The sequence below is a fragment of the Mobula birostris genome, chromosome 18 (genome assembly GCF_030028105.1).
Source record: "Mobula birostris isolate sMobBir1 chromosome 18, sMobBir1.hap1, whole genome shotgun sequence".
Taxonomy (NCBI): Eukaryota; Metazoa; Chordata; class Chondrichthyes; order Myliobatiformes; family Myliobatidae; genus Mobula; species Mobula birostris.
Window position 1 is genome coordinate 35104869 of NC_092387.1, and position 144179 is coordinate 35249047.

The 144179-nt window shown below is 42.5% G+C and overlaps 2 protein-coding genes across 8 annotated transcripts in view; one reads left to right on the top strand and one right to left on the bottom strand.

Moving 5' to 3' along the window:
- Positions 1-33867: 33867 nt before the first annotated feature.
- washc2c (WASH complex subunit 2C) lies at positions 33868-92739 on the bottom strand. Of its 7 annotated transcripts, none has more exons than XM_072282476.1 (31): positions 92622-92739; positions 87760-87897; positions 85727-85891; positions 80414-80479; positions 79729-79902; positions 76066-76159; positions 74553-74614; positions 74007-74066; positions 73135-73230; positions 72960-73047; positions 72725-72799; positions 70772-70884; positions 69618-69687; positions 67300-67359; positions 65416-65568; positions 55761-55873; positions 52824-52922; positions 51850-51963; positions 50224-50346; positions 49167-49345; positions 47504-47600; positions 46337-46513; positions 45468-45644; positions 45270-45389; positions 42717-42836; positions 40934-41035; positions 40523-40585; positions 38642-38845; positions 36663-37199; positions 36357-36531; positions 33868-34749 (listed from the first exon to the last, which is right to left on the bottom strand). In XM_072282476.1, the coding sequence occupies exons 2-31, from the start codon at positions 87895-87897 to the stop codon at positions 34598-34600; spliced, it is 3966 nt and encodes a 1321-aa protein (XP_072138577.1). In that variant the 5' UTR covers positions 92622-92739; the 3' UTR covers positions 33868-34597. The 7 variants fall into 7 exon arrangements, with proteins under 7 accessions (XP_072138577.1, XP_072138573.1, XP_072138574.1 ...); XM_072282472.1 differs by lacking the exon at positions 92622-92739 and adding an exon at positions 92542-92602; XM_072282473.1 differs by lacking the exon at positions 92622-92739 and adding an exon at positions 92461-92479.
- Positions 92740-105917: 13178 nt separating this feature from the next.
- opn4a (opsin 4a (melanopsin)) overlaps positions 105918-144179 on the top strand; it is a 58556-nt gene continuing 20294 nt past the window's right edge. Inside the window, exons 1-8 of the mRNA XM_072282971.1 lie at positions 105918-106040; positions 122427-122575; positions 131992-132125; positions 133416-133619; positions 136273-136444; positions 141392-141553; positions 141867-141974; positions 142840-143017. Coding sequence (XP_072139072.1) covers positions 105918-106040; positions 122427-122575; positions 131992-132125; positions 133416-133619; positions 136273-136444; positions 141392-141553; positions 141867-141974; positions 142840-143017 — 1230 coding nt within the window. The remainder of the gene's footprint in view (positions 106041-122426; positions 122576-131991; positions 132126-133415; positions 133620-136272; positions 136445-141391; positions 141554-141866; positions 141975-142839; positions 143018-144179) is intronic.

The window sequence follows — 144179 nt, forward strand, 5'->3', positions numbered from 1 at the left end:
GAGGCACAATGGCAAATGGGACTAGCTCAGGTAGTCAACCTGGTTGAATTGGAACAGCCTATTCCCATGCTTTATAGTCCAACAACTATTAATCAGCCTCACTTGGATCAAAGGCAAATAATGTTGAATCACTTTGCCTTTAAATTTTGAAATATTAGATGTTAAATTTTGAATATTTATCTTGTTTTCATTGTGTCTTTTCTAAATTGAAAAACTAATCTAGATTCTTTCTCTTTCCACCACACAGAAAACTTGCAGACCAAGGTAGTGAAGGTGAGGAGGAGAGCCAGAAACTCACTGGTAACATGACAAGTATATACTTACTACAGTATTGTTAAGACTGTCAGCGGCCCAAGCACTGTCCCCACTGGAACTTATAAAAGAGGAAGTCCGTGGATACTAGAAGCACCATTGAGCTCGACAGTTATGACTCTGTCCTTTCTACAAAGTTCCTGCAAACTCTCCAGTCCGATTTTACTATCAATTCGGATGGAAACGAATTCATATAAGAACGTCATTAACCTGGAGGTTAAGTTAGTTCCTCTCCATGCCTTGTGGCACATCGAGTGGCAACCTTGCTGCTTCTTTAGCATTTGTCTGTTACGGCCGAGTTGCTAGCCTGACGCTCAACCCACCACGGATGGAAAGCGATCAAGGAGCATTACGCTAGAGAAAGAGCAAAAAAGTAGTTTTGATTGAAGACCCTGAGTGAAAAAGTGAAATAGCACAGGTTGGGACTGTTTCCCCTGGAGCAAACAAGGCTGAGGGGTAACCTTACAAAGGCTCTTAAAGTTATGAGGAATATAGGCAGAGTAGATAGTCACAGGCTCTTTCCAGGGTAAGTGAGTCTAAGACTAGAGAGCAAATATGTGAAGGAATAGGGGAAAGATTTACAGGGGATCTGAGGGGAAGATTTTACAGAGAGAGTGGTGGGTATATGGAATAAGCTGCAAGAGGAGGTAATTGAGTCAGGTTTAAGTCATGGATAAGAAAGGTTTAGAGGTCTATGGGCCAAATGCAGGCAAATTGCATTTGGTGTAGATGAGCATTTTGGTCAGCTTGGACACAATCAGTGCTTTGTGAATTTGGAATTTAAAGCCAAAACATTAAAACTGAGAAAACTATTATCACGGGTTAAATGTTAGCAGATCCATCCAAAGTATTTTACCAAAAAAATTGAATGTTTACTGAATGTTCTTCTTATGAAAACTCTTTCATTCTTAAAGTAAATAAGGTTCCAAATGTTTAATTGAGTTGTCATCAGTCTCATTCTTTATAATAATAATTCTTGCAAACAACTGTCACTTTGTTTTCATAACTAGATGAACTGAATTGAATTTTGTGTGGCAAAATGTTGATTAAAATGAATCATAGCTTTTTTTTGGTGCTTATGGTACAGTATTATGGTATGGAATAATCCCTCTGCTATTTACGACTAGTTGCAAAGTTGTAATCATAAGGTATAATGGGGAGCTTAGAGTTAAGAGTTACAAGGTTGTGTAGTTAAAATGTAATGCATGGAACAGTGAGTAGAGTTGCTGCTTCACACCCCAACATTGAGTGCTGTCTATGTGGAGTTTTCATGTTTCCTCTGTGATCACAGAGGTCTCCTCTGGATGTTTTGATTTATTTCCACTTCCCAAACAGGTGCAGGAAATGGGATAATTAGCCATTTTAAACTGCCTCCTTGCACCCCCCATGTGTAGGAGAATGATCATACATAGCGGGGGTTGGATGGAAATTGGACACTTGACTTCACCATCTATCTCATTATGGCCTTGCACCTTATTGTCTATCTGCACTGCACTTTCTCTGTAGCTGTTACACCTTTATCTGCATTCTGTTATTGTTCTACCTCAATGCACTGTGTAATGAATAGATCTGCATGAATAGTATGCAAGACAAGATTTAAACTGTACCTGATCTTGGGTTCTGTCTGTGTGGAGTTTGCTCGTTCTCCCTGTGATCGTGTGGGTGTTCTGGTTTCCTCCCACATCAGAAAGATGTGTGAGTTCAATCACAAGAGAAAATCTGCAAATGCTAGAAATCCAAGCACACACACAAAATGCTGGGGGAACTCAGCAGGTCAGGTAGCATCTATGGAAAAGCATACCTGCCGAAGGGTCTCAGCCCAAAATGTCGACTGTTCCATAGATACTGTCTGGCCTGCTGAGTTCCTCCAGCATTTTGTGTGCGTTGGGTTGGTTGGTTAACTGGCCTCTGTAAATTGCCCTTCGTGTGAGAACATAAGAACATAAAAAGTAGGAGCCGGAGTAGGTCATCTGGCCCCTCGAGCCTGCTCCGCCATTCAGCTGATCTAACCATAGACTCATTTCCGCCTACCTGCTTTTTCCCCATAACCCTTAATTCCCTTAATATGCAAAAATCTATCCAACCTTGTCTTAAATATATTTACTGAGGTAGCCTCCACTGCTTCATTGGGCAGAGAATTCCACAGATTAACCACTCTCTGAGAAAAACAGTTCCTCCTCATCTCTGTCCTGAATTTACTCCCCAGAATCTTGAGGCTATGTCCCCTAGTTCTAGTCTCACCTACCAGTGGAAGCAACTTTCTTGTCTCTATCTTATACATCCCTTTCATAATTTTGTATCTTTCTATAAGATCTGCTCTCATTCTTCTGAATTCCAGCAAGTACAGTCCCAGGGGACTCAATCTCTGGAATCAACCTGATGAAGCTCCTCTGCAGCTCCTCCAAAGCCAGTATATCCTTCCTCAAGTAAGGAGACCAGAACTGCACGCAGTACTCCAGATGTGGCCTCACTAGTACCCTATACAGTTGCAGCATAACCTCCCTGCTCTTAAATTCAATCCCTCTAGCAATGAAGGCCAACATTCCATTTGCGATCTTGATAGCCTGCTGCACCTGCAGACCAACCTTTTGCGATTCATGCACAAGCACTCCAAGTCCTTCTGCACAGCAGCATGCTGCAAAGTTTTACCATTTAAATAATAATATGATCTTCCATTTTTCAATCCAAAGTGAATGACCTCACATTTACCAGCATTGTATTCCATCTGCCAGACCCTTGCCCATTCACTTAACCTATCTATATCTCTCTGCACACTCTATGTATCCTCTGCACGAGTTACTTTTCCACTCAATTTATTGTCATCAGCAAATGTCGATACACTACACTCAGTCCCCTCTTCCTGATCGTTAATGTATATTGTGAACAGTTGCTGGCCCAGCACCTACCCCTGCAGCACGCCGCTCACCACTGATTGCCAACCAAAGAAACACCCATGTATCCAAACTCTCTGCTTTCTATTGATTAACCAATTCTCTATCTATGCTAATACATCACCCCCAACTCTATGAATCCTTATCTTATGGACAAGTCTTTTATGTGGCACCTTATCAGATGCCTTCTGGAAATCCAAGAAAATGACATCTATCTGTTCCCCTGTATCCACTACGCTCATTATATCCTCAAAGAACTGTCAAGCAGGACCTGCCTTTGCTGAATCCATGCTGTGTCTGCCCGGGATGGATCCACATCTTTCCTGGTTCTTCTTTAACGATAGCTTCAAGCATTTTCCCAACTACAAATGTTAAACTAACTGGCCTATAGTTACCTGCCTTTTGCCTACATACTTTTTTGAACAGAACGTGACATTTGCCTTCTTCCAGTCCTCCAGGACCTTCCCAGAGTCCAGAGAATTTTGGTAAATTATCACCAAAACCTCAACTATAACCTCTGTCATTTTTTAAGTACCCTGGTATGCAGGGTACTTAATGACTTTTCTATCTTTAGGCCACAAGTTTGCTCAGCACTACCTCTTTAGTGAATTATCTGTCTCATTGCACAGGGCCAGATCCAAGATAGCATGTTCCCTTGTAGGTTCAGTAACATGCTGTTCAAGAAATTTATCACGTGTGCGCTATACGAAGTCCTCCTCAAGACTGCTTCGACCAACTTGATTCGCCCAGTCAATGTGCAAGTTAAAGTCCCCCACAATAACTGCTGTTCCATTCTGCCTCAGATATTTCTCTATTCATTGCCTGTGCCACTGTAATGTTATTATTCAGTGGCTGATAGACAACTTCCACCAGTGATTTTTTTCCCTTTAATATTCCTAATCTCTACCCAGATGGATTCAACATTCTGCTCTTTAGATCTTATATCGTCTCTCATCCTTAATTGAGAGCGCTACCCCACCTCCCTTCCTTTCTGCCTATCCTTCCGTATTACCTGATATCCTTGGATATGTAATTCCCAATCCTCTCCACCCTACAACCACGTTTCTGTAATGGCCACTAAGTCATACCCCTTTGTACTGATTAGTGCCACAAGTTCACTGACCTTGTTACGAATACCATGGGCATTCAGATAGGGTGTCCTTACACTTACTGTGACTTTAAAATCTAGTAATCTTTGTCTCTTATGCACTTTTCTGCACTCAACTCTTACTTCTTTTTTTAACTTTTGCTTTTACTTTATCTTTATCCACACATTTCATTTTACTTTATCCATGCTTCTCCAATCTGTTGAACCCACCCCCCCCCACTGCTGTTATTTCGTTTAAAGCCCTATCCACAACCCTAGTTATGTGATTCGCCAGGATCCAGGTCCCATTATGGTTCAGGTGGAGCCTGTCCTGGTGGAACAGCTCCCTCCTTCCCCAATACTGGTGCCAGTTTCCCATGAATTCAAATCTACTTCTCCCACACTAATCCTTGAGGATGAGTGGAAGAATCTGGGGGAAGTTGATGAGAATCTGAGAAAAATAAAAAAGTTGTGATTAATATGGGAATAGAACATAGAATAGTACAACACATTACAGGCTCTTCGGCCCACAGTGTTGTGCCGACCCTCAAACCCTGCCTCCCGTATAACTCCTCCCCGCCACCTTAAATTCCTCTCTATACCTGTTTAGTAGTTTCTTAAACTTCACTAATGTATCTGCCTCCACCACTGACTCATGCAGTGCATTCCATGCACCAACCACTCTCTGAGTAAAAAACCTTCCTCTAATATCCCCCTTGAACTTCCCACCCCTTAACTTAAAGCCATATCCTCTTGTATTGAGCAGTGGTGCCCTGCGGAAGAGGTGCTGGCTATCCACTCTATCTACTTCTCTTAATATCTTGTACACCTCTATCATGTATCCTCTCATCCTCCTTCTCTCCAAAGAATAAAGCCCTAGCTCCCTTAATCTCTGATCATAATCCATACTCTCTAAACCAGGCAGCATCCTGGTCAATCTCCTCTGTACCCTTTCCAACGCTTCCACATCCTTCCTAATGTGAGACAACCAGAACTGGACTCAGTACTCCAAGTGTGGCCTAACCACAGTTTTATAGAGCTGCATCATTACCTCGCGACTCTTAAACTCTATCCCTCGATTTATGAAAGCCAACGCCCCATATGCTTTCTTAACTACCCTATCTACCTGTGAGGCAACTTTCAGGGATCTGTGGACATGTACCCCCTGATCCCTCTGCTCCTCCACACTACCAAGTATCCTGCCATTTACTTTGTACTCTTGCCTTGGAGTTTGTCCTTCCAAAGTGTACCACCTCACACTTCTCCAGGTTGAACTCCATCTGCCACTTCTCAGCCCACTTCTGCATCCTATCAATGTCTCTCTGCAATCTTCGACAATCCTCTACACTATCTACAACATCACCAACCTTTGTGTCATCTGCAAACTTGCCAACCCATCCTTCTATCCCCACATCCAGGTCGTTAATAAAAATCACAAAAAGTAGAGGTCCCAGAACAAATCCTTGTGGGACACCACTAGTCACAACCCTCCAATCTGAATGTACTCCCTTCACCATGACCCTCTGCCTTCTGCAGGCAAGCCAATTCTGAATCCATCTGGCCAAACTTCCCTGGATCCCATGCCTTCTGACTTTCTGAATAAGCCTACCGTGTGGAACCTTGTCAAATGCCTTACTAAAATCCATGAAGATCACATCCACTGCACTACCCTCATCTATATGCCTGGTCACCTCCTCAAAGAACTCTGTCAGGCTTGTTAGACACGATCTGCCCTTCATAAAGCCATGCTGACTGTCCCTGATCAGACCATGATTCTCTAAATGCCCATAGATCCTACCTCTAAGTATCTTTTCCAACAGCTTTCCCATCACAGACGTAAGGCTCACTGGTCTATAATTACCCGGACTATCCCTACTACCTTTTTTGAACAAGGGGACAATATTCGCCTCCCTTCAGTCCTCCAGTACCATTCCTGTGGACAACGAGGACATAAAGATCCTAGCCAGAGGCTCAGCAATCTCTTCCCTCACCTCGTGGAGCAGCCTGGGGAATATTTCGTCAGGCCCTGGGGACTTATCCATCCTAATGTATTTTAACAACTCCAACACCTCCTCTGCCTTAATATCAACATGCTCCAGAACATCAACCTCACTCATATTGTCCTCACCGTCATCAAGTTCCCTCTCATCGGTGAATACCGAAGAGAAGTATTCATTGAGGATCTCAATCACTTCCACAGCCTCCAGGCACATCTTCCCACCTTTATCTCTAATTGGTCCTACCTTCACTGTGAAGTTGCCTCACCCGGAATAGTGCAAATAAATGATTGATGTTCAGCAGGGTAAGTCAAAGTGCTTGTTTCTGTTTTGTATTTTTCTATCACTCTAGTCTATACATGTGCCAGTGTTTCTGTTAACTGCATATGATAAAAATCCTGTGTTGTATAACTGTTTGAGGGGATCTGCAGACACAGGTGAGCTGTGAATTGCTGTTAGTTAAAATGGCCTTTCTGCCCATAAACTGTTAATTCAGTGAAGTTGCTGAAGTGCAATTTAGAAACACAGCATAAAAAACAAAAGAAAAACATGAGGAACTGAGCAATTATTTATGAGATCAGAGATCTACAGGAAATCTTGGACAGGAAGAGGTGGGTGGAATTTGTCTGAGAAGCCAGTAGTAAACAAGGGTGGAACTACTAATTGGTATTTTCTGGGTTGGAGCTACAAGGTCACCTCGGACCAAGTCAGTTTTGACCTTCAGCACTAATGAAATCATTTTCTTGTTGGCATTCACAGCAGGACAAAGAAATATAATATAATCAATGAAAAACCACACAAAGACTGACAAACTGTGCAAATACAATAGTAAATAAATAAATGTAATAAATAATACTAAGGTTATGAAACAATGAAACATGATTGTAGAGTCCTTGAAAGTAAGTCCATAGGTTGTGGAATCAGTTCAGATATTCACAGTGGTTCAGGGGCCTGATGTCAAAGGGTAATAACTGTTCCTGAACCTTGTAGTGTGGGACCCAAGGCTCCTGTACCACCTTCCCAGTGGCAGCAGTGAGAAGAGAGCATAGCCTGAGTGGTGGAGGTCCTTGATGATGGATTCTAGATGTGCTCAATGGTGGGGAGGGCTTTGCCTGTGGTGGGCTGGGCTTTGTACACCGCTTTTTATAGTTTTTTTCCATTCTTGGGCATTGGTGTTTTCATACCTGGCCATTATGCAATCAGTCAGTATACTCTCCACCCTACACCTAAAGAAGTTTTGTCAAAGTTTTAGATGGCATGCTGAATCTGGGAAAATTTCTAAGAAAACAGAAGTACATCCTTTTTAATAGCACTTATGTGCGGGTCCCAGGACAGATCCTTGGATATGATAATGCCAAGGATTTTAAAGTTACTGATCCTCTCCACCTCCAATCCCCTGATGAAGACAGGCTCCTAGATCTCCAGTTTCTTCCTCCTATTGGCTGAGGTATGAAAATTCTCATCATAAGACTTGTTGAAGAGAGTTAAGTACAGGAGAGGTTGTCGGATTGTATGGCTGGTATGTGAACCATACATGTATGTGTCTTTTTATCAGCTTCAGTAAGGATCAGACCAAGCCTGTATCATCACTGGGTTGATGGAGACAAAGGATATGAGTAATTGTTCACAAAATTGGAGGCTTTGCAGATGACTATGGTAGGAGAGGGTGTGACTAATTTGTCTAAGAGAAGTAATAATAAGCAATGACCGAACAACCTGTGAGTGGATTTAAAAGGTCCTCTGGGTGATGTGGCTGGCATTCCTACCAAAGAACCAGTGCCAAAGAAAGCAAATGGACTCTGATAAAATACATATATGGTCATTGATTGAGTGGACCTTGTCAAAGAATTAAAGGATGAAGATAAGTGTATGGGCTAGCTGGGCTCACACAGGTTTAAGGAGTACATGGGATGACAGGATGAAGACAACAACATCTGTGTCTGAGGAATCACAGAAACCATTTTGTTGTGGGCTACCCATTAACTGTTACGGTTAGGTGTAGAATTTTACAGTGGACCACTCAACCCACCATTCAATATGGTGAGAACCACGACACCACTTTGCCACTTCTCCTGTTGACCTTTCATCCAACTGCTCATCACAAATCTCCTCACCACTGCTCTGAAAATACTCAACTCTCCTACTGCCAACTGTTCTTTGGCAAAGTGTTCCAAACATCCACAACCCTCTGAGAGGAGAAACTTTGCTTCATTCTGCTCTATCTTGAATCGGTGACCCTTTATTTCTGAACAATCAATCCTAGTTGTAGATTCTCCCACAAGAGGAAACTTTTGTGCCACAGCCACTCTGTTAAGACCTCTTTGGATGTTGTATGTTTCAATCAAGTGTTGTATTATTTTTCTAAATTCTTGTGGAGACATGCTCATACTGTCCAACTGTTCTTCATAAGAAAAATTGCCCATTTTAAGTATCAGTCTTCTCCTCATTTGTGTTTACATACTGACTTAAGTAGACCACTACTATCTACACCACTCCAGAAGCGGTCACACCAGTACCATACTGAAGCCTTCCCTCCCTACTTTTGTATTCAGTTCCCCTCACAATAATTTATAATGCTCATCCTTATTACTCACTATCTCTGCATATCAATGTTTTGCAAACCGTGCACCAAGCAGCCAGATTGCCCTGCATCATAGAACTCTGCAATCTCCCATTTGGAGAAGGAGCTCTCTTTTATTTTTTCTCAGTTCAATTTGGACAGAGTCTGCATCCCCTGTAATGGAAATGGAATATTCTGCACCTCTATACAGCAGAATACAATAAATAATGAATTCTGAGATATGAACTAATAATGAATGAATGCAAGGCTGAAGCAGCAGAGATAGAGGATGAAGAGAAGCCCTTGGGAGAGGCATCGAGCAAAAGGAGAACAAAGAAATATGATGAAAAACCACACTGACAAACAACCCATGTACAAAAGATGACATAAAATCATAGAATGTGTGAATCATGTGCCAGTCTCAATTAACTTGACAAGATCAAACAGAAAGTACCTGGGCTTAGTGGCTCCTACAATTAGTAAGCACAGGTGCTGGAGCAACCCAGAAGCCCAAAACTCTACGGCAAGCCGCAGAGCTCACAGCAGCACCTCTCTCCCTAAGTTAATGCCTGATCACCTGGGGAGCTACAGACGGGGCCGGAAAAAACTAGGGCAGACCTGATACTCTCGAGACAGGGCTGGAAAAAACCAGGACAGACCTGATACTCTCGAGACAGGGCTGGAAATAAAACAGAGACAAACCTGATGCTCTCGAGACAAGATTGGAAAAACCTGGGACAGACCTGGAAAAAACAGGGGTAGACTTGATGTTCTTGAGAGGGCATAGTAATGGAGTAAACTTGGTGGGAAGTTAGAGGATTGGGAAGCATTTAAAGCAGAAGTCACAGTATGACTTGGATGGTGTAGGGGCAGGAATGGTTACTTCGAGTGCCAGGCTTTAGATGTTTCAGAAAGGACAGGGGGGGAGGCAAAAGAGGTCAGGGTGTGGCACTGTTGATCAGAGCTAGTGTCACGGCTGCAGAAAAGGAGGAAGTCATGGAGGAGTTGTCTACGGAGTCTCTGTGGATGGAAGTTAGGAATAGGAAGGGGTCAATAACTCTACTGGGTGTTTTTTATAGACCACCCAATAGTAACAGGGACATGGAGGAGCAGATAGGGAGACAGATTCTGGAAAGCAGTAATAATAACAGGGTTGTTGTGATGGGAGATTTTAATTTCCCAAATATTGATTAGCATTTCCCTAGAGTGAGGGATTTAGATGGGATGGAGTTTGTTAGGTGTGTTCAGGAAGGTTTCTTGACACAATATGTAGATAAGCCTACAAGAGGAGAGGCTGTACTTGATCTGGTATTGGGAAATGAACCTGGTCAGGTCTCTCAGTGGGAGAGCATTTTGGAGATAATGATCACAATCCTATCTGCTGTACCATAGCATTGGAGAGGGATAGGAACAGACAAGTTAGGGAAACGTTTAAACGGAGTAAGGGGAAATATGAGGCTATCAGGCAGGAACTTGGAAGCATAAATTGGAAACAGATGTTCTCAGGGAAATGTATGGAAGAAATGCAACAAATGTTCAGGGGATGTTTGCGTGGGGTTCTGTGTAGATACGTTCCAATGAGACAGGGAAAGGATGGTAGCGTACAGAAACTGTGGTGTACAAAGGTTGTTGAAAATCTAGTCAAGAAGAGCTTATGAAAGGTTAAAAAAAAACAGATAATGATAGAGATCTAGAAGATTATAAGGCTAGCAGACAGGAGCTTAAGAATGAAATTAGGAGAGCCAGAAGGGGCCATGAGAAGGCCTTGGCGGACAGGATTAAGGAAAACCTCAAGGCGTTGTACAAATATGCGAAGAGCAAGAGGATAAGATGTGAGAGAATAGGACCAATCAAGTGTGACAGTGGAAAAGTGTGTATGGAACCGGAGGAGATGGCAGAGGTACTTAATCAATACTTTACTTCCGTATTCACTTTGAAAAAGGATCTTGGCGATTGTAGGGATGACTTGCAGCGGACTGAAAAGCTTGAGCATATAGACATTAAGGAAGAGGATGTGCTGAGCTTTTGGAAATCATCAAGTTGAATAAATCACCAGGACTGGACAGGATGTACCCCAGGCTACTGTGAGAAGTGAGGGAGGAGATTGCTGAGCCTCTGGCGATGATCTTTGCATCATCAATGAGGACAGGAGAGGTTCCGGAGGATTGGAGAGTTGCAGATTTGTTCCATTATTCAAGAAAGGGAGTAGAGATAGCCCAGGAAATTATAGACCAGTGAGTCTTATTTCAGTGGTTGGTAAGTTGATGGAAAAGTTCCTGAGAGGCAGGATTTATGAACATTTGGAGAGGCATAATATGATTAGGGATAGTCAGCATGGCTTTGTCAAGGGCAGGTTGTGCCTTACGAGCCTGACTGAATTTTCTGAGGATGTGAATAAACACATTGATGAAGGTAGAGCCGTAGATGTAGTGTATATGGATTTTAGAAAGGCATTTGATAAGGTACCCCAAGCAAGGCTTATTGAGAAAGTAAGGAGGCATGGGATCTACAAGACATTGCTTTGTGGATCCAGAACTGGCTTGCCCACAGAAGGCAAAGAGTGGTTGTAGACAGGTCATATTCTGCATGGAGGCTGGTGACCAGTGGTGTGCCTCAGGGTTCTATTCTGGGACCCTTACTCTTCATGATTTTTATAAATGACCTGGATGAGGTAGTGGAGGGTTGGGTTGGTAAATTTGCTGATGACACAAATGTTGGGGGTGTTGTGGATAGTGTGGAGGGCTGTCAGAGGTAACAGTGGGACATTTAAAGGATGCAAAACTGGGCTGAGAAGTGGCAGATGGAGCTCGACCCAAATAAGTGTGAGGTCGTTCATTTTGGTAGGTCAAATATGATGGCAGAATATAGCATTAATGGTAAGACTCTTGGCAGTGTGGAGGATCAGAGGGATCTTGCGGTCTGAGTCCATAGGATACTCAAAGCTGCTACACAGGTTGACTCTGCAGTTAAGAAGGGATACAGTGCATTGGCCTTCATCAATCGTGGGACTGAGTTAAGAGCTGAGAGGTAATGTTGCAGCTATGTGGGACCCTGGTCAGACCCCACTTGGAGCACTGTGCTCAATTCTGGTCCCTTCACTACAAGAAGGACAAGGAAACCATAGATAGGGTGCAGTGGAGATTTACAAGGATGTTGCCTGGATTGGGGAGCATGCCTTATGAGAATAGGTTGTGAACTTGGCCTTTTCTCCTTGGAGCGACGGAGGATGAGGGGTGACCTGACAGAGGTGTACAAGATAATGAGAGGCATTGATCGTGTGGATAATCAGGGACTTTTTCCCAGGGCAGAAATGGCTAGCACGAGATGGCATAGTTTTAAGGTGCTTGGAAGTAGGTACAGAGGAGATGTCAGGGGTAAGTTTTTTACGCAAAGAGTGGTGAGTGCGTGGAATGGGCTACCGGCAGCGGTGGTGGAGGTGGAAACGATATGGTCTTTTAAGAGACTCCTGGATGGATAGATGGAACTTAGAAAAATAGAGGGCCATGGGTAAACCCGGGTAGTTCTAAGATAAGAACATGTTCAGCACAGCTTTGTGGGCTGAAGGGCTTTTATTGTGCTGTAGGTTTTCTACATTTCTATGTTTCTAAAAACCAACAGAAGGCAACAAAAAAAAGTCAAAAGAGGGAACAGATGAAATATGAAGGTAAGCTAGCCAGTAATATTAAAGAGGATACCAAAATATATGAAGTGTAAATGGAGGGCAAGAGTAGATATCAGTCTGCTGGAAAGTGATGCAGGAGAGGCAGTAATGGGGGACAGGGAAACGGCGGATGGACTGAATAAGTATTTTGCATCAGTCTTCACTGTGGAATATACTAGCAGTGGAAACTCGAAGGTGTCGGGGCAGAAGTAAGTGAAAGTTAACATTAGTAGGGAGAGGACTCTCAGGAAATTGAAAGGCCTGAAGGTAGAAAAGTCACCTGGACCAGATGGTGTACACCCCAGGGTTCTGATAAAGATTGTGGAAACATTAGTAATGATCTTTCAAGAATCAATTGATTCTGGCATGTGTCCGGACGACTGGAAAATTGCAAATGTCACTCCACTCTTCAAGAAGGCAGAGAGGCAGAAGAAAGAAAATTAATTATAGGCTAGTTAGCCTGACCTCGGTGTTTGGGAAGATGTTTGAATCAATGACTAAGGATGTGGTTTTGGGGTACCTGGAGGCACATGAAAAATACACCATATTCAGCATGGTTTCTTTCAGAGAAAATCTTGCCTGAGAAATCTGTTGGAATTCTTTGAAGAAATAACAAGCAGGAAAGACAAAGGAGAATTGGTTGATGCAGTGTACTTGGATTTTCAGAAGGCCTTTGACAAGGTGCCACACATAAGGCTGCTTAACAACTTAAGAGCCCATGCCTTTACAGGAAAGATTCCAGCATGGACAGAGCATTAGCTAATTGGCAGGAAGCAAAGAGTGGGAATAAAGGAAGTCTTTACTGGTTGGCTGCCGGTGACTAGTGGTGCTCCACCGGTGTTTGTGCTGGAACAGCTTCCTTTTATGTTACGTCAATGATTTTGATGACAGTACTGATGTCTTTATAGCCAAGTTTATGGACAATATGAAGGTAGGCGGAGAGGCAGGTCATTTTGAGGAAGCAGAGAGGCAATTGAAGGACTTAGACAGGAGTATGGTCATGCACTTTGGTCAAAGAAATAAAAGTATAGATTATTTTCTAAATGGAGAAAAAAAATCAAAAATCTGAGGTGCAAAGGGTCTTGAGAGTCCCTGAAGGTTGATTTGCAGGTTGAGTAGATGGTGAGGAAGGCCAATGTGATGTTAGCACTAATTTCAAGAGGACTGGAATAGAAAAGCAAGGGTGTAATGTTGAGGCTTTATAAAGCACTGGTGAGGCCTCATTTGGGACCCTGATCTTAGAAAAGATGTGTTGACATTGGAGAGGGTTCAACGGAGGATCACAAAAATTTTTCCAGGATTGAAAGGCTTATTATATGGGGAGTGTTTGTTGGCTCTGGGCGTCTACTCACTGAATTCAAAGAATGAGGGGTGACCTCTTTGAAACCTGTGGAACGTTGAAAGGCCTTGATAGAGTGGATGTGGAGAGGATGTTTCCTATGATAGGGAGACTAAGGCCAAAGGATACATCTTAGAATAGAAGGCCGTCCTTTTAGAACAGAGATGAGGAGGAATTTCATTAACCAGAGAGTGATGAACCTGTGGAATTCGTTGCCACAGGCAGCTGCGGAAGCCAAGTCCCTGGGTATATTTAAGGCAGAGGCTGATAAACTCTTGATTAGTCAGGGCATGAAGGGACACGGGGAGAGGGCAGGAGATTGGGGCTGAGAATGAAAATGGGAGTAATTCTGCTCTTATAACATCGTTTTATGGAGACATGGCTGGAAAATCCAGGATAGAGCGCGTACAGCTCAGAAGCTTTACATTGCATACGACTCAGAAACTTTGCATACAACTCGGAAACATGGCATTTAATTTGGAAACATAACATACGATGGGAGACCTTACAAACCTTATTGACCCAGAGAACTTTGGAAAAATTCTTGAATGTAAACTGGAGAAGCTTGGAACAAAGCCTTCCGGAACTCTTGGAACAAACCCTTCGGGACATGAACTGAGTAAGGAAGGCATCCTTTCCTCCAGCTGACCAATGTCCAAGCCACTGTAGTATTTCTGCTGGGTCAAAAGGCAGTGGAGTCCTTCAAAAGTTCTAAGTAAATTTTATTATCAAAGTATATATATGCCACCATATACAACTCTGAGATTCATTTTCTTCCGGGCACACTCAACAGATCTATAGAATAGTAACTATAACAGTGTCAGTGAAAAACTACCCAACTAGGGCGTTCAACCAGAGTACAGAAAACAACAAACTGCGTAGGTGCAAATATAAATAAATAGAAATAAATAACAAGAACATGAGATGAAGAGTCTTTGAAAGTGAGTCCATTGGCTGTGGGAACATTTCAATGATGGGGCAAGTGAAATTGAGTTTCCCCATTTTGTTCAAAAGCCTGATGGTTGAGGAGTAGTAACTATTCTTGACCTGGTGGTGCGAGTCATGTAGATGTGCTCAATGGTTGAGAGGGCTTCATTCCGGCAGCGGGAGCAGCGCATAGTGGGGAGGTTTCTCGCAGGTCAGTGGCACTCATTTGAAAAGACAGTTTCGTGGGCGTTCACCGTCATCTATCGCCCATCAGCTCTAGCTCGGGACCTTCCGTTAATCCTTTTATATTGACTCTCTCCTCTCTTTCCAATCATGATGAAGGGTCTCGACCTGAAATATCTTCTATCCATTTCCTTCCATAGATGCTGTCCAATCCTGCTGTTTCTCCAGCACTGGTAAGTTGATTCAGATTTCCAGCATCTGTGGTCTTTCTTGTGTCTCCGACCTAAAACTAGCAGCATTCCTTTGTCTTTAAGTTTAAAAGTCTTCCTGAAGGTCCATATGCTTTAAATTCTTCTGCCTGTTTAATCATTGAGGGTTTGCTTTGTAAATTAATTTAGAGTAAGTTTGATGTGACTAAGGGAGTGATTTTGTGCAATTTAATGTGAAGTAAAATTGTGAGATCTTCCATATTTTAAGGGATGAAGCCTCTTTACAAAGCTTTGTGAATGTGAGACCACTGTGAGGCTCCAGCCACTCTTTGTCCTTGGCAACATGAAGTTTTATTTCATTTTGGATATTATTTTAAGTTTTATAGTTGTTTGTAAAGATTCCTAAAGAAAGCGTATGCCCCAATTTTAAAATAAAGACAAGAAAATGCCCCCCCAAATACTCAGTAGATCAGACTGTATCTGTGGGTAAAGAAACAATATATGTTTGAGGTTGAAGACTCTGTTAGGTTCTAACTTGCTGAGCATTTCCAGTATTTTCTGAATTTCTTTTAGGTTTGCAGAATCAGTAATCTTGTTTTTTGATTTTCATGTCTGACTTATTATTCTTTTCGTCTACTTTACGCACCAGCCCTTTTGTTTCCCTTACTTTCCCAATGTAGTAAAAGGTATTCTGTTTTAATTAATGAGTTTTGGTTTTGAATTAATCCCTAAAGAAATAAGATCCTTCCTGACCATCATATTGGTCATATAAAATTTCAGTCAATGCTGCAAATTATGAGGGAATCTAATTGCCGATATTACATTCCTGCATATTAAAAAATGGAAACAGTTCAATAATTTGGTATTTCATGGCATTTGAGAGGATTACTTTGATCTTTTTTGACTAATGGGAAATTTGGGCAATGTTTTCACAGTTGCAGTAAATGAAAACATGTACATGTACTCAGGAGAGAGTACATGTGCATAGTGATAAATTAACTACTTGGGCCTTTAAACAGAAGCACGCTGGATTTAAAAACGCAAACACGAGGAAATCTGCAGCTGCTGGAAGTTCAAGCAACACACATAAAAGTTGCTGGTGAACGCAGCAGGCCAGGCAGCCTCTCTAGGAAGAGGTACAGTCGATGTTTCGGGCCGAGACCCTTCGTCAGGACTAACTGAAAGAAGAGCTAGTAAGAGATTTGAAAGTGGGAGGGGGAGGGGGAGATCCAAAATGATAGGAGAAGACAGGAGGGGGAGGGATGGAGCCAAGAGCTGGACAGTTGATTGGCAAAAGGGATATGAGAGGATCATGGGACAGGAGGCCCAGGGAGAAAGAAAAGGGGAAGGGGGGGAAACCCAGAGGATGGGCAAGGAGTATAGTGAGAGGGACAGAGGGAGAAAAAGGAGAGAGAGAAAAAGAATGTGTGTATATAAACAAATAAATAATGGATGGGGTACGAGGGGGAGAGGGGGCATTAGCAGAAATTTGAGAAGTCAATGTTCATGCCATTAGGTTGGAGGCTACCCAGAAAGAATGTAAGGTGTTGTTCCTCCAACCTGAGTGTGGCTTCATCTTTACAGTAGAGGAGGCCGTGGGTAGACATATCAGAATGGGCATGCTGGATTTAGTTTCTCCAAGTCATTGGTGTTAGTGTTTTGATCTTAATAAGCAAAGCAAGAGGTCAAAAATGTGGTAAGATATTTGCATAAATCAAACAACACAATGGCAGATGGAGTTTAATCCTGATTTAAGAAAAATTATACGTTGTGGGAAATTAATACCTCCCCCAAAAACATCTCCCCCAAAATCTCTCTACATTTATGAGACCAAGTGGAGACTAGGCAACCACTTTATCAAGCATAAGTGTTCTGTCCTCCACAGACATCTTGAACTCCTATTGCTAGCTATTTTAATTCCCCTCCCCATTCCCACACTGACGTGTCTTCCCTTGGCCTCTCCACTGCCATAGTGAAGACAAAGGCAAACTAGATGATCAGTCGTCAGATGAGTAGTCTCTGATCTGATGGCGTGAACACTGGGTTCTTCAAATTCATCTGATCTGCTTCCTCTCTGTCCCTTTCTCCCTCCTTCTGGTCTACCCAGGTCCTCTCACACACACCCTCAGTTTAACCCATCCTGCCACCTCTCAGACACATGCGAAAATCTGCAGATGCTGGAAATTCAAACAATACATACAAAATCCTGGAGGAACTCAGCAGGCCAGGTAGCATCTATGGAAAAAAATACAGTTGACATTTTGGGCCAGTCCTGCTGAAGGGTCTCAGTTACTGTCCCTTCCCCTGCCAACTCCATCTGCACATCACCCACAAACTTCTCCCACTGTGTCCCCGCTTCCCATTGTTCCTATCAGTCCACCTATCACCCTTCTTTGGTTCATATTTCCCTTCCCTTTCCTATCAGATTCCATCATCTCCCAGTCTCCCCTCCTCACCCTAACTCCAGCTGCCTAACAATCCCTCCTCCTCACCTCGATCCACCAATCGCATGCTTCCTCTTCTCCCAACCTCCCCACCTCACCTGGATCCACCAATCGCATGCCTGCTCCAGTCCCAACCTCCCCACCTCACCTGGATCCACCAATTGCATGCCTCCTCTTGCCACATCCCTTTCCTTCATCTCCTTATGCTGCTTTATTCCCCCCCCCCCAGCCCCAATGAAGGGCTGACTGTCCATTTCTCTCCACAGATGCTATCTGACGCATTGAGCTCCTCCAGCTGTTTGTTATTCTTTGCTCCAGATTCCTGCATCTGCAATCTTGTGTCTCCCAAAACAAACTACCAGGATAAAGTTACATTAACTCTGAGGGAATAATTAAATCATTTGGGAAAAAAAGTGCATTCTGAAGAGTTTGAAAATTTTTAAAAATCTGCAGATGTTGGAAATCTGAATAAGAAATAAAACACTGAAAACACTCAGCTGGTCAGGCAGCATCAGTGGAAAGAGAAATAATTAACCATTCAGGTCAAAGGCCTTTTCTCAGAACTGAGAGAGAAAGCCAAGGAACAGAGTTTAAATAAAATGAACTTTTATTTCATTTCCTTACTGGGCTAACAATGTTTACATTTGGGATTTTGAAATGAAAAATTGACAATGGTGCAACAGTTTGCAATATTTACTTCAGTATTTTAAGATACTTAAATAAATGAAGCTTGGCCTGATGAGCCACCTCAGCCCAAAATATTCCTTCCATAGATGTTGTCTGAGCTCTTCCAGCATTTTGTGTTGCTCAAGATTTCCAGCATCTGCAGAATCTCTTGTTCTTATGTATACCTTGGACCTTTGTGTGAATATTTGATTAGTGCTCTAAAAGTGTGACGGAAAGCATTGCCTTCCTCAGAGTTCATAAATAAGATGAAATAATAATTTCAATCATATTCCCAATCGCAAAGGGGGAAGTTACTTCCAAAGGAGCTTTCCTGGATTGTTTTTTAATAGAATTAAGTTGCCTAAATATAATTTTCCAATGAATATTTAATTCTAAGTCAAAATTAGTGATAAGAATTTCAAATTATTTCCCCTTATTTCCTTGTCCGTGAGTATCTGAAGAGTATTGATATTGGCTCGGACCATCCATCTTGTAAAGACACTGCCCAGAAGAAGGCAATGGCAAACCACTTTGGTACAAAAATTTGCCAAGAACAATCAAGGTCATGGAAAGACCATGATTGTCTCTGTCATATGACACGGTACAAAGCAAACAAACATGAACGTTATAAGGGAACTGCCTTTGATAACCTCACTACTGTGTGAGACAGAGTCAAGTTAAGATCAGAGGTGTACAGTATAGAAATAGACCCCTAAGCCCACTGAGACTGCATAGACCATCGAGCACCCATTTTTATATCGATCCCACCGTAACCCATTTTACTCTTCCCACGTTCGCATCAACTACCCCCAGATTTTACTGCACACCTACAAGTGGCAATTCACAGCAGCCAATTAATCTACCAATCCTTGTGTCTTCAGCCTCAGAGAGGAAATCAGAACAGCCGGGGAAAGCCCACATGGTCACAGGGAGAAATGCAAATTCCAAACTGCATCGGAGATCAGCATCACTGGAGCGGTGGGGTAGCAGCTCTGCTGGCTGTACCACCGTGTCTCCCAGTCAGATTTCCAGACACTTCAGGTTCTTCTGTAGATCATCCCAACACCTGTAGCATGACATTAGGGTCAATGTCAACAAGACAAAGGAGATGGTTATCGACTTCAGGAAAACCCACACCACTCACACCTTCTTCACGTTGGTGGCATAACAGTTTCAAGCTCCTGAGAGTGCACATCTCAATCTCCCATGGTCCCAGAACGCATCCACTGCAGTTAAGAAAGCTCAACGCCTTGACTTTCTGAAGAGGCGGTTGAAAGCTGGACTATGCACATCAATACTCATGGCCATCTACAGATGCGCAGTTGAAAGCATCCTAACACGCTGCATCACTGTGTGGTACAGAATATGCACTGTGGTAGACAGGAGGGCTGTCCAACACATCACCAGCATTGGCCAACCCACCATCAAGAACACATATAGAGAAAGATCCTGGAAGAAGGCCGTCATGGAGGATCCCAACTATCCTGCTAATGGATTGCTTGTCCCACTCCCATCAGGGAAGAGGCTACGCTGCATCCAAGCCAGGGCCTCTACGCTCAAAAATAGTTACTGCCTTCAAATCATTAAATACAGTGTGGTAAATAAAATCAAGTCCCATCCTCTCAATTCTCAACTATTTTGAGAGCTTTGTGTTGTGAATGATGAACAGTTTGAATACTTCCTGTTGCACACAGAAATCAGTTGGCTGTAAAAAGGAAACTGCCTGAGACGCTTTTATGCGCCCTTTTGAAACTGTGATAAAATTCACTGAAGACTCAGATGCTATATTCAGTAATCAATATTAGGCATGAAACTGTTTATTTGTCAGAATTATTCACAACATTTAATGAAATCAATCTTCAATTGCAAGGAAATGCTGTGAATCTTATCAAAATCAAATCAGTCGTCTCCATATTTCTGTCCAAGTTAACCTTATTTAAATGCAATATTAGCAGACGATGATCTTCAGGTATACTGTGTCCAGCTGGGTGAACTTCATAAAGACACATCAGAGAGATTTCAGGATCTTCTCCAGATCCAAATTCCAGACTGGGTAGCAAATCCATTCCTTAACACTTGTAATGATGAATTAACAGGAAGGATGGAGGAAGAACGGATCTCACTATAAAATGACTTTGAGGTGAAGCCAAGATTTAAAAAAAATCATACCAAGACTTTTGGTTGCAGAAAGAAATCTCAGAACATTATCCTGCACTATGGAAAAAGGTCAAGACATTGTTTATTTAGTGGAGCGTGGTTTCAATGCAGTTGGCCAACTTCTTTCAAGGGATTGAAACTGACTGCTAATTACTAAACATGGGGATCTGAGGCTCCTTCTGAGTGACATTCAGCCTGGTGTTGTTGAGAAGCTGATGTCACTGCACCAAACCCATCCATCCCATTGAAAGGTAAAAAAGCAATGAATAGTTGGGCTAATAATGTATGCTCTAAAATTGATTTTACTGTAATTAAATAATTTTATTTGTAGCTTTAAATAGATTTGAATAATTTTACAATTATTTGTCACTTTGAATTTGCAGTTCCTATTTTAGACCATAAGACATAGGAGCAGAATTAGGCTATTCAGCCCATCGAGCCCGCTCCGCCATTCCATCATGGATGATCCTGGATCCCATTCAGCCCCATATACATGTCTTCTCGCCATATCCTTTGATGCCAGGAAATGATCAAGTTCCACCTTAGATATAGCCACAGACTTGGTTTCCACTGCAACGGAACGGGTCCCTTTCGGAATGGCAGACGGTGACCAGTGGGGTACTGCAGGGTTCAGTGCTGGTACCGCAGCTGTTTACAATATATATTAATTATTTAGATGAGGGAATTAAAAGTAATATTAGCAAATTTGCCGATGACACAAAGCTGGGTGGCAGTGTGAAATGTGAGGAGGATGTTATGAGAATGCAGGGTGACTTGGACAGGCTGGGTGAGTGGGCAGATGCATGGCAGATGCAGTTTAATGTGCATAAATGTGAGGTTATCCACTTTGGTGGTAAGAACGGGAAGGCAGATTATTATCTAAATGGAGTCAAGTTAGGAAAAGGGGAAGCACAACGAGATCTAGGTGTTCTTGTACATCAGTCACTGAAAGCAAGCATGCAAGTACAGCAGGCAGTGAAGAAAGCTAATGGCATGCTGGCCTTCATAACAAGGGGAATTGAGTATAAGAGCATAGAGGTCCTTCTGCAGTTGTACAGGGCCCTGGTGAGACCACATCTGGAGTACTGTGTGCAGTTTTGGTCTCCAAATTTGAGGAAGGACATTCTTGCTATTGAGGGAGTGCAGCGCAGGTTCACAAGGTTAATTCCCGGGATAGTGGGACTGTCATATGTTTAAAGATTGGAGCGACTGGGCTTGTATAGTCTGGAATTTAGAAGGCTGAGAGGGGATCTTATTGTAACATATAAGATTATTAAGGGATTGGATATGCTGGAGGCAGAAAGCATGTTCCCGCTGATGGGTGAGTCCAGAACCAAAGGCCACAGTTTAAGAATTAGGGGTAGGCCATTTAGAATGGAGTTGAGGAAAAACTTTTTCACCCACAGAGTGGTGGATATATGGAATGTTCTGCCCCAGAAGGCTGTGGAGGCTAAGTCTCTGGATGCTTTCAAAAAAGAGATGGATAGAGCTCTTAAAGATAGCGGAATCAAAGGTTATGGGGATAAGGCAGGAACTGGATACTGATTGTGGATGATCAGCCATGATCACAGTGAATGGCGGTGCTGGCTCGAAGGACCGAATGGCCTACTCCTGCACCTATTATTGTCTATTGTCTATGGAACATTCTCTGACTAAAAAAAATTCCTCCTTACCTCTGTTCTAAAAGGTCACCCCTCAATTTTGAGGCTGTGACCTCTAGTTCTGGAGACCCCACCATAGAAAATATCCTCTCCACACCCCCCCCCCCACCCCTATCTAGGCCTTTCAACATTTGGTAGGTTTCAATGAGATCCTCCCATTCTTTTAAATTCCAGTGAGTACAGGCCCAAAGCTGCCAAACATTCCTCATATGTTAACCACTTCATTCTCAGAATCATTGTGAACCTCCTATCGTCGTGGACTACCTCCAATGACAACATACCCTTTCTGAGCTATGGGACCTAGAACTTTTGACAATACTCCAAGTGCAGCCTGTCTAGTGTCTTATAAATGCTCAGCATTATCTCCTTGCTTTTATATTCTATTCCCCTTGAAATAAATACCAACATTGCATTTGCCTTCTTTACTTAACCTGTAAATTAACCTCTGGGAATCTTGCACGAGGGCTCCTAAGTCCCTCTGCACCTCTGATGTTTGAACCTTCTCCCCATTTAGATAATAGTCTAACCAAAATGCATTATCATACATTTCCCAGCACTGTATTCCATCTGCCACTTTTTGCCCATTCTTCCAATTTGTACTGCAATCGCATTGCTTCCTCAGCACTACCTACCCCTCCACCTATCTTTGTATCATCTGCAAATTTTGCCACAAAGACATCAATTCTATTATCTAAATCATTGACAAACAATACCGACTCCTCAGGAACACCACTTGTCACCGGCAGCCAACCAGAAAAGGCCCCTTTTATTCCCACTCGCTGCCTCCTGCCTGTAAAATCCAACTGCATTACAGGAAAGACTCCGTAAGCCAGCTTGATCAGTTAATAAGATTACAATAAGAGCATTCCGAAAAACCAGGACCCTCAGGATAAAATCTGCCTCATCTTGGTCAAAAAAAAGGTGACCACTTATATTTTTAAGCAGTGAGTTCTAATTCATTCTCTCCACACCCACCCTGTCAGAACCCCTCTAGATCTTATGCATTTCATTCAAGTTCCTTCTTCATTGTAAACTGATTATTGCAGTTATCAGTTTAGTAAACTGAACTTTTCCCAAAGCATTAACGTCTTTCCTTGGATAAGGAGACTAATACTGTGCAGGGTTTTCCTGATATGGTTTCAAAGCCCATTGTAATCTTCCTGTTTTTGTATTTAATTCACTTAGCAATAATCAAGTACATTGCTAGATTGCTTAATTATTGTGGATGGGTGGCATTCTCCAGTGTGTTCCTCTTCCGATGAGATGGTAAACCGATGATCAAAAATGCAAAAAAATTTCCCATGGTTTAATTCATTAACTGCAGAGAATTCAACTCCATAAGCCCGTGAAAACAGTGAATGTCCATTTAACTTCAACCTTCGCTTCATTTTATTCACTGATCAAGGATGTAATGTTGAGACTTTATAAAACACTGGTGAGGCCTCACTTGGAGTATTGCGAGCAGTTTTGGGCCCCTTATTGTAGAAAGGATGTGCTGAAACTGGAGAAGCTTCAAAGGAGGTTCACAAAAATGATTCTGGGGTTGAATGGCTTGTCATATTAAGAGCATTTGATGGCCATGAGTCTGTGTTCACTGGAATTCAGAAGGATGAGGGGTAACCTCATTGAAACCTACTGAATGATAAAAAGTCCTTGATAGAGTGGATGTGGATAGATGTTTCCTATGGTGGGAGAGTCTAAGAGCAGAATAGGGGGGTGTCCTTTTACAATGGAGATGGAGGAATTTCTTTAGCCAGAGTGGTGAACCTGTGGAATTCTTTGCCACAGGCAGCTGCGGAGGCCAAGTCATTATGTATAGTTAAGGCAGAGGTTGATATATTCTTGATTGGTCAGGGCATGAACAGATAGGGGGATAAGGCAGGAGGTTGGGGCTGAGAGGGAAATTGGATCAGTCCTAATGAAATGGTGGAGAATTGATAGGCCAAATGGCCTAATTCTGCTCCTGTATCTTATAGCCTTATGATACTGTGGTTTTGGCAACTATATTTCACAAAGTAATGATTGACTCCAGGAATTCATAAAACATATTTATATCTCAATATATTTTAAAAGCATTCCCAGATTATTCACAGAGTTTGCAGAGAATGGTGTGAAAAACAAAAAATAACTAGTGAGTGGGAGTTCAGTGGGCGAAAACAACTTGCTAATGCTGAGGTCAGAGGAGAATGGCCACACTGATTCAAGCTAACAGGAAGGCGACAGTAACTCAAATAACCATGTGTTGCAACAGTGGTTTGCAGACGAGCATCTCTGAATGCACAACATGTTGAACTCTGAAGTTGATGGGCTACAGCAGCAGAAGACCATGAACATACACTTAGTGCCCACTTTGCTAGTATAAGTGATACCTATTTCAAATGAAAAGTCTTCACGAAAACTGCTTGTAATGTAAATTGTTAGCGATCAGTATTAAAAAGCAATTTTGTAAACTGTGCTGAACAGAGCTCTGGCTCACAGAAGGAGGCCACTCAGGAGATATAGTTTGCGAACTGATGTGACCATGAGAAGTACTTGTGTGCATTAGCCAAATCTAATATAATGGGGCTATGTTACAAAGTAATATCGCACAGAAACAGACCCTTTGGCCAAACTCATTCATACCAAGGTGCCCACCCTAAGTTAATTCCATTTGCCTGTGTTTGGCCCACATCTCGCCACACTTTTCTTACCTATGTATTTATCCAGATGTCTTTTAAATGTCGATATTGTGCCTACCTCAACCACCGCCGATGGTAAATCATTCCAGATGAGCACCCTCCTCTGCATGAGGTTGTCTCTCAGGTCCCTTTTTAAATCTTTCCCCAGTTATGTCAAATCCACGTTTTTGGTTCCCTCCCTGGGGGAAAGGATGCATTTTGCCCTAACTTACCCTCTCACGATTTTATGAAATGCCGAGATCACCCTTCAGCCTCCTGTGCACCAAGGAATAAAGACTTGCCCTGTCCAACCTCTCACCATAATTTAGTCCCCCAAGTCGTGGCAACATTATCATAAATCTTCACTGCACATTTTCCAGTTTAATGACATCCTTCCTATGACAGCATGACCAAAACTGCACATAATACTCCAAATGTGGCCTCAGCAATATCCTGTACAACTGCAACATTACTTCCTGATTCTTATACTCAATGCCCTGATGGTTTAAATTTCAAAGTAAATTTATCAAAGTACATATATGTCACCATATACAATCCTGAGATTCATTTTCTTGCTGGCATACTCAATATATCTGTAACCGGGTCAATGAAAGACCGCTCCGAGTTTAACCAATGTGCAAAAGACTGCGCAAATCCAAAAAGAAAGAAAAAAAATGGTAAATAAATAAGCAATAAATATCAAGAACATGAGGTGAAGAGTCCTTGAGAATCCAGTGGTGGGGCAAATAAAGTCGAGTGATGTTATTCCCTCTGGTTCAAGAGCTTGACGGTTGAGGGGTAATAACTATTCCTGAACCTGTTGGCGTGGATCCTAAGGCTCCCGTACCTTCTTTCTGACAGCAGCAGCGAGAAGACAGCAAGGCCTGAATGGTGGGGGTCTCTGATGATGTATGTTGCTTTCCTGTGACAGGGCTCCATGTAGATGTGCTAAATGCTGGGGGAAGACTTCACCTGTGATGGAATGGGCTGTATCCACCACTTTATGTGGACTTTTCCATTCAAGGGCATTGGTGTTTCCATACCACGCTATAACGCAATCAGTCAATATACTCTCCATTACACATAAAATTTGTCAAAGTTGAAGGGCAAAGTGCCAAACACCTCCCCACCCTGTATTGCCACTTTCAGTTCACTATCTACTTGTATTCTTGTGTTCCACAACAGTTCCCAGAGCCCTATCGTTCATCAACCATGGTATGACTACCCAAAATGCAATATCCTTCACTTATTTGAATTGAAAACCATTTGCCAGTCATTGACTGACTTGTACAGCTGGTCAAGATCCCCCTTCCATTTTTGATATCCTTTTCTCCCCCCCACTATCTACAATACTACCTGGTCTAGTTTCAACTGCAAACTCACCAACCTTGTCTTGTACATTTGTGTCAAAATCATTTATGTAAGTAACAACAAAGGTTCCAGCACCAATTCTTGTGGCACACCAGGAAGATGTTTCTCAGACTGGAAGCCTGTCAATGACAGTCCGGTGTTTAAAGACCAATTAGACAGGTATATTCCAGTAAGAAGGACAATGATAGAAGTATTAAGAAACCTCAGATGTTGTGAGGGGTGGTGAATTAGTCAAGCAGAAAAAGAAAACATATGCAAGGTTTAGGAAATTAAAATCAAACAGACCTATAGTATGATAGTTAGAAAAGAACTCAAGAGGAGAATTCGGAAAGCCAGGAGGGATGGAGTCCTTGGCAAGTAGGATTAAAGAGAATCTCAAGACATTCTATACATACATCAAGAGCAAAAGGATAACTAGGGAGCAGGTAGGAACTCTCAAGGATAAAGGAAGAAACACGTGCTTGGAGGCAGAGGTGGAAATGAGTACTTTAAAATCAGTATGTACCAAGGAGAGGAATGTGGCGGATGGGGAGATCAATGTGGAGTGTGCTAATTTGCTAGGGCATTTTGAAATAAAGGAAACAGTGGTGGATCTCCTAAAGAACAATATGGTAGTTGAGTCCCCAGGGTCTGAGGGGATATACCCCAGGTTAAGAGAGAGGTAAGTGATGAGATTGCTGAGGACCTTGACCAATATCTTCGTGTTCTCTCTAGCTGCAGACGAAGTCCCAGAGGACTACTGAGTAGCACATGTTCCATTATCCATGAAGGGAAATATGGATAATCCCGGAAACCAGTCTGCTGATCAGTGGTAGGGAAGTAACTGAAGAGGGTTCACTGACATTTAGAAAACCATGATCTAATTAGAGACAGTCAGCAGGGCTTTGTGTGGAGCAAGTCATGTCTTACTAGCTTGAGTTTTTTCAAAGAGTTGAAGGAACCCTGCTTGATGATCAGCATAGACTCAACTGTTTGAAGGAGATGTTTGATGACTTACAATTGGAGCTTATAGAGTCTTACACTGTATGGCCCCTTTTGTAAAACTGACTAGTTCAGGGCTAGGCAGAGCTATGTTCAAGTTAGGAGAAGAAGCCTGAAGGTGGGTTTCCAGACGCAGTAAAAATATTCTCTATGTTTGAGTAACCCAGCTTCAAGGGAGTCAATATTAACACGGGAACCAGCCTACCCAGCAATGGAGATTGAAAGAAATGTGGGAGATCTTAAATGGATATTTTTCATCTGTATTTACTCAGGAGATGAACATAGTCTATAGATATGAAAGAATGCAGCCGTGAGGTCATGGACCCTGTACTGATTACAGAGGAGGAAGAGGTGTTTGGTGTCTTGAGGCAAATTAAGGTGGATAAATCCCCAGGGCCTGACAAGTGTTCCCTCGGACCTTGTGGGAGGCAAGTGCAGAAATTGCAGGGGCCCTAGCAGAGATACTTAAAACATTCTTAGCCACAGGTGAGGTGTCAGAGAATTGGAGGATAGCTAATGTCATTCCTTGTTTAAGAAATGCTCCAAGAATAAGTCAGGAAATTATAGGCCGGTGAGCCTGACATCAGTAGTGGGAAAGTTATGGAAGGTATTCTAAGGGACAGGATATGTAAGTATGAGGAATTCTGCAGATGCTGGAAATTCAAGCAACACACATCAAAATTGCCAGTGAACGCAGCAGGCCAGGCAGCATCTCTAGGAAGAGGTACAGTCGACGTTTCAGGCCGAGACCCTTCGTCAGGACTAACTGAAGGAAGAGCTAGTAAGAGATTTGAAAGTGGGAGGGGGAGATCCAAAATGATAGGAGAAGACAGGAGGCAGAGGGATGGAGCCAAGAGCTGGACAGGTGATTGGAAAAAGGGATATGAGAGGATCATGGAACAGGAGGCCCAGGGAGAACGAAAAGGGGGAGGGGAGGGGAAAACCCAGAGGATGGGCAAGGGGTATATTCAGAGGGCCAGAGGGAGAAAAAGGAGAGTGAGAGAAAGAATGTGTGTATATAAATAAATAAATAATGGATGAGGTACGAGGGGGTGGTGGGGCATTAGCGGAAGTTAGAGAAGTCAATGTTCATGCCATCAGGTTGGAGGCTACCCAATGTAAGTATTTGGGTAGACAGGGACTAATTAGTCAGCTTTGTGCATGGTAAGATGTCTAACCAATCTTACAATGTTTTTTGAGGAAAGTTGATGGAGGTAGTGGATGTTGTCTTTCACAAGATCCCGCATGGGAGGTTGGTCAAAAAGATTCAGTCGCTTGGCAGTCAAGATGTGGTAGTAAATTGAATTGAACATTGGCTTCGCAGAAAAAGCCAGAGTAGTTGTAGAGGGTTGCTTCTCTGAGTGGAGGCCTGTGCCTAGTATTACACTTTGGAAGGACCAACCAGGGGAGGTGTTGCACAGTGAGCAGCAGGGCACTGAAGAGTGCAGCGGAACAGAGGGATATAGGAATATAGATCCATAATTCCTTGAAAGTGCCATCACAGGTAGATGGGGTCATAAAGAAAGCTTTGGCACACTGGGCTTCCTGGATCAGAGTATTGAGTACAGAAGTTGGGATGTCATGATGAGATTGTATAACATGTTGGTGAGGCCTAATTTGGAGTATTTTGTGCAGTCTTCGTCACCTACTTACAAGAAAAATGTAAATAAGATTGAAACAGTGCTGAGAAAAAGTACAAAGATGTTGCCAGGAATTGAGGATCTGAGTTGTAGGGAAAGGTTGAACAGGTAAAGACTTTATTCTCTGGAAGGTAGAAGATTGAGGGGAGGTTTGTAGAGGTATAAAAAATTGCAAGGGGGATAGATAGATTAAATGCAAGCAGGCTTTTCCCACTGAGGTCGGGTGAGACGATAATTAGAGGTCATGAGTTAAGGGTGAAAGGTGAAATGTTTAAGGGGAACTTCTTCACTCAGAGGGTATTGACAGTGTGGAATGAGCTGCGGAGCAAGTGAAGGGAGTAGGGTTGATTTCAACATGAAAGAGAAATTTGGATCTGTACATGGATGGGAGGGATATAGAGGTCTATGGACTGGGCATAAGTCAATGGCACTCGGCAGATTAATGGTTGGCACAGACTAGATGGGCTGATGGGTCTATTTCTGTGTTGTAGTGTTCCATAACTCTATCTCAAATTCTCTCACCAAAGATTGGATGACATTCTTAAAACTGAGGAGGGGTTTTTAATTAGACAAGAGCGTCAAGGAACATAGATCAAATAAGGCTAAACAGGGTGGGGGAGAGACGGTACAGATAGTCAATCGCAATTTAAACAGAGGAACTGGCATGGCAGGTCTACTCCTGTCCTTACTGAACTGAAACCTTTGCAATCCTATCATCTCTTAATAAAACTGGACACTGGAATTGGACTGGGGATACAGGGAGTAAATACAAAAAGCGTACTCAAAGCATATCCACCTTTGATTCCTTTTTCCACTTCATTTAATGTCCACGTGTATTCTCACTCTCAACACTCCTAACTTCAATACTCCAACTCTAAACTCTTTCTAATCTCTTGGAGGATTACTGCTCATCCTGCCTCAATGATAACTGGAGGTTGCTGGTTGCAAGAGTATTGGCAATTACAAAGATTCCTCACGCTCTGCTAACACTGGAAGTTCTATCCTTCGGATTATGATTTAAGCTTGCAAAGCTGCCACATATCCAAATTATCTGTGTGTCACTAAGCTTACTCATCGATTTTCTCTTCCTCCATAGGAGGCAGAGAACAATTACCTCCACTGAGTAGCAAAACAAACTTCCACAATGTCAAGCAACACACATCAAAGTTGCTGGTGAATGCAGCAGGCCAGGCAGCATCTGTAGGAAGAGGTGCAGTCAACGTTTCAGGCCGAGACCCTTCGTCAGGACTAACTGAAGGAAGAGTGAGTAAGGGATTTGAAAGTTGGAGGAGGAGGGGGAGATCCAAAATGATAGGAGAAGACAGGAGGGGGAGGGATGGAGCCAAGAGCTGGACAGGTGATTGGCAAAAGGGGATACGAGAGGACCATGGGACAGGAGGTCCGGGAAGAAAGACAAGGAGGTGGGGGGGGACCCAGAGGATGGGCAAGAGGTATATTCAGAGGGACAGAGGGAGAAAAAGGAGAGTGAGAGAAAGAATGTGTGCATAAAAATAAGTAACAGATGGGGTACGAGGGGGAGGTGGGGCCTAGTGGAAGTTAGAGAAGTCGATGTTCATGCCATCAGGTTGGAGGATACCCAGACGGAATATAAGGTGTTGTTCCTCCAACCTGAGTGTGGCTTCATCTTTACAGTAGAGGAGGCCGTGGATAGCCATGTCAGAACGGGAACGGGATGTGGAATTAAAATGTGTGGCCACTGGGAGATCCTGCTTTCTCTGGCGGACAGAGCGTAGATGTTCAGCAAAGCGGTCTCCCAGTCTGCGTCGGGTCTCGCCAATATATAAAATGCCACATCGGGAGCACCGGACACAGTATATCACCCCAGTCGACTCACAGGTGATGTGTTGCCTCACCTGGAAGGACTGTTTGGGGCCCTGAATGGTGGTAAGGGAGGAAGTGTAAGGGCATGTGTAGCACTTGTTCCGCTTACACGGATAAGTGCCAGGAGGGAGATCAGTGGGGAGGGATGGGGGGGAAGAATGGACAAGGGAGTTGTGTAGGGAGCGATCCCTGCGGAATGCAGAGAGACGGGGCGAGGGAAAGATGTGCTTACTGGTGGGATCCCGTTGGAGGTGGCGGAAGTTACGGAGAATAATATGTTGGACCCGGAGGCTGGTGGGGTGGTAGGTGAGGACCAGGGGAACCCTATTCCTAGTGGGGTGGCGGGAGGATGGAGTGAGCGCAGATGTACGTGAAATGGGGGAGATGCGTTTAAGAGCAGAGTTGATAGTGGAGGAAGGGAAGCCCCTTTCTTTAAAAAATGAAGACATCTCCCTCGTCCTAGAATGAAAAGCCTCATCCTGAGAGCAGATGCGGCGGAGACGGAGGAATTGCGAGAAGGGGATGGCGTTTTTGCAAGAGACAGGGTGAGAAGAGGAATAGTCCAGATAGCTGTGAGAGTCAGTAGGCTTATAGTAGACATCAGTGGATAAGCTGTCTCCAGAGACAGAGACAGAAAGATCTAGAAAGGGGAGGGAGGTGTCGGAAATGGACCAGGTAAACTTGAGGGCAGGGTGAAAGTTGGAGGCAAAGTTAATAAAGACAACGAGTTCTGCATGCGTGCAAGAAGCAGCGCCAATGCAGCGAAGGAAAAGTGGGGGACAGATACCAGAATAGGCACGGAACATAGATTGTTCCACAAACCCAACAAAAAGGCAGGCATAGCTAGGACCCATACGGGTGCCCATAGCTACACCTTTAGTTTGGAGGAAGTGGGAGGAGCCAAAGGAGAAATTATTAAGAGTAAGGACTAATTCCGCTAGACAGAGCAGAGTGGTGGTAGAGGGGAACTGATTAGGTCTGGAATCCAAAAAGAAGCGTAGAGCTTTGAGACCTTCCTGATGGGGGATGGAAGTATATAAGGACTGGACATCCATGGTGAAAATAAAGCGGTGAGGGCCAGGGAACTTAAAATCATCGAAAAGTTTAAGAGCATGAGAAGTGTCACGAACATAGGTCGGAAGGGATTGAACAAGAGGTGATAAAACAGTGTCGAGGTATGCAGAAATGAGTTCGGTGGGGCAGGAGCAAGCTGAGACAATAGGTCTGCCAGGATAGGCAGGTTTGTGGATCTTGGGTAGGAGGTAGAAACGGGAAGTGCAGGGTGTGGGAACTATAAGGTTGGTAGCAGTGGATGGGAAATCCCCTGAGCGGATAAAGTTGGTGATGGTGTGGGAGACAATGGCCTGGTGCTCCTTAGTGGGGTCACGATCGAGGGGTAAATAAGAGGAGGTATCCGCGAGTTGTCGCTGTGCCTCGGCAAGGTAGAGGTCAGTACGCCAGACTACAACAGAACCCCCCTTATCGGCGGGTTTAATAATAAGGTTAGGATTAGTGCAGAGGGAGTGGAGAGCAGAGCGTTCGGAAGGAGTGAGGTTGGAATGGGGACAAGGTGCGGTGAAGTCGAGAGGGTTGATGTCCCGTCGGCAATTAGCGATAAAGAGATCCAGAGCAGGCAGAAGACCAGAGCGGGGTGTCCATGAAGAAGAGGAGGGTTGAAGACGGGAGAAGGGGTCATCGGTGGGGGTGGAAGAGTCCTTGCCAAAGAAGTAGGCTCGGAGACGGAGACGGCGGAAGAAAAGTTCCGCATCGTGGCGAACACGGAACTCGCTGAGGTGTGGGCGAAGGGGGACAAAGGTGAGGCCCTTACTGAGGACCGAGCGTTCTGCCTCCGACAGTTGAAGGTCGGAGGGGATGGTAAAGACCCGACACGGATGAGAGCTGGGATCAGAGGGGGGGAGGGGGGAGGCTGGGGGTGTCAGTGGAGAGGGGAGGGTTGGGGTGAGAGGAAGATGGAGCCTCTGAGGACCCAGGAGTTGACGGTGGGATCTGAGGAAGACGGGGCTGCAGTGTGGTGGTGGGGGAAGGGGAGACAGGAGTCACAACAACAGCACATAAAGACCCGGCCTGGAGTTCAAGGCTGGAATCTTGAGAGCTGGGATCAAAGGGGGGAGGGGGAAGGCTGGGGGTGTCAATGGAGAGGGGGGGGTTGGGGTGAGAGGAAGATGGAGCCTCTGAGGACCCAGGAGCTGACGATGGGATCTGAACTTACTCCACAATGTCAAAGCAGTTCTCTTGAACTTCTTCCTCAATGAGGTTTCACCTCTCAGGTCGAAAGCTCAGTCTTCCTTTTGTACCGAAGACAGAGCCTCAGCCATTTTGGCACCACTAAGCTTCATTCCAGCACATATTCTTCTATAATCTTTTGCAACTTCCTTTGACATCCTATTTCTCTTGCTACTACTACCCAATTTCAAATCAGTTAACAAATTCCCTATAATCAGCCTCCATTCACTCATGCTGCAAAGCTGCTACACTTTAAGACTTCGACCTCATTGTTCCACATTTTAATCTACTCTTCCTTCACTCCCCACTCCAATTAGTTTAACTGCACTTCAATTAGATTCCATTAGCATACGTTTAAGATTAGTACAGCCAGTTTGAATCTCAAGAGCAAAGTGCTCTAACATCCAGGTTTCTTTCTCACACTTCATCTTTTTATGAAAATAGTATTACCATCACTTTGTCCAGTTCCCCAGCGTGGGAGGCATCAATGCTCCAAACAGCCACTGCTCGGCCGAACTTTTCAGCTGAACTGATTTCAGCTTCTCAACTGGAGCCTGACCCCACATACTGTCTGTGGCATTTACATGTTCTCATTGTAACAGTGAGTTTTCTCCTATACCCAAAGACATGCTGATAAGGTTAAGTTGCTGTAATAAATTTTCCTTAGAGTAGGTTAATGGTTTGGAAAAGTTATGGGCATAAATGAGACACAAGGTACAGGGAAATCAGGAAAAGAAGAAATGGGAGCTAACATGGATCTAATGGGCTAAATGGTTTCCTTCTTTGGCATTACAAGATTTACCCAAATTTCACAGGTACACGACCCAACAGGGGCCAGCAATCAACAAGGGGATCCAGATCACATTCACAGTTGCGATTTAGTAATGCAGCACAGACAGTTTAAACAATTAACTTTAACTGAGACAATAACGCAATTGGATGTTATTTTACTTGTTTATGAAAGGATAAACACCATGGATGCACATCCCAAAAAGTATCTTCTAAAAGCTGCAGAATGTAATATGATTTATTACAAAGTTTTGTTCACTGTGCAGTTTTATTTTTCCAGAGTACTTTAACTCCAATCAGAATGAAACAGCCTCAATATGAATGTAACAGATGCATCTTTGATCTCAAGACACTGACTTCAAATGCCACAAGGTCTAGTCAGCCTTGGCCTTAGTAAGTCTACAACTAATTTACTTACAAAGCACGTCTTCAGTTTCATGAGTAATATTTACATTATATTGCACTGGTCATAGAGAATCCCTAACTTCAAATATGGGATATTGTTCATGAAAGTAGTAAGCCATCTCAAATGTAATACCACAATTTACAAAAGAATTTAATAAAATTCAATGATCGAAGGTTACCGGAAGGCATCAAACCACCTGTCAGGTACTGGAATCAGTGCTTCATATTCAAAGCAAAAAAAAATTTCCCATCAGTCTTGACAGAGAAGATTTCTCAATAATGTAAGGTGAAATTCAGCAAAATGTTTAACAATTAAGGCATCAAAATTGTGCAGGAAGAAATATGGATCACAGAGGGTTAGGAGACCAAACAGAAATGAGTGTAAGTATTCAAAACTACAAGGTAACTACACCAACCTCCGCTCCACCTATCAGTTTTGAGGTCAGACGATGTTTAAGGTTTAAATGTAATATTCAAAATCTAGAACACTGCCTTGGACAGGAGGAGGAGGAAGAAATGTTGGGTCACTCCTCTCCCTCCCAGTAGCTTTTAACATTCTTTTTACACCTGCATCTTATGGTCCAAAAACATTCAAAGGATCATCAAAAATGTTTGCAGTTTTGCCTTCTGCTGTGCTGTTCGGAATGGCAGTCTGGTTTGCTTTGGTCTTCGGTTTGAATTGTTTCTTGGAACTGGCCGAGGAGGAGGCAGAAGCAAAAATATCATCTGAAATGCAAAGACATCAACAAATTAGACAAGAATAGATGCATTGTAGACCTAGATTTATGTATCTAGAAACAACACTGCAGCTGGAAAGATAGTCAGGACGTGAAGGAGAGTGAAAACAAAAATAAGGATCCAACTGTATCACCCCTCCAGACTCTTCAGCTGATCACAGTGTTGTGTAAGACAGCAGCCTGTAAAACTTTTGTTCCATTACCCTACTTGATAATCAAATAATGGAGCAGGAAAAATGACAGCCAGAAGTACAAGCTATTTGCTGAGGCTATTTCAAATTGCATGAAAAGTTTAGTCATGCATGTACAATTGAGAGAGAGTTTCACTCTCATTTGTTCAATTGGTATTAAAAATAGTAGTACTGAAATAGTATATAATAAAGTAGAACAAAAACAGAAAATGAAACAAAACAGAAAACGCTGCAAACACTCAGATCCAGCATCCGCAGTTTTGGTTTTGCTTTATCCAATTATGGTCCCCTTTCTCACCAGAACTACAAGAATGGTGAAGTTTACCAAGGGGAACACTTGGTTATCCCGAACAGAGTTACACAGCAGATATGGGGAAATCAATTACAAGATACTGTAAATACTGTTAACTCTGTGAACAAAGGTTAAAATGCAAAGATAGGCATCTTAGGCCTTATTATCTTTTCATACCACTTCCTCGGAGGCAATGGCATTAAGCAGAGTACATTGTTCTTTAGTTTTGTTCACTCTAGGATGTAAATTCAGTGTATCTGTGTGATAGTTGAGCTCAATGGGCATTCATCTTTAAAGAATTAAACATGCTTAAATGTACTTTCAATTGGATAAAAGTTAACTTTCTAAACAGGAATAACTGCTGAAACTGGCTAAGCAATTAACCAACCAACCGCCTCATAGCACTAGAGACCTGGGTTCAATCTGACTTCAGGTCCTGCCTGTGTGCAGTTTGCATGTGCTCCCTGTGATCTCATTCTCTGTTCCCTCCCAGATCTTACATGTTCATGAGCCATTGTAAACCGCTCCTCGTATGCAGCTGAATGGTAGAAACTGAGGATGGCCTGTAAATGTGGGAGAATTTAAGTGAGATTAATGGAGGATCACAGTAAATGGTTGCCTGATTGACTCAGTGAGCTGAAAGTCCTGCTTTGTGCTGTATGAGTACAGGAAAGAAAAAGCTTTAGATAACTCACTAGCATGGTGGAATGGAGGAATTAGAAAGGCTCTCTGCAGAATCAGCATTGGTACAACAGGCAGACTAATCTCTCTCTGTGCTTACAGAATTTTAATAGAATGGAGAGAAATATTTAAAGCAAGACTCTCAAAGGTCAGTGCAAGCTCCACTGGTCTTTTGGACAATGGGAGAGGGATGGGCAATCAAATCAATGGCCTGGACTTGGGGATATGGTATTAAAATGACTTTATCAAGAAACTTTGAAATTTAGTACTGAGACAGAATGTCCATGACAGGGGACAGACTAGGGGAACTTTCAATTAACTAGATTATTCTTTTGGAGAGGAAGCAATGAAGATTCTTTGTTGTACAATTCCAGAATGCATTGCTACAGAGGTTGTTAGGTATGGTCCCTTTCTCATTCTCTATTTACATACCCATGTCATCGTCAAATATAGACTTGGTTTCAATCTTCTTCCTGCTCTTCTTCTCTTTTGGAGCTATTTTTATGTCAGCAAATATGTCAACATTGTCATCGAAGAGGTTTACATCAGTGTTGCCCTCGTTCTTTTTCTTGGTTAAGGTGACAGATTCTGTGGCAAACAAGTCATCCTAACACAAAGGAAAAAAAAATCTCAGCAGGAAATACCCAAAACTTACTAGCTGTATGAACTTCTTCACTATCAGAATTTTTGATTGGTTTCATGTAACTAGTCTACATTTAACAAATAAAAAAATGTTACCTCAAAGATATCTATCGATTTTGATGTTTTTGTTGATGGTTTAGTTGTTTCCAGTTTTGCTGTTCCAAAAAGATTTTCATCTTCCTCTTCAAGGAAAGCAGGTTTGGGTTTCTTCATGGTTTGTTTACTAGACCGGAAAAGGTCATCTTCGCTAGGTGCAAACATTGACTGGATTGGTTCCTTACTCGGCACTGTGTCCTTTCTGATCTCAGTTGCAGCAGCTGGTGCCTGTACCAAGCTCGATTTGAATGAATCACCTGAACTAAAGAGATCAGAATCAAGATCTACAGTGGCAGCAGAGAGTGGGTCATCATTTTTATCAGGGGATCTTTCAATTGGTGACGTTAGCACTGCGGAGAGGGTCTTGTCAGGACTTTGTTTCACAGAAAGACCTGGTGCAGAAACCCTCTTTTTCACTGAAGCGCCATCAACTTCCGATCTCTGGTCCACTTCTTCCACCTCAGCAGACTGTTGAGCTGCCAGTCGCCGCGCCTCTCTTGTTGGAGGTCGACGCTTCCTTGTTACTCTTGCACGGTTCTGCAAGACAACAGGATGGACTACCACTGAATATTTCAGCAAGGAATGTGACCCGACAACAGACAGAGCCCATGCTAAACTGTATCATTTACAGTTAAAGTACAGAATGTACATTATACAGTAAATATTCTATACTTAGCACAAAGTGCTGGATGCTCTAATGACATCTATATAAATAGCTACTTCACAATCATTAATAAACTAGCTATATTGGAGGTTATCTGGGTACAGTAACTCACCCATTGCTAGTTAATGAGAAAATAATAATCAAAAGGGAGCTAATGGTACGTGTGTGAGAGAATGTAGCGGGGGTACAGGGAAACAAGGGGGAAAATAGGACATAAAAAGTTGCTCCCATGGGAACTGGCATGAACCTGTGGACAAAATGGCCTTGTTACTCAGGAGTCGTTTCAGATGCCAAGGTATCGCAGTAAGATTAGTGATATGCTGGAGAGGAGTTGTGTCATCCACATGATCCTTGAGTACCAAGGAAGAGAAGGCAGCCATTAACCCCCTCTAACCTATGCCGTGCCCTCCATCTATCTTAATTCCCAAACTCACAATGCACTAGCCTAACATAATTAATCTGCTACTGTTCTTCATTTTTAACTGACAACTAAAATATTTTATGGGGATGGAAGACTTGCATTTTCACAACCCTAAACATTTCTTGACATCAGCTACAAAACCTTATTCCCACTTGTTTGGACCTGCCTACTGGATAAAACAGCTTCACCTTCTGGTCCCAATCATCTCAATGAGTAATTGGATCTTTACATAATCTTTCATGCCCAAAGTCTGCAAACCTAGTTTGTAAACTGCCTTCACAATTTAACCCTTTCAGACCAAATAAAATTCTAATGAATTTGCCAGGTTCTCCAACCAAGGCCAAAGTGACATTCTTCAGGTGTTACATCCAGAATGGAACACAGACCTTGAAGGGAAATCTGATGGTGCTTTAGATCTGACTTACTAAACAGTAAGGAAACAGTAACACCGGTACAAAATGAATTCAGTTTTTGCTCTATGAAAACTCCTTAAATAAAATTAACTTATTCTAAACAATTCTAAAATTTGTTAAAAAATAGTATTCTTCATGTCTTTCATCATGATCAATAGAAATTGGCTGGTTAGCTTTTCTTTTCCTTCCAGGAAATTTTGCTTTAAAGAATTCCAGATCATTCATTTCTTGGAAATAGATTGACACATCGCCAAACTAACAGCTGGATGCTCAAGAAATTTACCTAGATTTAATTCATAGACTTGCCTTTTCAATATTTCTAAACAAATTCTTCAACCTTTCTATATTTGAAATGAAATGGGTGGTATGGTTCCTCCCAATGGTCTAGGCTACGATTGTTGTAAGCAAGTTATCTTTAATGTCAACACAAGATAATTAAAATCCCATCTGGCTAAATGTTTTAAGTTTTGTCAAATCTTACCTTATTAACACTGTGCAGGACGTCCACCTGGACGGGTTGATTGAGATTCACACTGCTGCCCTCACTCACTGGTGATTCGGGAGCTGTGGCAATGTTTTTGGACAGGGTAGGTGGAGATGAAATTGATGCAGACCCAGGCGCAATGCCTTGAAACTTGGGTGACGCTCCTGGTAGGAGGCTCGCTGTATTAATCGCCAAGTTTGCCTACAAAGAGAAAAGTATTAGGGAAACAGGGGATATGACATGAACTTAAAGCCATAAATTAGTGGCAAGGAAGGAAATAGTCCAGCTTTTAGAGTGCAGCTAGAAGCAGAGTGAAGTGCTGTTAGCTTTTGAGCAGTGAAGACCTGCGAGGCTTGATACTCAATAATGGTTTGCACAAGCCTGGTTATAAAGCCCATTCATGCACCCAACACTGTAGCATGCTATAACTTCTGCTGGTGGAAGATTCTATAGTATTCCCTGGTGCTTGGTGTTAGACTTTGCTGTCAACGAAACTTCAAAGTGTAAGAAAAGGTACAAGGTCCCTCAAGTGCGATTTGCCATTCAATATGCTGCTGGCCAGTCCTTGAGGTTATCGTCTGTCCTTCATTCATTTTGTGCTCAAAAACCTGATACCTCGATTTACTCTGCAACTCTCCACTGAATTTCAAAGTGCACAATTCCAGTTTTTCAACCTCAAATTCTCATAGTCCAAAACAAATGCCTCATCTTGACATACTAGTCATTCGAAATGGAGAAAAATGTCCTTATCCCATCAATCACTCCTACAAAAGACTGCAGATTGTAGGAAGGGAAAAAAACATCAATTTACAACACATGGAGAATCTTTAAAACCATGGTAATCTCCTTTGTTTTGCAAGATAACCTGCCAAAGTGGTAAAAAGCCACACAGACTAAGCATCCCAGACCTGACCTCTGATTTAAGAGATAAGTGGGCCAGGCAACAGTTTGGGTCAGCCTGGAAGTACTGGGTTCAGGTTGGGTGACCCCTTGTGGCATGGAAGTTATTTTTGTAGGGGTACCCATTTACAAAGAAGGGTCAGGTTGGATGGGAAAGGCATCAAATTAGCAACTGTAACTGCAACACTCTACAATTTGAAAATCAGGCAAACACAGCTACCAAGAAAGTCACTTGGGGAAATTCAGACAAAATCTGCTCATCTCATCTGCATTCAGTGTCCACCTTATTACCTGGAACTTGGTGTGGTCTTCTTCTGATGATGCTGTGGCCCACTTCAAGGTCTGATGTGTTGTGCGTTCAGAGATACTCTTTTGCACACCACTGTTGAAACACTTGGTTATTTGAGTTACTATCACCTTCCTGGCAGCTTGAACCAGTTTAGCCATTCTTCTCTGACCTCTCTCATTAACAAGGTGTTTTCATCCACAGAAATGCTGCTCACTGGATTTTTTTTTTTTTGTTTTTCCACAACATTCTCTGTAAACTCCAGAGACTGCTGTGTGTAAAAACCCCAAGAGATCAGCAATTTCTGAGATACTCAAACCACCTCATCTGGCACCATCAATCATTCCATGATCAAAATCACTTAGATCACATTTCTCCCCCATTCTGATATTTGGTCTGAACAAATGAACCTCTTGACCATGGGTCTGCATTCTTTTATGTATTGGGTTGCTGCCACATGATTTGCTGATTAGATGTTTGCATTAACGAGCAGGTACACCTAATAAAGTGCAAGTTACTTAAGTTGCAGCTGCTGCAAGCACAGTGAAACCTGGCTGCAAATACTTAAGGGATACTGGTCAGCACCAACATGAAACGTCACTGAGGAGCTCTGAAACAAAGAAGTGATTGCATAAAGCAGGAAGTGTCCAAGGTGACAAAGATCTTAGAAATAAGTCACAAAATAAAGTTACTTGGAGTTTTCCAATCCGAGAGGAAGGTCCTTTTGTTTTAATGGGACCCATATTGGTGTGTTTCTGTGGAGGGAGGGTAAACATCAGGAAATGAGAGCAAAATAGTTTCTCATTATAATCCTCATTTTCCTTTCTCATACTTCTTTGATTTGTCTTGTTAACGTTTTGTACATATGCTCATTATCACCTTATTTTTCTTAAGCAATCTCCAGAGAGACTTTCGGCTTGTACTCCTCCTGTACCTCCCACCCCCCCACACACACATTATCTTCTTTGAAAAGCATTCTAAAGGTCGCTGACCTGAAACATTAACTGTTTCTCTTTCCACAGATGCTGCATGACTGGCTGGGTTCTTCCAGCATTTCTGTTTTTGCTTCATTGCTTTGTATGTTCAGAAATGACAAGGCTTACCGTGTGTACCACAGGCGGCTTTTTAGATACTGCACCAAAGAGATCTTCATCTTCTTTGTCTTCAAAAATATTGGACTTGGAAGGAGTTTTTGCAGATGATGGCTTCAAGTAAAATTGAAAATTATAGCTTTAATAGCGTTCATGCTCGATGACTCCAATGAAATACAGGTTATAACATTTAAACATACTCTGATCATGCCAATCAAATCTGATGCATGTGTTCTCAAGTGTGACTTGTTTTTTTTAAACCTGCACAAATGGACCAACTATGTATATAATCCAATCAGAAAACAAGGAGCACAGAATCGTTTAATATCCATTGCTTATTCTGGACACAAATCAGAGATGACAGCGCAACATACTAAGTTAGCCTCCCTCTCGCCCTTCCTGATCAGCAAATCTGAACGATTCTAATTATCAACAAAACCACTTCATTTATTTTTATCCCCACCGTAGAAACATGGAAGTCTTTGCTCAAAAGCATCATTGATCACATTTCTTTTTGCATTAAGAGAAGTCCTGTTATAAATGCTAAATGATAATCAGATGGTTGAAGTCAGACTTAAGAAGTCAGGCTGCATTTATGAACAGTAAAAACAAGTTTACTGTTTAGTTCACGGATCCCTTGTCAGAACAGGGAAAGTAAAAAAGTCAGCATTGAGTTGCAGAGAAGACAGGTGAGGGATAGAGAGGCCAAAGGAAGTATCTCTGAAAGGGTAAGACTTGGGCTGCCACGGGAATTTAATTAGGTCAATGGGCTATTGGTACAGTTAAGAAGAAAAATGGAGATAGGGGCCATAGAGTGCGAGGATTCAGAGAAAGAAATGCAAACAGTTTCAGAATGCCAAGAGTTGTATCACACACCCAGCAGGCCAGACTGAGGGAGAAAAGTATAACAAATGCTACAGATTGATTAAGAAATTGACAGTTTTGATACAGATTGGGAAATTATCTGAAGCTGTAGAATTTGACACAGACTCTGGAAAACCATACCTGCCCCATGGAAAGAGGAGATGCTGTTTCTCAAGATTATGTTCGGCTTTGTTATAATATATCAATGCAAGAAGCCAGGGTCAGGTAAATTGGAAAGAGATACAGAATTAAAGTCACAGGCAACAGGGAGCTCCAGTTCATCCGATTTGTTCTTGGTGTCTCCAAAGTATAAGGGACTACAACTCTAAACACTGAATACAATATACTTGATTGGAAGCGCAAGAGATTAACTACTTCACTTGGACGGACTGTTTGGTTTCTGGATGGTGGGAAGGAAAGAGCAGATGTATCTCCTGCAATTGCAAGAGAAGGTGTCAAAAGAGGAAAAGATGGCGGAGAGGTAAAAAAAGAGGACCAAGGAGTGGCAGGGGGACTGATCCCACTGAAATGCTGAAAGGGAAGCAGGGCAGAATGTGTGGCTGGTGATAGAATTTTGTTGATGCTGTAGAAATTGCAAACGATGATCTACTGAGATCATGGAGAGTGAAGGGAACTCTATCCAAGAAGAGAGGGTATGAGAGTGGCAAACAGATGAGTGTAGAATAGGGATCTTAGATGTGAAATATCAACAGTTTTATTTAACACAGATGCTGCCTAAACAACTAAGTGTTTCCAACATTTTACATAATAAATTGTATTGGAAGTAATCTCTGGCTGACCAGCACTGAAGTTGGGAATGATTCTAACAAAGCTTCCATTTAAAATATTTCCCAGCACAGATTCTGACATTTGTACATCCAGCATTTATCAATATCATTTCTGACAGATTAATCTTCCTCTTAATTACTACCTTGGAGCTGTTGAACAAGCTATCGGTTGTGTCGAAGAGATCGTGACTGGGAAGCTCCGTAGCCTTGGTCTGAGGTGACACTGGAGGGTTAGTGGGAGGCTTCATTTGTGACTTTTTAACCTGCAACACAAGCCCAGGGTCAACAGGCATGAAAAAAGACTTTTTTTCCCCTTTTTTGCTTCCCATTCTGTTATTTCTAAGAACTCTACAAGCTTTTATGAACCATATCACCCTATCCCTCACACAAATATTTTATAAGCAGACTTATAATTTAATAAACTAACATTGAAAGCTGAAGTCAAAATATTCACATATTTTCAAAACCAAATTCTAAAGTTAGTGGGGGTTCAAGGGTTTATGAACAGATCTGCACACAGTATCAAATGGGAAAATCCAGAAGCTGAGACGAAGCTGGTATTAATAATAACTTATTAATAGTTATTATTATTACTAATAATAGAACTCAAACCTATACTCACTTGACAGCCAGTCACTAAGTGCTAATCACTACACTCAGGGCTAATGCAGTGTTATCCACTTTACCAGTGACGTAGCTTCAGCTGCTTCTGGGGCATCAACAGCTCATTACTATAACAACACGATATTCTGAGCACATTTACAACGAGCCTCAGATCCCAGATTCATCCTATGAATGCTGGTGTTAGAAGAAATGTATTCTAGAAACTGTCTGAGCTTATCTGAACAATGCAGCACCGTGCACTGGCTACTGCTTTGTCAACCCCTAACAAGGTTTAAGATGCACTTCTTCCAATGGGTAAGAATTCAAATCAGTCTGTTCCATGGTCTCAAATGCACTCAGTTAGCTTTCCCAATGAGCACCTCTAGACTGTGTATTGCTGGGAAAGGGGAAAATGTTTTCCTGCTGTCCAAAAATTCCTGGCAGTACCTTGAGTATGGCAATAGGTTATAAATATCTCTAGTAGTGGCTCTCAGATATTTTCTCGCGATGGGAGTGTGGTGGAATAATGCGGATTGGTGATGATCACTGGGATCATTGTTGAACTAGGAACAGAATCCTTGCTCCTTTGAGCTCTGTTTTCAGGCAAGTATTTAACTCAATAACTTTACTTTTTCATTGGCTCTTTTTGGGGAACTACCACATACAGGTCCCATTATCCTGAATCCCGCTGGATCATGGTAGCCTCATGTCAGGAAATTGGCCTCAAAGGCAATTAGCCCATTGATTGTATACAATGCTGACACAAATCCAGGTACTTACTCAAGCTTCCCTAAAAATCGTGGGCAGTGCACTAATGGCACTGAACATGCCATTCACACTGCTTATTTATCTCACTGGCTGCTTGAGACTACTTAAAAACAAGTGGACAAATTTCCACATCCACTTATTGTTGCCTTCCCTCAGCTTTACTAATGAATCTCTCCATTCTTCATATGAATCTATAAATCATACAAACATTGGTAATAGACAGCACAAGCGTTCTGGATCACAGAAGGGGAATCCAACCCAAGAATCACCAAAATCTCTTCAAATATTGAAGAGAGTTAAATTTTGCGAGATCAAGATTTTGTAAGATTATTACCAGACTGCTTCCTGTCCAATCCACTCTTTTCTCACCACAGCCATTGATGTAAATGGCTTTGGAATGACTCTCGATCATGGAAGACACTACATAAATACAAGTTGCTTTCTATTCTCCCCCCACCCCCATCTACTGTAGTCACAGAGGCAGCATTTTTCAATTTACAGGTTAAAACCAGATTCTGTAGAATGCAGTATCTGCAAAGAATCATAACCTCACCACTAGGCACAGGTTACCGAAATCAGCCTGTGCTGGTTAGTCTGACTGTACAGTATGTTTATTTTCCTTTGTTCTCCAAGCAAAAGGGAAAAGGTCCAGGAAGCAAGACTAGACCAATTCGCTGTTACATGGACCTGATGGGTCTTTTTGCCAACTGCAAAGATTATTTACGTGAGGATTTGCAGCATCCTAGACCAAGGAAATCCAGATGGTCCAGGTACACTGTGAAGAATAGGAGCCCAGAAGATTAAATATTAAGTTTTTGAAAAAAAGACACGAAAGCATTGGATCCTCTGCAAAACAAAACTTAGTGCACTGCTGTCAGGACTGTGACATCTCCTTCCCCTCCCTCAACTCTCACTTTTTAGATCTTCGGCATTGTGACTGAAGTTCAAGGTTCACCTACAGTGCAGAATTGAAGCACGGCTGCTTATTACTGATAAAGTTGAGGAGTTGGAGCTGGGCTCTGTATCATACCTTGTCAGACCAGGCAAGTGACCTAAACTTATACCATACGGCTCAAACACAGGCTCCAAAGGCTTAGCATGACTGAATTTTACCTATTCCACAACCCAAGCCTCTCGATAAGTGCTCTATGCTCAATGTGGCTGTGTTCTGGTATGTGACAAAGACATCAGAACTTCCTCTCAAGCGCATTCAAACCACAAAAAATTCCCACACATTAAGAACAACACTACACAGGTATGAGCACAACACCATTCTTAGTGACATCTAATGGACATTACAACAATTAAGTTCAGAACAAACTAACCTCTGGTTTCTGAGCATCGGCAAAGAGGTCAACATCTGGATCATTGTCCTTCTGCTGGTGGTGACTGAATAGCAACTCTTCATCCTGGAACACTCTGGTACTCGTACCACTCTCAGGAAGCTGCAGAAAAGAGATGACTGCTGCCACTTGTGAAGCATTAATTGTGGCCTAGAGCGAGAAAGCTGATATGTAGTTTACCTTTTCATCATGAACTAGATCATGCTGGCTAGCTGTATCCTCCAGATCCTCATCGTCCTTGTCATCAAACAGACTTACGACTGCTTTGCGATTGCTCTGCAACTCCTCCTGTGAACTGGGGCTACTTGACTTAGAAGTAGTGTCAGCTCCCTGGGAAGTTATACCGCTCGAGGTCAACTGAAAAGAAAAACAAATGAAGTTTACTGTGATAGTTAAGTTGTTGCAGCAATACAACAACTCTTTAGAAAAGGGACGCCAGTGTCTTTATCTACTCTGATCTAGGTGACTCAGATGGTTATGGTTTAGAGAAATCTGGGCCAAATGCTCAAGTGGAGAACTTGTTCAGCATGAATGAGCAGGGCCAAAGAGCTTAGCTAGTGTCATCAATGATCCCCAGCATCCAGCCATGCCATCTTCTTGCACTTCTTTGGGTACAAAGACCCACGCCACCATGTTCAACAGCAGCTAGTCACCTTCAACCATTTTGTTCCTGAAATAACCTGCACAACTCTAATCACTAGCAACACTATAACTGCTTTGCACTATATTTGACTTTTTTTGTTCTAATTATGTTCATTTGATAACTTTGTATCATTGATTTTTTTTCTTATAAATGTGAGTCTAAGACTACGTTCCTGTGATGCTGCTGCAAGTATGTTTTTCATTGCACCTGTGCAGATGACAATAAATATGACTTCCCACTCTTAACTGCCCTGTACTGGCTGAAGCTCCTCAGTTATGTTGAACTGTCTACCAGAGTCACGGTTGCCCATCATTAACTCCAGGTGGACTACAAATGCAGTCGCGGAATACACGATCTTCAAAAGTATTCTGCAGCTTCATATTTGTTGTTGATTTGAGTTAAGTACCAGCTTGGTCTTTTCTTGTTGCTGCAGGACATCGACCCCAGCAAAAAGAGGGACTGCACCCGGTGGCCTTTTCTTGGTCTCAACCTTCTGCTCCATTTGACTTTTTCCATCCGATTCAACAGAATCATTTTCCACAGCTTTGCTGAACACTGTTGAACTCTGAGGAGCTGCAGCAGGCTTTTATCAAAACAGAGAACACAATATCAGTGTGAGTGTTTAAGTTATGTTACAAATGGTTCAAAAGAAGCACTGAAGAACAATCTCTTAAATAGCTCTATAGCATTCTCCCCCCCACCCCCACCCCCGCCACCAATTCCCAATGGGGCAATTTCTTAGTACAGTGCATTCTGATTATCCCTGTAATAAATCACACCTGTTTGCTCATTGCATATATTGATAACCCACATTAATTTCCAGTGCAGTGACAAGTTGATTTTACAATTCCCCTTTCCATCATAGCATTTTCTCTTGTATCCATGACCTCATGCATCCATACAATCTTCTTCTCTGACCTTGGGCTAATTCATTCAATTCATCTATAGACATCTACCTTCTTTTTGGAATTCTCTAAACTTCCAGTTCCCTTTCTTCCTCAAAACCCAACTCTCTGACCAAACATTTGATCCTTTGCCCTAGTACATGGGCAGGTATCAAAATTTGATTTATGCGAATCCTATGAACTTAGAATATCTGTACTGTGTATAAATGCAAGTAATCCAAGAACCTGTTCCTGCTGTGCAAGCCTAATTAGCAAATCTAAAGGCTAACTGATAGAGAGAAAAGAACCCTCATGAATATATCATGCCACTAATTATCAGCGATCTCAGTGTTAACACTCTTAAAGTACTTTTTGTTGTAGTTACTACACTGTACTAAAATGACGATGAGATGCAGTGGCAGCTTTGCTCCAGATTCTGTTCTTACTGAGTACCATGACAGCACGCCCACAGAGCTCAGGAGCAAGTACTAGGTCAATCTACCAACTGCTCAGAAGCCAATGACACGGCTCTACCACAAGAAAGCTTGATTCTGCAATGCATCTAGATCCAGGGTCCAGTCACGAATAGAGGTCATCGGTGTGGTTCTAGGACAAGGTATAGGAGCTCCTTTTATTAACAAAAACATTTTTCAGTCAATAGCTTCGTATGGCATTTTAAGTGTTAATACCTGAGCAGCAGGTTTGCTGGCTGCTGGCTTAGATGCAAAGAGATCATCTTCATCATCATCTTCAAACAAAAGAGAAACTTTTTGGGGCTTTTTTTTGCTAAAAAGAGAAAAGCAATTAAAAATAAAACCTAGGAGGAGGACAGAAGTTTCTTTCCATTAACATCCAAACTACTTAAATGCATTCAAAGTCTCAGCCTGTACCATTGTTCTCAAACTCAAACATCAGGGAACAAGGGGAAAAAGGGAGTTGAGTGCCGTGGATATTAAACGGTAGTGTAAGGAAGGGAAAGGGCATGTATGATTAACGATGACATGTTTTCAAAAAGTATGCCTTTCTTCAACCAAGAAATGCCTGAAGACTAAAGTACCCTTAATTAATCAAAACACAACAGTGGACAGACTACAAGTGACATGGTCAATGTTTCTAGATATCTAAAGTCAGTAGATATGACGGAATCTCAATACAAAAGACAAGTAACAAGTTGGCTGTTTTACTTTTAGATCCATAAATAACACAAAGGTGTAAAAACAACAACTGTCGGAATTTAGACTGAACTAGATAATTCTGGAAGGAGTCCTGATGAAGGGTTTCGGCCCGAAACATCGACTGATTACTCCTTTCTATAGATGCTGCCTGGCCTGCTGAGTTCCTCCAGCATTTTGTGTGTGTTGTAATTTTGCAAGTCCTGCGTTATATCTCGTGCATTAAAGAAGATAACCAGATGTCCTAGAAACGTAGGTGTTTTCTGTAGATCAGTGGTCCCCAACCACCAGGCCACAAAGCATGTGTTACTGGGCCGCAAGGAAACGATACGAGTCAGCTGCACCTTTCCTCATTCCCTGTCACGTACTGTTGAACTTGAAATAACCTACCAAATCATACCAAATAACACATAAAACCTAAAATAACACTAACATATAGTAAAAACAGGAATAATATGATAAATACACAGCCTATATAAAGTAGAAATAATGTATGTACAGTGTAGTTTCACTTAACAGAATCCGGAAGATTAAGCCAAAACCGATTTGTAGGAAAAAAAAACGGCACGTACACGCATGCGCACACAGGTGCCCGCGCAAGGCTTCATGGTCATGGTAGTCTTTCCTGAGGTAAAGTGTCCCGGGATTTGACTGCCACTTTTGTCTCTTATTTGGTAGTGAGAAAGTTGGCAACCCTACTTGAACCCCTGCCCCCCGTCGGCTGGTCCACAAGAATATTGTCAATATTAAACCGGCCCGCGGTGCAAAAAAGGTTGGGGACCCCTGCTGTAGATGGCTGGTAAGTCCAAATAACACAGCACATGCTCCCCCATAAAGCATGTTGCATGGGCAGCAATACTGCGGCCTGGATCATGGTACTAATTTTGTTGTCTTGCTTTCCAATAGTGATCATTTTCCCTTCTACTAGTTAAGAGTCTGCACAGCACTGCATCGTTCCTGTCAATACTATGCACACTATCACCGCCAGCAAGACAGTGCACCACCCCGTGGCTCTCCCAATACATGACCTTTATTTGCAAGGGTAGCTCAACAGAACAGATTCTTTCCAGAGGAGGTTATCACTATTAAATTCTTTAAGCACCCTACAAAAGGAGGCTACATTTCAAACTACATACTCAATTTTTTACTATGTGCTTCTAAAATAACTCCCTAGTCTCACCTTTCCTTCCCAGAAACACCAAACAAGTCCTCCTCCTCAGGATCATCAAATAGACTGGTCTTCACTGCTTTTGAGGCTGCAGCAGCCTTGGGTGTCACCGCCTTTGTTAGCGAAGTCTGTGTGCCCGCAATATCCACAACACGCTCTGTCACTGGCGAATTTGACCCTTGCCAGTCACCCTGTAGTGAAAACACTTATTAGCAGCCAATTGATTGAGAAAATGGGCAAGGTGTGCAGACAAACTCGTCCTGGTGTGCTGGAGAAAGGGCGATTAACTTAAAGGAAAACATTAATATGCCTAATTGTTGAAAAATTGATTTTGTGATAAGGGAGAAAATAACATGGATTTTCAATACCTTTAAATTTGGTTTGCATCTCAGTTGGAGAGTACAGTGTTTATTTTACAGGATCCAGGGATCCTGTGAAGAGTGATTAAAGAAGTCTACAGCAAAGGTTAAGAGTATTGACAATGTCCAAAACTATGAAAGGTTATAAGTAAGGAATTGTTTCTCAGGCAGAGGAAGCCATAACCATACATCAAAAGTTGAAGATAGTTTTTAAAAAATCCAGGGGACAGAATGCTGACTTATTGTGTCAAGGACAATTAACAACTTTCCAAAGGAAGTTGAGTATTTCTGGAAGGCACAAATTGCAGTGTAGTTGGATTAATTGGATTATTTTGCAAGCAATGATAGTTGCAATGAATTAAGTGGCCGCTTTCTGTCCAAATTCAGGCTTACAGCATGAGCCTGAATGACAGGCAACTACAGGCTGTAGGGATTAGCACAAGTTGAATTAATTAAGACCCAAGCATTGCAGTAAGATTGCTAAATTCTTGCCATGATTGGGGGGGGGGGGGTGTTTAATGGACAGACGAGAGTTAAAGGAATAATCTACCATGTAGCCGAGATTCAAGGTTCACTTTTTTATTACGTGAATTTTGAAACATACTGTGAAAATGCTTCACTTGATTCAACAACCAACAATTGAGGGTGTGCTGGGGGCAGCCCACAAGTGTCACACACATTCTGGTATCTAAACAGTCCGGTCTCCTTACCTCATCACTGTCAAATAATACAGCGGATTTTAAATTGCTGGGTGCAACCTTGGATTCATTCTGTTGCTGAGATTTCTTCGATGCAGAACTATCCCTTGAAGAAATGGCACTGAAGAGGTCACCCTATAAAAACCCAACATAATCTGAAGGCAAGAACAGCCTTGCAAGAGGAAGCTCTTCCACTCATTCAACATTCACATGCAATGGAAAAACAAATATTCACTTTGCCAAAGTTACCCAATGAAGTCCTACTCACAGACTATCTGAAGCCTGTGCAACCAGCGAAGGTTCTGCATCAATCATTATAAGCTCAACATAGACACCACTCATTAATACAGGTGAAGTGTAGCTATTTATCTGAACTTTTGCAAGTCAGTCACCTTTACTTTCTAGAATTACCATAACTGGCAAAAGGACGAGAAAGATGCAGATATAAAATGAAAATCTGGCAAATTACTAGGATCTGGAATGATTTGAAACTGTGATGAAACTGACTGAAAAGCATAAAAGATGTGTGAAATGAATTTTTTTTAAATGTAGGATTACAGAGAAACAACAGGGAACAGTTAATAGGATAGCCTTTTCAAAGGGCAGAAAGCCCACTTTTGTGTTACTCTCAGTCCACAATTTCACAGAGTTCAGCACACACATACTCAAAATTGACATCTTAAATACCTTATTTAGAGAGGCTCCAGGATAACAAACAACTGATTACGCAGCAAAAGAAAAATCACTGCTCTTGTCCCATGGAGCATGTACCCAGCCTACCTCCCACGAAAAATATATCTGGGATGTTAACTCAATCAAACTCTACAGAAAGACAACTGATTGATGGGTAAATAGAAATACAGGTAGAGGTGTGCTGACTGAATGAAATAACTGCACTGTACCGAATACCAGCAGTATTAGAATGGTAGAAAAGTCTTCCATTAATCAGTGGCATGTATGTTCCCTGAATAGACTTTGGGTGAAAAAACTCTTGACTCCTTCATTGAGAAATGGTATTAATAGATCTGAAATTCTTGTTTTGGCTATGCTTTCTGGTGGCTGAACTATAGGCTTAAATATTAAGCAAGGTGAACTTGCAAGACACCACCAGCTTAAGGCAGAAGAACAGAATAATTAACAGGACCACCCCTTTCAGTGTTCACTCCAACATATCCCATTAAGAACATCAATACACAAGTATTTTCTTGTGAACTTAGTAATTCATAAATATACAGGGGAAAAACACCTGTTTTTTAAAAACCAGAGTACTGCATATCCTCTCCCTATAAAATTATCTAACAATACTGGAAAATTTACCAAGGCAGGAAAAAAATAACAAGAATGACAAAATCTGAAGAAACAAAAACAAATGACCATGTCTGAGGAAAACCATGTTTCTCATTCAGGTGAGGATTTCTGAAGTCAGATCAAACTTACAGCCCACTTGAGCCCAACCTTTAGATTTCAACCCTAACCTCTCAATGAGATTTTACAGAACCCCCTTCCAGTACCGGTAGACATTATTCAATTAAGAATGCATTTCTGGACTAACAGGATTGCACAATTAGGACGATTGTTGATAAGATGGCATTTTTTAAAAAAGATTTTTGTACAGAATAAAAAGAAAAAGATATTTACCTCCTCATCATCGTCATCAAAGAGTGAGATTGGAAGTTGACTGGATTTGGTCTTGCTTCCTGATGACTGCTTTGATTCATTTTTTCTGGTGTTTTTGCTTGGAAAAACTAAATCCTGTCATGGAGTGAGAGTGAATCAAAGGTAAACAAGGACCCTACTGAGAGACTGATTGGTACAGTAGATAAAGAACTATCTTATTCCAAAGTTATTAATAACTTCATATGTAAACAAATGCAAAAAAAAAATTATGGAACAGACAACAAAGATCCAAAGTTTGATCCTCATTCTATTTCAAATGAGCTCATATGAGCTGTAATGCAAATGGTTGGTGAGTTCAGATGGCGGGGGGGAAAACAAGCATGTCTGGCTGCACCCACTTGATGTCTGTGATGCCAGATGAGAATCTGCCTTGGGTAAAGTTTTCAATTAGGTTTGAAAAAAATATTCTTCCAAAATGTCTAATTAGTGCAACCAAGAAGCATACAAAGTGATTAAACCTTCGTCTGTTTTCCTCTTCACTGGTTTTAAGTTGAATATTTCAGAGTGGCATAGCATTTGACAAACAAATGAAAGATTTTTCTGCTTGAAGCCATATCTTGCATTAAACACTGATCTGCACGTCCAAGATACAGAACTTCACAGACTGAGGCAAATATTGCAATACACTTTTCTAAAACATCTAGTTCAAGGAAAGCAAACAAACGAAATTTTCTGCAAATAAAAATACTTAAAAGTAGACATAAGCAGATCTGTGGAAGCACAAGCTACCCACTTACAACATCACAGGTCTATATTTGGTAATTGGTTTATTATTGTCAATTAGACCAAGGTACAGTGGAAAAATGATTTCAAACCATCATTTTTCAAGGGAACGCAAAGGGGAAATAAATAACATAATGCAGAGTATAGTGTTGCAATAGCAGATACATCCATGTTCTAATATTATTTAAGAATCAATGCCTTATTGGCCTTACCTTTGATTCATCTTCATCAGAGAAAAGACCAGAGCTGGTCTGGGACTTTTCACCAAGCAACGTCGAGGATTCGAGCACTTCCGTAAGTGGTCCTGCATTCTTGAAAATTGATTAAGACAAATTAATTTCCCCAACTCTATCATCACTTCCTTCAGGCTACACCGTACACAGAGCTCACGAGTCTGATTCATTCACAAACACTCCATCCTGGTTTGGGAGTTGCTATTGGAAACTGACCCTTAGTGCAGTTTCCAACTTCAAAAACCAAACTATGAATGTCAATGTTGTACAAGAGGAGGGTTTACTGCTCAGGTAGGAAGCTACACTAGGATACATCTCTGCTGCTTTGAGATCTGCTCAGACACTAGCCACAAAACCAACTGAAAGCAAATAAATGCAGTTGCTTGAAATCTAAAATAAAAGCAGAAAAAGCTAGAAATACCTAGTACTGTACACGAAAAAGAAAAATAGTTAACTATTCAAGTGTTCTGAGGAAAGGTTTTGATCTGAAACTTTCACTCTTGCTCTTTTCAGGATACATCCCGACCTGCTGAGTACTTCCAGCATTTTCTTCTTTCATTGTTCATGTAACAGCGCATCTGAACAAACCCATTAGATTGTTTGATACTTTCTCTCCAAGAAAGTACCGGACAATATAATGGGTGTGTTCAGATATCCAGGACTCACACGCAATAGCTTGGTAAAATTTCTACCACTTTTCTTCAAATGACAACTTGGAAATCTTCCAGCCCACAAGCTGTACTGTTCAATCTCTCACAAGTCTATATCCAACGTTTCTGCCCCAATACAGTTTACTCAATTCAATTCACCAACTTCCTCAATATCAGCTGTCTTTCTCTTTTGAAAGATTGACCATCCTGAGCTTCAATCCCACTCAGAGCAAAAATGTCAAAACTTACAGTCTGGATTACCCCACTAGATTTCCAGGAACATGACAATGTGGAGAAATATTATCGTTGGAAGGAGTAGTCCCCATGGGCAAGGAATCTAGTCATGGGGCAGCAGAGTGATTAAGTTACTAAACCTGCTGCCTCACAGATCCAAAATCCTGGATTTCTAGAGCTCTGTGATTGGCATTTATGTGCTGTCCCCAACACTATGTGCATTTTTCTTCAAGTGCTGCCATTCCTCCCCACATTCCAAAAATGTGGCAAGTTAATTGACCACTATATTTCCCACAGAATGTTACTGAGTGGTCAAATTTGAGGGGAATTGATGGAAGAGTTGGGTCCAAGTGTTAGCTGTTTTCTTTGCAGCTAAACAATTGTCAGCTTGCATTTTATATGATTACTTCTATACAAGTAACTACTTAGTATACTTCTCACTGGCCACCGTATGCAGTAGTAGTGTCCCCTAGTGGCTACATTTGAATTATTATGGAAAGCTCCAGAAGCTTCTCTGACGCTGCATATTCAAATAGGGGCATTCTAATGGGCTGACTCTTATCTGCAAATTTAAATGGATTCCATCCAGTATAAATCAGCTGACTGTGCAGCAGCTCCATCTTTGTCATTTTGCTTCTATCTTCCTTCACTTAGTAGACCTCAATCACTTTGTTTCCAAATCTCTTTGTTCCATTAATGCTCAAAAAAATGATTATGAAGCAACAAGTTTTGTGCCCCTTTCCTGACTTCCAAAAGAACCTTGGATTAAAAACCATCAGAACCCACCAATTGGTGTAGTCAGCGAGCATGACTGCAAAGTTTTATGGACTTGGAGGAATTGCAGACTAAGTGGAAAATTTTCGGCATCTGAACTAAATGGGAGGTAAAAGCTTCCTCTCCAATTCCAAATTGTCTGAAAGGAAAACTAGTTTAAACTTCAATACATCATCGGGTAGAAGTCAGAGAGGAAATTACTACATTGCTATTTTACATAAAAAAAAACAGATCTGTAAAAATATTGGTTGTGATCCATTTGGTACCTAGTACAACTTTGGTTGTACAATCCATTGGTAGCAATCTGTCAGTATTTCCAGATTGCGGTCAAAGTAATAAAAAGCACCTGTGAATTAAGATCAAATCAAAATAATGGCCAAAGTCATGAAACCTACTAACAGCTGTTAACTGAATAGAACATCTCAGTTTGATAAAATTAATGTAAAAGTCTGGATAAAGCATACCAACGATATTAAATTTATGCCTGAAGAAAAGAAAAAACCTCAAATTTGTGACTTAAGATATAAGACCATGTAGTCGGTTTGATCAAATGTGCGGACGCATGAGAAAGTTCACAGGGTGAGTAAAGACTTTTATTAATAGATTGGGAAAGAATCGCAAAACTTGTGATGAACTACAAAAACAGCATGATAAAGACAGTAAAAATTGTAAAGAACAATAGTCTGCATTAACCCAACAGTTCGTAAAAAAATAAATAAATAAATCAGCATATGGTACAGGATTGAGAAGCCACTGCAACAGCAGGAGAGAGACTGTTCAATATAGGTGATATTCAATACAGACTGTTCAATATAGGGGGTGTTCTCCATGGAGGGGTGCCAGAAGTAATGGCAATTATTTAATTGGCAAGCCCTTCTCCTTGGGATCAACATTTGCTTAACAGGTATAACAACAAAATTAATAACATCGAAACATAGAAAACCTACAGCACAATACAGGCTCATCGGCCCACAATGCTGTGCTGAACATATACTTACTTTAGAAATTACCGAGGGTTACCCATATCCCTCTAGCAATGTTGATATTTAAATCATGGCCACACATTTGGTTTGGTTCTCCTCCTTTACTACTGCCTCCATTTCCCCTCTGTCCTCTGCAATGATTTGGATTTATTATCCAACGATAGGCCCAGCATTGCAGACCATGAATGGGTTAAGAAAATAAATGTAAAATTGTTGCAAAGCTGCAGTTAACCAGATGTTACACTTCATGCACGTATTCTGAAGCAACCACTCACCTGCTGCACTCTTGATTTCTCTTTGGGTACTTTTGGTGTGACACTTGTCTCAAAGAGTCCACTGTCATCACTATCATCAAAAAGAATTGTAGCTGGCTTGGGTTCAGGGGCAACTGATAAAACATCAGAAAGAAAAACAGACTGATTAATTATACTGGAGTTACTGAGTATGTATGCAATTCAACTGCATTAATCAAATATTCTGAAAACTGTCTTAATTGGTTAATGGGATTTTAAACTTAACTGTTACCTACTGAGGGGCACTGGATCTTTGTATTTCCTCATTGTTAGGGGGTATTCTAGAGTTGGGAAATATAGCAAGCATTAACTTCAACAACCAATCTTCAGACCTGAACATGGATTGTAGATTCAATTTAAAATGCAACCCTGAACAATAGTTTCCAGAAACTGTGGACACCAGTTGATTGCAAACCAGACAATGCTGATTAACATTCACTTTGGGTGTCAGAAGTGTGGGTCTGAAGAAGGAGGTGTGTGAAACTATATGTAATTCAAAGGAAGCATAGTAGATACATTGTAAATATAGAATTGTCCTGCTGTTACCTTTGATCTTTAGTGTACAAAATATCATGTAATAGTGGATCAAATAGGCCCTTTCCACCAAGTGTCTCAATGTGATGCCTAGTGCTCATTTTTGATGAATAAAACACTAGATCTACTAGCTTCAGTGTCTCTCTAGTGATTTTGTTCACTGGCATGGTGTCCCAAATAAATGAAGTAAATCTCGGCTATTTTCTTGAGTAGTTTTTGTTCTTTAAGAGTTGCCCCAAAGATGCTGCCTTGATTAACCGATGGCCCAATTAACTGGAATCCACTGGATCTAATCAGCCTAACATGGCAGCAACTCAATGCATAAAAGCATGCAGACATGGTCAACAGGTTGTTATTTTTTTTGGACCGAACATCAGAATGGGGAAGAAAGGTGATCGAAGTGACACTGACCATGGAATGATTATTGGTGCCAGACAGGTGGTTTAAGCATCTCAGAACCTGATTTCCTGAGATTTTCCATACACAACAGTCTCTAGAGTTTACAGAGAATGGTGCAAAAAACAAAAATCATCCAGTGAGCAGCACTTCCGTGGGTGAAAATGCCTTGTTAACGAGAGATGTCAGAGCAGAATTGTCAGATTGGTTCAAATTGACAAGGTGACAGTAACTCAAATAACCACATTACAACAGTGGTTTGCAGAATAGCACCTGTGAATGCATAACATATCAAACCCTGATATATTATACATTCAGTGATGGGCTACAGGAGTAGAAGACCTCACCAGGTTCCACTCCTGTACCTAACAAAGGGACAAGTGAGTGTATATCATGGTTCCTTCAGTGCCACTGTATCAAAGGCACAAAAAAGCACACTCCTCCACCAAGCAGTACTGACTGCAGGTCTTCACCATATGTAATACTGGAAGTGGAGAAGGCACATCATCCAACCTGCCAGCAAGGGGGTTGGCAACAGAAACGAAGGCCCTGGCAGAAACTCTTACTGAAAAGGAATGTAAAATAGCCTAGGTATTTTTTCCCCACCAGTGAAACCTCATTTCTCACAACACAGAAAATCCAATACCAGATCTGGAGTTTGTAACTAGCTACACGCACTGAGACCTCATACGCTAAACTGAGCCTTTTAAGCCATGAATCAGAGCAACAGCCAGAGGATAGATAGCAAAATGGCACATCGCACTTTGCTTCAAATTTGCACAACTCATCAGGCAAGCACCAGCTGCTGCAGCTCTAAAGGAAGACTAGTTAATTCTTGAGCTCAAAATAGTACTTACTTTGAAAGAAACACATACCAATAGACAAACTAGGCGTTAACATCATCTTAGATTTCATGACTCTTCTGTTTACACAAGTATTCAACCACTAGATGTCATCAAACCACAGATATCGTATTTTTGCATTAGCAAATGCAAAAAAACGAAAACAAGTGCAGACTCTGAGATAATACCCATATCCGACAACCACACCAATTCTCGACTAACCAAACATCAGACGAGAACACCCCTAGCAGGACTGGCTTTTCAAACTCCCCTATTATGGACCAGGAAAATGAAGCGCTGGTGGTCACCACCTTCAACTACCTCCCGACGCACATCATGGACGTTTACCCTCGGCTTTATTAGGTGTGAAATTTCAAAAATTTTGCCAGGCAGTGATCAAGAAAACAGAGTTCCCAGTCAAGTTGGTGCCTGGTTTGAAAACTACTTGAGAATCCTACGTACTACACCTGTCTTCCTGGATGACACTAATCACAGCTTTGGTGGCAGTGAGGATGGGGTGGGTTGGGGAGGAGAGGTGCTATAGAGAATGTTATTCAAAACTTGGCAAGTGACAACACTGTATTTTGATGAGAGTGCTTAGAGTGAACGCAGAGTGGGATGCAAATCAGATTGGTTGCTCTATACTGGTTGGTTGTACCAAGACTTTCATCAGAAGCTTTTCAATACCTGTCCTTTAACGATCATTGTGCTGTCACCCAGTTGCCCCTCCCATTTCCCCAATTCCAGTACAACAAGCTAACATATTCAGGAAATAAGCCGTAGTATTTTCCTACATCCTGACTAGGTGACTGCACATTTTGCCTGCATTGAGATCTCTTTACCTCAGATTTTCCTATTCAATTCATCTATGAATATCCAGCTACACTATTTATAATGGTGCCTGTGAGTCATCAAAAAAAACTTGGATACTTGGCTTTCCATCCTATCATCTTTGCAGCATATAAATATAGACACAACACCAAGAGGTCATTTCTTGCTAGTTTGAATATCTACTTTTCATCCCTACTGTTCAGTTAATTTTCTAGTCAAGTTAGTAGTTTCCAAGAGGTTTGATTTCAGCCAACATTCATTTATCAGGGACTTCTCCCAAGTAACTTCTGGTAGTTGACAGAATTAAAAACCCACCAAGTAGACTGCTGCTCATTGATGTTAGCCTGAAGGGGTTTACAATGAGCCAGTGCCGGCAATTGTCATTGGGACTCTTGAAAGGTTGGCGAATTGGTCAGTTTAGATTAGTTTGTTGTCATATACATCAGGACGCAATGAATTTCTGTGCTCATGTGAAGGTCACAGTGTAATAATAGTGACCAGTGCAGAATTGTGCAAAGGTAGTAATGTAAACTGACAAGTAGTAGAAAAAGGGAACGTTAGGGTGACAATACCAGAATAACCAAGAGAGGTGGAATTGTGGAGAAGAAAGTGTGAAAGAGACGACTGGTTCAGGAATCTGATAGCAGTGGTAAAGAAACAGGTCTTAAGATTGGCTGGGGAGGCTTTCAAGCTCCTATATCTTCTCCCAAAAAGGTAGGGGAGAGAGAGAGAGAAGGCAATAGTCAGGTAATCAGGGTGGCAGGCATCATTGATGATACTACCAGTCCTGAAGCAATGCACCATGAAGCAAGTGACAGATCTGTTATGGACTGGCAGCGTTAACCACCTTTGGCAGATTCCCTCAATACAGAGCAGAACAATTACCACACACCAGGCTGAGGTGCAATTTGCCCGGATACTTTCTCTAGCACATCTGTAGACGTTGAAGGGACTCCCCACGGACAAGTATCTTCTCAAATGCCTACGACAGTACATTCACTGATGTGCTTTCTTGCCACTGCATCACTGTGAAGGGACCAGGAGAGGTTTCTGGTGATATGGTTGCCTAAAAGCTAAGCTGTCAACCTACTCTACAGCAGCTCCACTGACGGGGTTGTGCTCCTCCCTCCAATTTCTTGATTAACAACCCCATCTTTTGCCTTGTTAAAGACTAGGTTGTTGTTCTGACACTATGATATATGGTTTGTGATCTCTTTCCTATATTCCATTTTAACATTGTGGATCATCTGGCCAATAACAATGGCATCACTGGTGAGACAAAGATTGAGCTGGTGCTGGATGTGGCCATTTACTTACGGGTATACGGGGAACTGAACACACACCTCTGGAAGCACCAATGTTAAGGACAGGGTGGGTGAAATACTATGACAAATTCTAACCAACTGAGGTTGACAGTCAGGAAATGTAGAAGCCATGCAGACAGGGGCCCAAAAGGCCAAGGTCCAAGAGTTTAGAGTTATTCTAAACAGAAACTACTGTGCATGGAGTTTATTGACCTCACAAAGCCCTTGACTCAGTCAACCGAAGGTTTATGCAAAAATCCTCAATTCTTAAAAATTAGCTTCTATTCCATACCTCCTGCATGATGACATGCAAAAGTTGTGATCGCAACTAACTGTCCACTGCAAACACAATCCCAGAGAATGAGCAATACTACAGCTTCCTTCAGCTTTCTCTGCAACAATGTTGTAGTTTTACAGTGAACCTTCAACAGACTCCTCAGTGAAGTCACTCTACAGGACAAACAGAAAACTGTTCAAGTTTTAATGCTCTCCACTCCAGAACATCGCTTAGCAATTCATAACATGCAAACACAACAATATGGATATGCAGAGGCAGTGTGAAGGCATTGCAGATTCCTTCAGTAAAGCATACAGTGAGAATGGGCCTTATACTAAAAACAAATGTCTTCCACCATCCTGCCCTAACACACAGCACCAAACGTCCTAACACCAAAGATACAGAGTAAAGTTCTGAAAACACAGATCAAGATTTATGCCTTGAGGCCACCTCCCAGCAGAGAGAAACCAACTACAAAGTCAACCTTTGCCATCAATGCATCAGCACCACTTCAGAAGACTTCAGGAAGACGAGTCTGAAGACCAAGCCTACAAAGCTGGCACTGGGCAGCAATATTCCAGAGACCGAAAAAACCTGGAGATTTAGTGTGTTGTAGAAAGATGGAGATTGTGTGTTCCAGACACCTGGAAAATCTGTATAGAAGATAGCTCAGTTCAACAAACCTAATTAACAGGACAGAACAACCAAAAGCTTTTCCCAAGCCAATATCCATACCATAGAGGCTTTGATCGCACTCAACCAGCTTCAGTGGGTAGGACACCCTGCTCACATACACAACACGAGACACTCATGTAAAACACCCTATATAAGCTCCACCATGGCATGCAATTTCTGGTTATAGAGACTATGTTTTATGGACGTTCATAGAGTTTCCTCAAAACACCCAACATCCTCTCCATGTCTTGTGAGTCCCTAGCCAGAGATCATGTAAAATGGAGATCATCCAGGAGACATCAAGCACCTCACAAAAGGATTGTGCAGGAGCTTAAGATGATCACCAGGAGAGCACTTTACAATTGTTCTTGCTCTTTACAGTTCCAGGTAAGATATACTTCAATGGTTAGAGGGTATGACCGTTTTCAGCAATTGGATTACACTAGAGAAGCTGATGTTGTTCTCATCAGAATGAAGAATATCAAGACCTGATAGAGGAATACATGGTATTCCCAAAGAGGGTAAATAAAAAGAACTTCCATTTGCAGATGCATTATAAATCAGTAACACAGATTAAATTTTTGGAGGAGAGGTACAAGGTAAATGAGTGAAGAATGAAAAAAAAGTGCTGGAAATAATCAGTAGATTAACATTCTATACAGATAGAGAAATGGAGCTAATGCTTCCCATCAATGATCTTGTTTAAAAATCTTTGATAAATGGTCACCAACCTGACTGAGAATTTCCAGCATTTTGTGTTTAAATTTCAGATTTCCAACAGATACAGCATTTTACTTTTCAGCAAACAGGGAAGTTCCAAAAGACCAAAGAATTTCAAATATAAATTGAACAGGCACTAGAAGTAAATTAATTTGGAGTTCAAGAGGAACAATCTGCTGGAGGAACTCAGCAGATCGAACAGCCTCTGTGGGGAGGAATCGACATTTCAGGTGGAAACCTTGCATTAGGAAAGTGTAGGACCAACAGAACAGACAAGGCCTGATGGGCTGAATAGTTACCTTGTACTTCATTGCTTTCCTATTGTATCCATCCTGTTTCTCCTTCTTCTGGATATTTGAACAGCCCCAGACCTAACTACAGATTCAGGTACTTTGTTTTACCAGCATCACACAAAATCTCAGAGAATCACTTAAACAATTTGACAGCTAGCCACACTGTACAGCTTGCAGGTCGAAGATGGCAACTTCAAGGAGTCTTTAAAAGAGGGAAACTAGAGACTGTCTCTACACTACTTTTGTTTTCGAGATGCATAGGTCATAACTGTTATTATTGCAAATAATTAGCAGTCAAATCTAGGTAGAAAGCTGAGAAGCAGGGCCTCTAGGGTAGTAATCTCTGGACTGGTGCTTGTGCCACGCACCCAGTGAGGGTAAGAATAGGATGATTTGTCAGATGAATGCGTGGCTGAGGGTCTGGTGCATGGGCAGGGTTTCAGATTTCTGGAACATTAGGATCTCTTCTGGGGAAGGTATGACCTGTACAAAAATGACAAGTTACATCTGAATCAAGGGGGACCAATATCCTTGTGGGCAGGTTTGCTAAAACTCTTGGGGAGGGTTTAAACCAGGAGTTCCCAACTTGGGGTTCACAGACCCCTCTGTTAATGGTACAGGCCTTGACATAAAAAAGGCTGGAAATCCCTGTTTGAACTAATTTGACCTGGGAAACAGGAGTAGGGCTGCGGATTGGCATGCAAGCAGAAGCAATGTGTAGTGCGACTGTTAGGGAGGACAGAAGATGATAGGGCAAAATTGCAGTCAGTGAGTTGAGTTGAAATGTAACGGGGACGGAAACTAAAAAGGTAACGAGGGCAGGACTGAAGGTGTTATAGTTGAATAGATGCAGTAAACAGATTAAGGCAGATAATCTTGCAGTGCAATTAGAGATTGGCTGGTACGATGTTGTGGGCATCACTGAGTCATGGCTGAAAGAATATTATGGTTAGGAGCTTAACATCCAAGGAAACATATTGTATCAAAAGGACAGGTAGGTAGGCAGAGGAGGTGGCGTGGATCTGTTGGCAAAACATGAAAACAAATCCTTAGAAATGGGCGATATAGGGTAAGAAGATGTAGAATTGTTGTGGGTAGAGTTAAGGAACTGCAATACAACTCCTGATGGGAGCTATAAGCAGCCCTCTGAACAGTAGCCAGGATGTTTGCTACAAATTACAACAGGAGATAGAGGATGCAGATCAAAAGGGCAATGTTACAATAGTCATGGAGGATTTTAATATTATGGTAGATTGGGAAAATCAGGTTGATGCTGATTTTGGATCCCAAGAGAAAATTTGCAGAATGCCTATGAGATGACTTTTTAGAGCAGCTTGTGGGTGAACCCACTAGGGGATCAGCTGTACTGGATTGGATGCTGTGGAGAGAACTGGATTTAATTGGAGAGAACATAAAAAAATAGGAGCAGGAGCAGGAGCAGGCCATCTGGCCCGTTGAGCCTGCTTCGCCATTAAACAACATCACAGCTTGTCATGGTTGATCTGATGGCAGAGTTCAAGGTAAAGGAACTCATAGGAGGTAGTGAAGATAATATAGAATTCAACCTGCAATTTGGAAGGGAGAAGCTAAAGTCAAATGTATCAGTATTATAGTGGAGTAAAGGGCATTACAGAGGCATGAGGGATTGGAAGGAAACACTAGCAGAGATGAAGGTAGAGCAGCAACGGCAGGAACTCTGGAAGCAACTCAGAAGGTGCAAGACAGATATAGCCCAAAGTAGTAGTATTGGAAAGGCAAGATGACACAATCTTGGCTGACATGGGAAGTCAAAGCCGACATTAAAGCAAAAGAGAAGGCATACAATAGAGCAAAAATTAGTGGGAAATTAAGAGGATTGGGAAGCTTTTAAAAACCAACGTTAACCACCTAAAAAGTCATAAAGAGAGAAAAGATGAAGTATCGAGGTAAGCTAACCAATAACATCATAGAGAATGCCTAAAGAGTAAAGAGAGGCAAGAGTAGATATTGGACGACTGGAAAATGACACTGGAGAAGTAGAAATGGGGAACAAGGAAATGGCGGACAAAATTATTAAGTATTTTGCATCCGTCTTCACTGTGGAAGACACTAGCAGTATGCCAGAAGTTCAAGAGTATCAGGAGGTGTGAGTGAGTGCAGTTGCTATTACTACGGAGAAGGTGCTTAGGAAGCTGAAAGATCTGAAAGTAGACAGGTCACCTAGACCAGATGGACTGCACCCCAGGGTTCCAAAAGAGGTAGCTGAAGAGACTGTGAAGAAATTAATAATGATCTTTCAGGAATCAGGAGATTCTGGCATAGTTCCTGATGACTGGAGAATTGCAAATGTCACTCATCAAAAAAGGAGGGAGGCAGAAGAAAGGAAACTATAAGCCAGTTAGCCTGATCTCAGTGGTTGGGAAGATGTTAGAGCTGATTGTTAAGGATGAGATTTTAGGGTACATGGAGGCGCATGATAGGTAGGCCAAAGTCAGCACGGTTTCCTTAAAGGAAACACTTGCCTGACAAATCTGCTGGAATTCTTTGAGGAAATAAAAAGCATGATAGACAAAGGAGAATTGGCAGATGTTGTGTACTTGGATTTTCAGAAAGGCTTTGGCAGGTGCCACACATGAGGTTGTTTAGCAAGATAAGATCCCATGGTATTACAGAAAGATACCAACATGGATAGAGCATTGGCTGATTGACAGGAGGCAAAGAGTGGGAATGAAGCAAGCTCTTTCTGATTGGCTGCCAGGTCTAGTGGTGTTCCACAGGGGTCTGTGTTGGGACCACTGCTTCTTGCATTGTACATCAATGATTTGGATGACAGAATGATGGCTTTGTGGACAATTTTGCAGACTATACGAAGATCAGTGGAGGGGCATGCAGTATTGAGGAAGCAGGGAAGCTGAAGAAGGACTTATATGTATTAGGAAAATGGGCAAAGAAGTGGCAGATGGAAGACAGTGTTCGGACGTATATGATCATGCACTTTGGTAAAAGGAGTTAAAACATAAACTATATTCTAAATGGGGAGAAAATTCAAAACTCTGAGGTGCAAAGGGACTTCAGGGTCCTTGTGGAGGATTCCCTAAAGGTTAATTTGCAGATTGGCTCAGTGGTGAGGAAGGCAAATGCAATGCTAGCATTTATTTCGAGAGGACTAGAATATAAAAGCAAGGATGTATTGCTGAAGCTTTATAATACACTGGTGAGGCCTCACTTGGGGCATTGTGAGCAGCTTTGTGCCCCTTATCTCAGAAAGGATGTGTTGACATTGGAAAGGGTTCCACATCCTCGATAGAATGGATGTGACGAGGATGCTTTCTATTGTAGGAAAATCTAACACTACAGGGCACAGCTCAGAATAGAGGGATGACCATTTATAATAAAGATAAGGAATTTGTTTAGCTGGACTCCCAACTTTTTTTCTGCCAGGGATCCCTACCATTATCTGAGGAATCCATGGACTCCAAGTTCGAAACCTGAGCTAGAGAGTGGTGATCTGCGGAATTTGCTGCCACAGGCAGCTGTGGAGACCAAGTCATTGGGTGTATTTAAGGCAGGAGATGATAAACTCTTAATAAATCTGGGCATGAAAGGTTATGGGGAGAAGGCAGGAGAAAGGGGTTGAGAGGGAAATGGATCTGCCACGATCAAATGGTGGAGCAGACTCGATGGCCTCACTGGCCTAATTCTTATTGTCTAAATCTGATTCAAAATCCAGCTTTAACTAAATATGGCATCAGATTTGTTTTAAATTGAAGTTTGCCCCAGATTTACCAGAACTTGATGTTTTCGATCCAAACAAATCGTCATCTTCCTCATCAAACAATCCTCCAGTACTTTGAGCTGGTGGGGGTTTTGTCACCTTTTTCTTTGCTCCTTTCCCACGGATTTTCTCAGGAATTGCATCAGATTTAAATATATCTCCACCTGTGAAAGAAAACTGGAAGTCATAAAGGATCCTCCATATTGATACAATCAAGATTAAATGAAGGCTAAATATTAAGAAAGTACAAGGCTTTGACAAAAGGAAAAATGTTAACCATTTCAGTAGAGCATTTTCAACTCAATAATATTCCCCTGCCTTTACACATCCAAATCTCTCTCTCTGGCTATCCATCCCATAGGATGATGATGGTTCCTTTCAGTCAGTTAGTGGGGTTAACCCCACTCCTCAGAAAGGAACAGTGTGCGTGTGAGTGGCTTTTAGGTGAGCAGGTAGTTGCACAGGTCCAGACCCACCCTCTCGACATCCCCTCCTGGATCCAGCGGCATGGTGGGGTCCAAGACGGCTGGGGGAATTTCTGTGGCAGTGAATGGCCAGACCAAGCTTCGATGCCAGGGATGCCCTTTCCGCCCTTCACGGCACGTGTTTGCTAGATGGCTGTTGACCCTACGAGAGGGTTCATCCGCCCTTTGACAGGTCTTCTTTTTCATCCTGCAGGATGTCTAGCCACCCTCCTCACCAGGCAAGCCTGGTGGGGGAGCCGGTTTAGTCGCCAACCACCCGAGCATGTGACAGGTAGTACTGGGTTACATGGTACCAGCAGCACTCAGACGAGTGACCTAACCACATCCAAATAATAACTAATCAACATCTTTCAAGCTTATGACCTTGGCTATCTGAAGACAGTTAGGTAGGTATACAATATTCAATAACTTTGTTTTTATTATTCCTGCAGGAACATTATGCAGATCTTAGCCATGGAATAGATCAAGGAGAAATATATCATGGATACAGACCCTCTGGCGCAGTGAGTCCATGCCGACTATAAAGCCCAGCCAGACAGTCCCAATTTCCTGCATTCTGCCTGTATCTCTCCAAGCTTTGGCCATCCATGTACCTATCCAAGCATCTCTTAAATGATAACGTACCTGTCTTAACCACTTCCTTAGGCAACTCATTGCATATACTCACCATCCTCTCTGAATACAGCACAGATCACTGCACCCAACTTCCACATAATCCCTCCTGGAGTAATATGTTCCCATCATATGATGCAGCCAGAGAATAAGCAGCATTTCTGATCCCAGCAGCTTCCATCAGATATTTTGTCCACATGAAAAGCACAGTTCATACTGGGCTCCGCTTACATAGACTCGCTCACTAACTCCTCCCTTAAAATAACTAATTTTGATTTAAAGGTATTGATATTTCTAGCTATGTTGAGGTGTGTAACTTATCAGAGTTACAGGAAATACTTGACCCAATATTCAATTAGATTTCATACATTCTAATCTGCTCAGATGGTAACGCTGCTTAGACTGCAGGATGAACATGTGAAGTCTGATTAATTCAAACACCACTACAGCAGCAGAGAATTTAAATTCAGCTAATTAAACAAATCTGGAATAAAAAAAAGCTCACAATGGTGACCACCATACTATCAGATGGCTGTAAAAATGAATGTTAATTATTTTTTCCTCAGAGACTGAAACAGTTCATCCACATTTGGTCTGGCTAATACAAGACTCCAAATTGGCAAGTGTTACCGACACTTAGCTGCTGTAACGCCATGGTGGCAATAAATGTCAATGTTTTTAGAAAATGATACAATAAAAAACTGCAGAAAATCATACATCTCAAGCGGAATGATCATGCTGTGTAATAAGTAAACACTCACACACACAGACCGCTGTTCTGTCATTACAGGAACCTACCAGGGTAAATAGCAACCGCTCCAGCCGGTACCTTTTTCATACATTTTCTTATAGCAGAGTCTGAGTTTAAGATTGGAGAAAAATGTTTAAAATGGGAAAATTAAATACCTAAATACTTTATGTAACTTTCAAACACCTAGGAATAACAGTCTAAGTACTACGGAAATTAGATCAAATTTGTCTAACTGAAAGAGTGAACCGCCCCTGGAAACTTAAGTCGTACAAACCAACTCAACGAGTACTAGAGCTTACACTGTACATTTGCCCACTAAATATTTTATCCCAATGGAATAGTTTAAATCACAAAATACATCTCCGAACATTCTGAGCAAGACTTTGAGATAAATGACATCCATCCCTCAGAAAGCAGAGAAGAGTGCAGAAACAGCTGTAAGCTAGCATATGCCAATGAAAATGGTTAGGCACAAGCTATAGTTCCAACCAAAACAAAGCCCTCACTCCTACCATTACAGGAAGAAATCAGCAGTGGGCAATTAATATTAATTCATTGCCATTACCAGAAGCCAAGTACAAATACACAGCTTATAACAATAAATGCTGTACCTACTTCTCACCGACTCCACTGTGCAGTGAACAGCTGCAGCATCACTGACTTCAGCAGCTGTCACTGCTGTGCGGGCTTTCCCTGTCAGAAGGCTCTAAGGAAAGTTATTTCATAGATCCTGGATTCCCAATTCCTGCCCACTACCAGCAAGCAGGTTTTGAAGCTCCAAAATGATAACCAGGTTCCCAGCATCTCACTGACCACACCCTCACTGCACCATGATAGGAAATGTGGAGATCAAATAGATCCAGAGAGTAGAGCTACTGAGAGTAGTGGCTGGGAGCTAAGAATCAAAGCTGTTTATTCCCCTCAATTCCAGAGGAATTGTAAACACTTTCAGCTACCCACCCCAGATTGGCCAAGGACACCTCAATTGGTGCACCCAGGGATGCAGCCCAAGGGATGAGCCACATTTCGCTTTACCTGGGATTTTATTACACATATTCAAACAACACAAATATTACTCATCCAAGTATATTACTGATTAGCTGGACAGTTTTCATAGCTTCAATGAAGGTCTGTATTCCAATGGAAGTGTCCAAGGGCAGAGCCTCACCAGCGGCAAGGTCATTTTATTTAAGGACATAGCCATTAATTTGCCTCTCAAAATCCACCCCTACATCCTAGAAACGGGTAAGGCTGGTCAACAGGTTTCTAATGAAATTTTATAGACCAATCCCCTGTACAATGGACTACAGAAACATTGATGAACTCCAACCAAACCATCGATCTTTGACGATGGAGATGGGAGGTCATCAATGGCCTATACTTCACTGGGAGCTCAGGCCAAAGAAGGTAGCCACTAATTGTTGTAAAGACCACATACTACTAATTCACTGGGAACAGGCCTTTCAGTGGAAGACTGTACTTAGTTGTATACACCATGTGAATGGTACAAGTGACTTTAGGGCTTTCTCATCAGAAGGTGAGAAGGAAAATATTTTAAAAAGACCCAAAGGGCAACTTATTTATACTGAGCCAGTGGGTACATGGAATGAGCTGTCACAGGAAGTAGTTGAGGCAATATTTAAAAGACATTTAGCAGGAAAATATTGAGGGATTTGGGTCAAATGGGACCAGCTTAGCTGGGCAGCTTGGTCAGTATGTTGGATGAAGGTTCTGTTTCTGTGCTGTATTAATCTATGACTCCAAGAACCAGCTCACCCTTGACCAAATGGACTTTCAAATGTTGTGCTAATTTGGGATGGAAGATTTCAGAAAAAATTAACTTTTGAAGCAGCTCCAAATCAACACAACACACACGCACACACACAAAGCCCTCCATAAGCAGTAGGAATTTTAATTCAAACAGCTGCACAGAACAGTTCATGGATAGAGCCTGAAGTTTACATTACGTTTCAATTGACTGAATGCAGAGAGCAGTAAGCAATGTTAGTGAGCATCCTTTCACAGATGTCCCATTATGAGGTTCCGAAATACAAAAAAATTACTCGGAGTTTGGTTAAAAATCAAAATCAGCATTAGCACTGTTACACTAGTCACCAAATCCTGGTAAACTTTCAATAAACCAACCCCCAGCTCAAGTGAAATGCAAATACATTTAATCAACATCTCTCAGCACTGAGGCCCTTGTAGAATAAAATGTCACACCCTCTAATCATTTGGAACAAGACTAAAAGCAGACTCCTGAATGATTCACGTACAGTTTAGGTTTAGGCAATTAACACTACTTAGAATTCCTTGGAAGTAAACTTCAGCAGAAGCTGGGTTGTCAGCATTGGACGTGACTCACCTTCATCAGATGGCTTTACTTCACTCTCTTCGTCAATTTTTTCCTTTGGTGCCTCAGTGAAAAGATCACCCTATAAAATTAAGTAGTATTTATGTAAATTAAAAGCTCCAACTATGGGACATAAACTTTAACCTAATTCCTTCCATCTATCTCCTGAGGGCACCGAGATAGATGACCTAATGATCAAATACGCTGAGCTGGAAAAGCTAGGCAGGCACAAGATGTCAGCGTCTCTAGTGCTGTTGAAGGGTGATGGATCAGTTGGATTTACCTGCTTTTCTCTTCACAGATGCTCACATCACTCGTAGAGCATCTACATCTTTTGTTTTATTTTAATACCTCATGAGGCTTGGGGAACATAAGGTAGTCCTTAAATCATTGAGATAGAAATCAATGAATAAAAAAGGGGAAAAAAGAGACTAGGAAAGAGTATAAGCTGCAATTATAGAACTGGACTTTAACACTGTAAATCAGTGAATTGTTTTGTTTCCGTCTCCCCTCTCACTGAGTGACACATCTTTGCCCTTTTATTAGGGACAGAGCGAGCCTGTGGCATGTCGAGTCATTGGGTAAACGATTAGTTTTTGTTGTACCGCAGATCATGGACTTTCTTGGGTGCTTTGCTATTGCTTTGCTTGATGGGTGGAGGGTCCTGATGCTTTTTGCTGAAGTGAGGGAGGCAGAGGGACCACTCTTTGCTGTTGCTTGTGCTTGGGGGAGGAATATGGGGGGGCTTTGGGGGTTCTAACATTTTCTACTGTTACTCATCCTTTGGGGCACTCTTCTATTTTCATGGATGTCTGCCAAGAACGAGAATTTCTGGCTGTATACTGTACACATCTGCTGATATTAAATGGAACTACTGAACTATCAGAAGAAAGGAATGAGAGGAATCAGAACCTCACCTTGCAGCTAATGCAAAAGGATCTAGGTAGGAATGGGACTGCAATCAAATTACATGAAATTCAGAGGTAACTGTATAAATTAGCATAGATGATCAGCCAAACTTAATTCCCTTATCCTAAGATGCAAGAGTAAATACTGAACCATTAAGCATTTACAAAGCTCACTGCACATCCAAAAGTACTTTCTAAATTACATTTCAGGAGTGTGACACATTTTTATTATCCAGATTTTAAAGTGCGTATACCAACCTCATCATCATCAAAGAGGCCCTTCCCTCCACTGAACAGACCACCCCTGCTGCAAAATTGAGAGTAGTTGTCATCTTCATCAGCATTCTCAGATCCAAACAAGTTGCTTTCTTCTGACATATGAAGCAGAAATGCATTATACATCAGGTCAGTGAGAACTGGGTATTAATCACACCTTTACAAGAACAGATTTCACCCTTCATAACAAGACATGTACGGACCATCTGTCTCATTTCAATGTGTCGGACTGCAATGGAAAGCATGTAGTGATTTAATGCACTTTAGGCCACTCAGTCTATGCTCATCCTAGCAACCAAATCACTTAAATCTATTCTCAAGAGTGTAAGTGTGACCTCAAGCTAACCTACCAAAAGAGACTGCAGCAGCCAGTTATATAACAGCTAATTTGCAGTCAAGAGCTAAAGATCTTGCCATCTTCTGCTAAACCTTTCCAGTATACTGACAGTTACACTCAATCTACAACATTCAGCACTTGAATAGTACTGGAGTCCAATTATTAACTTCATTCTGTGTAAATCAGTTCTGAGTCAAGAATGAGTTTCTCAAAATGCTTATTTCCATTCAGAAAAGCTTAGCATGAAGTCAGACTTGAAGTGATTCAGAGTGGAAGGTCAAACTGAAGTGGCATACTTTGAAAGGTTGAACTAGGAAGGCAGAGAACAAGGTTAATGGCTAGATTCTTAGCAGTGTGGCTTAGCAGGGGATCTCGGGATCAAAGTACAAACATCCCACGAAGTTGCACAAGTTGGTAGGGTGGTTGAGAAAGCAAATAGTGTGTTGAACTTCATTAGTCAGGGGACTGAGTTCAAGAGCCACAAGGTTATATTGCAGCTCCATAAACTTTACTTAGATTACACTTGAAGTATTGCATTCATTTGTGGTTGCCTCATTTATAGGAAGGACGTGGAAGCTTTCAAGAGGGCACAGAGGACATTTCCCAAGATGCTGCCTGGATTTGAGAATGTGTTTTATGAGGAAAGTTTGAGTGAGCTAGGGCTTTTCTCTTTGGAACGAAGGTGGGGGGGTGACTTGTATAGTGCAGCAGTGATCGTGACGCTATTACAGCTCAGGGCGTTCCAGAATTCAGAATTCATTTCCGATGCCATTCCATAAGCAGTCTCTGTACGTCCTCCCCCATGGAATGCATGTGTTTTCCCCGGGTGCTCCGGTTTCCTCCCACAGTCCAAAGACGTACTGGATATGTTAACTGGTCATTGTAAACCGTCCTGTGATTAGGTTAGGGTTAATCAGGGTTCTGGGGTTGCTGGAGCAATGTGACTCGAAGGGCCGGCAGGGCTTACTCTGCACTGTTCTGCTAAATAAACAAACACAAAGATAGAGTGGACAGCCAGTTTTTTTCCCCCCAAGGCGCCAATGGCTAATACTAGAGGATATCCTTTTAAGATGAGTGGAGGTTGACTTAGAGGAGATGCAAGAGGCAGTTTTGCTGCTTTGTTTTACACAGGGAATGATCTATGACTGGAACACACTGCTGGGGAAGGACTGAATCTGGTATATTTGAGACATTTAAGAGACTCTTAGATAGGAACATGGATGAAAGAAAAATGAAGGGTTATGGGCTCTGTAGGAGGGAAGAGTTAGGTTGATTTTGGAGAGATTAAAAGATCAGCGAAATATCATGAGCTGCCAGTCTGTACTGTACTGTTTTCCATATTCTTTTATCCTGGACTTTTTTTGCTTAGTCTTAAAAAAATCTGCTGACCTTCTCTGCAGCATGTAGCTCCTATATGGTTTTGCTTGTAATCACCATGGTTTGCATTAACAAGTCCAGAAAAGGTTGGTCAACTATTAAAACTCCCCAGATGATTCCCTTAATACTGTCAGTGAAGTCCCAGCACGGCTCTCCAAGTCCGGACACTTTACATCCAAAACTTTGGGTTGGAATGCATTGTTTTAATTCTCAATTCCTACCTTGTTGTTTAGCTTTTCCAGTTTCTTTCTTTGTCTTTACTTTACTCTTGGTTGCTGACCCGTGAGATGTTAAAGCTGTGGAACAATTAATTACAACAAAACTTGAGGTCAGGCAGAGTAAGCAAAACTGCAGAAATAAAAACCAATTGCTTCACAGCACCAGCCTGTGGCCACTCAATCCACTCTCCACATCATCAACAAGCAATAAAACAAAGAAAGAGACTGAAACAATTACATGCTCTCTCTTCATCTGGTTTCTCTGAATTTCCTTCTTGGATCCGGGCTGCTAGTTCTTCTGCAAAGGAAAAGTGTCCCATTTTTTTCTGCATTGGAAAGTACATCACATTAACATTGGAAGGAATGCATCAACTCTTCTCTGTGCAAAGTAGTTGGAAAAAAGAGCCACTCACCGAGCTCGTCAGAACTTCTTCATTGCTTTCTTTCTCAGATTCATGAAACAAGTCAGAGTCATCATCTTCATCCTCATCACTGACCAGCTGCTGCTTCTACAAGAACATTGATCCACTAAGTATTATTAATATGTCTCTACAGGACTGCTACGGCTAAAATCAAAGTAACGAGGATATCAAAAATTGGGTCTTCAAGAGCAAGGAAGGAACAGCGATAAAAGGGGGAAAAGAAGAGATGCGAGAAATTGGAGAGAGGGAAAACACAAGGCAAGAAACAAAATGAAAATTTAGTGAGGGAATTTTAGTGTTTAAGGCCTTGGCATAAGTTAAGGTGACATGTAGCAATGGTTGATTAAAATAAGAGTCAAAAAGCTCACTATTGGATAAACTCCAGCATCCTGAAGGGCTGTTGATGAGGCTATAGAAGCAGAAAGGGATAATGGCACGAAATAAACTGGGCAAAAATTTTAAATAAAGATGTCTATGGAGTACTTAAATGATCATCATCCAATCTGGTAGCGATATTAGAAAGCAATCTATGACTGCATGATCTTGCAGAAAATGATTCTTCACCTTTCTCCAGAGGCAGAAAGCAAGAGACCTGCCAGTATGATCCACCTACAATCTGAAGTTTGAAGCACATTGTACGATCTGCTAAAATCCCAGTGCACCACCTCATGCCCAGTTAATCCATGACAGGGGACCTCCTTCTCACAGACAGAGACGCAACTAAGTGCAGGATCATGTTTGAACAAATGTTTGATCATGTTTGAATATCTTCATGCAGTTACAAGCAAATTAATCAAAAGTAAGAATTGCAGCAGAGGGACTTACAAAACAGGTACAAGCAATTGATAACCAAACCTACTTACTGGGACGGACTTTGGCAGCTTCTCTTCATCCTCCTCACTTTCAAAGTCATCCTCTGACTCCTATCATTACAAACAAGCATGTGACCACATATTTGACCATCACGCATATAACCTTCAGCAATTGCATCTTTTAACTGTTCTACAATACTTCATCTACTGATGAAGAATTCTTCATCAATATTTCAATAATTCGGTTACAAGTGCAGCATTTCAATGCAAGTAGAAACAGCTGAATTTATCTAATGAAGTGGGACAGCATAGACCAGAGGCCATGCTGAGTGGGAGAGGTAAGAAAGGGGAAGAAGATACAAGCAAAAACATCCCAACTGTTTTGCAAATCTTGGCACGGCCAGGACAAATATCTGAGTTAGTATGTTTCTGTAAGTCTCCCATGCAACTAGACAGTAAAAGTTGAAATGAACATCTTTTGCTCTATTTGCAGCAGGGAACCAAGACAGAGACAGCGTCACAGCTGTAACACGACAACAGAAAACTACAACATATCTAACCCTCAGTATATCAGTAATTAATTACTTTTCAACAAACCTCTTCTTTTTCTCTCTCCTCTTCACTCTCAACAATGCTGCCACGTTCACTGTCTACAGATTCTGCACAAAACAGAAAAACATTAGGAAATCATGCAGCAAGGACAATGAAATATGCAAATATATTGAAAAGGATGGCAATAATTACTGTCTTGAAAGGGTTCTAGGACACAATATCTCATGATGGAAGTGGTTGAAGCAATACATTATTTTCCATAACCAATTTCCAATTCCCCCAGGTAAGGACTCTTCCACCCCAAAGCCATTTCCTTAACTGTTTGAAGGTATGCGTCCTCAATGTGAGAAGGACCACGCAGACCAAAACATGTGGTCTCACTGATAACATTTTCAGAGTGAACCTTTGCTTTCAGCCACTCGGAACAACAAACAAAAGATGCAAATATGGGAAATAACTTTAGAAAAAGTAGAAAATGCTGAAACTACACATCAGTTCAAGCAGCACATGACTAAAGAAATATTGTCAGTTCAGGTCAATGGCCTTCCATCAGAAGTAACTGCAGTTCAATTTGAGCCAGATGCCCATGAAAAATGTGTCTGGCACTACCCAAATTATTTCATGTTGTTAACTGACAGCAAAGATTTACATTAGCCATCTGGTCAAAGCAGCATATTTATTTATTTAGATAGACAGATACTTTATTGATCCCAAAGGAAATTACAGTGTCACAGTGGCACTACAAGTGCACAGATATAAATACTGGAACGGAAGTAGAAAGAATAAAAAATAAGTTACCACAAACAGTCTAGCAGGAGGGGGTCATCACTTCCCCAGCTGGAGGCTGACTCATTATAGAGCCTAATGGCAGAGGGTAAGAATGACCTTATGGTGCTCACTGGAGCACCACAGTCATCTTAGTCTAGTACTGAAGGTGTTCCTCTGTTCAGCCAAGGTGACATACAGAGGGTGAGAAATATTGTCCAGAATTGCCAGGGTTTTCCATAGGGTCCTTTGTTCTACCAGTCTCCAGTGCATCCAGTTTGACTCCTATAGCAGAGCCAGCCTTTCTAATCAGTTTAGAGAGCCTGTTGGCATCACCCATGTTGATGCCATTGCCCCAGCACACCACTGTATAGAAGACCGTACTGACGAGAGACAGCACAAAATAAGGCCATTCTGCCCAGCAACCTCCGATTCAGTGCTAGTCTAATCACAGGACAATTTACAATGACCATTTAACCTACTAACTGACACATCTTTGCACTGTGGAAGGACCCAATGAAAACCCGAGCATTCGGGGGAAGAACTTACAAACTCCTTGCAGATGACATCAGAATTGAACTCCTAATTCTGACACTGAGCTGTAATAGTATCACAATAACAGCTATGCTACCGGATTTGACTCTGATGAGCAGAGTATTCTTTCGGACAATGTTCACCAGCCTTAGGCTCACTATAGTCGATGTCTATATTTACAATTTTTTAAACTGACTTGTTATTTCTGGGTTATTTAATAGAACAGATCACTTCATTACCACCATTGACCATTTATTACCTTCACTGGAAAGATCCCCCAGGCCAACATCATCCTCCTTCATGAACTGCAAAGACCCAATGATGTATGGCAGAGGCCTATCTACATACAGATCCTGCAATTAGCACAAAGATAAAGATTAAATGTAGTTGCTACAATACACTTGAATATAAACTATCTGTCTCATTCTTTCCTTAAGCACAACCATGTTAAGAAGCCATGCGGCTGAGGGACAACCAAACCATATACAGTGGGTTCCAGTTAATTAAGACACATTGGGACCGGTAAGCTTTGGCCTAATTAAACAGCTGCCCCAAATAGCCGAACTTTCATGGAAAGAGCTAAAGAAGTATTTAAAAAAACACGAACTATCATTTAACTGAGTAACAAATTGCACATTTAAGTTAAATACAGAACAAATTAGAACACTATCAATATTACTGCAATACTAATGTATTAGTTTGTAATGGTTATCAACGGAGAAGCTCCAGTTATATGCTGCATGTACTTTTGATTGACTGTAAATGAACAAACTCAGCACACACACCTAATGCAGATAATGGAAAGCTATCATTGTCTTCCTCCATAAAGTAGCGTCGTAATCCAACAACACATTTCCTGTAGTCACTAGCTCAAGTGAAGTTGTGTCATCTTCATCACTTTCCTCATCCTCGTGTTCCCAGCCTTGGTGTTTGGATACAATGCTTTCGATGATTATGTCCTCCAAATCTTCATTTTCATTGTAACATTCACGATTGGTGATACCTTCAAATTCTTCATAGTTCCTCAGTTGTTGAAATCATGAAATCGTTTCATTTTCACTCCCAGCTGTTTCTGACATTGCCAAGCCTGAATACTTGAAACTGCAGTGAGCAAGACATTTCTGAATTCTTTTTCTTCGCCAACTATCACTGACAAACTGTACTATCTGTAAAAGGTTAACCCTTGGCACTGACTTCCTTGACTGTTGAAGACATCAGTACATTTTCTTCAACTACTTTGAGAACATAGTTCACCAACTTTCCACAAAACATCTCACTTTTTTTTTTGATTCCCATATCCATTGGGGGCACCAAGGATGTTGTATTGGTAGGCATAAAATCTAGTTGGCTATTTCTCAAAAATGCTACATTAGGGTGGGCTGCATAATTGTCAACTATCCTTTTTTGCCCGTTCAAGCATTGAAAACGCTTTTCCAAATAATCAATTTCTTTTTATCAGTTCCTGAAACATTTGAACATTACAGTTTTTCGATCCACTGCTCTCTATGATCCTCAGCATTGTGTGTTTGTAGCAAAGGGAACCATCCAGCATGGCATGATAAAAAAGGCATGTTTCATCGGCGTTGAAGATATCATCTGTACAAAATTGTGGAAGCCTGGGGATTTTGTAGATTTCCACGTTTCTGCATTTACAGCATCAGCACTACCTTTCTCACCGAGTGTGCTTTCTTGAATTTAATGTGGTGACAACATCTCCATCAAAACAACCATCTGTAGCTTTAAAAGCTTTGTGACACAGCTTCTTAGCAAGCTTCCTCTGACTAGCTCTTTTGTTTTTTTAACATTGGTCCTTTGGCATGCACACTTCGTTCAGTTACAATGGAAAACCATAGAATGAGGGCCTCTTCAACATCTCAGTACTTACCTAGATGTTTTTGTTTTTGGGATGTTCCGCGTTCTCCTTCACGTAATGCCCATTCTTCTCACAGTTTTCTTGCTGATGTATCCAATGTGTAATAATAGATTTCAGTACTCCAGTTCCTCTGCCAGCTGACGATGAATGGTGTTAGGCAGACGGCTTTTAATTTGGTCTAGTAAGGTAACTTTTTTCAGCTAGTGTCAAATATTTTCGTGGCACCTTTGCAAGGGTCTCAATTTTTTCTTTTTAAAAAAACAAAATTATCAGCAATCATGCCTTTTGAATTGGCAACCGTCAGCCCAAATGGATAACATAACACGAGCACACACAACTGACACAAATATTCACTCCAAGCATGGGTGTAGTTTCTAACAGCCATGCAAGAGAATGTGACTGACAGCTTCTGGTCCCAATTTACCAACATAGTGTCCCAAATAAATAGGGTTATTTTCTTGATTAGTTTGTGTTCTTTAAGAGTTGTCTCAAATAAATGAGGCTATTTTCTCAATTAGTCTGTATTTTTTTTTTTTAAAAGAGTTGTCCCAATTAAATGAGGCTATTTTCTCGATTAGTTTGTGTTCTTTAAGGGTTGTTCCAAATAAATGAGGGTATTTTCTCAAATAGTTTGTGTTCTTTAAGAGTTGACCCAATTAAATGAGGCTAATTTCTCAATTAGTTTGTGTTCCTTAAGAGTTGTTCCAAATAATCGGCTGCCCCAATTAACTGGAATCCACTAATTATAAACCTCAATCTAGACATACTCCAATGCAATAAAGAGGGAGTGCTACATTATCAAAGGCATCGACAATTAGATCAAAACTTCAAGTGTGTCATCTGCCAATGCATGTGAAGATTAGTTAATCCATAATTACCCTGTGCCCTGGGCAGTTTATTCCTCTGCCAACAACACTAAAACAGATTTTATGGTTTTCAGATGACTATTTTTAAGTTTACTGCTGGTTTTATTTTTAGCACAGTGATAACTCCTCAGAAACATTCCAATTATGTACAAGCACAAATGGGCATCCTGAAATCACGTGCAATGATTTACGAACACAAGTTCCTTTGTGAGATGATGGAAGTGAAATGTGGTGGCAACAGCTCTGACGTACTTGTTTCCATGGAGACAGTAAATGATGGCACATTAACACCAAAAGGGTACAAGTGGTAGATACACAGCATCAAAAAAAATGGCTCAGTGCCTAGAACCTTCAAGCATTATAATTGTCAGCAGTGGGATATAATGTTCTTCATTTGCATAGAGGAGTACAACTACAATAACACAAGTAGCTCAGCATCAGCAGTGAGGAAGCCACTCAATGCAGTTCCTGGTGCCTCAGGTCACTGGTACAACCAGGCTGCAGCACCCATGATTCACTGAACTTCTGCATTATTTTCCCTTCAGCCAGCTACGCAGTATTCTAACATACCCTAAAAACAACAGCCCCACACTGACTGCAGCCTTCCAGTGTCACTTAAAGCTAATAAATGCAAGAACTGTTCTTTGACCCAAAAACAAATCATCAAGGACTATGTTCCCCTTTTGAGAAGGCCTAACTGGTACAGGGAAATGTCAAAGACCTGTAATCAGAGGTAGATAAAGTAGATAGCTCACCAATAGTTATTATTTTCCACTCCTTCACCCCACAGCCATTTGGAAACATGTAAAACTATCAGATTCTAATGCCCTGTTCACAATTTAGTGTTATTGATAATGCTTGTCTGAAATTCTAGTGAATAACTTATAACATCAAAACCAGTTTGTAGCCTATGTAGGAACTTTTAAAAGGAAATCAGGTACATACTTGCAAAAGTGTGTTAAGAAATTAGACTAATTGGGTAACTCTTTCAAAGAACCAAACCAGGTACAAGGGCCCATTTTGTGCCATCAAAATTTAGGCTTCTATTATGGCACAACCAATTCCCAAACAATGCTGGCATCAGGCAAGAGTTTACCAGCACAGGAAGTGTACTGCCAACATGGAGGAAAGTCAGCTTGACATGGTGGTGACTTTATTCTCCCTTTTCCCCATCTTTATTCACCTTGGGTTCCAGCAGATGCTCCACTCTTTCAGTTGCTTCTTCATCTTCGGAATCAGAATTTCCTGCTTTAATATCCAGCTGTTCAAAGGCAGAATCCAAGACTTTCAGTCCATGCCGCACAGCTTCCTGCACCTTGGCAATCAGCTCTGCCTCCTTCTGCTCCCGCGTTTTCTCCTACAAAGAGTAAGCATCAAAGCCAGAGCTTAAGTTCCGCAATGAACAATAATCGAAACCGTCCTTTAAGCCACCACACGAGCTAACTATACAACAGCTCTAAATACCAAATAACCTTGCACAACTGTAAACAGCAACTTCAGAATTTTGCCAATGCCGTGTATGGGCATAGTGACAAGATAAATCAATTCTTAGAATTGTTTTCGCAAGTGTTATTGTTGAACCTTTTAGTCAGCCCAAATGTGCAAATATCCCTTCAAGGGGACTAATGAAGAATAACAGCAGGTTGGAATAGGAAATCCATGTCTTAGCCCAAGTCCAGGGAGTCTAATGTTAATTGCAACAACTCTCTTCTATGCTGACTCAACGACCCAGCACAATTGTGGTAATCGATGCAGGAACAGGACACACACCAATAGTTCAAAGTAAAGCAGTACTAAATACTATTTTAGAAGCATTAATTTTTTTTTCATTAAGTTAAGGTTTCCTTTGATAAGTTGTTGTTACATACCACTTCGGCTGGTTTGTCTGCACTATCCGGTTTAACTGTCTCTTCCACATCTTCATCGTATACTCTCTGCAACAAGGACAGCCAGAATTTCAGATCGAACAGCAAGAGAAGAACAGAATAATACGCTGTTTAATTCCAAATTCACAAGCCAAACACTGCTCATTGACAGCAGATAAACTTGTGTAGGTATAACTATGTTTTTCAGATTGGGTGAATAGGAGCTCCCTGGGTTACAGAAGACATGAATTTAAAAAAAAATTACACAAATTCTCCCAGACTCTGCTCTCAGGTAAAGTACTCGAATTTTGTCACCAGGAAACAATGCAGATATCACTGATAGAAAGAGCACGTGCCTTTCCAAACTCTCCTTCATGTAAGAACACACATTATGAGCTGTGAGCCACCCCTCATAAGCGCACTTTCTTTCATTAAACTGCTGACAGTTTACTCACTGACAAGCAGATCAGCTCCACCATCACCCAATCCTGGCTGCGTTCTGGTGAACATGAGTCACAGATCACTTGCTGGTAACAATACCCATCAACTAACTCATTTCCCCAGTCTTGGCAAATCAGTCCCTATAGGCCATCAGCTAAACACTTCATGCAATTTTGGGAGCTGTTAGCTTCCGACTTACAAAAAAATTCTCAGGAACAGAACCTTACTTAACCTGGGTACCACCTGTACAAAGGAAATCAGAACATGATTAAGTACAGACTGCAATCTGGGAAGCACCCAAGTTTAGTGTGCCAAGATACACCATGTTAAAAACACTACCCACAACTTGCAAACTTAGAAGCCAGTGAAGACAGGATGCTGACAGACAAGTTGACAAGTTCCCTGCCAGCTCCAGTAAACTATTTTCCTTACTGATTTCCAGTGCTATCAGCTCGAAGTTTACATATTCTCCTTGTGATTATTAGGGTTTTCACTGAGTGGACTGGTTTCCACCAACATCCCCATGACATGCTGGCAGGTTAAGAAGGTGCTTTAAGTTACCCCTTCGTGCAGGACGCTGACAAAAGAATTTAAGTGATGACAATAGGCAAGAGAAACAGTTGCAGAGCTCCAGAGAAATAAGGATGGGTAATGGAAGGAATGGGGAGGCTGTGTCAGAAGCCAGTATGAATCCACTGGCTCAAATCCATCCTGCGTCATAATTAATAATGATACTTTATTGATGCCAAGTGGGAAATTCTTGTAACAGCACCAACATTTAAAAACACACTTAGCAGTATGCACACTTAATAAAGTACAGAATAATTTACACAATAATTTACCAATGTGCAAGAATAATGTAAGAAATGATAAAACAGACTATGTGTGTTCTCCTGTCGCACAGAGATGAACTGTTGTTTATGCTAATTGTACTTGGTAGGAAAGATTTTCTGTAATGATCCTTGTGAAAGCAGAGCTGAATGAGCCTGTTTGAAAAGCTACTCCACTGCTTATTCAAAAACGCAAACAACAGGAATTCTGCAGATGCTGGAAATTCAAGCAACACACATAAAAGTTGCTGGTGAACGCAGCAGGCCAGGCAGCATCTCTAGGAAGAGGTGCAGTCGACGATTCAGGCCAAGTCCCTTCGTCAGGACTAACTGAAGGAAGATTGAGTAAGGGATTTGAAAGTTGGAGGGGGAGGGGGAGATTTAAAATGATAGGAGAAGACAGGAGGGGGAGGGATGGAGCCAAGAGCTGGACAGGTGATAGGCAAAAGGGATACGAGAGGATCATGGGACAGGAGGTCCGGGAAGAAAGACCGGGGAGGGGGACCCAGAGGATGGGCAAGACGTATATTCAGAGGGACAGAGGGAGAAAAAGGAGAGTGAGAGAAAGAATGTGTGTATAAAAATAAGTAACAGATGGGGTACGAGGGGGAGGTGGGGCATTAGCGGAAGTTTGAGAAGTCAATGTTCATGCCATCGGGTTGGAGGCTACCTAGACGGAATATAAGGTGTTGTTCCTCCAACCTGAGTGTGGCTTCATCTTTACAGTAGAGGAGGCTGTACTACTCTACTGTAAAGATGAAGCCACACTCAGGTTGGAGGAACAACACCTTATATTCCGTCTGGGTAGCCTCCAACCCGATGGCCTGAATATTGACTTCTCTAACTTCCGCTAATGCCCCACCTCCCCCTCGTACCCCATCTGTTACTTATTTTTATACACACATTCTTTCTCTCACTCTCCTTTTTCTCCCTCTGTCCCTCTGAATATACCCCTTGCCCATCCTCTGGGTCCCCCTCCCCCGTCTTTCTTCCCGGACCTCCTGTCCCATGATCCTCTCGTAGCCCTTTTGCCTATCACCTGTCCAGCTCTTGGCTCCATCCCTCCCCCTCCTGTCTTCTCCTATCATTTTGGATCTCCCCCTCCCTCTCCAACTTTCAAATCCCTTACTCACTCTTCCTTCAGTTAGTCCTGACGAAGGGTCTTGGCCTGAAACGTCAACTGCACCTCTTCCTAGAGATGCTGCCTGGCCTGCTGCGTTCACCAGCAACTTTTATGTCCGCTGCTTATTCAGTAGGTCATGGACAGGATGTGCCAGATTGTCCAAAATGAGTAACAGTTTGTGACCTCCTCCCCACCACCAACTCAAAAGAGTCTGGGTTATAGCCAAGGAGGGACCCAGCCTTTCTGGTATTTATTTAGTCTTTTTCCATCACCAGCACCAATGCTGCTCTCCTAACATAAAGCCACAAAGACAACTGCACTCACTACAACAGACTGGTAGAAGATCTCCGAAATCCTGCTGCACACATTGAAGGATCTCAGCTTCCTTAGAAAATAAGAGCCTGGTCATCCCCGTCTTGGAAGCAGCCTTGGTGTTGGTTTTCCACTCAAGTCTGTTGTCAAGTATTTATACTTCTCCACTGCCACAACAAATTCTCCCAGAATGTATACAGGACTCGTCACAGTCCTCTTCCTCCAAAAATTAATCACCATCTCCCTGGTTTTGGATTCCTCCTGCAGCACTCCACAAACTTGTCTTCTGTACTCAGACTCCTGCCGTTCTCTGATACACCCCCCGCAGAGTCATCAGAGAACTTCCGCAAGTGACAAGACTCAGATTTGTATGGAAGTCTAAGGTGTACAGTGTGAACAGAAACAGAGACAGGACAGTCCCCTGTGGCATCCAATACCACTCACCACCATCTCAGACAGAGAACTACCCACCCATACAAACTGAGGTCTATCTGTCAGGTAGTCAGTAATCCAGGAGATAGCAGATTCGTCTACGCCCACCCTTTGCAGTTTCTTGCTCAGAAGTGGCTGGATTGTTTTGAAGGCATTGGAGAAATTTAAAAAATGTGATTCTCACAATGCTACCAACATCATCCAGGTGGGAGTGAGCTCTCTGCAGTAGGTAGATGATGGCGTCACCCACTACCACATGAAGTTGGTAGGCAAACTGTAGAAGGACAAGAGATGATCCCACCTGCGGTCCAAGAGAAGTCAGGACCAGGTTCTCCAACACCTTCATTACAAGACGTGAGGGCAACTTGTCTGTAATCGTTAAGCTCAGATGGAGTCGCCTTCTTGGATACAGGAACCAAGCAGGAAGTCTTCCATAGCACTGGTATCTTTTCCTGACTCAGACTCAAAGATGCTGCAAAATATCAGACAGCTGGCTCGCACAGGCCCTCAAACCCTGGTGCTGATACCATCCAGCCCAGCAGCCTGGCCTTGATGTAGTCTCTCCAGCTGTCTCTTAACCTGACCTGCTGCAACAGTCAAGCAGGGGAGGGTGGCCATCCCCATGGAGGCAGGATACTCCAAAGTTGGGGAGCTTAGAACACAAGCACTCACCACAGGGGAGGGAGAAGGCTTCAGGGGCAGGGAGAGTGTGTGGATTAGGCAAGTGAGGGAGGGGACAGCAGGAGGTTCCATGCGGAGCCTGTTGAAAAACAAGTTCAATTCGTTGGCCCTATCCAGGCAGCCCTTGATTTTCTGTTCCTTAACCTTGAAGCCAGTGATTTGTTTCATGCCCAACCACATGTCACTTACACTGTTCTGCTGGAGCCTGGACTCCAGCTTCCTCTTATAGGATTCTTTGCACCCCCTCAGCTTTACCCTCAATTCACTCTGTCCTCACCTCCGTAATTATCTATCTCCAGACCTGAAGGCTTTCTGTCATATTCAAAGTACATAAACAAACTCCGTGTTGGACTTGAAAAGATGGTTATGACACAAGGGACTGTGGTCCTACAAGTGTCTATATCGTTATTTTCCATACCGCAAAGCTGTGTCACCAGTAAACACGTCCCCACCACAAGCTGAAAAACAAAATTGCATTTATTTACATTTTCCTCCTGCCTAAATTTCATAGACAGTATTTGAGAATTGTTGTCTTCCGCACTCTGGTTGATCTTTCATTGATCCTGTTACAGTTACTGTTCTATAGATTTGCTGAGTAGGCCCTCAGGAAAATGTATCGCGCATATGTACATACATATAAGTGACATATATGTACTTTGATAATAAAATTTACTCTGAACTTTGAATTCTGAAAGGGTGAACTTTGGTTAGCCGATCTGCAGTAACACACGGGCAGCCTATCTGTGAGCTGAGAAGTACAATGAATGGGCAGAATAGAATGTGCTGTATCCTGCTTCCAGCCTTCCTTCATATTAACATTCATCACCATGAGTGTAAACAAGAAGTAATTTCACCCAATGCCAGCTAGTTGCATAACCTGGAACGTCAGGAACCCTCCCAAACCTAAACTAACATGACGACACCACCAGATTTATTGTTTATGTTAATCTTAACCAATAACAGGACTGAAAATTATTCTAACCTTACATCTTACAGCTGAGGATCTGCACTTTACAGGTAACAGGCTCTTGATTCTGAATAGGTTCAATAATGACACTGAGAAGCGAAAGATGTACATGCATCACACATCAAAGTTGCTGGTGAACGCAGCAGGCCAGGCAGCATCTCTAGGAAAAGATGCAGTCGACGTTTCAGGCCGAGACCCTTCGTCAGGAAGGGTCTCGGCCTCAAACGTCGACTGCACCTTTTCCTAGAGATGCTGCCTGGCCTGCTGCGTTCACCAGCAACTTTGATGTGTGTTGCTTGAATTTCCAGCATCTGCAGAATTCCTGTTGTTTGCGATGTACATGCATACCTGTATTGATCAGCCACTCGCTCTGAGGCAAAGGGTTAACAAAATTATGAGGGGAACAGACAAGGTAATCAGCAAGAATCTTTTTCCCATGGCAGGGACGTCTAAAAAATACAGAATATATACAAGGCTAGAAGATTCAAAAAATCCAAGCTAAGAATTCAGCAGTTAACATTATCACTTACATTTTCAATGAATTGGATATTGGACAGCATCAAAAAATCGTTGAAGACATTATGGAGACGGGAGTCTGTAGCCTTTGTGTGCTGGATCAAGTCGTCAAGCTGCTTCTCGATCTCATGTGTGCGAGACAGCATCCGCTGTGAGAAATCTTGCAGAAATAGAAGAAGCTGATGGCAAAAAAAAAGACAATTTAAATCCAAACCATGCAAGAGAGAGACAAATTTCTGCTCATTACACCTCTGAGAAGGTTTGTCAATTCTCCACTGAAGAGTGGAATAGCCTCTACCATCCACTATTTTTCTTGTCTAAAGATGAATGCACAAATGTCAACTCCTTACTGCCTGTCTGGTGAATGGCTTCCAGCAACAGCCAACCTCAGGAGTGCTTACTATGAATCTGCTGATGGAGAATGCACACAAGAAATTCTACAGCATCTGGAAATCTTCAGCAACAGGCATAAAATGCTGGAGGAACTCAGTGGGTCAGGAGTTTAGAATACATTACCTGCAAGGGTGACAGCAGCAGAAAGTCTGACAACATAGAGATGCATGTGAGTTGCCAAGGAATAAAGACTGCGGATCAAGTGCTGGTAAGTGAGATGAGTATAGATCAGCGGTCCCCAACCACCGGGCCGCAGAGCATGCGCTACTGGGCCGCAAGAAAACGATAAGATTTGGCGATATGAGTCAGCTGTACCTTTCATCATTCCTTGTCACGGCCACTGTAGAGTCATTACGCATGCGAGGTCATTACCCGCGCATCATCCATGTCAGCGCGGGAAGGAGATCAACTCCTCCAGCTTGCAAATGAAGGCGGGTTGAGAAGTATGTTTGACATAACATCTCTGCCGGCATTCTGGATCAAAGTCGAGGCTGAATATCCTGAGATACCCACGAAAGCACTGAAAACATTGCTTCCATTCCCACATATCTCTGCGATGAATATAACAAAAACTAAATTGCGGATTAGACTGGACATAAGGAACCCCATTCGAGTATCACTGTCTCCCATCACCCCTCGATAGGACCGTCTTATTGCAGGGAAACAAGCCCAGGGCTCCCACTGATTCAGCGATATTACGAGGAAAATATGCAGTGTGTTTACTATCCAAACGTTACTTAAAATGTTATGATGCTATTGACTTATATAACCATATAACAATTACAGCACAGAAACAGGCGATCTCTGCCCTTCTTGTCCGTGCTGAATGCTACTCTCACCTTGTCCCACCGACATGCACTCAGCCCATAACCCTTCATTACTTTCCTGTCCATATACCTATCCAATTTTTCTTTAAATGATAATATTGAACCTGTTTCCGACACTTCTACTGGAAGTTCGTTCAACACTTACTTCAAGCTCCCCTGTCCTCCCCTGATAATTGACTTATCGCTGTATTCATGCGAGGAAAATATGCGGTGTGTGTTTAATATTAAATTCGTTAGATAAACCCTTTTAGAAACGAAATTGAGTGTATTAGCCACTTATCACCGATATTCGGGTCGTGATTAATCCCTCCCCCCCCCCCGAACAGAATCGGCAAAATCGATTTGTAGAAAAATAATCGGCAGGTGCACACATGCGCAAGTCAAACATGCGCACTGGTGCCCAAGCAAGGCTTCATGGTCATTGTAGTCTTTCTCTTGGTAAACACAACGTATTTGACTGCTACTCTTGTCCGTTGACAACCAACCCCCCCCCCTCCCCCCCCCACCAGTCGGCCGGTCCACAGTGCAAAAAAGGTTGGGGACCCCTGGTGTAGATAGTACCTGATGGTGGGGCGAAACGTAGTGCGCTGAAGAGCCTGTTTCTCTGCTGTACGACTCTATACTGCCAAATTTTGTTTCAGATATAAATTCTCCAGATGCAATGCCGTTACTGGATGTCACATCTGCAGCTTATTAGCATGAATTACACATAAGCAATAATAATCACTATGCATTCATTAGCAGAAGCATCTCGATAAGTACATTGAAGATTATGGGTCAAGAGGTGGAAGGTGAGATTAATGCAGATGGGTGACGCCTGTACCTACCCCAGCATCTGCGCCAAGTGACCAGTTCCCACTGGCTTTATGGATCTCTTCCAAAGTCCAAGGCCGCTCCCAGATAGGCTCTGTCTCACAGCTATTCTCTCCAGGAGCGCCATTCACAGTTACTGAGGCCCCATTCATCTATGATAAAAATGCAAACCAATTAACATTGCATACACAGGAATGGAGGAGACAGCAAAACAACATGTGACAACATGGCGATTAGATTCTGCTGAACTCACAATGCAGCCATTTGTCTCATAAATTAGACAGACTCCCTGACCTGCCTTAATCATATAAAAAGAGCTTTATTTGTTCCATGTAAATCCAAACATGCAGTGAAATGCGTTGTTTGCATCAAATCCAATTAGTGAGGATTGAAAGTGTTGCCACAAGACAACTCCACCATGACAGTCCCAAGTCCAACTGCGAGGAGGAGGAGATTTGAGCACAGGACTGGCAACCCCATCACATGCAAACCAAGAGCTACGGGAACTCCAAAGACCCTATCCCTGAGAGAGAAAGGATCTTTGCCTCGACGACACAAGCAGTCGTGTGGTGAAAGAGGAAGCCACAGCGCCGATCAACCTATCAGCCCAGGACAGGGGACTCTGGCCAGCCGCTGTTGCGGCCTCCGCCCCAGCAGGAGCAATGGGCTGAAGAAGAATCACAGGACAATGACAATGAACCTACTGGTACTTCCTTGGAGCACGGGAAGAAACCAGATCAGCAGGAGGAAACCCAAACGGTTCACAGGGAGAACATACAAGTGGCACTGGAATTGATCTCTGAACACTGGAATGCCACAAGTTTTAATAGCGTCGCATCAACCACTAGGGTACTGTATATGATGACATGTATGTATTTTAATAAACTGTACTTTTGAACTTCACATTTCAAGACGTGACTTAATAGCAATGAGAAAATAAAACACTTCCCCATTTTGTACTAGAATATTCTAGTGTAACAAAGTCAGTGTGTTTTATTTGATGTGTCCCGTGAAACAATTAAAGGTGTTAATAAGTCATAACATAATATGTGGTTATCATTATGTGGTTGGGGCGTCGCTATTAAAACTTGTGGCATTCCAGTGTTCAGAGATCAATTCCAGTGCCACTTGTCATGATGTACTACTGAGATTAGTTTGCTTGTGGGCATTCACAATAAATGCACAATAGGATCAATGAAAAACTACATACAGAAAGGACAAAACACCAAAACACCAAATTGCACAAATATAAAAAGAAAACAATAAGAAAAATAAATAATATTAAGCAGAGTCTTTGAAAGTGTGTCCACAGGTTGTGAAATCAGTTTACAGTTGGTGTGAGTGAAGTTATCCATTCTGGTTCTAGTTCTGGAACACATATGTGCATGCATGAGTGAATAAGGCCTACGGATTTCCATGCAGCAAAAGCAAAAAGTGGTACCTGTCAAATTCATTAAAATCAAAACAGTTTTGTAAATGCATAAAATATTAACTTAGAAACTCTCCAAGATGCCTGAGGTTCAGCCTGCAATATAATTAATTTCTAACTGCAGGAGAACTTGAATGCATGAGTAAGGAAGCCTTATTGCAATTGCATAGTGTCTGGCTGGGATTGCAACTGAAACAATGGTGAAGATTTGATCTCCATTTCTAAATAAATGGATGCACTTGTCATATAGGGAGTATAAGAGGGGTTCACCAAACTGGTGTCAGGGATGGATGGTTTGTCAAACAAAGTGAGTGATTACACTGGATCTACCTTCTCTAAAGTTCAATAGAATGAGAGATTTCATCAAAACTTACAACATTGTTTGAGTGCTCAACAGGCTGATTACAGGGAGCTTGATTCCTCTGAGACCAAGGGCACAGCTTCAGAACAAGGGATAATAACTACGGACTGAAGCAAGGAGATTTTTTCACTGACAAGTAAGAGATATTTTGAAATTCCACCCCCCCACCTTCCATCCTAGAGACACGGAAGCTCAGTTGCTGCATTCAAAAGAGGGAGCTAGATCTTTAAAAATTAAGGTCAATGTGGTTAGAAATGGAAAATTGCACTGAGATGGAGAAGCAGACATGATCTTATTGAATAGCAGAGAGTGGGATCGATCAGCCAGAGGGCCCACTCATTTTCGTATGCAAAAGGATTGACCGACCGTACACACTGGGCTCTGAGAAATAAATTGCAGTGTTTCCAATATGGAAAAACAACCTATCATTTTATTTAACTACAACCATTGATTTAGGTCCACACTGTATTGGAACAGAGGATCCAAAAATTTATCAAGGCAGTTTTAAAATAGAGTGTATCAGTTTTGGATCAGAATGGTCAGTTGTGAGACGAAGAAAATCTAGATACACCCAGAAAGAGTGAAGTTTACAAAGGCTACAAGATGAGAGGAGTTAGGGCCACAGCTGGATAAAAGAAAATAAAACTAAGGATAAAATGTTAGAAATCATTTTAATTCTTCTAAGAAATAATGAACTTCAAATATTTGGTTTGTTAAGGCTCTCACTAGTCTGAATGAAACCCTCCCAGTCCTAATTTACATATTTTTGTTGATCTTCTGCATCCATATGGACTGGTACCATGACCTTTGCCACTGTCCATCGCCCAATCTATGACTAGCAGATGGTATTTTCCCCTCCAGAATAAACACACTTCTACAAAATAACGGGTTAGGTAGAAGCAGCGGCTATATGAGGCACGGAATAGAAGTAGCACAGAATCTTGAGAGTGGCGTAAAATCCTTCACTGAAATGACAATGCAAAACTAAAGTACTGACTACAGGAAGAGGAAACTGGAGATCTCTGAGCCAGTTCTGAGGGTGGAGAGGTCAGAAACTTTAAACTCCTTGGTGTTATCATTTCAGAGGATCTGTCCTGCACTGGCATGCAAGTAGCATTGCAAAGGTGGCATAACAGTGACTTTTTCTTAGAAATTTGTGCAGAATCGACATGCCATCTAAAACTTTCACAACCTTCACAATGGAGAGTATACTGACCGAATGCATCACAGCCTGGCATGGAAACACCAAGCACGTGAATGAAAAGCCTATAAAAAGTAGCCCAGTCCGTCACAGAAAAAGCCCTTCCCACCACTGAGTACATCTACAAGGAGCACTACTGCAGGAAAGCAGCATCCATCATCACGGACTCTCACCAACCAAGCCATGCACTCTTCTCGCAGCTGCGATCAGGAAAGAAGTACAAGAACCTCAGGACCCACACCACCAGGTTCAGGAACATTTACTACCCCTCAACCATCAGGCTCTTGAACCAGAATGGGCAACTTCACTCACCCCACCTGTAAACTGATTCCACAACCTATGGACACGCTTTCAAAGACTCTGCATAATATTATTTTTCTTATTGTTTTCTTTTTATATTTGTGCAATTTGGTGTCCTTTGCACATTGGTGCTTTGTCCTTTTTGTGTGTAGTTTTTCATTGATTCTATTCTGCATCTATTGTGAATGCCCACAAGCAAACTAATCTCAGGGTAGTATATGATGACATGTATGTATTTTAACAAATTGTACTTTTGAACTTTACATCACATTTCAAGATGTGACTTACCAGCAATGAGGAAATAAAACACTTCCCCATTTTGTGCAACAAGTCAGCTTTGAGAAAACACAAGTCGCCAGCGAGTCGCAGTGCTGGACATTACTTTTCCTTTGCCTCATCAACTGTACTTGTTGCAGTAGTGAAACAAACTGAGAAGCCAGGGCTTACTTTACAGTTGATCCTGTCGGGAGTTAACATGGCTCATTTTAAAATACAATGAATCCAAAATATAGGGGAACAATATTTCATCGAGCAGTTCACTCTGTTTCACCAGCTCTTAAGGAAATCAGTAGGAATAGTAGATCCATTCCAATATAGCTTCCAGAAAATTCCAGTATAATGCTATAATTACATAAACAAGGATCAACTTTGGCAGAACAGTGACTTCCTGATCCATGCGCACTCAAACCTCATCTCCATTGAGAAATTTCCTGATATTACATTCAAATCCAGTAGACCCAAGGATAATCTCCACCAACTCGTTTTTTTTGTGACAATGTTGTTGAGCCCCTCTGAATTCGACACAACTAGGTTAAGATGGAATACTGGTGCCGTTATACAATGCCATACAAGCACACCGATGACAGGAAGAACAAGATCCAGTACCAACTTACCAGGAGAAACCCACCCTCTTAAAACCCCAGGACACCCAGTTGGCCCTCGCCCCCTAAAATCCAGGCAAATGGACCTTGCCTTGCAACCAAATCCCAACCAAGACTCCCTCCCACACAGCATCGTTCCCCAGACTTGGCACAATACACAGAGGCTGTACACCCCCAAACCCAATATACAGGACATCCGGGTTCCTCACACAGTATACCCGCCCGTCCCACACCCAGGTTCTCGCGGCCGCCCACCCGACCCGGGCGCTTCGAACATCGCTGCTTCCCTCCCAGTACCGCTCTTCTACACCCAGGCTTCCTCCGCCCCCTTTACACCCTCTGACCCCTCTGCATAGTTCAGCCGGACCCAGCCGCTACAACATTCCGGCTGCCCAAGTCCTGCCCTTCTACACCCGGGCTCCACGCCCACTGGACACCCGGGCTCACCCCCTCTGACCCTCCCGCAATTCGGCCGGATCCAGCTCCCTATGCCAGGGGTCCCGCCCCCTGCACCTTCAAGGCCCCGCTGAATTGTCCGCACACCTGCCCTGATCAGCAACCCAGGAAGCGGGTCTCCCAGACCGAAGCCTGCGGTCAGGACGCAGCCGGCTTGGCGCAACCAACCTGGTATCAGGCCATTATACTACTACTACTACGACGACGACGACAGCACCCAACCAAACCCCGCCGCGGGCAAAACTTACCCTCAGGCTCCGCTCCGCAACGCCGCCGCATCTGATCGAGCACGTGACCGTCACGTGATTCCCTACTTGGGGGCGTGCCTTCCTCTGGCCCCGCCCCTCCGCGGAAATGGTGTGCGTTTGTTTCTAGCTGCGCAGCAGTGGGCGCCCTGCTCAGTGTATTTACACAGCACCCGGTCTGACTTCCGGGGTGCTGCTGCTGTTGTAGTCCAGGACCTCTACAGTCTGGTGCGATAATTCCGGCAGCTTTTATTTCCAGCAACATAATACAGCACGGAAACAGGCCATTCGGCCCAACTGGACCGTGCCGACTACACCGTCCTCCTTGCTAGTTCCAGTTGCCCGCATTCGGCCCACAACTCTCCAAGCCCTCCCTTCTATGTACCTATCCAAAAATCTCTGAAAAGTTGCAATTGTGCCTGCCTCTACTATTCCTTCTGGCTGCTCATTCCAGGTCATCACTAACCTCTGTAAAGAGTTCGTGTTAATGCCAGAAGTTGCTGGGTATTTGCACATTCCAAGGGTTGCACCAGTCACGCCGATGGCAATAGAATTCACTCGTCATCTGCAGTAGCAAGCAACTTGCTGGAGGAACTCAAGGGGTCGAGAAGCATCTGCGGAGCAAAGGAATTGTCGATATTTCGGGTCGAAAGTTTGCATGATCGGGCTTGTCACTGAACGATGGCAATAGTAAACTTTCTACATTAGCTCATTGTGCGGATTTGCATCTTTATAAAATATATATTTAGATTCTCTTTCCGCGGATATAGCCTGGCCTGTTGAGCATTGTTTGGAAAGACGAACTTGTCAAAGTTCGTGGTTCAATTCTAAGGGCGCGTCATTGATCCGGAACATTGATTGGTTCCTCTTTCCACTGCTGTTGCTTGATCGGTTGATTTTCTGACGCATGTCTGATTTAATACAGTGTCTGTAATCTTGTCAAACCTTGCAAAATGTGCTTCTTCTTCTGTTACCTTCTGGAATGGAGATTTAAAACACAGTTGTTATGGTGGATGAATAATGAATATGGATTCATAAATATAAGAATCTGGATAATAAAGATACTGTACCTATGACTGATTCCTGTTTATTGACTATAGATCCATCTTCAACGCTATAGTTTGAAGCAAATTCCTTGGACTAGGGCTCAGCACCTCCCACTGCAATGCAGAATTAGAATCAGGTTTATTATCATTGACAAATGTCATGAAATGTGTTGTTTTTGTGGCAGCAGTACAGTGTAAGAATAACAATTACTATAGATTACAAAAATAAATACATTTGTAATGCTGCGGCAAGAACAACAAATTTCATAACATACAGTGCCTATAAAAGGTATTCACCCCACTTGGAAGTTTTCACGTTTTATTGTTTTACAACATTGAATCACAGTGGATTTCACTTGACTTTTTTGACACTTTCTGTTGATTAAAAAAGCCAAATTAAAACAATAGGCACTGTATGTCCATGATATAAAACCTGATTCTGATTCCTCAGCTCCAAAGAAAACAAATCAAGCCTATGTAGTCCTGCTGTACAGTACATGTAAAATGTTCCATCCTTGGCAACAACTTTCTGAATCTTCACCGTTCTCTCATGTGCCTCCCAGAACTGATTCAGTATTCCAGCTGTTACCAAAGTGAAATTTTATAAAATCTTATCGGAGTCTATGCACTGGAAAATGAAGACAAGTATATCATGTGCCTGCACATATCGGAGCACCTCCAGCAAGGATGTAATGTTGAGATGTTATAAAGCACTGGTGAGGCCTCACTTGGAGTATTGTGAGCAGTTTTGCGCCCCTTATCTTAGAAGGGATGTGCCGAAACTGGAGAGGGTTCAAAGGAGGTTCACAAAAATTATTCCGCGACAATGGCTTGTCACATGAAGAGCATTTGCTGTCTCTGGGCCTGTATTCACTGGAATTCATATGAATGAGGGGTGACCTCTTTGAAGCTTATTGGATAGTGAAAGGCCTTGATAGAGTGGATGTGGAAAAGGTGCTTCCTCTGCTGGGAAAGTCTAAGACCAGAGGACACAGCTTCAGAATAGAGGGGCATCCTTTTACAATGGAGATGAGGAATTTCTTTAGTCAGGGAGTGGTGAATCTGTGGATTTCTTTGCCACAGGCATCTGTGGAGGCCAAATCTTTATGTATATTTAAGACAGAGATTGATAGATTCTTGATTGGTTAGGGCATGGGAGATTGGGGCTGAGAGGAAAGTTGGTTCAGCCATGATGAACCAAATGGACTAATTCTGCTCCTATACTTTATGGTCTTATGGCTATGGTCTTATGGTTATGGTCTAAGACCAAGGAATTGATTATAGACTTCAGGAAGGGGACTTTGGACGAATACACACCAGTCTTCATATGGAGGTCTGCAGTTTCAAATTACAAGGTGTCATAATCTCATAGAATCTACCTTGGGCCCAACACATTGATGCAAATACAAAATAGGCACGCCAGTAGCTCTACTTCATTATGAGTTTCAGTAGATTTGGTATGCCACCAAAGACTTACAAATTTCTACAAACGTACAGTGGAAAACATTCTGACTGGCTGCTTTGCAGCTTGGTATGGAGCCTCCAACGTACAGTGTTGCAAGAGGCTGCAGAGGTTGTAGACCCAGTCAGTCCCATCACAGGCACAGTCCTCCCCACCATCACAGATATCATCAAGAGCTTGTGCTTCGATCAGGTGGCATCCATCACAGAGGACACATCCTCTTCTTGTCACTATCATCGGGAAGGAGCATCAGGAGCCTGAAAACCCACCCTCAACATTTTAGGAACCATTTCTTCCCCTCTACTATCAGATTTTTCTACAGTCCATTAACCCATGCCTTTTGCACTACTTATGCTTTTTTGTAACTTATAGTAACCTTATGTCTTGCACTGTACTGCTGCCACAAAACAAACTGCATAACATACAATAAACCTGATTCTGTTTTTGATTCTTTCATTGTGTAATGGCCTCTCCCTCAACCATCTCTGGGCTCTCTGATCTTCCAGATGCACTGGGATTTCCCACCTGGCAGTCTGTGCCCTTTCTCTTGCCTGTTTATGGTCTGCCCACTCAATCCTAGACATTAGAACCTAAACCAATTGTCCCTGATAGTCCAGCAAACCACATTGCATTAAGGAATGTGTATTGATCCTTCTTACAGAGTATCCATTACTCCATATTGTTGTTGAAAGTTGTGAAAAAATTACATAAATGTCTCTCACTGTTTATCGATTGTCTTTCCTTCTGGTCTATTTTCCCTCTCCAGTGTCTCCATATTCCTGTGACTGTCCTTGTTTAAACTTAAGTGATTAATTTCAGACTTCTGTTTTCCACACTCAAAGTGCAAATGAAATCTTATTCTTATATTCACTGTGGCACCAATCAGGCACCTTGTATTGTTAGTAAATGTAAAACTATAATCATAAGGCATAATTTATTTTAAGTACTTAAAGACTTTGGTGCACTGACGTATCTTCCAACCGTGCTAAGGGTCTACAGTTGTACGATAATCGAGAAGGTTAGTCTAGTGGATCTGTAACCTCCCAATACACAACTTCCATATCTCTGACTTGCTGGGTGGTTCCAGTTCACAAACTCTGTCATGGGTCATCAGAACCGACAACGGCGTAGAGAACTGTGCTGGCATTGTCAACCGAAAGCTTACAAAGTACCTCTTCAGATTGGAAAGTGGCTCACATTCTAAAAGGGTTTTTACTGACTGCTGTATAAAAGCACCTATTGGTATAAACTGACAGCAACGTGAATAGCCTTGAAGTCATTCTGGTGAAATGCTATGTTCTGCATGATTGAGGAATTAAGACCTTTGTCACAAGTTACAAAGGGTGATTGAATAAAATTCTCTTCTCCTGTCTGCTCAGCTTCCACTGAGAAGGTGGAAAGTCAACTCAGTAATAAAGGACGGGTTGAACATGACCATGAAAGATCAGTGTTCAGTATTCCTAACAGCTATTGAACCACATCTCACTCCTTAATGGTATATGGATTTGATGAAATGTTAATGATTAACAGACAGAATAAAGTTGAGACTTTTCCACTCACTTTGGAGGGGAAAGTAGAGGAGAGACAATGGACGCAGTACAACAGAAGCTGTGCACTGACACCACCCAGAAAGTGAGAGATGCAGAATTGGGATATTGGGAGATGGAAGGAGGGTGCAAATCAAATAATTATGCACAACTTCAACATTCACCAATCAGTCTTAGAGCATGATGTTGGCAACATAGAAAGGATAGTAGAAGGGTCAAGAGAAGGCAACATATTGTTGGTGGTAGCTGTGCTGACAGTGTTATTAGGTCCAGAGATAGATGATACTTCAACAACATCTATCGAATCTAAAGCTCAGTGTAGAGAGCAATTGTATTGTTAATGATCGCAGAACAACCAACAATTCAGCTATTTAGTTAAGGGGTTCATGCAGTGTTTGAAAAGTTGAGATGAGGTAGTTGAGACAATAGTCAATGTAGAATTCAAGTGTTCGTGATTGAGAATTGGTGGGCAAAATAGGTGTAGATTATTGGGCACGTAGGCCGCCTTGACATCTGGAGAATGCAAAGGTCAACAGCATGGATGGAATGGGAGTGTGCCCAGCGGTAGTGACTGAAAGGGGGCCTACCTGTTGGGTACCTGATTCTCACCAGCCGTATGGTTCTGCTCAAGGAGTATCCATTTGAGAGTAGTGAAAACCTGCAACCACATGAGGGGCACAACTGAAGTTTGTGGAGGTTTTAGCCAAGTGAGCAGCTCTTGCCATTGGACAGTGAACACATGTGGAATTCCTCCATGTCCAAATGCTCCAAAGCAAAAGTCATGGCCATATTCAACTCACAGGATGTCTCCCTTTTTCCATAACGTGAAATCCTCGACTTCCCATATCATTTCATTTTTATACAGTAATTGGACTGTGTATGCATATATACAACATACAAAGCAATCCCATTCCCTTTTGGATGATATATCAACCTGTAGCTTTATGTACCTTTTCAGATGGACATGAATGGTCCCATAGCACTGTACAAGGTGTAGCTTGGAGGCTACCCTTGGTAAATCAGAATCAGATTTAGTATCTCTAACATAAGTCGTGAAGTTTATTCTTTTATGGCAGCAGTAAGATATAATACATAAAAATGTCTATAAATTACAATAAGAATATATAATGCCTGGTTCATGTCTTTACTGTTATGCTGTAGGTATTTTACTTAGCAGCTCTGTAAGAGCAGTCTGTTCTGTTTTCAGCCTGTTTGGGTTATTGTTGAAGATAAGGGATGATGTGGAATGTGGGCCATCCAATTAGCAGGAGGTTTTCTTGGTGAGGGACAAAAAGGTTGGTCTTGGGCTTGTGTTCAGCGAGAGGTGAAGAGAGAAGATGCTGGGGAGAACTGGTCATAGCATACAATCCAGTGGGAAACCCATTTGTTGGAGATGGATTGCTAACGACGTTCGGAAGGTGGTGTGTGCTTTCATGCGGACCGAGGGTGGCAGAGAAGTTCAAGTTCAGCTCCAACTTGTGCACATTTGACTGTTTAATTAGAATGGGCCCTTTTCATTTGTTATTCTTTATAACCCTTTAGTTTAGTTAAGTTTAATAAATACAATTCCTTTAATCGTATGCAGTGTACTGTCTGTTATTTCCTGGCACTAATTTGTAACAGGGTTGCAAATTAAACAGCATTCACACAAACCGGGGTTTGGGGTGGGATGAGCTATCTCAATGTCATGAGTTTGGCAGGATTTGAGAGTGTCTTCCCTAGACTGATGCAGCCAAGGAAACCAGGGTGTTTCAAATATAAATGCAAATAAATAGGTAGATAAATTAATAAATAGTGCAAACAGAGAACAAAATAGTGAGGTAATGTCCATAGGTTCACAGACTACATTGAAACCTGATGCAAAAGGGAAGAAGCTGCTCCAAAGACCTCCTGATCTGCATTGGCCAGTGAGGAGGTCAATCATCCAGTTGCAAAGGAGATACAGAGGCCCAAGTCTTGAAGCTTGTTGATTAGTACTGAGGGGATGATGGTTTTGAACAATGAGATGTAATCAATAAAAAGCAGACTGATGCAGTTATTGCGGTTGTCCAGTTTGTCCAAGCCCGAACGGAGAGCCAGTGAGATTGCATTCGTTGCAGATCTGCTGTGGTGGTAGGCAAATTGTAGTGGGGCCAGCTCCTTGCTCAGGCAGGAGTTAATTCTAAACATGACCAACCCCTCAAAAATATTTATTCCTTTGCTGATACTACTAAAATATTTTGCTCAACCTTCTATTTCACTGCCACTTAGTGGCACCATACTGAGGACCAATTGGCAGCAGCTTCTCTTTAAGCAATGCACTTTAGGAAACCTGTAAAATACTGAGGAGAGATGTAATTTATTTTAAACCTTTTATAGCATCAAAAATGATGCAAACCAGGTTTAACAGAGCAGGGATAAATGTTAGTTATCACATGATGAGAGCTCCTCTACCCACTGACAGTCATAGCGTCTATAATCAATTCAGTATAGAAACAGGCCCATTGGTCCTCGGGCTCCCTGCTGCCCATCAAGCACCCACTTACACTAATCTAGTTTTATTTTCTCCACAGCCTTTTCCTTTCCCCTGAGATTCTAAACACTCTATTTACAGGGGCCAATTGATCTGAGATTGTATGCCCCTGAGATATAGGGAAACTAGAGCATGCAGGGGGACACCTACATTCAGAGCAATTACATGAAAACTCTACACAGGCATCAGCCCAGCCACACAGCTCTAAATCAGCTGCTCCAATCCTTCATCTTATCACCTTGTTTGTGTTAAAGGAACCGCATAACATATGAGATGGGGACAGATGAAGGATATGTGGCCTCTAAAGGTGAGATCAAGGTTAACCCGCACTTCCACTCTATTTTGATCCACATTCCTTGGTATCCTAGCCTCTTGAAGCTAAATTGTTCTCAGCCCCAGTTGCCTTAGCACCCATAGCCCCAGTGGAAGAGATTTCCAGGTTCCTGTTGTGTGGACGGTAATTCTCCCCGTGGTCTCGGCCTGAAACGTCGACTGCACCTCTTCCTAGAGATGCTGCCTGGCCTGCTGTGTTCACCAGCAACTTTGATGTGTGTTGCTTGAATTTCCAGCATCTGCAGAATTCCCCTTGTTTGCGTTTTTAATTCTCCCTGTGACTGGTTTTCCCTCTGGTTCACTCACACATTCTGAAGTCGTGCTGGCAGGTTACTTGGTTACTGTAACTGATCACTAGTGTAGACACTTTACAAAAGAATTAAAGAGGACTCAACAGGCACGTGAGAGGAAGTGAGGTGCAAGGCTACAGGGAAATAAGCAGAAGGGGGAAGACCCAAATGGCCTCCTCCTTTCTCATTAAAAAAAAATGAGAAGATGCTTCCTAATTTTGCTCTTGAACAGCTTCATTCTTGATCTTGATTCTTTCCAGAAGTATTTTCTCTCCCTCCATCCTCTTAAGTCATTCACAGGCCACTCCCCCCCCCACTTCATGTCCCATATCAGCTCACCCTCCCATGTCCTGTGGTTAAGAAGACAGAAGGTAGGTACAGGTAAGCCTCAGTATTTGCTGGTGAATCTGCACGCCACCCTGAGCTGTGGCAGTCCAGGATCTGTTCAACTGAAAGATACCCAGATGAAAATTGCAGCTGGTGCAGGTGGGAAATGAAGAAGTTAGTACTGAGGGTTAGCTTGAGTTTGCCCCTGTACAGTATCCCTAGTGATAGGAGATGATAGCATGCTAGAGAGTTCAACATCTCCCATGCTGTTATACCAGCTATATATGCATTCACTAGAACAGCAGACTGCCTATTTGTGAGGACCCAAAGATTGACCGGTTCCAGGTAACTCAGATGCCAGTTACGTTGAAGAATGTACACAATCAGCATGCAGCAAAGGCAATGCAACTGACAGTGGAAACCACACTCATTGTCCCCACTCCGTCCTGGATCACTCCATACCACATCAGTTGAAGTTCTGTCTTTACACAGCACGTCTGTTTTACAATACCAAGCACATCTATCTGGACAAGGTCTGCCTAAGCTGGGGAAGGCATAGCAGCTTCATCTTTATTATTAATAGCCTAAGGCACTATTCAACATCTGCACCGACACGGCCCATCAACATTATTATGGCACCGTTCCTAATACTTTAAGCCCCTTTTAGAGCAGCGTGTTATGTTTGATGTCTGCACGTGCACTGAGGGGCTTCTGTTACATCAAAAAGAAGACATAACATCACAGTTAAGATCAGAACAAGGAGCAGGTGCTGAAGTTTGGCTAATCATTGGATGTTTCCATTGTACTCCGTATGGGCCAGGCAGTCAGCAGCTTACTCAAATCTGAAGTATGGCTGAAGCTCCAGAGCAATTGTGTTGATGAGACATTAAAGTGAAGGAAGAGTTTAAGAAATCTCCTTGGTGTTTATTTATTTATTTATTTATTGAGATACAACACGGAATAGGCCCTTCCAGCCCTTTGAGCGCCGTCGCCCAGCAACCCCTGATTTAAACCTGGCCTATTTACAACCCTGATATTAATTTTCTTCTGGGCATACTTAATAAATCCATAGAATAATAACCATAATAGAACCAATGGAAGCCCACACCACTTGGGCACTCAATCACAGGACAATTTACAATGACCAATTAACCCCCTAACCGGTACATTTGGGAAAGTGGGAGGAAACAGGAGCACTAAGAGAAAAAAACAAATGTATTCAAAGGGGAGGACATATAGATACCTTACAGATGATGCAAGGATTGAATTCTGCACTCCGGCAACCTGAGCTCTAATAGCATCACACTCTCTAGATTCTCAATGTCTGAATGTACCAACAAAAGCAAGGTCCCACACAGCACTGTGCAAACCAGAAGTACCATTATGTTTCCTGCCCCAGATTTCCTCTTACCTTAAGTTACAGATTATATGCATGCATACATCCAGTTACAATAATACAAGGCCTGGGCTTTAAGAATCATCAACAATGGCCATTCCTCTAAAGTATTGAATTGTCTGCAAAGTGCTTTAGGACACAAAAAAGATTTAGAAGCTGTCTTTCAAAATAAATTAATTTTGTCAAGCCTTTTTGTTCTTCAGTGGCAGCTAAATCAATGGATGAATATAACTTAGTAAGTTGCCTGCATGAAATGTTGCCGATAGAAGTATGCAGGTTGCCCCCAGCAAATCCTCGGATTGTCTGGGTTGTTGGCGCAAACAATGCATTTCACTGTATGTTTCAATGTACATGTGACAAATAAAGTTAATCTTTAATCTTCAAACCTAATCTTTATTGCCATTAAACTTCATCCCTAGGGTATAAAACCTGTCAAAACTGATATAGATAGATGAAGCCATTTGGCAAATCACATCAACTCTTTGGAAGAGCAATTCAAGTTATCCTTCCTCCCATTCCTTTACTCATAGCCCCGTTAAGAACTTGTTCAAGAATTTAACTAATTCCCTTCAAAACAAAGCCATCAGGTTGATTAACACCTGCACCCATTAAGCCACCACCACTACTTTATCATTTTCTGTCAGAGTCACCTTGTGTACAGATACTTCTGTACCTCATGTCACTTTATAGACACATGATCAGTCTACACTCAGTGGCCACTTTATAGATACACATGCTCGTTAACGCAAATGTCCAATCAACCAATCACATGGCAGCAAATCTGTGCATAAAACCTTGCAGCCATGGTCAGGGGGCTCAGTTGTTGTTCAGACCAAACATCAAACTGGGGAAGAAATGTCATCTGTGACTTTGACCTTGGAATGATCGCTGGTGCCAGATGGGGTGGTTTGAATATCTCAGAAACTGCTGATGTCCTGGGAGTTTCTTGTGCAACAGTCTCCAGAGATTACAGAGAATGGTGTGATAAACCATCCAGTGAGTGGCAGTTCTGTGGATGAAAGCGCCTCGTTAATGAATGAGAAAGATCAGAGGAGAATGGGCAGACTGGTTCAACCTGACAGGGAGGTGACAGTAACTCAAATTACCACATGGTACCACAGTGGTGTGCAGAAGAGCATCTCTAAATACACAACAAGTCAAACCTTGAAGTGGATAGGCTACAGCAGTGGAAATCCACGAACATACATTCAGTAGCCACTTTACTAAGTACAGGAGGTCCTGTACCTAATGAAGTGGCCACTCAGTTTATGTATATAAGCTCATTTTATGCATTTACATTTATTGTGCTCTTTATCTTCATTTTTTATGCTGGATCAGATCTTGAACAGCAATCATTTAATTTTCTTTGCATACTGAAAGGTGACAATAAACAATCTTGAGTCTTAAAGATTATTAATATTGTTATTAATTATTATTTTCATCACACTCTTGGGTGTTCATTCCAGATGGCAGCACCTCATGTCATGCCTGGTTCTTTTTGCCAACTGTGCGCTCATTGAGTTTCTTCTTATTCACTCCATCAAAACCAGCAAAGATTTTGAACATCATCATCAAACATTCTCCCAGCCTCGAGGGTTAGCAGCCATAGCTTCTTGAAGCACAGATTGAAACTTCTTGCTGATGATGCCATTCTAGTAATCCTGCTTGCTTTTTGAAGTTATAAAGGGTAGTGTGAAAAATAGAACACAATTCTTCATCTGAGGACTCAACAGTGTTTTATAAAGCTTTATTGTAACTTCCTTGCTTTTGTAATCTGCCCAAAAGGATGGTTGGTCTTGAAACTGATTTCTTCCAGCTGTTTATGTTTTTGTTCCAGCTTCTAGCATCTTGCATCTTCATGCAGGTGGTGTGACGTGTCTAGCTCTAGACTGACCAACACTGGCACAACGGCTTCCTTCTATCCTCTGCAATTCTATTCTGTTAATGTGCTGAATGAGTACTGATAAAAAGACATCAGTCTTTAAAGTTTGAAAGCACGTACTACCAGGCTCATAGACAGCTCCAGTCCCAATATTATAAGATCACTGAATGATTGATTCCCTGGTAAATAAGATGGGCTCTTGACTTCACAATCTACCTCGTTATGGCCTTGTGCTTTATTGCCTACCTGCGCTGCACTTTCTCTGTAACTGTAACAATTTATTCTGCATTCTGTTATTGTGTTTCTTTTTGCAACTTCAGTGCACTGATGTAACAAAATGACCCTATAGATGACACGCACAACAAAGTTTTTCGCTGTACCTCAGTACCTGTGACAATAATAAACCGACTTACTGATGATTTTTTTAATGTGTGTGCTAGAAACCTGGGGCAGCATGGTAGCATAGTGGTCAGCAAAGCGCTCAACGGTGCAAGTGACCTGGAGTTCAATTCTTGCAGCCGCCTGTAAGGAGTTCATATGTTCACCCCGTGACCGTGTGGGTTTCCTCCGCGTGCTCCCGTTTCCTCCCACAGTCCAAAGACATACCGCTTGGAAGGTTAATTGGTCATTGTAAATTGTCCCGTGATTAGGCCAGGATTAAATCGGGGGATTGCTGGGCAGCATGGCTTGAAGGACCAGTAGGGCCCATTCTGCCACTGTACCTCAATAAGTAAAAAAATAACAAAATATGCTTGGAAACATTCAACAAGCCAGGCGGCATCTGTGGAGATGGAAACAGAGTTAATGTCTGGGACTTGAAAGGTTACCATGAAGTAACGGGCATTGCCACTGTTCCTGGTTCCACAGATACTGAGTGCTTCCAGCCTTTCTGCTTTTATACCTGAAACGTTAACTTTGTTGATCTCAGGCGCTTAGTCTGCAGACCAAGAGAGTTGTTTTAAAAATGTACTCCATTAAATACATATCAAGCTATCGGATACATGCCACGTCTCCGTGAAGTTACGACACCGACACCCTCCCCAGCAGAATCTCACCGCCCCCCACCAGCGTTAACTTTTTCTTGGCCTGGGGTTGCCCGTGGTTGTATCATGGTCGGGCGTAGCAATTGGAACGCACAGGCACGTAAGAAGCTTCAGAAAGCGGTGGGCTCTGCGCTCTACACCGCGGGCACATCCATCCCCACAGCTGGTGGTATCTACAGGTGCAATTGCTTCAGAAACCTAAATCCATTAACAAAGAACCCCACCGCCTGGGCCATACCAGCTTATCGCAACTTCACAACTACCACAGGGTAGGAGGGACAGAAGCCTGAGGTTCAAAGTGCAAAGTAAATGTTACTATCAAAGTACATACATGCCATCATATACAACCCTGAGATTCATTTTCCTGCGGGCATACGCAGCAAATCTAGAGAATAGTAACGATAACAGGATGAATGAAAGATCAACCAGATTGCAGAAGTCCCGCATCACCAGGTTCGAGAACAACTACTTCCCTTCAGCCATTCAGTTCTTGAACGAACCCGCAAAAAACCTTATTACTTCAGTTTAGTAACGCCGTGACTTCAGCCTCCCTGCACTACTTTGTTCTAATAGTCCTTTTTGTTTAAAAATGTGCATAAGTTATGTTAATGTTTTTCTTGTGGATGTTGCTCATCCGATGCTATGTGCCAGCGATGCAGCTGCGGTTAAGTTTTTCATTACACCTGTGCATAGGTGTGCGTACTTGTGCATTTGACAATAAACTTGACTGACTTTACCTTACTCGCTAGTTCCACAATTCCATGTCGGGTCCCACCTGCGAATGGCGAAATCAGCCTCAAGTTTCAAGCCGTGGTCGCCCTATCCCCTCCCTCCAGCCCAGCCGCTCTCCTGCCCTCTACACCAACTCTGCACCCCTTCCTTGTCTCCGGCGGGAGTGCGGGCGGCTGGTTTTCGCTTCCCAGAGTTTTACTTTTATGAATTATTCCAGCAGAATAAAGAACATGACACTTTGAGCTGGCAGTGACGTTTGTGTCCTAACAATGTCCAGGAAACAGTCTGTTAGACGCAGAAAGCAGTTGGATCTGCAGGCGGCGGAATCTGAAGCAACGAACTGGCCGAGGAACTCAAGAGGTCGAGCAGCATCTGTGGGGGAAAATTGGACCGTCTCCGCCTGGCCGCGCAAGCGGTGTTTCGCACGGTGACCAGATGTTTCGAGTGTGTGAGTGTACTCCATGCAAAACTCGCTGAAATGCTCGGGGCGTCCCACTCGGTGATGACAGCCAAGGGCCCCTGCTCATCGCCCCAAACACTTGCAACACGCTGTTCAGAGAGCAAACCCGCCCACCTTTCTGTGATCTCCAGGTCAACGTGACGATCTCTCCCACCCACCGACTACTCAACTTTGTATAAATATCCAGCCAACAGTTTCACTCCGCGGGTCCCCTCCGCTTTCCCCTGCGGTTACGGTCTGGGACGCACGGTGAAACAAGGCTGTGGAGGATGAGTGGTCGTGACGCCAGGACTGTGACTCCCTGTCAACAGGACCACAACTGCAGCAGCGCCGTGGGACCCATGTCCGCGTGGAATGAATCGACGGGCGACGCGCCTCAGCTGGGAACCACGGTAGGAACCGATACCCTCCCGAGCCTCTCCACCCTTTCCACAGAGTGGGGTCAAACCTTAAACCTGGCCATTGTCATCCGCTGCGCCACCCTTGTCCTCTCCTCATTCCCCCATAATCTAAACCTTCACTGACTAACTTCCCTTGATTTCCTCTTTCCCCGTCGTTCACCTTTGCACACTCTCACCCACTGCCTGCCTGAACATCTGGTTTCTTTTTTCGCTTCCAGTAAAGCATCGTAAAACCTGGTTAACCTTTTATCTCAGCCTGAAATGCTATGAATACAACTTCTACACCAAAATGCCAAGAATATAATTAATCCCCTCTGTCCGCGCTACCGAGAGATTTGTGTTCGATCTCTCGCCTCAGTAACCTGGGACATTTATGTTTCGTCTCTCCGCCCAACAATCGTCAAGGGTTCGAATAAATGTCAACACAATTTTTGTTTATCCGCCTGTCCCCTCTGAACTTGTCGAAAGTACTCGCCCCGTACCCTCCCGGTGAACATTTATGTTACAATTACTCCAAAGGATCTTTATCTTTCCCTGTAATTTGTTCTCCCGCGGTGGCCGGCAATTTTGCTCGCTTTCTCTGTCAATGAGTTTGTACATCGACAATTATTGCTTTGCATAAATTTTTTCGCCTCTTCACTCCTCACGGAGAGTGGAGCGGCCGGTCGGGGTTCGTACGGGTAGGACCGGACGTTTTGGTGACCTCAGTAAATTGCATTCTCCTTTATTGCACGGCGAACGGCAGCCAGACAGATTCTTCCCCCTGGTGATGCTTAAATACCCGAGTCCCACACACGAATACACAAGCACCCGTGGCAGTGGGTGCCGAGAGCTATCGCCGATAGACAATTTCACGTCTCTAATTTACAGAAAGATGTGAACCGAGACCATATCTCTTTGCCATAAAATAGTGAGCGGCGAACAGGATGAACCAGGACATTCCATTCCTGATAAGGTTTTCTGTGAGAAGTATTTCAAGGTAAAGGGGGGAGGGGGTAATTATTTATGACGATCAACCTGACGGAAATGGCGCAGCAAATGTCGAGGGTGGGATTCCAGGGATGGGTTTCAGGGCAATAGTGAGAAAAATTCCACTGGAAGGGTGAGGGTATTAGACAGAGGGGAGCTTTTAAGAGAGATGGGACAGTGGAAGAGATTGTTAGCATTGGAAGATTTGCGTTCAGTAGAGAGCGGGACGTTGGAGAGATACTGTATTAGAGAGGAATGCTTCTGTGGGAAACTTTCGACATTGGAGGAATGCGTTTTGATGGGAGCCTGCCAGTGATGGATGCTGGGCTGTGGTCTGACACTTAGAGGGGCCGTTCGGCTGGGCTCTGGTGGGAAAGTCTTGGTGCCATGGAAACACTCTGTTCTCCATCCTGACTTGCCTCGTTCAGTCTTTATTAAAGGTCATGACATCAATTGTATTTGTTTACTTCTGTTTAACATCTGCTTTCCACTAGGAATTTACAGACTTTTTTTGTTTAATTCTTTCTGCTATAGTTAATTCCAACCTAATGCGTAAGTCTGTTTGCTTTATAACATCATCAGCTTTCTCTGGAGGTCTCCCAGATCCTGAATTAATTTCCAAGCTATTTTTCTTGACCTTGTCTTCGGTTGCCCCTTGCCTTGAGACAGATAGTCAAGCTCCAAGCTGAACCCCTCCACCTTGGGTTCGGGGCAGTACTGGGACAGGCAACTGATGTTGGAAGCAACATCAGTTAGATGATGTGTCCAGTTGATGATGGTCCCAGTGAAATGATCAGATGGGACTAGGTCAGTTTGGGGAAAGTTAAAACATTCTGGCATCTCTGATGCTCTTGCAAACTTTCACCCAAATTATCATGCTGTACACAGTTTGTTACATCACAACAAAGTAGCATTTGAACATAAACATATTTAATATGTGGTGTAGCAGAAGTTCCCATGAAGATGGAATAGCAAAATATCAATACACATTCTTCCTTGATGCCTGTATACAACATTTTGTGTTTTTGTACAATGTGTCAACATAGTTTTGAAGGAGCATTATCAGCTAAAGTTTAATGACATAAGGACATTGGGACAGATCTTCTAGAGGCACGGCCACAGTTATACCTGTGGCTGGCACCTTCACACTTAGCTTTTTTGGTTAAGCACACACCTGAGCAGGAATATTAAGCTTCTACTTCACTGAATACCAGAGAGCAGGGCCTTGTGTTGCAACACTGAGGCTTGGTGATAACATCTCCACCTTGCTGACAATCAACACTGGCGCACCTCAGGAGTGTGTGCTTAGCCCACTGCTCTACTCTTTCTATACACATGACTGGGTGGCTAGGCATAGCTCAAATACCATCTATAAATTTGCTGATGGTGTTGGCAGAATCTCATATGGTGATAAGAGGTCGTACCAAATAAGAGATATACCAAGTAGTTGAGTGGTAGCTCTCCTTCGTGGGTACCAGTCTCCGTTAATGAAGACATCTTCATAAACAGAATCAGATTTAATATCATTGGCAAATGTCATGAGATTTGTTAACTTTACAGCAGCAGGACAGTGAAATACATAATAAATAAATACAGAGAAAAACAGGGTTAAATTAAGTCTATATATATTACATATAAACACAGGTATATTCAATAGTTAAGTTCAAATAAGTCATGCAAAAAAAAACAGAAATAAAGGCGGTGAGGTATTGTTCTTAGGTTCAATGTCCATTCAGAAATTGGGTGGCAGAGGGGAAGAAGCTGTTCCTGAATATCTGAGTGTGTGTCTTCAGGCTTCTGTACCTCCTTCCTGATGGAAACAGTGAGAGGGCACGTCCTGGGTGGTGGGGATCCTTAATGATGGATGCTGCCTTCCTAAGGCACTGTTCCTTGAAGATATCTTGGACACTCTGGAGGCTAGTACCCATGATGGAGCTGACTAATTTTGCTAGGAGCGGTACCTCAGAAAAGTATCTTCCATCATCAAGGACTTCCACCACCCAGGACATGTCCTCTTCTCATTGTTACCAAAGGGAAGGAGATACAGGAGCCTGAAGGCTCACACTCAGCAATTCAGGAACAGCTTCTTCCCCTCAGCCATCCGATTCCTAAATAGAAATTGAATCCTTGAACACTACCTCATCACTTATTTTAAAAATTTCTGTTTCTTTTTGCAATACTTACCTCAATTTAACCATTTAATATAGAGATATATATACTTACTGTAATTCAGTTTTTTTGTTTATTTATCACATATTGCATTGTATTGCTGCTGCAAAGTTCACAAATTTCACAACATATGCCGATGAGATTAAATCTGATTCAAATTCCAATTCCACAACATTGCAATGATAAATTCCAGTTCATTGAGGATTTCAAAGTTTCCCCACTCCTGTCACTCCTGTCTGGATCAACGCAGGCTGGTGCATCTGCTGAATGGGAGGGCACCATATGCGGTGAGACCATACTGAATCCCAGCAATTTCTATAAACGCACTCTCCAGGTATTTTGCACTCTGAGTTGATGGTGGAATTTTGTTTTGACCATGGAGGAGCGGGAAGCTGTGAAAATGATACCAAGAGGAGGACCATTATGTTCTAGCAACCCAAACAACACTGCATTTGACTTGTGTGAGTAAGTGAGTGAGATACAGAGCAGGACTTGAAGATGATACAATGTTGATTTTACACTTTTCCCATCCCACAGTAGAATACCTTCAGGACATCAGCTACACCTTGCAAATTAAGGAATGATAGGTGTTCTCCTTTAAAAGAGCATTCCCAGAAGTACATTTCTTTTCATCATTGTGCAAACAAATAAAACTAAACAGGCCACACTAGATTATATGTGGAAAGGCTATCAAGGATTATTTAAAACAAGGAGCAATTAAAACAAATGAAGATTAAGGTTGAGCCAAAGTTATAATGAAATAAAAGGCTTTTATTTGGGATATTCAGTTTAGCAATGCATAAAACGTTAAACTTAAATTCTACTACATTTCCATTTAAGCTTGTTACAATATAGAAGGAGGCCATTCAGCCCATTAGAATCACAACAGAGCAATCTATCAGTTCTATTCTTCCTCTCATTTCCCTGTATATTTGCAACGTATCCTCTCATACTCCCCTTGATCCTATTGACAATAAAGTGCTTCTTACAGTCACCAAGTAACCTGCTATCTTTGGGATGTGGAAGGAAAACAGAGCAGCTGTGGAAATCTATACACCATGGGGAGAAAGCGTAGACTTAATGCCTGGATCACACCTTGGGTGGCTGGACGAATGAGGCAGCAGCACTGGCTGCTAGGCTATGCCTAACAGTTTAGTTCACACTAAAGAAATAAACACTTTTTTTTTACCTTACTGCTTGGTACACTGAAGTATATGCTAAAAGGTGTGTAAATACCATTTGGAGATTGTGATCACTGTTCGTTGTTCATTTCTACATTAGATTTTTAATACAGTGTACAATTTAGAGAACTGAAAACTGATTATATTGAACGCACAGGAAGCTACAGCTGGACATGCAGTTGATTGCAATCAATTCAAGTAACTAATTTAACTTTCAGAAGTGTTTGTAAAGCTAAATTTTGTAAAAAGCATGTTTAATCATTAGATAAGCTGCAATAACTGGGGGGGATTAACTTCCACTAGCCAGCAACAGACAAGGTATGCTGTAGAGGAGTTCATCATAGCAGGAAATGGTGTCTAATTACATAAAGCTGAGAAAAATTTTGTAAAGCATGTAACAGCCTGATCTGTGTCAGCAGCACATGCAAACAAGAGTAACCAGTGATACATAAATGCAAAAGCCTGCACAAGGTATAATCTTTAAAAACATGAAAGGATTTTACAAACAACAGTATCTTTGAACTTTATAGTTTCTATAAAAAGAAAACTTACCTGCCAATTTCCAGCAGGTTTATTAATTGACACCTAATATGACTTAGATCTCTCAACTCCCAAATATTTCAAGCAAGATAGCATCCCATATGCTATATTGCAAAGAGTGTAATGATTTAATTGTGAGGTGCTGCAGTTAGGGAGTTAGAAGAGTTGCTGCCTCACGACCCCAGTGATCAGAGTTTAATTCTGACCTCCAGCACTGCTTGTGTGGAATTTGCATGTTCTCCCTGTTGCTATGTGGGTTTCCTCCGAGTGCTCGGGCTTCCTCCTATATTCTGAAGATGTACAGCTGGGTCGGTTCGTCAGGCAATGTGAATTGTCCCGAGTGTGTACTGTAGGTAAGTGGAAGAATCTGGGGCAGTTAATGGGATTAGTGCAGGATCAGTGTTCATGGATTTGATGGGCTGTGGGGACCATTTCCTTTGCTGAATGAACTGGAATCAGAATCAGGTTTAATATCACTGGCACATGTCATGAGATTTGTTGTTATGCAGCAGCAGAATATTGCAAAACTGTAAACTACAGTAAGAAGTTTGATATGTATGTTAAAAAAGTTACTTTTTGTGCGAGGAAGAACATTTTACTTTGTTGGATATCTGATAAGGCCCCTGGACTTTCTGGTTGGCGTAAATTAATCATGGAATTCATTCCTTTGGAATTTTTAACATGTATGGTACACTTAAAAACAAATAGTTTTCATAAAACATGGCAACCTTTTCTACAATATGTAGATATAAACCTGTCTGCTATACTAATAAGGGCTTTTGTATAGGATGTGATGGTGATATCTATACTTTGATGGAAGTGTTCTGATAGCTGATATCTGTGAGGGGAAGAAATGTAAATGTACCTGGAAATTGAAAGTTTTATTATGCTGAGCAAAAAAAAAGTTAAACTAAACAAATAGTGCAAAAAGCAAAAAAAGTAGTGAGGTAGTGTTCATGGGTTCAATATCCATTCAGCAATTGGGTGGCAGAGGGGAATAAGCTACTCCTGAATCATTGAGTGTGTTGCATGTCCCAGCTCCTGTACCCACTCCTTGATGGTAGCAATGCAAAGAGGACATTTCCTGGGTGATGGGGGTCCTTAATGATAGATATCACCTTTTTGAGGCATCACCTTGTGAAGGTGTCCGCGATGCTGGGGAGGCGAGGGCCCATGATGGAGCTGGCTGAGCTCAGGAATTCCCGCAGTTTTTTCCAATCCTGTGCACTGCTCCGCTCCCCCAGATGGAGATGCAATTAGTTAGGATGGTTTCCATAGTACTTCTGTAGAAATTGGCAAGTGCCTTTGATGACATACCAAATCTCCTCAGACTCCTAATGAAATATAACCACTGTCGAGCCTTCTTTGTAACTGTACTTGGCACAAGATGGACTTTCAGAGATGTTGACACCCAGGAACATAAAATTGCTCACCCTTTCCACCTCTGGTCCCTCGATGAGGACTGGTGTGTGTCCCCTGAAGTCTACAATCAATTCTTTGGTCTTACTGACGTCAGGTTGTTACTGCGACATCACTCAGCCAGCTGATTGATCTAGCCCCTCGGGCGATAACAGGCGTGGGTGATGTAAGTATCTGGTAAGCTTTTTCTTGCTCATTCTTCATCTGTTGGTGTATAGCTAGGGCAGTAAGAATGGCTCTGGGGGCTGTGTTCGGTTCTTTATGTGAGACGTGGGAATCGTGGAGACCTTCAGCTTCACAGATGACCACATCTGCACCAGGTGCATCAAGCAGCAGCTCCTCAGAGAACCTGTTAAAAACCAGGAACTGCAACTCGATGACCTTCAGCCATAAGGGAAACTGAGGAGATGATAGATAGGAGCTACCTGGAGGGAGTCACCCCTTCGTTGCAGGAGGCAGATGAGCGGGTGACCGTCAGGAGAGAGAAGGGAGATAGGCAGTTGGTACAGAGTACCACTGTGGTGTCCCCCTCAATAACAAGTATACAATTTTGGATACTATTGAGGGGGAAGATCTACCAGGGGGAGCCGTAGAGACTGGGTCTCTGGAGCTGAGTCTGGCACTATGGTTCAGAAGGGAAGGGGGCGGAGGAGAAATGCAGTGGTGATAGGAGATTCCATAGTTAGAGGAGTAGATAGGCGAGTCTGTGGATGTGATAGAGAGACCCATATGGTATGTTGCCTCCTAGATGCGAAGGTCATGGACATCTCGGATTATGTCCGTAACATTCTAAAGGGGGAGGGTGCGCAGCCAGGCATCTTGGTACGTATTGGTACCAATGACATAGGACGGAAAAGAGAGGAGGTCCTAAACGGAGGCTTTAGAGGGCTGAGTAGAAAGCTGAAAAGCAGGAACTCCAGAGTAACAATCTCTCGATTATTGCCTCTGCCATGTGCCAATGAAGGCAAGAATAGGGTGATTTGGCAGATGAATGCGTGGCTGAGGAGTCAGTGCAGGAGGCAGGGTTTCAGATCGATGGATCATCAGGATCTCTTCTGGGGTAGGTATGACCTCTACAAAAGGGACGGGCCACACCTGAACCAGAGGGGGACCAATATCCTTGCGGGCTGGTTTGTTGGGGACGGTTTAAACTTATTTGGCGGGGGGCTGGGAACTGGAGTGATAGGGCTGAAGATAAGGATGTTGGTTTACAAGCAGAGGTAGTGTATAGTGAGATCGTCAGCAAGGACCAGCAGATGATAGGAGGTAAAACTGCAGTCAGGATGTGTTGCAGGGGAGCAAAATTGAGAAAGGTGACAAATACAGGACTGAAGGTGTTATATTTGTGTGCACGCAGTATAAGAACTAAGATCTTGTAGCAAGGTTAAAGATCGGCAGGTATGACGTTGAGGGTATCACAGTGCCATGGCTGAAAGGCAATAGTAGTCGGGAGCTTAATATCCAAGGATACACAATCTATTGAAAGGACAGGCAGGTAGGCAAAGGACGAGGAGTGGCTCTGCTGGTAAAAATGAAATCAGATCTTTAAAAAGGGGTGACGTAGGATCGGAAGATGTAAAATCCTTATGGGTAGAGTTAAGAAACTGCAAGGGTAAGAAGCTCATGATTGGAATCTGAGAAGCAGCCAGGATGTGTCTACAAATTACAGCGGGAGATTGAAAAAGCATGTCGTAAAGGCAATGTTATGTTAGTCTTTGGGGATCTCAAAATGCAGACAGATTGGGAAAATTAAGCTCGTGCTGGATCTCAAGAGAGAGAATTTGTGGAAAGCCTCTGAGATGGCTTTTTGGAGCAGCTTGAGGTTGAGCCCGCTAGGGGATCAGCAATTCTGGATTAGGTGTTGTGTAATGGCTGGATATGATCAGGGAGCTTAAGGTAATGGAACCCTGAGGTAACAGTGATCATAATATAACAGAATTCACCCTGAAGTTTGAGAGGGCAAAGCTAAAGTCGGATGAATGAGTATTACAGTGGAGTAAATGGAATTACAGAGGCATGAGAAAGGAGCTGGGCAAAGTTGATTGGAAAGGGACACTAGCAGGGATGACGGCAGAACAGCAATGGCTGGAAGTTCTGGGAGCAATTTGGAAGGTGCAGGATGGATACATATCAAAGAAAAGAAAGTATTCTGAATTTAGAATGACGCAACCGTGGCTGACAAGGGAAGTCAAAGCCAACATAAAAGCCAAAGAGAGGGCATATAATTGAGCAAAATCAGAGGGAAATTATAGGATTGGGAAATTTAAAGAAACCAACAGAACACAACTAAAAATAATCATAAGTAGGGAAAAGATGAAATATGAAGGTAAGCTAGCCAGTAATATCAAAAATGATACCAACAGTTTTTCTTCAGATATAAGAAATAAAAGAGAGGTGAGAGTAGATATTGGACCATTGGAAATTGATGCTGGAGAGATGGTAATGGGGAACAAGGAAAGGGCGGATGAACTGCACAACTATTTTGCATCAGTCTTCACTGTGGAAGGCACGAGTAGTATCCTGGAATTTTGAGAGTGTCAAGGGGCAGAAGTGAATGCAGTTGCTATTACCAGGGAGATGGTGCTTGAGAAACTGGAAGGCTTGAAAATAGATAAGTCATCTGGACCTGATGAACTATACCCTAGGGGTCCAAAAGAGGCAGCTGAAGGGATTGTGGAGGCAGCAGATTTATTGATCTATCAAGAATTAATAAAGTCTGGCACAGTTCCGGAGGACTGGAAAATTGCAAATGTTACTGCACTCTTCAAGAAGGGAGGCAGAAGAAAGAAAATCATAGGCCAGTTAGCCTGACCTCAGTGGTTGGAAAGATGTTGGAGATAATTGTTAAGGGTGTGGTTTCAGGATACTTGGAGGCACATGACAAAATAGGCCAAAGTCAATATGGTTTCCTTAAGGGAAAATCTTGCCTATAAACCTGTTAAAATTCTTTGAGGAAATAACAGACAAGATGTTACTTACTTGGATTTTCAGAAGACCTTTGACAAGACGTGGCACAAGATGCTGCTAAACAAGTTAATAACCCAGAGTAATACAGGAAAGATACTAGCATAGATAGAGCATTGGCTGATTGGCAGAAGGCAAAGAGGGGGAATAAAAGGTTCTTTTCGAATTGTCTGCCAATGACTACTGGTCTTCCACAGGGGCAGGTGTTGAGACCACATCTCTTTACAATGTATGTCAGTGATTTGGATGACGAAATTGTTGGCTTTGTGGTCAAATTTGCAGACGATACAAATGTAGGTGGAGGGGGAAATAGTGTTGGTGAAGCAGAGAGGATACAGGAGGACTTAGACAGATGTGGAGAATGGACAAAGATGGCAGATGGAATATAGTGTATGGGAAGCGTATGGTCATGCATCTTGGTAGAAGAAATAAAAACAGAGACTATTTTCTAAATAGGGAGAAAATTCTAAAATCCGAGGTGCAAAAAAAATTTGGGAGTTCTTGAGAAGGATTCTCTAAAGGTAAATTTGCAGGTAGAATCGGTGGTGAGGAAGGAGAAGGGAATGTAAGCATTCATTTCAAGAGGACTAGAATATAAAAGCAAGAGTTAATAAGGCACTGGTGAGACCTCACTTGGAGAATTGTGAGCAGTTTTGGGCCCCTTATTTAAGAAATGATGTGCTGACATTGGAGAAGGTTTAGAGGAGGTTCATGAGAATGATGCCAGGAATGAAAGCGTTATCATATGTGCACCAATTAAAGGCGCTGGGCTTGTACTTGCTGGAATTCAGAAGAATGAGGGGGGATCTCATTGAAACCTATCAAATGTTGAAAGGACAAAATGAAGTGGATGTAAAAAGGATGTTTCTTTTGGTGGGGGAGTCTGGGGCCAGAGGGAACAGCCTCAGAATAGAGGGATGTCCATTTAGAAAAGAGATGAGACGGAATTTCTTTAGCCAATGGGTGGTAAGTCTTGGAACTCATTGCCACAAGTGGCTGTGGAGGGCAGATCGTTGGGTGGATTTAAGGAGGAGGTTAATAGATTCTTGATTAGTCAGGACATGAAAGGTTATGGGGAGAAGACAGGAGAGTGGCGTTAGGAGGGTCGTGGATCGGCCATGTTGAAATGGCAGAGAAGACTTGATGGGCCAATAGGCCTAATTCTGCTCCTATGTCTGATGATCTCATGGTCTCCTGTATGCCTCCTCACCACCATCTGAAATTCCACCAAGAACAGTTGTGTCGTCAGCATTCCATGACACTTTGTGAATAAAAACAGATCATGTAAATAAGTCTTGTACAGAAAACAGTTTAACGTTTCAGACCTGGAAACTGAATGGTCTTTATTACAAACAGGACAAAAATGTCTTATTTTAATCTTTTTCCCCATCTTGCAGATTCTTCCTCTCTGAGCCTTTCACGGTGGCAACCTTCTGTAGTGTGACTAGCCACGGGACATTGCTTTGGCCCCAAGGTGAGCCCGAGGAGTAGGGTCCCATTGGCTTTGAGGACCGTTCAGGGGCACGGCTGCCCACGTAGGACTGGAAAGGCTGTGTGTGGCACAGGGCCTCACCAGTCCACTGGCATCCAGCCTGGTGTGGGCAGGATGTACCCAGGGCAACCCCACTATGGATGTTGCCTGACCTGTGAGTCCCTCCAGCATTTTGTGTGTATTGCTCAAGGTTTTCAGCATCTGCAGAATTTCTTGCATCCCCACAGAGGCTGTAGTTGGCAAGCATGGGTCACTCACAGGTCAACCATGCTAGGGAAGGTTTACAGAAGCAAAATTATGCACACAAGAGATTCTGCAGAGGCTGCAAATCTTGAGTAGTACATGCAAAATGCTGGATGAACTTACAGGTCAGACAGCATCTTCTGAGGATTAGAAATGATAGGGGCAGAAAACAAAATAAGAAGCTGGGTCTTATCTATCACCCTGGGGGGATTCTCAAGTTGCCAGGGATAGAGTAAGAGACTTCTAGAGCAATGGACATTTCAGTCCCTCCAATCCCACAGTGCCTACTGTACACCTGCTCTACAGGTGTGCCAGCACAGGTTCAAAGGTTCATTTATTATCAAAGTATGTATGCAGTATACAACTCTGAGTTCCTTCTTTCCAGATAGCCACAAAACAAAGAAACTATCGATTCAGTTCAAAAGGAAACAGCAAACACAGCCCTCTACACAAAAAAAGAATGACAACATGATCATTAACCACCCCCCCACACAAAACACAAGAACATTGGCCCCCAAACCCCTCTCCCCACACACTAAACACAACAAGAACATTAGCCCCCAAACCCCTCTCCCCACACACAAAACACAACAAGAACATTAGCCCCCAAACCCCTCTCCCCACACACTAAACACAACAAGAACATAACCCCCCCAAAACAACAAGAAAGGACAGGTGAAAAGACAGAATATAAAGACCATAAGACTTTAAAAATCCTTAGTCCAAATCTATAAACGCAGAACCTTGGTAACATCCTCTGACATCATCAAAAGAGAGAGACACCTCTCGAATGCAGAGGCCTACCCCTCAGGGCACAGCAAGCCGCCACCCAGCGATAGGCTGCTCACAGGCTCCCTTCTCTGGCAGCAGAGCGATCCCATCAGTGATCAAAAGGCAGGCAGTCTGCACTGAGCCCTCGCTCGCCTTCCGCATTCGCTCCATGTTTCAATCTTCCTCATCAGCGAATTACGGAAGCTTTAATCAGCGAAATGGAGTCGAATGTTGGCTCGCACCCAGTCTCATAGCTCATTGAGGCTTGCGCTTGTTGCCCATGTTCTTGTTGCATTTTGTGTGTGGGGGGTGGTGGAGTTGAATCTTCTTAGAGCCAGCAGAGCACTGAACACTCCATCGATCTCCAACCTGTAAATTGCAGGCTCTAACAGTTCCAGAAACACGTTTAAGATGAATAACAGACGTAAAAAAAGTGAAATTAGCAGTTTTGTGGTCTATCCAGAAGTTGTCGACTGAGGGAGCGTTGTACGCAAGCGTAGGCAGGGTTACAACTAGAACTGGTTCATTGTGAGCGAAAGGAGGTGCCATGCACACAGAGGCAAGAGGCCACTGAGTCTGAACACGTGGATGAGAATGTTAAACTCCCGGCTTTGCTGGAGCCAGAATTAGAATCAGAATTTGAAACAGGGTTATTGTTACTGACAGTAGTCGAGAAATTTGTTGTTTTGTGGCCGCACTACAGTGCAGGCAAGACAAATCACTATGGCAATAAAATGAATACAGCCTATCATACAAAAGAAGAATAGTGCAATGTAGTGTTCATGGGTTCATGGATCGTTTATAAATCTGATGGCAGAGGGGAAGAAACTGTTCCTAAAACATTGAGTGTGGATCCTCAGGCTCCTGTACCTCATCCCTGATGGTCATAACAAGAAGTGGGCTTGTCTGGATGGTGAGGGTACTTAATAATGCATGCCACCTTCTTGAAGAACTGCTTTTAGAAGGTTGCCATGGTGGGGAGTGCCAGTGCCTGTGATGGAGCTAAAATCTAGCGCTCATCGTGAAGTGACGTTGGCGGGGACTAGCAAACAGCGCAGCACAGGATAGGGAGCAGACGTCTGGGAGGTGGCGATGTTTGAAGGGAATGGAAGATGGAAGACTGAGCAGGAGAGCATGGATTTGGCTGTCTCTGAAGGAAGCACGCTCATCAAAGGGAAGAGATGCCCCATCTGAAAACGCAGCCCCATGGTCCGAAAGGTTGGTAGTAAAAGGCGGAAGAGAGTGATGCTATCAGCTGATTTCCTGACTAAGGAAATTCGTGGTGGAGCCTGTTCATGGATTTTAGTCACCTGGATTTGGGAACAGATTACACATCTTCAAAAGTTGCTGATATTGACAGTTAGGAAACAATGAGCAGGATGCTAGCAAACTAGGCAGTTTTATATTTTTCAACAACATAATGGGGCCATTTGGTCCATCAAGTTTGCACCAGCCCTCACAAAATACCCATCGGTCACCCATGTTCCTAACATTCACATCAATGTTCCCAAACTTCCTGTCAGCCACTGACACTGGAAGAGAATTTACAATTGCCAGCTAGCCTGCCAGGACATCTTCGGGGAGTGGCAGGAAACCAGAACACTGGGGGAAAGAAAAACATGTCGTCACAGGAGAACATTCAGACTCAGCACAGAGAGTACCCAAGATCACAATTGAACCTGGGTCACTAGAGTTCATATCTTTGAAGATGATCTATGATCTGGGAGCACATGGGACCAGGCTGACTGGCAGTTTGGTCCCAATGAGTCAAATAGTCTACCATATTGAAGAATGCCATAATTAACATTGGTGGCCTGCCAGTCAGGTGTGGTGGCGCCTGTGGGAATCCTGTAGCTGAGTAAATTGAATTAGCAATCAAAGTCCATAGAGAGATACAACATGGAAATAGGTCCTTCGACCCACCAAGTGAATGCCCACTTAGGCTAATCTTGCATTCTCTCTATGTATTTATTGTAATACCTGCACTGTTTTGTGCACCTTTATGCAGTCCTGGGTAGGTCTGTAGTCTAGTGCAGTTTTGTGTTGTTTTACGTAGTTCAGTGTAGTTTTTGTATTGCTCATGTAGCAACATGGTGCTGAAAAACGTTGTCTCATTTTTACTGTGTACTGTACCTGCAGTTATGGTTAAATGACAATAAAAACTAACTTGACTTGACTTGATGCAGAGTTTCCAAATTTTGCATGTGACTCGGTGGATTTCCCTGAGTGCTCTGGTCTCCTCTACATCCCAAACGCTAATACGTTCATTTGCGACACACACAAAATGCTGGAAGAACTCAGCAGGTCAGGCAGCATCTATGGAAATAGATGAAACAGTCAACGTTTCAGGCCAAGACCCTTCTTCAGGACTGGAAAAGAAGGGGAAGATGCCAGAATAAAAAGGTGGGGGTGGGAGGTAAGGAGGACTAGCTGGAAGGCGATAGGTGAAGCCAGGTGATTGGGAAGATAAAGGGCTGGAAAAGAAGGAATCTGACAGGAGAGGAGAATGGACCATAGGGGAAAGGGAAGGAGGGTGCACTGGGAGTGGTAGTAGGCAAGTGAGGAGAATAGGCAAGAGGCCAGAGTGGGGAATAGAAGAAGGCGGAAGGGGAAGGGAAAAAAATACTGGAAGGAAAAATCGATGTTCATGCCATCAGGTTGGAAGCTGTATAGACCAAACATGAGGTGTTGCTCCTCCACCCTGAGAAATACCTCATCATGATTAAAGAGGAGGCCAAGGACTGACATGTCGGTACAGGAACGGGGATAGGAGTTAAAGTGGTTGGCCATTGAGAAACCCCGTGTTTGGTGGATGGAGCGGAGGTGCTCAACAAAGCAGTGCCCCAATTTATGTCAGGTCTCACCAATGTTGAGGAGGCCACGCTAGGAGCACTGGATATGATAGACGACCCCAAGAGGTTCTCAGGTGAGGTGTTGCCTCACCTGGAAGGACTGTTTAGGGCCCTGAATGGAGGTAAGGGAGGAGGTGAATGGGCAGATGTAGTATTTATTTTGCCTGCAGGAATATGTGCCAGGAGGGAGATTAGTGGGGAAGGACTAATGGTCAAGGGAATCTCAGAGGGCTTGATCCCTGTAGAAAGTGGTGAGTGTGGGGGTGGTAGGAGGGAGGTAAAGATGTGTTTGGTGGCAGGACCCCATTAAAGATAACGGAAGTTGTGGAAAACAATGTGTTGGATGTGGAGGCTCATGGGGTGGTAGGTAAGGACAAGTGAAACTCTGTCCCTGTTAAGATGGCGGGAAGATGGGGTGAGCATGGATGTCCAGGAAATGAAGAAAATGCAGGTGAGGGTAGCATCAATGGTGGAGGAAGGGAAACCCCGTTCTTTGAAGAAGGACAACACTCCTGATGTTCTAGAAAGGAAAGCCTCATCCTGGGAAAAGATGTGATGGAGACGAAGGAACTGAGAAAAGGGAATAACGTTTGTACAGGAGACAGGGTGGGAAGAACTATAGTCAAAATAGCTGTGGTTAGGCAATTGTCTGCATGGCAGGACACCGTCTGTACGAATTAACTTTGGAGGATATGTTGGGCAGTATTCCGCAGGATTTGTAGTGGAGCCTCTGTCATTCGTTGTATTTATTGATAGATGGTGGGAGAGAAACTAAGTTCCCTGATGACACCGATTTTGTTGCATTATCAGTAATACTTTCAACAGTTCATACTTAAGTGACTGTGTAAATTCTGAACAAATAGATTTCAATGTAAGTGCAAATATACTTATTTTGTATCCATAAACATTTTTGTATATTTTGTATCCAAAGCAGGTCCAAAGAGCTGTGTCTACATCTGTAGGTTAGTAAAATGTCTTGAACAGATACAGGAAAATATCCAAAAATTTAATGGAATTGAGGGCTCTATGCCTTCAGAACTAAATCACTGAAGTTATGTTACAACTATACAAGGGACAGGGGAAGGTACTGATGGAGTGCGGTAAACAGTCCTGAGCATCACATGTAAGGAAGGATACACTGACCCTGGCGAGTGAGGTAGTAATGGGAGTAGCAATATCACACGAGGTGACAGTGTTGTGGAAGAGGCAGGAGCAGAGATGATCTGAAAAATACTGTGTTGTTCACATTGCGAAAAAGCACCAAAATAAAGTTTAAATAGTCAGAAATAGAACTAAAATTAAAATCTATAGAACCAATTTGTTAGATTTCCTAAATGTTAAAACCCTGTCTTTGATAGCACTTTTTGCAGTAGAAAATTTTGAAAGCTTAAAGAAACCTGGAATGAGGCGGTGGCGGTGAAGAAGACATGAAGCAGCTGTGATCAGGTACCAATTGTGGAATGGAGTCTACCTGGTAGATGACAAGCCGCCTAGCTCTGGGAGGCACTGCTGGAGAATGTGGATCAAATCCCAGTCAATGGCCTGGGTGCTGTCCATGCTTGACTTGGACACCACAAATTCAGCTGCAGTTCGGAGGATCAGGAGGGGTGAGAAATTCGGAGAAAGTTAGCGCCTATGACCCAACAAACATAAATTGTACTTTTAGGTGCCGTCCATTAGGGGTCAGTGTTCGTCAAGGACCTTCCCTTACTGAAGTTATGAGCTGTCTGTATATCTGTGAGTTGTACATGTTGTCTTCTCTCTCTCTCCATTACAGGAGGTGTCGGTGACTGATGCTTATAATCGTCATGTTTTTCCTACCGTGAATATCCCGGATCATGCCCACTACACCATAGGGGCTGTCATTCTAGCAGTAGGTATCACTGGCGTAGTGGGCAACTTCCTGGTCATCTATGCCTTCTGCAGGTATGTGTGTGACCTCCTTGGGACCCAGTTCCTTCAGGTGCCCCAAACATGATCTGGCAGTGTATGAAATTCTCTGTTGTCTGGACATACTTGGAGAGTTGCCCTTAATGCAGTTTGGGATAAAGGGAGGCAAAAATCTATGCTATTTTACCTGAAGTTTATTGCAAAAAATCTTCCTCAGTAGTTTAGTGAATCAGAATCAGGTGTATTGTCACTGGCACATGTTGTGAAAGGTGCTGTTCTGTGGCAACACTACAATGAAAGACGTAACAAATTACTATAAACTACAATAAATAAGTAGATAAGTAATTAGTGCAAAAGAGGAACAGTGGGTTCTCGGATCATTTAGAAGTCTGATGGTAGAGGGCAAGAAGCTGTTCTTAAAATGTTGAGTGTGGGTCTTCAGGCTCCTCCCTGATGGTAACAATGAGAAGGGGACATGTCCTAGATGTTGAAGGTCTTTAATGGTGGAATCCACCTTCCTGAGGCACCATTTTTTGAAGATACCCTCGATGGTGGGGAAGCTTGTGTCCGTGATGGAACTGGTTGAGTCTGCAGCCTCTTTTAATCCTGCGCGTTGGAGCCCCCACACCAGTTGATGATGCAGCTAGTTACAGGTGCTCCTGTTGTATGTTGGTGATCTGTACAAACCTGGAATAGACAAGTTCATTGCACGGTCTGTGCTGTTTAAACCATGCAAGCAACAAGAACGGGAGAACATGAGGGGGCTAGAACAGGTCACACCATCCCTTAAACCTGCTATGCTTTTCAATAAGAAGGCAGCTGAACTAAATTAATTAATTTCTGTATCCAATCCCACCAGCCTCATATCCCTGTTTCCCTATTGTCTAAGAATCCATCAGGATCAGTCGAGCATCCTCTGACCCTGCTTGCAGATAATTTTAAAGATAAACAAAGACATATCTCCATAACTCAGACGGTCAACGACACATCTGGTCCAACCAAGCAGAGCATCCTTTCACCATCGATCCTCTCAACTCTGAGAATCCTACACGTTTAATTTCTCACCCTATTAAACTCCAGAGTATGGGCCAGTTCTACTGCATCCACATATAAACACACACATGAATTAGGAGCAAGAATGGGCCACTTCTCCCCTCAAGCATGTCCACTACTCAACAAGGTCTGATTGTAACCTTAGCTCTGTTCCTGCTGCACCTGCAATCCTCCTCTCATCAGTCAAGCCAACCTTCCACCTCATGAATCAATTTTGTGAACACTTTCGATCTATTTTAAGGCAAATATACCCTTCCTCTGTTATGTGGAGCAAAAGTGTACACAGCGCCTACGTTACGGTCACCCCAATGCCCCAAGGAATTACAAGCACTCTAACCCCCTAGCAAGGAAACCTGAAATACTACTTACCAAGCCCATTGTATGCAGCATCCCATGTTAATTTTCTATCATGTCAATCTCTGAGTATCAATATTCGAAGCTTCCTTACCCCTTATGAATTGTTCTTCCTATCAATGAATAATTTCAAACTTGCCATCATGAGATGTCATCTTCCATCTTCTTGCTCCGGATTGCATAACCAGTATGTATCAATTTGCCTAGTGGTCACAGCTTACAGACCACTCTATCTCCAGGTCAACCATAAGGAGGCCTGTGATAGGTTACCTCTGAGCACCAGTTAATGAATTAGTTGCTAGGTAATGCAAAAATATGGTGCAATTCTGGCTGCATCAGCTTAGGAAGGATTATGGAAAAACTTTTTAAGACTGGGAGAAAAATGAAGGACTTTATTTATGTGGAGAGAATTTCTCTCGGAGCTGAGGGTGCAATCAGGTCAAAGTGATAGCAGGAGGCTTAGTAACCAAAGGAGACAATGCTGAGGTCCAGAGATGAGGTGGGAAAAATTATTTCTGAAAGCAACTATTGTGATGTGGAAGATGGCTCTCTGTTCCTGATTACAATATTGGAGAGTAGCTGGCCTTTATGTGAATTGGACAAAGGCCATTCTTTGTTATGGAATCAATGACATGCTCTCACCACGTAACAGAGGAAGGGTATATCAGCTGTGAAGAATAGCTCTTATGTTTAGAAGTCCAAGTAAGGAATGGAGATCCCCAATGCAGAATATCCATAAGACCCAAAGAGCTGGCAAGAAAATAAATTTATCAAGGAGGATTGATTAGGATGTACCTAACATGAGTGGTAAAGGGCCAACTGCAGTGTGGAGAACCAAGGGTTTGATGGGCCAAATAAAGGAATGTGATAGTAGCAGGCATTACAGATGAGACATCCCATCCAGCCATTCATCTTTCCACCTGTATGCAAAGAGGGGAAGGTGTTTGCATTTGCCCGGTATCCCTCTAAACCAGCGGTTCCCAACCCTGGGACCACCATCCCCTTACTTAATGGTATTGGTCCATGGCATAAAATAGGTTGGTAACCCCGGCTCTAAACCTTTCCTATGCACATACCTGTCCAAATGTCTTTTAAAACCTGTTATTGTACTCACCTCTGCCACTTCCTTTGGCAGCAACATCCACATACCTATCCACTCAGGTGACCCTCAGGTCCCCTTTAAATCCTTCCTCTCTTACCTTTAATCTACAGTATGCCTTCTAGTTCTAGACTCACCTAGCCTGAGCAAAAGACTGTGACCATTCATCTTACTCTGCCCTCCATGGTTGCAAATACCTCTATAAGATGACCCCCAGCCTCCTACATTCCAGGGAAATAAACCCAAGCCTATTCAGTCTATCCTTACAAACTAATCCCACTGGTCCTGCTAACATCCTCATGAATCATTTCTGCACCCTTTTCAGCTTAATAACATCCTTCCTATAGTGAGGCATCTGGATTCATTGGCCCACTTTCCAATTTAATTTAGATTCTGTTGTATTCTTAGACAATTTCCCTCACTGTCCACTATACTACCAAATTTGGTGTCATTGACAAACTTAGTGACCCTACCAACTACTGTGCATTCTCATTCAAGTTGTTAATATGGATAACAAACAAGAGGGAATCTAGTCTGATCCCGGTGGCACACCTCTGGGCACAGGCCTCCAATCTTAAAAGCAACCCTTCACTATCACCCTCAGACTCCTACCATGTGAGACCTTGTCAAAGGACTTGCGAAAGTCCATGTAGACAATGACTACTATCATGCCCTTATTAGTCCTCTTTGTCACCTCTTCAAAAGCTCAAATTTGTGAGACACAATTTCCCATGCATAAATCTATCTGAATTGTATCCTTGCCTTTCCAAATACAGTGGATCCTATTTCTCAGAGTGCCCCAGAGTGACATTCCGACCACTGATGCTAGGCTCGGTGACCCGTAATTCCTTAGATTGTCCTTGCAGCACTCACTAAACGAAGGTACAACATTAGCCACACTCCAGCCCTCAAGGCCAACAAAGATGCAAATATTTATTACAAACACGAGAATATATGCAAATACTGGAGGAACTCAGCAGGCCAGGCAGCATCCATGGAAAAGAGCGAACAGTCGACGTTCGGGCCAAGACTGGAAGGAAAGATGATAAGTCAAAGTAAGAAGGTGGGGGAGGGGAGGATGAAGTACAAGGTGGTAGGTGACAGGTGAAACTGAGAGGAGGAGGGGTGAAATAAAGAGTTAGGAAGTTGATAAAGGGCTGGAGAAGAGGGAATCTGACAGGAGAGGGTAGAAGACAATGGAATAAAGGGAAAGGGGAGGAGAACAAGAGGGAGGTGATGAGCAGCTAAGACAGGTTCCCCGCAATTTCTTTCCTTCTTCACACAATATCATTGGATACACTTGGTTAGACTCAAGAAATTTATCTACCTTAATGTAGTTAAAGACCTCCAAACTTCCCTGTTTGAAATATTGATGTTTCATTGTTCTCTTCTCTTTCACTGTTCCTTAACTTCCATAGCCTTCTCAACGGTAATACAGGAAACCTCACAGAGAGGACCACATTGACTCTTTAGAGGATTTATTCTCTCCATACTTACCATTTTGCTCGTACTATCCCTGTATAATCTCTCAGAATTTTTCTTTATCTTATTTGCCAAAGTTGTCTCATGTCCTCTTTTTGCCCTCTTTATTTCCCTCCAACATTCCTGATATTCATCAAGGGATTTGCTTGATCCCAGGATCCTATACCTGATGTGTGCTGCCTTTTCCCTTCCAGCCTCGATATTCATCATCAGCCAAGGTTCCCATATCCTTCTATCCTTGTTTTTCACTTCATCAGGAACACGCTGGCCCTGAACACTCCCCATCCCCCTTTTGGAAGTTTCACAATTGCCAGATATCAATTTACCTGCAAACAGCCTTTCCCAATCAACCTTTGCAAATTCCCAGCTATTGCCTTCAAAATTAGGCTTGCTTCATGTTGGGACTTGAACTTGTGGGCCAGTTCCTTCTCCATAAGTATTTTAAAACTAATTGAATTATGGTCACTGGTTCTAAACTGCTAGCCCACTGACCCTTCATTTCCCACCTACAAGGTGCATTACAACACCTTGCCAAAGCTTCAACAACAAAACAGAGACCATGCTACTGAGAGGAACAAGTCCTGCACACTATTCTAAAAGTACATTGACCTGAAACAGTAACAATTTCTTTCTTCATCAGTGAAGCCTGAACTGCTGAATTCTGTATGGTTATTAAAGTTTTCAGCTTGACCTCCTAAACTCCGATCACTACTTTTTCATTGTTGCTAAGCCAAATTTAGGAATTCCAATCTAACAACACTGTGAAAATATTTTCAGTTTGAAGGCTAAAGCAGTTTAAGAAGGAGGCTCAACACCTTCTCCTCGAAAGTAAATAGGGACAGGCTGTTCCAATGACTCCAGCATCTGAACTACCCTTTGCAAGGACGTGACAGGCAATGGTACGCCTCAGGACATTTCCAAAGTGTTCTGTGGAAATACAAGAATTCCCACCTTTTATTGTCATGTTTTGGCTGACCTTTAGCTATATGGATCACCAAAAAGTTCCAAAAGTATGAGTCCAGTTTGTGCATAGAACAAAGAAGAGTGCAGCACAGGAACAGGCCTTTTAACCCTTGAAGTGCGTAACTAATTAAACTAGCATTTAAACATCGGGCTAAATTAATCCCTTCTGTCCACGTAATAATCCATATCCCTCCCATTCTCTACACATCCATGTGCCTTAGAGCCTCTTCAACACTTCAATCATATCAGAATCAGAATAAACTTTAATATAAATCACTGGCATGTGTCATGAAGTTTGTTGTTTTGCAGCAGCAGTGCATTGTAATACATAATTTTTTAAAATTATAAATTACAATAGTTAAAGTTAAAGTCTGTCCCGAGCCTTGTGGCCCATCAGGCCGGTGCTTATGCCGGTTTCTGTGGCGTGAAGTGACTGAGAGTACGAGACTCCCCCCTGGATAGGATGCCAGTCTATCGCGAGGTTAACCCCCAGCATTTGCCGGTACCCATTTTCAGCTGGGTGGACTGGAGCAATGCGTGGTTAAGTGCCTTGCTCAAAGACACAACACGCTGCCTTGGCCGAGACTCGAACCCACGACCTTCAGATCGTGAGCCCAACACCCTAACCACTTGGCCACATAAATTACAATAAGTACATACAAAAGATTAAATTAAATAAGTAGTGCAAAACGAGAAACAAAAAATATAGAAAGGTAGTGTTCGTGGGTTCATTGTCCATTCGGAAATCTGATGGCAGAGGGGAAGGAGCTGTTCCTGAAATGTTGAGTGTGTGTCTTCAGGCTCCTTGATAGTAGCAAAGAAAAGAGGGCACGTCCTGGGTGATGGTGTCCTTGAAGATGGATACCGCCTTTTGAAGGTGTCCTCGAGGCTGGGAAGGCCAGTGCCCACGATGGTGCTGGCTGAGTTTACAACTTTCTGCAGCTTTTTTCGATCCTGTGCAGTGGCACCTCCATACCGGATAGTGATGCAACGAGCCAGAATGCTCTCCATGGAACACCTGTAGAAATTTGTGAGAGACTTTGGTGACATACCAAGTCTCCTCAAGCTCCTAATGAAATATAGCTGCCGTCATGCCTTCTTTGTAATTGCTTCGATGTGTTAGGTCCAGGATAGATCTCCAGAAATGTTGACACGCAGGAACTTGAAACTGCTCAGGCTTTCCACTGTTGATCCCTCCATAACCTCCGGCAGCACCCCCTCACCCTGCACATCTCCTTTGAACTTAACCCCCTCACTTTAAATGCCTAATGCATATCCTCTAATATTTGACATACTGGCTGATCTCTGTACCTATCCCTCTCATAATCTTATAAACTGCTATCTGATCTCCCCACAGACCTCACCACTCCTGAGAAAACAAACTAAAGTTGTCCAACCTCTTCTTATAATGAATGCTCCCTAATCCAGGCTGCATCCTAGTGAGCCTCTTCTGCGCCCTCTCCAAAGCTGAAACCAGAACTGAATGCAATACTCCAGATGTGGCCTAGCTGGAGTTCTATAGACCTTCAAAAGGTACATTTAATGTCGGAGAAATGCATACAATACAGTATACATTCTGAAATTCTTTTTCTTCACAAACATCCACGAAAACAGAGTGCCCCAAAGAATGAATGACAGTTAAATATTAGAACCCTAAAGACCCCCCCAGCTCCCCCTCCCACACATAAGCAGCAGAAAAGCAATGACCCCTCCTCCCCCACCAGCAAAAAGCATCTGCACCCTCCACTGAGCACTCAAGCGTGCAGCAAAGCATCAATAAAGACACAGATTTGCAGTACCCCAAAGAGTACTCATTTACCCAGTAATTCGACATACCACAGGCTCTCTTTCCCTAATAAGGGAAAAAGAGGTGTCCCCATTTCACAGCGAGAGGGGAGACATAACAAAACAACTCGCTGATTTATAGTGTTAAAAAGTCTGTTGGCTCACTTTTTCCGAGCCCTGTGCCCAAAGAATTCAGGTCTCTGGACACACAGCCGGCAGCCAGCTCGCTGCTTTTGATCTTCTATGTACTCCCATAACACATCAGGCAGCAGCACCAGCCTTGAATCCACCCGCCTCCAGAGCTATGAAAAATCTGGCACCCTGAAGGCGCACTGGTCTCCTAGGGCGCGGTCCTTGGCATATCAAAAAGTGGCCGATGGTGAGGCCCTGACAGCAGGTCTCATTTCCACAAAGAACTGAAGTCAGTATGTAACTCCAGGTCAGGGTCTTCAAAAGAACCCTGAAAAGGTAAAAAAAAGAGATAGTAAAGATAGAAATAGAGCTGTTTCCGAAGATGCAAACAAAGGAGTTGCCGTTAGGCACCATCGTCCTAAACTCCGCCCCTCCGTCAACCTACAATCTAAATGCCCAACTCCTGAACTCAGTGACTCAGCTGATAAAGGCAAGCATACCGTATCTCACCTTCACCACTCTACCAACCTGTGCAACTACTTTTGGTATGTCCTGGACCCCCAATACCCTCTGTACATCAATATTGTTAAGGATCTTGTCAATAACAATATGCTATTCTTTTTCATTTGATCTCTCAGACTGCATCACCTCACTTTTGGCCAGATTAAATTCCATTGAACATTTCTCTACCCATATCTGCAACTGACCTGTATCCCATTATACTGACCTATATTCTATTATATCCTTTGTCAATCATCTACACTATCAACAACACCACTATTCTTTGTATCATCTATGAGCTTACTAACACACCCATCTATATTTTCATCCAGGTTATTTATATATATGTATAACAGGAGGGGTCCCAGTAGGGATCACTGCAGAATAATATTATCACGTATCTCCTGCCAGAATAAATCCCATCAACCACTACCTTCTGTTTTCTATTGGCAAACCAATTCTGAATTCAAATGGACAATTCACCGAGGATCCCATACATCCTAATCTTCTGGATGAACCTTCCATGAGAAACCATGGCAAATACCTTTGTAAAATCTATATTGACAACATGCACAGCCCTACTTTCATCAATTACCTTCCTCTTCTCCTTAGAAGGCTTAATCAAGTTAGTAAGACATGGCTTGCCACACAGAAAGCAATGTTCACTGTCCTTAGTTGGACTGTGTTTCTCCAAATGCTCATAAATCCTATCACTAAGAATCCTTCCCAGAAGCTTGCCTGCCACTGGTATGAGACACACCAGTCTATATTTTGCAGAATAAACTCTATTTCCATTCTTGAATAATGGAACAATATTGACTACTCACCAGTACTCCAGGATCTCACCTTTGGCTAAAGAAAAGAGGAAGATCTTGGTCAAGGCCCCAGCAATCTCATCTCTTGCTTCTCTCAATAACTTGGGTATATCCCATCTGGCCCTGGAGACTTATCCACCTTAATGCCCTTTAAGAGACCCAACACTGCCTGCTTCTTGACCTCAAAATACCTAACACAGCACACTGATCTCCCTACCCTCCATGACCTTCTCCTTGGTAAATTCTGAAGCAAGATACTCATTTAGGACCTCTCTTGCATCCTCCACCTCCAAGCGCATATTCCCTCCTTTATTCTTAAGCGGTCCTACCTCTACCTAGTTATCTTCTTATTCTTGTCGTTTGTAAAGAATGTCTTGGAACTCTCTTTAAATCCCAGGTGCCAAGGACTTTTCATGGCCTCTCTTGGATCGCCTTATTCCCTTCTTTTCTTTTCTAGCTTCTTTATAATCCTCAAGAACTCTGTTTGAATTTAGCCTCCTTAGCCTTACCTGCACTTTATTTTTCTCCTTGACTAAATTCATCACCCCTCTTGATACCCAAAGTTTCCCAATGTTTTCACCTTTGCCTTTCCTTCTTACTGGATCATACCTGTCCTATTCCCTGCGCAGATGATCTTTAAACACCCCCGCATGTCAGATGCGAACTTGCCCTAAAATAGTTGTTCCCAATGAACACTCCCTAATTTCAGCCAAATATGCCCATAATTTGCCCTGCTCCAATTTTAGACTCTCTCTTGCAAAGCCCACACTTACCTTAAAATTTAAGAGCTATCAGAAAATTTAGTGAGTTGTGATTACTGTTTCCTGACTGATGACAAATTGTGAGGCTACTGAAGGGTGAAAGGGGCCATTGAAAGCTTGTGATCAGAACTGGCACTGTGCTGATGTCCTTGAAGAAAAGGAATATGTCATTGACCTATTGAAAGGCATGAGAAAGATTAATATGTTAGAGCTGCTCAAAGTTCTTGCAAACTTTAGGAAATACTAGTAATAATAATCATAAACATCAAGACAGCTGTTTGAAATCAGTGAAATAGGCCACAGTGAGATTGTGTGGTTAGGGAAACTAGCTGGTAATGTAGGGGATTGGAGTCTGATCAAAATTCTGCATTTGTAATCTGATTTACACTCTGATCCTGGCTGATCAATTACTAAGTTGGAAAAGAAGTGAACTAGACAGGGGTGTCTGATGGCTTGAGAGAAGATGTTGTGTATTTCCTTGTTAAACCTTGCCTCCCTCTGTTACAGAAGCAAGACTTTGAGAAGTCCTTCCAATACCTTCATCATAAACCTGGCCATTAGTGATTTCCTTATGTCAATCACACAGGCTCCAATCTTCTTCACCAGTAGTCTGCACAAACAATGGATATTTGGCGAGAAAGGTAAAAGTTATCTTCCTTACTCCCTTACAGTTCAGGCTCTCCTGCAGCTTTCTGTGCCAACGGGGTGCCTGAAATACCCACTACCATTACCTAACTGTTAAACTCTGTGGGTGTGGAGAATGCTGCTTTCCCGCTGCCTATCTGTAGAGCAGTTCCATTCACTCGGCTTTTCCTTCTGCTGACCCATTCCTGGATTGTGCCGTTTCACATTCCTGAAACATTCCACAGTCATTTATACTGAAGCACAGTCCATTGTTACATCTGCCAAACCTGGTTTATGTTGACCGCTGGATCACAAGCGACAACACGGTGAATGTTCTGTTGGTCTGTCCTTAGGTCAGTCTTATGGTTTTAGCTGTGGGAACTGGTGCAAAGAGAAGTCCCTGCTTTGCTTTGTCTCATTACACTGAGATTTAGCGCGCGCGCGCGCACACACACACACACACACACACACACACACACACACACATACTTACAGACCTGGATTTAGCAAATTAGAGAGACGTGACCATCAGCAGTGTATCATCCCCTCAGAAATAAAAAAGACAAAATGCTGGAAAAACTCAGGAGATCAGCCGTTCTGCGGAAAGAGAAGAAAACTTAGAAGGTAAAAGACACTTCATCAATTCTGACAAAGTAACTTCAACCTGAAATGTTATCTCTAGTTCCCTCTCCTCAGATGCTGCCTGATGCACAGAGCATTTCCAGCATTTGCCAATGTGTTTTCATTTCAGATTTTCAACATCTGTAGTTTGTTTTTTCAAAAATTTCATTGACTGTGGGTCCTGTGGATGGCCGAGAGAGGTACTGAAGAGGGTTTGTGGAACTTATTGTTGTGTATCACTCTGGAAATTTGAGAGCAACAATTCCTGGATACTCTCTGCCCTCAGTGAGTGGATAGCAGAGCCACACATAACACTATCAGTTTGTTTGTTTTTGATCCTTTTTCATTTATTCCTGGGAAGATTGATGGTTGACAGAAACAAAGCAGATTAGAAATCTAAGCAGTGGGAATCCTAGACAAACCTTGCACAACATCTTATTAATTTGGCATGAATCTTCCTCACCCTACTCATCACCAACACCCACATGCAAAATCAGAGGGTGTAACGACCCAACTTTTGTTCACCAGCAAAGTGAAAACTAAAGTGGGGATACATAAGGGAAACCTCAATGATTATGTAATAACAAGTCATTGTTTTTGGAACACTCAAACAACATTTGTCCATTTACTCGACATCAGCCTAGCCTGTCGCAGATTAACTTTTTAACAGTACTCCTTCCTTGCAGGCTGTGAGCTGTATGCATTCTGCGGTGCCCTGTTTGGAATCACCTCGATGATCACACTGGTCGTAATTGCGGTGGACAGGTACTTTGTGATCACCCGTCCCTTAGCTTCCATTGGGATTCTCTCCAAGAAGCGCGCTGTTCTGATCCTGCTCGGGGTCTGGCTCTACTCGTTGGCCTGGAGTCTGCCTCCTTTCTTTGGCTGGAGTAAGTCTGAACAATGTGGGCACATTTTATACAAAATATTACACGGTGTGAAAAGCTTCCCTGAACAAAAACATTGGGAAGTTATTTCCAAACAACCACCATGGCATAATTAAAGATTAGGGTTCGCACTACAAAAAAAAGTTAGTCTCTATGTCACCTCAGGGTTTGGAAGAGTGAGAGGGCACTTGACAGAAGCATACAAGATCCTGAGGGGCATTGATGAATGGATGAAAGGAGGATGTTTGGGAATATCTAGAAGAAGGGGTCAAAGGGATCCCCAGGACAGTGGTGAGTGAAATTTCATCCCTCATCTTTGAAGCTCATACTCCTAAAAGGTTGATGGAAGTAGGAATCTCTGAATATCATGAAATCAGTCGTCGAGAGGCACTTTATAAGAAAGGCTGTGGAAGATTACCACAGGAGGCAGCGTTGTGCTGTTGAGGTTACAATCAGACATACTTGAGTGGTGGAACAGGATTCAAAGGCTGAAGTGTACCTCTGCTCCTAATTTACGTGTTACATACACGCAGTCAACTCCCAATGCAAACTTTACAAGTGGTGCTGAAAGTTCCTGATTTCCATCCAACTGGACGAAATGTGTTGATTTATCCTCTTTCTGTACCCCTCTCTCTTCCTCCATCATGTTCTCTGCATCTCTTGCTGTCTCCCTCTGCCTGCTTTTCTCACTGGCTGACCATCAACATTACTACTCCTAACTCACACTCAACTGAAATGTTCTGCCTCAGAATGAGGCGGCTTCCGCACCCTTTCCATGGAGGTCAAGCCAGTAGATTAGTGTGCTGTTCTGTCAATGACTGGTTTAGATCAATGCAAACTACAGATTGAGTTATCAGATCAATGTGTGTAAATATTTTTTGGTCACTGTTTGATTGACATAATTTGGTTTGAGTTGCAGAAGGCTCTAATTTCCTCTTGCTGGGAAAATCTTGTTCTGCAATTGTACCTTGCATTTCCTCAATGCCTTGGAGCCTTTCTCTTTTACCAGGATTCAGATCAGATCAGATGGGGAGTTGGGCAGATCATTAGTGGATGGAGTTTGGAATTTTGGGATGTCAAATTAAGGTGAGATTTTATAGTAATTGCTAAGGCCCTAAACACCATTCATGAACAGAGGGATCTTGAGTTCAAGTCCATAGTTCACAAAAGTCTCAATGTGAGTTATATAGTGGTGAAAAATTCCATATGCATGATTACCTTCATAGCTTGGGGTATAGACTATAAGAATCGGGATTTATATTGTAGTTTAAAAAAAACTGCTTTGGACACTCTTGGACTATTGTGTGCAGTAGAAGAAATGTGGTTGTGCTAGAGAGAGTGCAGAGGAAATTCACCGGGATGTTGCCTGGATGGAGGGCCTTAGTTATGGGAAGAAATCGGATGTTGGCATGTTTTCCTTCGAGTGAAGGAGGCTGAAGGGTGACACAATAGAAATGTACAAGATTATGAGAGGCATAGACAGGGTAAATAGTCAAAACCTTTTTCCCAAGGTAGCAGTATCAAAAACAAAAGGGCAGAGGTTGAAGTTGAAAGGGTACGCAGAAGTTTGCTGACGTTTCTCACCCTCTGCATGCCACGTTGGCTGAACAGAGGAACACTTTTAGTAATAGACCAAGATAACTATGCTGTTCCAAAGAACGCTGTATGAGGTTATTCTTACGCTCGGCCATTAGGCTCTATATGAGTCAACCTATAGCCAGGGAAGTGATATCCCCTCTTGTTAGACCGTTTGAGTTAACTTATTTTTTATCCTTTCTTACTTCTCTTCTAATAAATGTATATTTGTATATCCGGGCGCTTGTAATGCCACTGTCACACTGCAATTTCCTTTGGGATCAATAAAGTATCTATCTATCTACATGGAATGTGCTGCCAGAGAAGGCAGTGGATTCAGATACATGCACTACAGTTAAAGGGTGTATAGACAGACACTTAACTCTGCAGGGCATAGCAAGATAGGACAAATGGGATTGGTGTAGATGGGCAAAAGGGTCAGCATGGATGAGATGGGCCAAAGGGCTTGTTTCTGTGTTGTATGAGTCTATTACACTGTAACATCCCCTCTGTACTGTATAAGCAGCAGTGTTGTGCCTCCAACAGGCAGACAACCCGTTGTTTGTCACTGTCATCATCCTTCAGCAATGCATCTCAACTTAAGCTTGGCTCGATTCCCTCTGGAAGCAGTTTTCGCCTTTGGGATGAATTAGTGTTGCAGCAGGTAATACCACTGCCTCACAGCTCTGACAACTCATGTCCAGTCCTAACCTCCAGTGCTGCCCGTGTCATCACACTTTATGTAGCGCTTAAGCGACCTAAAGATTTTATTTAGCACAAAGAAATGTAGAGCAACTTTTCAGCCATAGAGTGAAATAGCACAACTGAAAGGCTCCTGCAACCTTTATAACTTTCCTGCATACCAACATGTGCAGGGCTTCCTGCAAAACCAGAATCTCTGGAGATGGATGACAGCAGACTTTGCCATAAAGTTTGCCAATGCAGAATGGGGATACAGTACTGACTCTACCCAGATTGCTAATCAACATGTTGGTGCCCCAAACTGACGATCACTATCTCCTGTTCCATGCTTGCTTAAACAATTGCTAATGGTCCCCTGTTCGCCATCTCTTGCCTCTAGGTGCCTACGTGCCTGAAGGATTGATGACCTCCTGTACCTGGGACTACATGACATTCACACCGTCTGTCCGGGCTTACACCATGCTTCTGTTCTGCTTTGTCTTCTTCATTCCTTTGGGCATCATCATCTACTGCTATGTCTTCATCTTCCGGGCCATCCTGTCCACCAACAGGTGAGCTCTGTTTTGGCTTGATGAGCCTACACTCGTGCAAGGGAGGAAGGAGGTGTTCTCCTTCACGCTTCATTGTCTGACTGTTCCAGCACTGATTTTTGAAGTCTGCAATCTGATACGTTCTCTGGATCTCATATATAGTCATAGGGTCATACAGCAGCAAAGCAGGCTTTTCGGCCCGTCTGATCCGTGCCCCTCATATTCCCAAGCTAGTCCCACTTACCCAGGTTTGACACACATCCATCTAAGCTTTTCCATCACATCTGCTCCCAGGATGAAGCTTTTCATTCCAGAATGAAGGAGATGTCCTCCTTCCAAGAAAGGTGCTTCCCTTCTTCCACCACCAATGGTGCCCTCAACCACATCTCACTCCGTCCACCTGCCACCCTACCAGGGATAGGGTTTCTCTTGTCTTTATCTACTATCCCATCAGCCTCCAACCTGATAGCTTGAACATCGATTTCTCGAACTTCCGATAATGGCCCCCCCCAACCCTTCACCATTCCATATCCCGTATTCCCTCTCTCACCTTATCTCCTTGCCCGCCCATCACTTCCCTCTGGTGCTCCTTCCCCCTTTTCTTTCTTCCATGGCCTTCTATCCTCTGCTATCAGACTCTCCCTTCTCCAGCCCTGTATCTCTTTCAGCAATCAACTTCCCAGCTGTTTACCTCACCCCCCCACCAGTTTCACCTATCACCTTCGTTTTCTCCTTTCCTCCCCCTACTTTTTAACTCTACTCCTCATCTCTTTTTCTCCAGTCCTGCTGAAGGGTCCCAGCCCGAAACATCGACCATACTCTTTTCTGTAGATGCTGCCTGAGTTCCTCCAGCATTTTGCGTGTGTTCCATCTAAATTTTTCCTATCCAGGCACCCATCTGAGTACCTTTTAAATATTGTTAATGTACTTGCCTCAAATGCTTCCTCCGGCAGCCTCATTCCATATACTGACTGCCTTCAGGTTGAAAAGGTTGCCCCTCAGGTACCTATTAAATCTCTTCACTCTCACCTCTCACCTACAGCCTTCTTCTAGATCACAGAGCCACAGAGTCACAGACACATACAGCTAGATGCAGAGTCTTAGACATGTGCAACATGCAAACAAGCCACCAAGTCCTCATTGACCAACAAACTCACCCATCGGCACTAAACCCACCCTAACCATTCCCATCCACACAGTAGGGGCAATTTATACTGTCCAATTAAGCTACCATTAAACTGCTACATTTTTGGATTGTAGGAAGAAACTGGAGCACCCGGAGGAAACCCACATGGTCACAGGGTGCAAATTCCACACGCACAGCAGCAGAGGTTGGGATTGAACTCACTGCACTGCTGAACCTCTCCTAAATCGTTGAAAAAAGATGATCAAATTGTTGCTGCTCAATGTATTCAATTCTCCTTTTGGTGTTAGTTCATGCTTCTGTTGTTTGAAGTTCAAACACAAATCAGAGTTGTTCCATCTCTCTCCAAATTTAAGCCAGTTTCTCTTTATGTTGTATGGAGTTTCGGGGAGGGGCGGCATCACTCATAATCTTGAATATCTGATGACATGAACCTTCCGTCAGCTGCAAACTGAACTTGTCACATAATTTGAATTATTGTTCGTATTTGAAATGTATGACTCGCTTTTTCAAGCTGTGACCAACAAAATTTGTAATAAGATGAATGGACCTCTGGTGGGTGTTAAACCTGCTGTGTACAGTGGCTGGTTTGAAGCATCTTTCACTAGGCCAGGAGCCAAATAAAGAGGCAAAAAAAATAATGGGCTGCAGGAGGCACTCAGTGTATCAGCTGTAAGGGAAAGTAGATAGTCAATGTTTTGGTCACCTAGACTGAAAGAGTAGAGGGGAGATAGCCAGTATGAAGAGGTGAGGCTGTATATGATGGAATCTGATAGGAAAGGAAGCAAGGAACCAAGAAATGGAGGTGTGGTGGGAAAATGTGAACAATAGAGGGAGGGAACCAGTGGCAGGAGCTTTACTCCTTACCCTAAATCTATATCCCCTCTTAACCCCTTCCATTCCAGGGAAAATGGACCCACACTCTCCAGTCTCTCTTCATTACCAAAATGCTCCATCCCAGGCAACATCCTGAATAGTCTCCTCTGCATCCACTCCAGCGCCATTACATCTTTCCTCTAGTGCGGGGACCAGACCTGCACATGGTGCTCCACCTGAGTTCAGATTTATGTCAAATAAAATTGGAACATAACCTCCCTTCTCCTGTATTCAATGCCCTGACTAATGTACTGCTCCTTCTGACAGCATTCTTCATTACTGAAGCAGCCACATTATGGTTCTGTAACTAAATCTGTGATCAAAGTCTTGGACTAATGATCCCACCACAACTCCTTAAGTTCAACCAATTCAATACACCTGGAATCACTAACGTTGACCATAAACTATCAAGTTAGCATGGAAACCTAACTATTTCACTTATGGTCATCATGGAAGGAAAACTGTATCTTTAGTCCCATGAACATGTGACTCATAACCCCCTAACAAAGCCAAGGACTGGCTCACTATCACCATTCAACAGCAGGACTCACTGGCCTTGAAATTGTTTCATTCAAAGAGAATGTTTACTTAGCTTTCAGCACTTGATTTTTGATTGAATGTGAAGAAAATATGTCTAAACTTTAAAATTTCTTTAACTCAATTATTTCAGTAATTCAGTTCCAAACTGCTGTGTCTCATTACCTTGCACTCCACGTCAGTTCCATTTCAAAATCTATTTGATGTTTTCGTTTATAGAAAATTCAGTTGTGATCTGTGTAATTGTCCAGATCAGTCAATTTATTCCTTCCTTCTGTGAGTTATATTCAGGCCCCCTGAAGAGATCACCTGCAATTAATTCTAAACTGGTATTACTCAGATGCAAGGATTTCATAATCTTCTTTACTTGTCTTTGTATAACTGAAAGCTGTCCTTCATTCTCAAACCTGCTCCACCATTCAACAAGGCCTAGGCTTGACCTCCTAACTTTGACACCAGTTTCCTTCTCTATGTGCACAATTTGGCTGCTTTAATACCCAGAGATTTATCTATCATTCCTATGAACACAACAAATGACTGAGTCACTGGGTTCCTGGGCAAGGGAAGAAATAGTTCCTCATTTCAGTAATAAATGGCCTAACCCTTAGTGTGAGACCATCAGCCCTTGTTCTACAAAGGAAATTCCCATGTTAGAATTGTTTGGGTAACGGTAATTTGCCCTAACAGACTTCACAAATCACTTTCCAAAAATTTGAGGTACATAATTTGCTCTCACAGAACTTACTATGTATAAAATAAGTAAAGAAATAAACACTTCATATTTTTTTAAACCAATAACATGTGCATGGCTTGTACTCCCCACCAGAGGCAACATCATTCCTCTAACTACCCGCTCAAGACTTATATCATTTTAATGATGTGGAGAAATAGAAACACTGGGGAGGACAGGAGTGTGACACTGGTGGTTTCAGGTGAGGGGAGGCACAACATGTGCGGAGAACTGAATGTTTGGAAGAAGCTTACGCTGGAGCAAGCGAATGAAATCTGTCATGGGAATGGATGGAAGCGTTGCCCCTTGGGTTTCATTGGAGCATTGTAAGAGAATCAAATTCCAACTTTCCACTCTGATCTTCCAGGCATTAAAAGTATTCTTGGTCAGAATGGCCTATCTCAGTAACATCCTGTGCTCATCTCATCCCATTGCTTATATAAATTCATCTTTGTGAATATCAACAAGAGAGATACTTCAGATACCAGAACCAAATAATATTATTCAGGTTGTGTGTTACACCTTCTCCAAATGTTCTCACTGTAATAATAAATCACTTCAGCTAGTCAGTTACAGATTCCCAACCTAACAAATTACATTTCTCAGTTAATCAGTCTGTGCTGAATCTATTTCTTGAGTTCCACTGGCCACGTTGACTGCTTTGCTTACAGTTTGATGCTCATATACCTGTCATCCATGAACTATCCTAACCCTCATCTCAAATCCCCAGAGCCCTCAATCTTACTATTTATCAAAAATGTATCTACCTCCATTTTAAATATATAATGATCCAAATCAACACACACAAAATGCTGGAGGAACTCAGCAGGTCAGGCATTATCTATGAAAATGAATAAGCAGTCAAAGTTTTGGCTGAGAACCTTCTTCAGGACCAAAACGTCAACTGTTTATTCATTTCCATAGACGCTTAGATGCTGTATGATCTGCTGAGTTCCTCCGGCATTTTGCTTATGTTATTTTGGATTTCCAGCATCTGGAGACTTACTCATGTTTATATAATGATCTATTCTTCAAACTTCTCTGGGATAGAGTTTTGCTGCCCTACCAGAAGAAACTCCCATGCTTTTTGGTTTGAAATAACCTGTCCCTTATCTCAAAACTATTTCACCTGATTTGAAAAAGTTAAAAACTAAATGTCAAATATTAAAGTGAGATGGGGGGAGTTTAACAGAGTTTTACAAGGCCTTTCTTCAAACAGAGTGCTAAGTTCTTGGAAATTGCTGCCGGGAAGTGATGGGAGCAGATATGACAGCAGCGTTTAAGAGGCAGCAATGAACAGGCACAATGAAGAGGCAGCGAATGGAGGGGAGAAAACGTGCAGGCAGATGGGATTTGCTTGAATTTACATCATGATTGGGATAGATATTGTGAACTAAAGGCTCTGTTCCTGTTCTGTACTGTTAAATGTTTTATGAAAGGTTGGATTTAGTAATTCCCTGCTTTAAGCATTTGGTGATAAGGAAGATAATTCTGCATGTATTTTGCTACAGAATTTATTCTAGACTGACTTGGTAACTATAAACACAGACTTTCCAAATCCATGGAAATATGCCTGCAATGGGGGTACACTAATTGTGCCCACGCCTTCTGGAATAATATATTCACCTTTTGGATCTTGGTAGAATTTGACTCAAACAGAACAAATTCCTGATTCCAACAGAGATGTGGAGAAAATTGGAGGAAACACACACAGGGAATCCCGGAGACAATATAACAGGATAAAGAATGAGTGGAAAATGGCCAAGATTGCATTGATAGTCATCCTGCTTTATATCATCTCCTGGTCTCCATATTCGATTGTGGCCCTCACTGCTTTTGCTGGGTACGTACACATACAGAAACAATTTTTTTTTGCTCATTATTGGTGTCCTGGAGTTGCATTTGTAATACAGTTTTGGAATAACTCTGAGATGGATTTCTGCTCTGTACTAATGTTTAAAAGCTCCTGTAAACTTGGGTCTGGGGTAAATCAACCATGATCACATTGAATGTTGGGGCAGGTTTGAAGGACCAAGTAGCCACTGGTGCTTTTGTTTGCTTGTATTCTGATGAGAAGTGTCGGTATGCAATGCCAGTCCTTTTGCACTCTCCATTTCAGTGTGTACTGCTGATTTACTTACTCTGTGTGTTAATAGGTATGCCAGCATCCTCACACCCTACATGAACTCTGTCCCTGCTGTGATTGCCAAAGCCTCTGCCATTCACAACCCAATAATCTATGCTATTACCCATCCCAAGTACAGGTAGGTTTTTTTAAATTATCTATGGAAATCCAATGAGAATGATAAGTCAGAATTCAATGATGTAATATGTAGCGGTCATACTATTGAAGTAAAAATGGTTGAGCTAATAATCAAGAAACTCTATGTTCAGGTGCAGCCAGAGTAGGTTGAAATCAAAGACAAAGTCAAGTTTATTGTCATATGCACAAATGCATATATGAACAGGTGCAAAGAAAAACCTGGTTAACAAACGCATTTGAAAGAAACTTGGAGAAAATGCTGGGTGGATTGGTAAGATCCTATGCAGTTCCCTTGGACCTTAGTGGCTTGGTGTATAAGTGCTACAGCAGAGCTGTTGACTCTAAACTGCGCTAGGAAGTAGGTTTGGAAACCACTCAGTTGCAGCAACACTCTCACAAAGCACACGGGCCGCAAAGGTTCGAGGAAACAGTCTACTTCCACCTTCCAGCAACAAAGGGATCAACACTGTTCTCTTCATCTAGACCCTCATCCCAAAAAAAGGATCTAATCAAATCGACCAAAAGCGGTCTGGCAAGGTTCCAGCCAGCAAGAAAGGCTCAGAAGTGGCCGTTCTAATGAATATAGTCGGTGATGTTTCATCCCAACGAGATTAGTCAGGTGGAGGAGTAGTGTAGTGATGAATGCAATGCTTGTTACAGTGCCAGAGACCCGGGTTCAGTTCTGCTGCTATCTATATTGAGTTTAAATGTTCTTCCCATGATCTTGTGGATTTACTCTGAGTGCTCCATTCCAAGGAAGTACAGGTTTGTAGGCTAATTGGTCAAAGCTTACTGGGCTAGAAAGGCTTGTCACCCTACTGTATCTCTACATAATAAAAAAATAAAGTATCGCTCTTCACTTTCAGAATGGCAATTGCTAAATACATTCCTGTCCTCCGATGGATACTGCGAATCTCACATAAAGATTACAAATTAGCTAGCAGCTACTCTTCTACCAGGTGGTCCACCATGACCAGTCAAATGTCAAACTCAAACGGCAATATTCGGACAAAGAGTCGCCTCTCCGCTTCGGACAGCGAGTCGGTAAGGAAGGGCTTTATAACTCAGAGCAACAAGAAGAAATAGTTTGAATATTTATCATTTCTGAAATTCATTTGGATCAGAGCTGATAACTATCTCAACATTTAGTCATCTTAGTTTCATTCCTTTCATACCCTACCTCAAGAAGAATAAGGAAATTACACTTCTTGATTTCCAGTATTATAAGAATATAAGACATAGGAACAAAATTAGACCATTTGGCCCATCGAGTCTGCCCTGTCTTTCCATCTTGGCTGTTTTATTATCCCTCCCAATCCCCTTTTCCCAGTAACCTTTGAAGTCCTTACTTAAGAACCTATCAACCCCTTCTTTAAGTATACCCAAACACAAGAAAATCTGCAGATACTGGAAATTCAAGCAACACACACAAAATGCTGGTGGAACGCAGCAAGCCAGGCAGCATCTATATCTGCATTCCACCAGCATTTTGTGTGTGTTGCTTTAAATATACCCAATGGCTTATACTCCACAGTCGTCTGTGGTAATGAATTCCAGAAATTCACTGCCCTCCAGTATATGATTTCCTTCAACCAGTTAACTAGTAGCATTAGGTTGGCTGGTATTGATATTGGTTTATTGCGGGCAGGCTTGGTGGAGCTGTTGGGGAGGGTTTAAATGAATTTGGCAGATGGATGAGAACTGGAATGATAGGACAGAGGATGGGGCTGCTGGAATACAAGTAGATCGAGTGTGCAGTGAGGCTGTGAGAAAGGATAGGCAGATGATAGGGCAAAATTGTAGAAGTGTGTGTTTAAACTATGTAATAGGTTCAATTGATCCACTTGACCCGAAACAGGAGTGTGTGGGCCATGGCAGTCAAAGCTCAGTCTGGGCATGGCACCTGATGTTGATGATGAATAGGTTCAACAGTTCAACAGTTTGTAAAAGTGAGGATAAAGTTAAAGGGAAGAAGAGTGCATGAGAGATTACAGAAATCCCTAGAAGAAATAAAAAGACAAAAAAGTTTAGAAAGGAATATGGGGGCAAAATTGAGAAGGATGATGAATACCGGTCTGATCACATGTATCAGTATTACAATGCAGTAAAGGGAACTACAAGGGAATGAGAGAGGAGCTGGCCAATGTTTACTGGAATGTGACGTCAGCAGGGAAGGTGACACAGCAGCAACGGCTGGAATTTCTGG

Coding starts and splice junctions, on each gene's coding strand:
- washc2c (XM_072282469.1), bottom strand. CDS start 91,354: ATGGGGAAGTGTTTTATTTCCTCATTGCTG. Junction 67,360..69,617: donor AGTAAAGCCATCTGATGAAG/GTGAGTCACGTC, acceptor TCTTAAACTCAG/ACTCTGCTATAAGAAAATGT. Junction 55,874..65,415: donor ATCGAAAACATCAAGTTCTG/GTAAATCTGGGG, acceptor ATGTTTTATCAG/TTGCCCCTGAACCCAAGCCA.